At 40.5% G+C, this 139,768-nt stretch overlaps 13 protein-coding genes across 17 annotated transcripts; 6 read left to right on the top strand and 7 right to left on the bottom strand.

Annotated features, from left to right (window-relative positions):
• Nucleotides 1-15,514: 15,514 nt before the first annotated feature.
• Nucleotides 15,515-19,496, top strand: cnr1 (cannabinoid receptor 1). 2 transcript variants are annotated; one of them, XM_080513700.1, is made up of 2 exons: nt 15,515-15,734; nt 16,431-19,496. In XM_080513700.1, the coding sequence occupies exon 2, from the start codon at nt 16,476-16,478 to the stop codon at nt 17,883-17,885; it is 1,410 nt and encodes a 469-aa protein (XP_080369826.1). In that variant the 5' UTR covers nt 15,515-15,734; nt 16,431-16,475; the 3' UTR covers nt 17,886-19,496. The 2 variants fall into 2 exon arrangements, with proteins under 2 accessions (XP_080369826.1, XP_080369825.1); XM_080513699.1 differs by having other exon boundaries at nt 15,515-15,739.
• A 2,294-nt stretch (nt 19,497-21,790) lies between these two features.
• On the top strand, nt 21,791-24,874 carry akirin2 (akirin 2). The gene is made up of 5 exons (XM_080513702.1): nt 21,791-22,265; nt 22,674-22,805; nt 23,780-23,926; nt 24,015-24,086; nt 24,300-24,874. The coding sequence occupies exons 1-5, from the start codon at nt 22,094-22,096 to the stop codon at nt 24,308-24,310; spliced, it is 534 nt and encodes a 177-aa protein (XP_080369828.1). The 5' UTR covers nt 21,791-22,093; the 3' UTR covers nt 24,311-24,874.
• A 1,429-nt stretch (nt 24,875-26,303) lies between these two features.
• rars2 (arginyl-tRNA synthetase 2, mitochondrial) lies at nt 26,304-34,567 on the top strand. Its single transcript, XM_080514419.1, has 20 exons — nt 26,304-26,430; nt 26,573-26,646; nt 26,725-26,827; nt 28,281-28,364; nt 28,443-28,543; nt 28,629-28,684; nt 29,132-29,215; nt 29,299-29,375; nt 29,468-29,626; nt 29,734-29,840; nt 30,313-30,408; nt 30,481-30,541; nt 31,019-31,095; nt 31,718-31,842; nt 32,028-32,095; nt 32,194-32,303; nt 33,256-33,351; nt 33,449-33,523; nt 33,630-33,693; nt 34,461-34,567. Exons 1-20 carry the CDS (start codon nt 26,395-26,397, stop codon nt 34,545-34,547), a joined length of 1,740 nt encoding a protein of 579 aa, XP_080370545.1. The 5' UTR covers nt 26,304-26,394; the 3' UTR covers nt 34,548-34,567.
• A 76-nt stretch (nt 34,568-34,643) lies between these two features.
• slc35a1 (solute carrier family 35 member A1) lies at nt 34,644-40,235 on the bottom strand. Its single transcript, XM_080514418.1, has 8 exons — nt 40,086-40,235; nt 39,747-39,927; nt 38,680-38,839; nt 37,447-37,599; nt 37,236-37,302; nt 36,796-36,972; nt 36,581-36,715; nt 34,644-35,431 (listed from the first exon to the last, which is right to left on the bottom strand). Exons 1-8 carry the CDS (start codon nt 40,093-40,095, stop codon nt 35,298-35,300), a joined length of 1,017 nt encoding a protein of 338 aa, XP_080370544.1. The 5' UTR covers nt 40,096-40,235; the 3' UTR covers nt 34,644-35,297.
• Nucleotides 40,236-41,065: 830 nt separating this feature from the next.
• LOC308143548 (protein yippee-like 5) lies at nt 41,066-43,196 on the bottom strand. Of its 2 annotated transcripts, none has more exons than XM_080514398.1 (3): nt 43,026-43,196; nt 42,099-42,261; nt 41,066-41,633 (listed from the first exon to the last, which is right to left on the bottom strand). In XM_080514398.1, the coding sequence occupies exons 2-3, from the start codon at nt 42,237-42,239 to the stop codon at nt 41,412-41,414; spliced, it is 363 nt and encodes a 120-aa protein (XP_080370524.1). In that variant the 5' UTR covers nt 42,240-42,261; nt 43,026-43,196; the 3' UTR covers nt 41,066-41,411. The 2 variants fall into 2 exon arrangements, with proteins under 2 accessions (XP_080370524.1, XP_080370523.1); XM_080514397.1 differs by having other exon boundaries at nt 43,033-43,196.
• Nucleotides 43,197-44,281: 1,085 nt separating this feature from the next.
• rhag (Rh associated glycoprotein) lies at nt 44,282-52,222 on the bottom strand. Its single transcript, XM_080513694.1, has 10 exons — nt 51,942-52,222; nt 48,189-48,372; nt 47,887-48,037; nt 47,657-47,804; nt 47,331-47,497; nt 47,102-47,239; nt 46,255-46,376; nt 46,060-46,133; nt 45,869-45,942; nt 44,282-45,599 (listed from the first exon to the last, which is right to left on the bottom strand). Exons 1-10 carry the CDS (start codon nt 52,135-52,137, stop codon nt 45,525-45,527), a joined length of 1,329 nt encoding a protein of 442 aa, XP_080369820.1. The 5' UTR covers nt 52,138-52,222; the 3' UTR covers nt 44,282-45,524.
• A 19,901-nt stretch (nt 52,223-72,123) lies between these two features.
• LOC308143289 (cysteine-rich venom protein-like) lies at nt 72,124-76,355 on the bottom strand (the record flags this gene model as incomplete). Its single annotated transcript, XM_080514028.1, has 7 exons — nt 72,124-72,251; nt 73,186-73,268; nt 73,715-73,809; nt 74,024-74,166; nt 75,653-75,743; nt 75,960-76,060; nt 76,265-76,355. The coding sequence occupies 7 exons, from the start codon at nt 76,353-76,355 to the stop codon at nt 72,124-72,126; spliced, it is 732 nt and encodes a 243-aa protein (XP_080370154.1).
• Nucleotides 76,356-79,476: 3,121 nt separating this feature from the next.
• On the top strand, nt 79,477-89,885 carry LOC308143409 (macoilin-1; the record flags this gene model as incomplete). Its single annotated transcript, XM_080514200.1, has 11 exons — nt 79,477-79,568; nt 81,104-81,245; nt 81,426-81,552; nt 81,678-81,801; nt 81,984-82,162; nt 83,619-84,090; nt 84,170-84,328; nt 85,154-85,324; nt 86,776-86,902; nt 87,701-87,875; nt 89,695-89,885. Exons 1-11 carry the CDS (start codon nt 79,492-79,494, stop codon nt 89,883-89,885), a joined length of 1,944 nt encoding a protein of 647 aa, XP_080370326.1. The 5' UTR covers nt 79,477-79,491.
• A 3,559-nt stretch (nt 89,886-93,444) lies between these two features.
• Nucleotides 93,445-102,464, bottom strand: nrbp1 (nuclear receptor binding protein 1). The gene is made up of 18 exons (XM_080514357.1): nt 101,909-102,464; nt 101,430-101,689; nt 100,342-100,464; nt 98,819-98,920; nt 98,631-98,720; nt 98,506-98,546; nt 98,277-98,371; nt 98,043-98,126; nt 97,899-97,957; nt 97,422-97,520; nt 97,198-97,330; nt 96,678-96,768; nt 96,437-96,487; nt 96,149-96,284; nt 95,802-95,855; nt 95,655-95,718; nt 95,060-95,115; nt 93,445-94,966 (listed from the first exon to the last, which is right to left on the bottom strand). Exons 2-18 carry the CDS (start codon nt 101,658-101,660, stop codon nt 94,871-94,873), a joined length of 1,605 nt encoding a protein of 534 aa, XP_080370483.1. The 5' UTR covers nt 101,661-101,689; nt 101,909-102,464; the 3' UTR covers nt 93,445-94,870.
• Nucleotides 102,465-103,628: 1,164 nt separating this feature from the next.
• capn3b (calpain 3b) lies at nt 103,629-116,333 on the top strand. Its single transcript, XM_080513755.1, has 23 exons — nt 103,629-104,154; nt 106,886-106,955; nt 107,286-107,404; nt 108,477-108,610; nt 109,063-109,231; nt 109,775-109,858; nt 109,956-110,047; nt 110,207-110,284; nt 110,976-111,136; nt 111,623-111,792; nt 111,883-111,894; nt 112,012-112,220; nt 112,370-112,406; nt 112,533-112,553; nt 112,751-112,837; nt 113,578-113,655; nt 113,734-113,791; nt 113,909-113,973; nt 114,255-114,323; nt 114,720-114,798; nt 115,273-115,389; nt 115,552-115,610; nt 116,199-116,333. The coding sequence occupies exons 1-23, from the start codon at nt 103,843-103,845 to the stop codon at nt 116,223-116,225; spliced, it is 2,307 nt and encodes a 768-aa protein (XP_080369881.1). The 5' UTR covers nt 103,629-103,842; the 3' UTR covers nt 116,226-116,333.
• A 987-nt stretch (nt 116,334-117,320) lies between these two features.
• On the bottom strand, nt 117,321-127,764 carry znf106b (zinc finger protein 106b). 3 transcript variants are annotated; one of them, XM_080513752.1, is made up of 21 exons: nt 127,420-127,764; nt 127,160-127,293; nt 127,009-127,070; nt 125,895-126,098; nt 124,350-125,453; nt 123,923-124,262; nt 123,716-123,773; nt 123,099-123,274; nt 122,602-122,662; nt 121,837-122,521; nt 121,680-121,729; nt 121,468-121,601; nt 120,832-120,966; nt 120,448-120,564; nt 120,022-120,213; nt 119,725-119,787; nt 118,832-118,951; nt 118,543-118,614; nt 118,352-118,423; nt 118,124-118,270; nt 117,321-117,451 (listed from the first exon to the last, which is right to left on the bottom strand). In XM_080513752.1, the coding sequence occupies exons 2-21, from the start codon at nt 127,289-127,291 to the stop codon at nt 117,395-117,397; spliced, it is 3,981 nt and encodes a 1,326-aa protein (XP_080369878.1). In that variant the 5' UTR covers nt 127,292-127,293; nt 127,420-127,764; the 3' UTR covers nt 117,321-117,394. The 3 variants fall into 3 exon arrangements, with proteins under 3 accessions (XP_080369878.1, XP_080369880.1, XP_080369879.1); XM_080513754.1 differs by having other exon boundaries at nt 121,837-122,518; XM_080513753.1 differs by having other exon boundaries at nt 127,595-127,764.
• A 155-nt stretch (nt 127,765-127,919) lies between these two features.
• On the top strand, nt 127,920-129,682 carry churc1 (churchill domain containing 1). Its single transcript, XM_080513677.1, has 4 exons — nt 127,920-128,081; nt 128,266-128,401; nt 128,625-128,695; nt 128,783-129,682. The coding sequence occupies exons 1-4, from the start codon at nt 128,043-128,045 to the stop codon at nt 128,867-128,869; spliced, it is 333 nt and encodes a 110-aa protein (XP_080369803.1). The 5' UTR covers nt 127,920-128,042; the 3' UTR covers nt 128,870-129,682.
• Nucleotides 129,683-129,953: 271 nt separating this feature from the next.
• ttbk2b (tau tubulin kinase 2b) lies at nt 129,954-138,821 on the bottom strand. Its single transcript, XM_080513548.1, has 15 exons — nt 138,653-138,821; nt 138,013-138,135; nt 137,772-137,919; nt 136,760-136,833; nt 136,537-136,677; nt 136,307-136,411; nt 136,085-136,150; nt 135,711-135,803; nt 135,503-135,628; nt 135,220-135,377; nt 134,766-134,955; nt 133,386-133,600; nt 132,816-133,281; nt 131,415-132,112; nt 129,954-131,000 (listed from the first exon to the last, which is right to left on the bottom strand). The coding sequence occupies exons 2-15, from the start codon at nt 138,079-138,081 to the stop codon at nt 130,751-130,753; spliced, it is 2,799 nt and encodes a 932-aa protein (XP_080369674.1). The 5' UTR covers nt 138,082-138,135; nt 138,653-138,821; the 3' UTR covers nt 129,954-130,750.
• Between the last annotated feature and the right edge of the window lie 947 nt (nt 138,822-139,768).

Below are 139,768 nucleotides of genomic sequence, written 5' to 3'. Positions count from 1 at the left end.
TTCTCTTGTTTTGTCTGTGTTCAACCTTGGCTGTGTCATGTGACTCGTCATTTCAGTCCTCACCAGTTGTCATGCCAACAGTATATCTAAAGCAGCTGAGTTGCTCAGTGGAGGGATGATGAGACGCATCACAGAAGGCCAGGTATGGCGCACGCAGCAGGTCGGAGTGTGTGCTCCGGTTTGGCTGGAAACACGCTCACGGTACATTCATGTGTTGTTTTCTTCTCTGTTGTGTAACAATTCAAAAGCCTCCGCTCTCCACTGGTTTTAGTCCAATGCTGCTGTTTAAATCTGCAATGAGCACAAAATTATTATTATTTTGGAAGAATTTATCGTTTAATGGCAAGGTTTGTTAGAAATGCTAATCAGTCATAACCAAAAGAGGTCAAACCTTCTATAGTTCCATCTTATGAAAGTAGTATAATAGTGATACATCTTTGAAATTCCGTGGTGAGGTTAGACCAGTAGTTTGATGATTTGCAACTTCATTTTTTTGAGAAATGATCATGATCCAAAAGGAAAAAAAAGGTTTAATTAGCTAAGAAAAAACACACTTTTTCTTCCTCTACTGGATTTTGTTATGAGTGCCATTTATAAATTAAATTCCTACAATACATTTTGGATGTACCCTGAATTTAACAGTTGTGTGACATTGTGGAACATGTGAGCTGCTCGGGGGTTTGTTTTATTTCCATGGCTTGCTTTGTCCCTGTGTGAAGGCTTTGAACATTTTGCTTACGGAGTGAAATAAACCTAATTGAAAGTAATCATTTGTCCCATCATCATCGTTGGAGGCTGTGGAACAGAAGGTCCCACACTGATGATGATGGAGAATTCATTATATGAATGTTTATTTCCCCTTTCCCTTTTGGCATGACGATGCAGTGGTTAGCACTCCCGCCTCACTGTGAGAAAATACCCGGTTCAGTCTGGTCTTTCTTTATGGAGTTTGCATATTCTCACTGTGCATAGATTGTCTCTGGGTTGTCCAGTTGAGTAGTGTAAGTCAAAATAGTCCAAGTCAAAGTAATTTATGCTTCGTTATATTCCAGATTTGACTACTGCAATTCCCTTCAATCTTCAATTTCATCTCAAATTCTGGCACCAGGCTTTTAACGTGCACAAGAAGAACTGACCATAACACAGCCATCATTTCTGCACTGCACTGGCTTCCTGTGAGCTTCAGGAATGATTTTTAACATTTTATGTCTCATTTTTAAATCCCTCCACCACCAGGCTCGGCCTTATTTATGACAACCTTTGTCACTTTATGAGTCTGTCTGCTGCCCGAGATCCTTGGATTCTTTTCTTTCAGCATGCTGTTGCTGTTCATACTCCTCTGAAGTAGAACTCACTACCTTCAAATCTTCTTTCAATTATTTTCTTAAAACCTATTTTAACAAACAGGTTTTACTAAATGGTGTGTTGTTGTTTTGGTTTTCTTTAAATATGTATAATCTTGATATTTAAGCCCCTTCCTATGCTTTCTCATTCTATGTTTTATTGTCTTAAACACATTTGTTACTTGCTGTTGTTTTTACTACAAAGCACTTTGTAGTGGCTTTGAAAAGTACAGTAAAAAAAATAAGCTATTATGAGCCTGCTTTCCCTAGTATTCGTTCTTGGGCCCTGTGGACCCTGGACTGGATAAAGTGGGATGAATGATTGAAGAAACTCAGACTATCGCCCCGTATCAGAGCTTTTATCTGCTGGACGTTTTTATCCCGCTTTTAAATCCTTTAGTTTTTCTCCCCTTTGACAAAATCTATGTATTATCTATAAAATACAGATAGTAAGAGTAAAAAAGATGCCATGTAAAATGATTTGTGCTTAATGCATGTAGTATTTCAGTGAAATCAACCGCATTTCAAAAATGCTTGAATGTCCATCCATCAAGCTGATCCCAGCTGACTACAGGTGAAGGAAGAATCACATACGTCATGTTTAGAGTTCCTGGACAGTGAGAAGAATCTGGAGTACACAGACGAAACCCACACAAACACTGGGAGAACACGCAAACTGTCTGCTGTCACAGTGCACGTTTCTGCGTTGTCTGGTTCCCATTTTATTCAAGTTCATGCTGTCTCTCATTTCAGGCTCCTTGACTTCTCCTCCTCGTGTGTGATTGCTGCTCCCTGTCCTGGTGTCTTTCACATGTGTGTGATTGTCTTCACCGGGTGACTGCACTTTATGTTGGGCTTCAGTTCTGTGTCTGGTTGCCAGTTCGTCTGCTTTGTTTGATCAGTTGTTCCAGCTTTTTCCACCGTTTCAAGTCTCGTGGTGTTTTTGATCCTTTTTTTTCCTGCAACCAGGGTTTTAGTCCAGCCGTCCTCTGACTTTCAAGATTTGTCACCCTTGCCTGCATGACCTTGGCACAGCTTCAGCATTTTCCTCCTTCCCTTTCCACCATCTCACAACCTGTTGTGTCCGGCTTTTGAGTCCATGCTTCACCTGTGACACATGCAAACACAGACAGGTTCCAAACCAGAGTCTTCTCACTTTCTATCTTTCCTGAAATTTTTTTCAGCAGAATTATAAATTAAGAAAAGAAGAACATTTCCTCTGCAGAATAAGTTGTATATATAGTTTGTCATTAAAAGTGCGTGTGATCTAGGCTTGAGCTCAAAGGTAATTCTGTGAAAACCATTTATACACATATTATGAATACAATTCTTTCTTCTCTCATACTGAGTTTCTAAGTTGCCAGATACAGTATCTAAGACGGGGTCCTTTATAGTTAGAGGTCTCCAGATATTACATGTGTATACCAATTTGTTTTGTTCTCACAAAATTAACTTTCAAATTTAATTCACATGCAGCCACTGTTGTCACGGGTAGCAAGATTTAATGAGTCGTTGCCTGAGGCATTCATGGTCCAAATGGAATATGTGGTCCTCCGGTGTGTCCCAGCTTAGCCAGAGGTCTCATCCCAGTCAGCCTAACGCACAGATTCTCCTAACAGGAGACACCCAGGGGGCATCCCGGCCAGCTGCTCAGATCAGATCAGCATAGCAGTCTGACAGAAAGCCAGCACCACGTCTTCATAACCCTCACAGGAATAAGAGCCCAATATGGCTGCTGCCGTGTCTCAGCTGGACAGGATGGACCTCTTTGTTCTGTGAGGATCGCAAACTCCGAGTCAGAGGTGATCATCATCACTCAGAATGTCAAGATGCTATGAAAGTTGACTTTGTGTGTAGCAAGCATGCGAGGACAGAAAGACTAAACATCAGTAAAACATACACGTAATGTCAACTACAGCTGTGAAGGCTTCACACAGTTGCATCAAAGTCACACAGTCAGAGTTGCATGGTGATGATGGCGGATTGTAAAAACAGTCATGTGTCAACGCTTTTAAGCCTTAAAAACATGGAAACCTTTTTTTGGGGAATTACAGGAATACATACAGACATAGAGATTTTGAATAAAGTCATTCAAAATCAGAAACCGGAGATAAGCCCTCATGGCTTGGAAAGAGTTTAGTTAATAGTTAATACCTTTAAAAAAAAAAAGCACATTTAACAGGACTAAGTTTTTGGTGAATGGTGCAAAAACACATGGTAAACAATCCATCCATCCATCTTTTTTCCTGCTTTGCTTGTGGCAGTATAGTCAGCAAAGAAGCCCAGGCATCTTGGTGTAGAGCTGCAAAAAGCAGATGTATGTATGGTTTCTGGATTACTGCTTGTGTTGGCTAGTTTATGAAAATAAAGCTATGACAGATATCTAATTTAAAGAAGTGGCTCAAATACTGGCCAGGGCCTTTCTCTGTGGAGTTTGCATGTTCCCCCCGTGTGTTTGTTGGTTTCCTCCGGATACTCTGGTTTTCTTCCACAGTCTAAAAACATGCAGTTTATTGGGGACCATAAATTGCTCCTCGATGTGAATGTGTGCGTGTGTGCGTGTGTGTGAGTGAGTGAGTGAGTGAGTGAGTGAGTGAGTGAGTGAGTGAGTGAGTGAGTGAGTGAGTGAGTGAGTGAGTGAGTGAGTGAGTGAGTGAGTGAGTGAGTGAGTGAGTGAGTGAGTGAGTGAGTGAGTGAGTGAGTGAGTGTGGTTGTCTGTGTGTGTGTTTTCCCTGTGATGGTCTGGCGATCTGTCCTGGGTGTTTCCTGTCCTCTTCATAGTTAGCTTGGATTGGCACCAACTCCCTGTGACCCTGAACAGGATTAAGCAATACATAAAATGGATGGATGGATGAAATAACCAATGTGTCATTTTCACACTAATGAGTGGCACGTAGAGCAGATATTTCCTTCTGATTAATCGCTAAAGTCAACAGTAGCACTTCTGTAATTGAGCTCCATGAGAGTTGTTGTGACCTCCGACTGATCCCTTGCAGCTTTTTCCTGGTTTCCAGTCTTAGTTTAACAACGGCAGTACATTCCTTTTAAATAAATTAGTTCACTCAAAGCTGCAAGCTCAGATAAATTAAAAGCTGCTCTAATATATGCAGTCCTCTGAGCAATCCTGACAGTTCGTTTAGTTTTCATGAGATACCTGCTCACCTCTTGCAGTGGGATTATAGCACATACCTGTATGTAAATGACATAAGTCATTTTTACTTCTTATTTTCACCTCTGAGTGTAGAGTGTTTCACCTACATCAGCTCATCAGTTTTCTTCTGATTCATGAAACGTGTGGGAATGCTTGAAAAGGCCTATCATCAGTCCACATGCAGCAGCAGAGCACTGCAGTGCTCATCCATGTGAAACGCCTCGACTTCGTTGCATTTTTATAGAAGTTAAAAATGAGAGGGGAGATAAACAAATGCTGAATTACCTTTTTTTCCCGCCGCTTGCAGTGCAATATGTTTCCCATTTCAATATGCAACTCCTCCGCTTTAACTCAACTTTCATGACAAATTAAACGATGTACTGTGGATTACATAATAACATCTTACAGCTTTTAAGCTGTCTTTCTTGGTTTTTAATTTAACCCTGAATTTGGAAACTTCCGCAAAACTTTTCTTCATAAATCTGAATCTCAATGTGCATCCGATTCCTGAGTTATGAATACATCCTGCATAATTGCTCGAATCACACTTAAGCAAACACATGAATAAAAGTCAGGGGATCAAAAAAGATCAAGGAATGTGAACTCATGAATCATGTGAGCGTATTTCTTCACTTGAAACCAGAGAACCTAAATGTAGACACAACATTATCAGTCACAACAGGAAACGTGAACGTAACTTGATGAGACGTAACATGGAAAGACAGACATGAGTGAAAAGATCCAGGTCATTAACCTGATGGAGTTTGAGCCGGAATATCAAAATACAGGAGTGTGATATGATCATGGTATGAAATATGAAAGGTAGGCAGACGAGACAGCAGCACAACACATTTAAAGTTTGAGTGTTTAACCATCTAACACAACCTGACAGGCCATAATAAAACATTTAAAAGAAAGTTTTAAACTTTTAATTCTTCATATTACATTTTGATTAATGAAAAGTTTATTGATTTCATAAAACTAATTCATTTGACTTAGAATTTCCTTCATGACGATATCTTATGTTGTTTGCTTGTTTTATTGTTTTTTCCATAACTACTGTAATTGGTATATTCAATTTTGTTTTCTTATTAGTTTTATTTATTTCAGTTATATTTTCTGTGTTATCATTGTAGTGTTTTAAATTGTGTCATCCAACGTCATCCTATTTCTCTTGTTTTTCCCCATTATAGCATCTGTCTCTGAGCTTATTTGTCAGTTGTTTTTTTTGTTTGTTTGTCCATTCCTTCATTGTAGTGTGTTTAATTTCCATCATTGTTTTGACTTGTTAATGTAGCATTATTTTTGTGAATCACGTTGCATCGTTCCAATCGAGTTAAAGTCAAGACAATGAAGCGTGTGGGAATCAGACATTAAGGTAAGACTCTTGGAAACATTACAACAAAAACATGAGGGCAGTGACCATATATGCATGAGCAGATCTGTGAAACAACTGTTTCTTGAGGATCAAATTGTGCTTCAAAGTCTTTAACTGAGCCATTAAATGTTCTATTAGCCATTTTATTTTCAGCTCTGAAATCTTTTGAAGCAAGGTCATTGGGAACACAAATAGGAATGAAATCAATAAAGCCATAAACAAACCTTGTAGCTGACAGTATTTCTGGATGAAGTCTCCTGAAATTTCAGAGACTCTCGCTGGGGAAGAGCTAACAATAGAAATGTCCATCTAACAGTAATTTGAACCTGTTCACCAGCCACAATAGATAGAGATGAGACCCGTTAGTCTTAACTACAATTTTTTTTTAACTAATCAATTGCTGGTCCACTGTTGAGCATGAATATGCAGGAGTTCAGTGTGGGTGTCGTGGGATTGTTGTCGGACTGGAGTAAAGTGTAATTTGTCACGATGGTGCAGCTGCAGCTTTGTGACATCAACACGCAGACTTTAATAGTGCTTTGTGTTTATTTACGGAGACACCAAACAACAGCTCATTCGTCTCTATAGCGTCCTCGCTGCTCCACACGCTGCATGAGAGCAAACCACATGAGGAGAAATTAGCTCAAAGTTAAACTGCTTACTGCCGAAAAGACGAAAGTATCTGCTCACGATAGTTGTGGCCTATTTTCAGAGGAGGTTGACTCATGCATAAGCCATGTGATAGCCTTAATCATGGCTTTAGCCTATTTAGTAAAAGCATGAGCAACCAAACTCTCAGGTTTCTGAAGAATAGGGATGATTTGGAGATTCAGATCAGGGGAATACCGCCGGGAAACCAGGCTCGGATGAGTGAAGGAGTACGAGACGGAGATTGCCTATTCAACTCCGGTTGACTTCCAATATTGACAAAGTTGTCACTTATGTATTTGTGATATATCTGGCTCATATGGTCAGAGCTAACCCCTGAAAGGGCTTTAAATATGGGCGTCAATGTGTTAAGATTAACATTAGGATGGAGCAAAAGGCATCAGCTGCCCTGACTGAACTTTCTTCCTGCTGCTTATTAGATGTCACATGTGAACCCAGTAAACCAGTTGACCCCAATGCATTTAGCGCATTCGCAAAGGAAAACAAATCAAATAACAATGAAAGATGTGAAAATATTCAGAGATTTTTTATTCGGATATACATTTAAATTATTTTATTTACATTTATACCATCTTCTGTTCTGAACGATTTGATGAGATTCTTTTATATTAAAATATATTATCTATTTGAATCTATGCAATTTTCTGCTCACTATGAATCTTTAATAATTATCTTATCCATTCAAATCTAAAAGATGTGTTTGTTTATAACTTTCCATGAAATTCCATTCTACTTTTAGGTTTACAATTAAATATAATATTTTCCATTACATAAGGTTCTGCTTTACATTTTAATCTATGTGATATTCTACTCTATCCAATGTTTTTATTAAACAAGGTCTTATTCCGCATCTAAGTCTATGGGATATGTTTATTCTGTAAGATGATCTCGTCCATAATAATTTGCATTTTAAAGCGAGGACTGGGGATCACTGGGGATCACTGGGGGCTGTTGTTTACAGGATCATTGTGGCCGCTGGGTTACTGGGCCACTGGGTCACTGGGTTACTTTAGCACAGGGCTTTTTGAAGTAATAACTGGTGTTGTGCAAATTATTATAGCAGATTATTAAGTGATTTCAGTTACAGGTTACTTCTCTAAAAATCAATGCTATCACTTCACCTTTGTATGATGCTAATATATCGTGCTATACATTGAAAGATGTATAGCTTTGACACTTGAGCTGAGCTGTCAGCGCCGTGTGGATCAGTTTGAAGACTCCTTTACTCATTAACTTCTAATGAAGCCACATCGTCCATGAAGAAGTCGAACAGTGAGACGCACTTGTTATTTCAACACATCACTTAATATTAAAGTTCAACAAGCTCGTGCAAGAAGGAAGCACTTGTTGGGAGTCATGCATGACTTGACTTAACTCCTGTTTTTGAAAGACACTAATTTATAAATAAATAACAACATGAAGAGGCAGCAACAGAACAGCTAAGATGAACCACTAATGTGCGGGATGCAGCAGTCAGCTCTTGATAGGGTTATTTACTTGTTAGTTTACTTGTTTACTTGTTTGTTTGTTTGTTTTTTATAGTCACGAATATATCACAACTACCAAGAATACAAGCCAATCTTGATGTTAGTTGTTAATGAGCATTTTGGCTGAGTTGGTTCATGATTACTGAGGAACTCCTCCAGCAGTAAACATGAGTTTACTTACATCAACACAGTCGGGCAATCGCTTTGGCTTATTGTAGTGTCATTTCTCACACTGAGAAATTAGTCATACCAAACTGACGGTTGTGCAACTGAAAAGTTGATACTTTTGCTCCAATTTGCATCAGGCTGTATGGTTGGGATCAGCTTGATTACCTCGCAAAAGAAGCATTGCTTGTGGCTGAAACTGAAAAATATAACAGCTCCAGGCTGAGAACCGTTTAGACTCAGTCTAAGTCCAATGACTGCCTGAGGAGCTGAAGGTGGTGGATGTGCCGGAGGGGCTGTGAACCCTTTCAACCCGAGGGGTGAGGTCGAGATGAAAATAAGAGTCTTCTGATGGATAACCAGCAAGGAGGAGGGGCAAGAGGAGAACAAAAGAATGGACAAAGGTTTGAGAGAAGGTGAAGACAAAGAAGGGAGTGGGGAATCCTGACTGGTGTGCTGGAGGGGAGAAAAAATGGAAATAAACTTGTCAGGGAAGAAAATTGCATAAAGAAGAGAAAATAATCATATGAGGTGGAAGGAGAAAAAAAACAGAAAGGAACCAGAGGACCAGAAGAAATAACTTGGAATGAAGACATGAGTGAAGGAAAAGAACAGAATATGAGCTCTGAAAAGTAAAATGGAACAAGGAGCGTAAAGAACATTGAAAGTGCATCTGGTAGCAATTCTATCAGAAAATGTTAGATTTGTACAGAGGCTGCAGGGTGTTCAGTTCACACTAGATGTTGTCCCCCCCCCATCTTCTCTCTATTCCCCACTTCTGCCTCACCTTTTCACCTTTGCTCTTTTAGTGCTACACTTGTTATTTATTTTATTCTTTACTTCATTCACATCATTGTACATCCTATCCCTTCTCCATGTCTCATCTTCTCACCTCTCTCTCTCTCCCTGCCCCAATCCTCACCTCTCCATCCTCCCATTACTCCTCTATTGCCCTCACTTTTTTCTTCACACTTCTGTCCTGACCAACTCCTCCTTTCATCGCAGCATAGCAGTCTCACATATACTCCTCAGTGTGGCTTTTTGGATCTATTAGCACTTCTGTGATCCTCTCAAATACCTCTGAACCCCCAGTATCACAGACTCGGTTTTAACTCTGCAGGCATCTGCGTCTCTGAACAAACATGGTAAAAATACAGAAATTGCTCCTGTTTTATCTCTTTGTGTTTTATTATTGTGTGACAATTCAATGCTGTGAAATCCAACATAGGTGGTCTAATGAAGTTCTATCATTTCTAGGCTGTGTTTGACATCTGATTAAAATCAGTTTACTATAAAAGCTCAGCACAACCCAACGGTAATGTTGGCTCGCTCATGAAATTAATTGATCACAAATGAATCACCATGAAGCTCACAAATACACAAAATAAACAATGTCAACCATATTGCCACATTTAAAACAAGCTGAACTTATAACTTTATTTACAATTTATTTAACTTTCTTTTCCTTGTCTGTCTTTGTGTGGTATATTTAGCATGTTACTATACTCGTAACATGATCTGCATATCACTGGAAGCTACAGTAACAAGTGACTTGAAAAACAAATAATATTTGACTTAATTTTTAAGTAGCATCTCATTTAGTTATACTGTGTGCATTTTTTAATTTTTCAAAAAAACTGAAATGTTAACAAATGTCTAAATCAACTTATCTACATTCCTGGTTCATATATAGAGAAAAAAAACCCACAGGAAGAAGAAGAAAACCTATGCTTTTGTTATTGTTTTGCTATTCAAGTGTGTGGTAGTTATTTGTAGTCAAGTCTTCATCTGTAACTATAAATCAACTGGTAATAATCCCTAAATAATCAAATATTCCTTGTCCTCCCCTTGTCTATCAAGAAAGTGACTGTACCTGATAGCTTCCTCTTGTCCTCACATTCCTTCCAAACTAGCAACAGTTGAGGACACTCACAGAGAGCATGATTAAACAGTTGTGCCACACAGTGAGAATGGTGCTGCTTGTGTTTATTTCTAAAATTTGTGAAAACATTGACAGTGCATGAAACCTCTGCTTCACACCTATTATGGAAACCCCAGCTGTGTCTTTGGCAAAGCATCTCTTACTCCCACCCAGTGCACCTGAGAGATGCATTGCACTCAGAAATCTAGAAAAATAGGAGAAATTGTGACATTATATCCGAGTATATGCACTGTGCCTGTAAACCACAGGCCAAGTGACAGTGTTTCTAATTAAATTTACCCAACATGTATACAAAGGTCATTTTTATGGTAGTTATTTGTAATGAACATCTAATTTTTAGTTTTTTCCAACCTATTTGCATTTAATATATGTGAAATTTTGCAAAGCACTTTGTGCTGAATTCATGTAGATGTAGACGTGCTATGAATCGAGCTTATTATTGTAACATTCTTTTTATGGTTGTTACTGGCATGCAAAGTGACACAATCACTCCCTCATTCCAGCAAACAGTTCTATCATTTAACATCTAACCTCTGTGTCACAATAATAAATGTAAATTATGTTCCTTTGCCAATGGAGCACCAACACCTGGCAATTAGTTGGTGTAAATATGGAAATGTAAACAGAAACATTAGACGTAGTTTGTGTGTTGCCATCTGTTGTCATATGATGGTGCATAAATATTCAGTCAAACACATGACAATAAAGGTGACATTTGAGTGCACAAACAGCTGTTTGTGCATCTTGATGCACCATGATGGAGGTGAGACATTCAGAATTTGTTGTTGCATGCAGAGGTCAGTTATATAATATATTTTACATACTGGTCTGCTTGTATTTCAGTAAATGTAGTCAAACTGGACTCTGGCATTTAGCTCTTACAAGCGATCAGTTAGTCAAATTAGACCTGCTCCAAAACACTCCCTTCCTCTGATTGCAGTTTATTTCTCCCCTTTAGCTCCTTTTCTTCTGCTCTGTGGACTCCAAGTGAGTCACTGGAGGACAAAATGTTATGTACCACAAACTGAAACGCAGATGGCCGTGAGCTTTGCTTCAGCCGTCACTCATTGCTCACTCACAGGTTAGCATGCCAACCAAGTCAGAGAAAACTGTCACAGTACACCAGTCAGTTTGGCACACCACCACGCTGCCTAAAGTTAAACTGCTCCATGTGGTGGGAATTACAAAGTCTCAGTTACGAGGACGAGAATAATAAGCAGATGAAATTCAAATGTTTCACATTCTCGCTGGAACATTTTGTGCAGTGTCTCCATTTAGATTAAAACGGATGTCTCAACACCACACTTTGCAGATGCTTTGTGGTGGATGTGTGTTATGTCTATAGGCGTTGCATGTCTAAGCATATATAAAAGGCAGCCAATTACTTTGCACCGGGATAACAGGGAGGTTTGCATCCAAGCTGCAGAAGCCTCATCCTTACAGAGGGATATTTTGCTGTTGCTGGTTTCAAATAAATATGAATACATGATGTTTCACTCTGCAGGAATAATGCGAAGATGTCAAAACAAACATCTATATGTTTCTCCAGGTTGCTTTAAACTTACGTAAAAATGTGCATTAAAACATTTAATGCCCATATACTTTCACTCTGAGCACTGCTACGGATGAGGATTATTTATGTGGCTTGTCAGTTTCTTTGGCCCAGAATGGGAGAACTTGAAATAAATAGATTTTCATAAGGGCTCAGCAGTAGTAGTACAGATACTTCATAAATAAATTGTGAACCATGTGGACCTGTAGATTCAGGGTTTTTACTGGAGTGAAAAATGTCTCAGAAATATACTCTTTCGCTTACCAAGAAGAAGCCATTGCACTGATACTTCCACCAGCCAATTCTTTACTTCGGTCAATACCTTAAGAAATAAGGTCACTGATGACAGATGTGTTTCTGGACTAGTTTCTTTTGTTGTTTTCTCTTTCATGTTACTGACATTTTAATCAATATGTCAAGTCTCTTTCTGAAGTTACTTTCACAGTACAAGAAAACATTAAATAAATCTGACTATCCTGTTCATATGTGATACATTTTCAATCTCTCTTTATATTTTTTTTAAATGACAGTCAGAACCGAACAAAGCGAATTCACATTATTACATGAAACAAATTAAAGGGCATAAAAGATATATAAATCTGCTACATGAATATATAAGTATTCAATGTAGTCCCTAATCAATAGAATGTATTCTTCACAAGAGTTTGGGGTACATAGCAGATATTTTCAAAATAACTTAAATCTAAAGGATTATGATGCATTTCAGCAAAGTGAAAAGCATCGCAGTCCTGTTCTTGAGAATGTGGTAAGAACACATTTCAACAATGAAGGAAACTTCACACATACCTTGCTTTAAGCCAGGCTATTGTTTGAATGTGTGATTTTCTTATCATTCATCTTTTTTTTTAATCTTAGCTGACATTGAGCAATGGCAGGATACACCCAGGTCACCAGTCCATCCCAGGGCCAACACAGAAAGACCCACACATTCATATTCACACCTTTAGAGTCAAAATGAAGCCTCAAATGTATGTCTTGGGACTGTGGGAGAAAGGCTGGACACAAAAAATACAAACCAGCTTCATGAAGGGAAAAGCATGAACTGATGGATTCAAATGACCAAATCCAATTTAATTGAGTCCATCGGTTTTAAATATTTCCTACCTGGCTAAAATAGAATATACAGACAGAGACAACATGCAAATGCTCCCCAGTAAGACCAGCCTGGTCAAACAACCTTTTCAGATCGCAAACCACTACACAACCGTGCAGCCTGGAAAAACATATTGAATAAATACTGCATTATTTATCACCACTGTTCCTTTGTGATTGAATATTTCTGTGGGATATGAAATCATTCTTCAAGGCCCTTTTGTTTGCATGAGCAATACAAACAAGTGTCCAGAAACTGATCTGAACTCAGAGGCTTTTTCATAAAAAAAAAAAAAATGCTCAATGGGTTAAATGTAGCAGCATTGATTAATGCCATTATTTGGTCTTAGGCTAGGTTATTCTTCTACATATATACGTTTAATTGCATTAAACCACCCTTTGGCCTGCTCCATGATATATCCCCTCAAGCATTAAAAAAACAAAGCAAAACAGACTTAAAAAAAAAAAAAAACAGAAGTTGGCACAAACAATGTGAATGTGAACGACAGCAGACAATCTAAAACAGAAGCGAAGGATGAACTGCAGCACGACAGACGGAGCCTCTTTAAACAGTGAAAGTCTCCTTGCTGGGTCTGAGAGGCAAACTGGAAGCTGGAGATCGTTACCTGGAGCTCGATACGAGAAGCCCAGAGCAGCAGAGGAAGTGAACTAATGTTGCTCTTCTCTTGCTGCTTTGATGTTTCCTAGAACAAGGCATTTATCTGCCAGGTACTCTGCCAGTCCTAATCAGTTATCACCAGCCAGGGAAGAGGGCTTTTATTCTGGTCTGATCTCAGGGTGTCAGTGTGTGGAGCCCAGATTTTAATCTTTATCTTGTCCGGCACATCATGCCAGTAAATATTGTGTTTATTTTCACAGTTTGCCTAAAGATTAATGAGAAAGAGCTTAGAGGATTGGAGCTTTACAATTCACTCAGCTGCTCACACTAACAAACTGTTACCAGTCAATTTAGTGAAACACAATAAATACACAGGAAAAAAAGGGAAGATTATAGCTGAATCCATGATCTGGTTCCATAATTCTGTCTTTTATAGCCATATACATTATCTATCTGCAGCTTGCAGGACAGGTAGCCCATTCAGACTCTGCAGGACTAATTTACTTTGTCTGAATTAGCTCATTGCATTTCAATCAGACTTTATTTACAAAGCACTTTCCATACAAGGGAATGCAACACATGGTAATAATACCATTATTAACACTAAGGGTGGAATAAAATGGCAAGTCATTTCAAAGCAATATAAAAATAACAATAAATGAGGAATAATAGAAGACTGTGTTGGAAAAAGGAGTTAATTAATAACAAAATGCATATACAAATTAAACAACTACATAATAGCAATAAAACAATATCACAGCAAAAACAATACAAATGTACATAAAGTTCTATGTAAGCAAAGTTGAAAATGATGGTCCTGAGCTTTACTAATGCATGAAGTTCTACAATGTGTTTTCAAAGTGTCTCTCCTGGTCATTGGAAACATACCCCCTTCTGCCTTTATCACAAATGACACTCTGATTACATCCCCTGGAACAAGTACTTCACATTGAGTCTGGTGACTCTTCAAAATACCATGAAGGCTCACATTCTTGCTTTATCTCCAACAATACAGCCACTCGTCCCTAGTCTCCTGGGCCTGCACCTCTGATTGTATCAGTCAGAAGGAGAGGATTTCATCAAAAGCTTTGAATAAATGGAATTGAAATCATCCATCCTCATCAGTGAGGGGAATCTGTTTTTTTTTTTTTTTTTTAAAGGCCAAGTCGGGGTCACACCTTTGTTGCTGTGATTACCAACAGGATCTGACTCCTTCATTTCTTGGTGTGTAATCGGATAGAATGTGCTGATAACAGTCTGATTTGTCCGGAGCAGAAGGGCACGCGCACAGCACCAAAAATACATAAAACATCGTGCATTAATAATCTCAGGCCCACCCTCCGCGGGGTTATCACTTTGGTGTACAAATTATTTCAGTCTTCAGTCATTATAGCTTAATTTCATTTCCATGTTAGTATCAATAGAAACTCGGTGTTCAGGTCTGCAAACAGGAGTTTTGGATCAGACGTCTGAGTGCGCGCGGCTGGGTTCTATTTGCAGGTCACGTAGCATCAGAAATAAGAAAGTGTGCTTTATGTTCTTTGAGTTTGGCAATTTTTGGTTAATTATGCACAAAAATACACAGGCGTGCGCCGACTATCAATTAGATCTGCAGCCTCTATCTGCTCTTGAATTCGTTGAAATGAGAGTAAACCAGAGTCAGTATTTAAAAGTGCAGCCATCTCTGATAAGAGAACGTCGACTGTTTCTTGCACAATGTCCGTGACCACTTTATGAATTAGGAAGATGAAAGTGGTCTCCGTCTTTTGTCACACGCTTTGGCGATGCTGGTTCTTTGTCCAGGCGCATTGTGAACAAAAAGAAAAAGGGAGCTATGGGGGATCCAAATCAAATCCCTTTTCATAAGCCTCCACCATCGCCTCCCTTGTTCTTATGCGCCGCACTTGACGGCTTCACGGGTTGGGCAGATGAAGCCGTATGGAGACACGTGACAGGGCTTGTAGAAGCGACGCTTCATAAGTGTGAAGACACAGAGAAAAAGACTGGAGAGACGCTGGAGGCGGCGGCAGCAGCAGCAGCAGCAACAAGCTGTATCACAGAGCAGGAGCGCACCCGGAGAGGGCGAGGAGACACTTGTGCAGACTGATCCGGGGGAAAAAAGAAAGAACAAAAAACTTATTTAGACAGAGAATTTTGGAAAACAAACTTGTGATAAAGCTGATGAATTGTTCCATGCGCTTTCGTGCTGGTTTTCATCTCTTTTTATATAAGATCTGAATTGGTTGGATAATGTGCTTCTGACTTGGATTAACGCGCGACGATAAAGGACGATTCTGCGCACTTTGGAAAATTATGTAAGGTAAAGAAAAATGAACTACATGCTCTTTGTTTAAAAGCTTTTATATATGTTTAGATGTGTACTTTAAATGGTCCATGTTGTTTGTATCAGTTTGTTTTATTCTATTCTATTTTACTTGTATTTATTCAGCAGAATAATCCTGAATTGAGTTTTTTTCATTGATGTCCAGACTTTCTCAACAAACTAAATGTTCAATTTAACGGTTCAAATTCTCCACATAGCAAAAATAATGACACGTATTTCATTATTTTACATTCTTTTGGTCATACATAAAATTTGACTGAGAACATTTGAGTATATTCAGACAAATTGCCTCAAGTACAAATTAAGGCGTTTTCTTTTGTTTTGCATTTAAAAGGTAATGCTAAAAAAAAGAATTAGTTGATGTATTGTATATGGTGTAATTGCAAATAATTATTGTGAGCTGGCTCCTGAAGCCCAGGTGTGGTTTATGCACAATTATGAACTCAGACAAATTTGTGGAAAAACACATCTGATCTGTGCAAACCACCAAGGAGCAAGTATCTGCAGTGACATATTTAAATTACGTGTTGATATATTATAATAATGGAAAGTGTTCATGATTAAATTATATAAATGATTGTGAAATTAAAAATAATTATATACTGCTTGCAATTATTATAATTTTTTTCTCAAAATATGTCTAAAAATGTTTATTGTCAATTTGTAGGTTGTCCGGGCATCTTAGACTGCAGTATTACCCCGAGACGCAGCCATGAAGTCTGTGCTGGATGGTGTGGCGGACACCACCTTCCGGACTATCACATCTGGCTTACAGTATCTGGGCTCCAACGATGCAAACTATGACGACCCCATGAATAATGTAGACTTCAAGGGCAGCTTCTCTATGCAGAAGCCCCTGTCTGCCTTCCGCAGCAACTCTTTCCCGGATAAAGTACCTGCAGATGAGGAGCTCATCCTCAAGGGCATTCCCTTCTTCCCCACCAATGCCACAGACTTGTTTGGAAACAGGAGCACAATCAGAGATGAGACTAACACTATACAATGTGGGGAGAACTTTATGGACATGGAGTGTTTCATGATCCTGACTCCCAGCCAGCAGCTGGCAGTGGCTGTGATGTCGCTGACTCTGGGCACCTTCACAGTGCTGGAGAACCTGGTGGTGCTCTGTGTCATCCTGCAGTCGCGCACCCTCCGCTGCCGGCCGTCCTATCACTTCATTGGCAGTCTGGCTGTAGCAGACCTGCTGGGCAGTGTCATCTTTGTCTACAGCTTTTTGGACTTCCATGTTTTCCACAGGAAGGACAGCCCCAATGTTTTTCTCTTCAAGTTGGGTGGAGTCACAGCGTCGTTCACAGCATCAGTTGGGAGCCTTTTTCTAACTGCTATTGACCGCTACATCTCCATTCATCGGCCGCTAGCCTACAGGCGCATAGTAACTCGGACAAAGGCTGTCATAGCCTTTTGTATGATGTGGACAATCTCCATTGTCATCGCAGTGCTACCTCTGTTGGGCTGGAACTGTAAACGTCTCAATTCTATTTGCTCAGACATATTCCCGCTCATTGACGAGAACTATCTGTTGTTTTGGATCGGGGTAACCAGTGTGCTGGTCCTTTTCATTATCTACGCCTACATATATATCCTGTGGAAAGCACACCACCATGCTGTGCGCATGCTGAGCCGCGCCTCCCAGAAGAGCCTCGTCGTGTATTCAGCAGATGGGACTAAAGTGCAGACCACACGCCCTGAGCAGGCCCGTATGGACATCCGTCTGGCTAAGACCCTGGTGCTTATCCTGGTGGTACTAGTCATCTGCTGGGGCCCAGTGCTCGCCATCATGGTGTACGACCTCTTCTGGAGGATGGACGATGACATCAAGACAGTATTTGCGTTCTGCAGCATGCTCTGCCTGCTGAACTCCACCGTCAACCCCATCATCTACGCCTTGAGGAGCAAAGACTTGCGGCATGCCTTCCTCAGCTCCTGCCATGCCTGCAGGGGCAGTGCCCAGCAGTTGGACAATAGCCTGGAGTCAGACTGCCAGAATAGAAATGCCAACATCTCTGCCAATCGGGCTGCAGAGAGCTGCGTGAAGACCACTGTGAAAATAGCCAAAGTTACAATGTCTGTGTCAACCGAAACTTCTGCAGAAGCTGTCTAATTAGTTGTCGGAGGAAGTAAAAGAAATAGAACAGTGTAAATGTCATCCTCCCCAAACAATCCCATTTCTCATTTAAAAAAAAGCAGAAGTTAGGTATTCAAAACAAAGTGTTGACTTACACGCTCACATCAATGCTTTAGTGGTCACATACCTTTTGTTTATATGAGCACATGGTGTGCCGAAGTGCCAAATGGTAATGCAAGATCATAGGAAGGACTCACAACCGGAGAGGATTGTCAAAGACTAATAAGTCTGCTGTTTACCATAGACTTCATGGTATTCAATTAGTGAAGGCATATTATATTTTTGTACTGTGAATTCAGGTTTTGAAAACAATATTTCTTCAGTTACGGGATAAGGGGCTACTGACATTTTTAAATAGAGTTGTTTTACTGTGTCATTTAGACCTTAACATGTGTCTTGCACCATTAATATAATAAATCCTTGCGCCTTGACTTTCTACAGGCTTCATGTACATGTTGCATACGAACATTTCTATAAGCGGATAGAACATTAAGTTAAAGTGACTCTTGATTGTTCTGGGGGTTTTTTTTGTTTTGTTTTTTTTAATGGGCCATTAAACATGCCACTTTTGTACTTCTTCTGACAACACTCAGTGAGTGGCAACATGTGTAAAGAGATTTTTGAGAAATGAGAGGTGGTTCATACTCAAAGAATAAAGAAAAACATTATCACCACGACAAAAGAAACTCTAGTTAATTAGAGGTCAACAATAAAGAGATTCACAGCTTGAGTTTGTGAAATTTGAAATGGCATTTTCTGTGGCAGTGATTGTCCCTGATGTTCATTTCTTTACTCGCTAGCTGTTACACCTTCGGTAATGTGTCTTTGTTCAAATGTATACCTAACAACTGTACAGTGTTTTCTTGCAAAATAAAATTGTTCGGAATGACTCGCTCAGCTATACAGCCAAGACAACAATGAACAAAAACAACAACAACAAGGACGACAACAACAACAACAACAAGTTTTTTGAATTTGGATGCAGTGTGCTGGTCACTACTGTACGAAACTGAAGGGAGTTTCTGACGATAGCTGCTTTCATCAAATGTATGATTTTATTGGCCTTGTATGTGTGTGATACCTTGTGATATGGTGATATATTTCCAACCCCAGGCCTTTTGATCATTGCTGTGATTTGTTTTAGTGCTACTGTTGCAGCAGGGCATCATTGGGTTAAAATTTTAAAAAAAAAACAACCAATGCACAGGGCGAGTGAAGTAGTTTTTGCGTAACTTTGGAAAAAAAATGTGCTGTTAATTTTACTTATCAAAACAAAGAAGCAAAGGTATTTTCATTAACTGGTTCCTTGGATGGGAGTTTGTGTGTATGCATTATGTTTCACATTGACAACTGACGTTGCAAAAGAAGTTGAGAAGATGCAATGTTTCTAATAGATGATGTAGTACTTAGAAACCTCACAGCACAATTGTTCTGTAGAAATTTATCTTGATGTAAAGTTATCCGGACAGCTGTTTATCAGTATGCTTTGCTGCCTCTTGTATTATTGAGTATTGAAGATCAAAATGTCAACTGTCAAGTGGCTTCTGTACATTGGTGGCATAATGAGGAACCTATGACTTAAAAATCACAAGCAGTCAAGTGTTTTTAGTATTGCTGTTTTCAAACTTTTGAATAAAGTTGCAGCTGGTGATAATTTGTCCTGAAGTCGATTGATTGATTAACAGACTCCCTGATATATAAACATCATGACACATCTTTGATTCATCCACTGAAGAAGAAGATCTCTGAGTCCAGGCGAGGCCCTGAGCTGACGGCAGGACAGAATCACCAGTGGTGCCTGAGCGCCCCCTTGTGGACAAGCAGGCACCGTCAACAACTGCAGGGAAGGAGCGTGAACATAAAAAAAAAAAAAAAAAAAAATCCCGATTTAATAACACTGTGGTTATGTCTCACAGCCATGAAAGTGACAAATTACAAATAAACGTCTGCCAAAGCATCTTCTGACGTCAACATCTGCTGTGGTCCTTTTTATCTCTTGGCTTCCTCGCTTACAGAAGAGGAAAATGGCAACATCTGTTCACACAGATGTCAACAGGATTTTGTTAATTTAGCAGCAAGATGCTTCAATCTCGCCAAGGCCACAAGCCTGGTGTACTTTATGTATGCAGGGCTGCAGCCACAGTTGAATGCAAACACTAAAATTAAAAATCTGGGCTCTGACACGTTGAATCTGCTTGTGTAGTTTGATTTAAATGATCAGACAGTGTTAAATTAAAGATGTCACTTGTAAGCTACTTATGTTGTTGAAGAAACTCAACTAACAAATGAAAGACATCACAGTGAGTTTGAGAAAATTGTCCGATCCATCAATCTTTGATGTGACTCCATTCATTTCAGGGTTACAAGAGCTGATTCCTGTTAGGGGAAGGCAGGCTTCACCCTGTTTGCCAGTTTATAACTGGGCAAGCAGAGAGTCACACACACTCCCATGTTACAAAGCACATGTGTTTTGGGATTATGGGAGGAAACCATGAGTTCCTGAAGAAAACCTATACATGAGAAGTAGATGCAAAGTCCAACCAGATTGAAACTGGGGATAATTCTACGATGAGGCAAAATAGCTCCTGGCACCCAGAGGCGAACATAATTGTTTAATTTTGCCAACATTCAACACAGAAAATGCCAGAAAAAGAAATCCGCAATGTAAATTAATCACTGTTTAACTTCAGAATGTATCTTCTCCATGACAGCTTTTCAAAAATTGAGATTACACATTAATTTCAAATGATAAAAAGATAGCTAATAAAAAATAAACAAGAGCAATAATGTCATTCAAGATGTGTCGTGCTTGTATGCCTCCTTAATCTTGTTTGCACCATTCAGTCCAGTCGTGTAAATCCAGCATAAAGTCCATCCTCAGTCCAACAAAAAAAATGGGGTTGAACAATAAATATTAAGAAAACAAATCTAAAGAGCATGACTCAAGACAAACATGGTACAGAGATTCACTACAGCAATATCTTGCACAAACGTGTAATGAATTAAGTTGTATGTACTGCACCTTTGTATCCTTTTAAAGTTACTGATAAACGCCATTATGTCACCAGTTACTTTGCTGCTTTTTCTCAGGAAACACGTTTTGCAACTCCAGTATATCCTCTTTTACAGTTCACAATAAAAAATGTTTGCAAGGGTAACCGAGGAAGAGATTGCTGTGATGGGAAATGTCTCGAAACCTCAGATAGAGGAAAGAAACATGTGCCCGTTTATAAGTACACATTGTATGTTCCCCTTGTTTTAATGAATCCCACATTGCCTTTACTTCCTGTCTTCATAAACACCGTTTCCCAGGAAAGTCGAGATAGGTTGTTAAGTTGTTGAGTCTTCCCTTTTATCTTTAACGTGGGAACAAAAATGTGCTCCATACGATCAAATTGAGGATTTATTTACCACTGTGGACGCATTTTACCACATTTAGATTCATACATTAAACTTACTTGAAACACATTTTTAAATTAAATTGAATTGCTTTAAAAATGTTTTAGTCCATCCAACCAGGGTTATAACTATAGAGACAAGAGGGTTGCATACCCACAAGAAAAGGCACCTCTATGCGGTGTCTCTCCCATTCGCTTTGTACAGGAAATTTTTGAATTGTTAAAATCGAAAAAGTAATAATAGTAATAATAATAATAATATCGGATCGCTAAAATATTAAATATTGATTGAAAGTGAAACTTTACTGACGTTTGTAAGCAAACAATAACACATTTGAAAAAAAACTCCACATTTTCTGGATTTTTGGGAAATGTAGTATTTATCTTTGCTTAACACGATGGACATTTCGATCATTTAAAACTACAAATCCCATCATGCAGGTGGTTTCTCGCACATGCGCAATCTGAACAGTTAGAGGGGAATTAAAAAAAGGGTAGTAGGGTAGCATGAAAGCCGGCGTCAGTGGCGTTAAATCTTTAATCATCTGCTTTTAATCCAAGCTAACACAGCTTCATCTCATCGAAATAGCTTGACAATATATTCGCTAACGTGGAAGTCAGAAGATTTGTTTACAGAAGGCAAAGATAAACGGATAAAGTGCGTGTTTGTTCGCAGCCCGGTATCGAAAGAGCTAACGGCAGTTAGCATTATTAGCGCGACATACCGGGGCCCAGTCTTAGGTTTTACTGTGACTTTTTAAAATTTTCTAGACACTTTGAAGCGGGATGGCTTGCGGAGCTACTCTGAAAAGGACTCTGGATTTTGATCCGTTAATGAGCCAGGCTTCGCCGAAAAGGCGGAGGTGCGCCCCGGTCATGTCTCCGGTGTCTTCCCCGCAGAAGTATCTGCGTATGGAGCCGTCGCCTTTCGGGGAAGTGTCATCCAGGCTCACCGCGGGTACGAAAATACAGCCACTTTCCTTCGTAATCCTTGTAATCTCACTTCTTACAAGCCTCAGAGGACCCATAACAATCGCCTTTTTGTCCTGCGTGTTGCCTTGTAATTGTTATGCATGTTGCTAGCTACAATTGGCTAACTTCAAAACTTTGCATCTATCAAGGTTAGTTTGTTTCCAGTGTTTCTGACAAGAGTATTTTAAAGATGAGCTGGTGACTTTCGAGTACTACCTAAAAACCTGAATCGCCATTTGTTATCCTATGTATAATTTGGTGTCTTCCAGGTTACAGTGTGAAATAGAAGAAAGCTCAATATTTTAAATTTGCCCATCAAAAGATTGTATATTCATGGTGCTTGTAGGATTTGCGAGTATGTCGTTCTTATCCAAGATGTGAATGTGTCTTTCAGAGCAAATCCTCCACAACATCAAGCAGGAGTACAAGCGTCTGAAGCGAAGACACCTGGACAGCGCTGTCCAGCAGGCTGATGGCTGCTGTCCTCTGGACCTGCACAACATCCCCTGTGCATCGGCCCTCCCTGGTATGACGGGAAGCTCCTATTCAAATCTGACTTTGGTCGTTGGTAAACATCACAACCATCCCCAAAAGAGCACTGCTTGGCAACCTTGCGTTTTTAAACTTGAGTCCTGCCCCTGCTGGAGTTGTTTGATTAATTAATCCCTGACAGTCCTGTTGTTTATATGTTGTTCTTCTCCTTTTTCCTGTGACGATTGTTTGATGTGGCCTTGTCATTTCTAAAAGCCAGCATGGGGATTTCCGCAATCTTAGCCAACAAGTTAACCCTTTTACTGGTATCCTTTTGCTGCTGACGTTTTATTGTATGCTTGCCTCCCTGAACCATGACTCCCAGGCTTTGTGCCCATATACTAATCATTACTGATTCTCCTCAGTACAGCTCGTCAAATACAGATAAGATTAATCAGGGTTTTACCTTTCAGAAGCAGTACATTGAAGAATGCTATTGATAAGGTTGGAGCTATCTTGAGGAAGTGGTGCCAGAAGCTCTCAGATTTTGTGACCTATAACAAAGCTGGGCACAAAAAAGTTAAAGAATAGTGAATTAGAAGCAATACAGTCTTTATTCTTCCACTGGCTTTTATCGTGAAGTTCCACTGAATTAGTCATACAGCCTGACACTCCAAAGAAACATGTTTGCTCGAGGGAATCCTCCACAGAAATGTTGTACAAAGAAAAATGATTCCCTTTGAGGTTAGATCATGAAATATAGAGCAGTCGAGCGAGCGCCTCAGAAACGGCACTGCTTGTCTGCATTCATTCAAGTGTAAAGTCAAAGGTGAGGGGTCTGGTTACAATAGTGATGCCAAACACTGCATGGAAGCCACTTTGTTTCCTGTGTGTGAACACGTTCTGTATCCACAGCGCCGATGTGCAGCAGTGTCGGTGTCTGCTTGTTGTAAGGCTGGACTAACTGTAACTGATTCGTCCGAGTTCCGATATCCAGTAATAATGACGCATCGTGAACTCTCCCGACAGGTACGTCTTCAGGCGCCTCTCCCGTCAGAAGAGAACAGCCCTTATTCTCCCTCAGACAGGTCGGGATGATCTGTGAGAGACTACTGAAGGAGCGAGAGGACAAAGTCCGCGAGGAGTACGACGAGATCCTGACCACAAAGCTTGCAGGTGTGTCCTAATATTAGTTTATCCATATCAATGATGCACATTTGAGTTACCAAACCTGTGTGCTAATAAATGCGTTGACTTGTTACAGAGCAATATGACGCGTTCGTCAAGTTCACGCACGACCAGCTGATGCGAAGGTTCGGAGAGCAACCTGCCAGCTGTGAGTATATTCTTGTTGCGTTTTCATTGTTGCAGCTCTTGTTTGTGCAGTCGACACGTCATCCTTCTCCAAAGGGAACACCGTTTGCAAGCAGAATGTTCTCGTGTAAACACGACCCTCCAGCAATAAAGTGCCTCCCAGTGAGAGCATTCCACTTGGCTTCATTATCTCTGAATGTGTTGATCCATGTGTTGAATTTGTTTCCCTCCACAGATGTTTCCTGAGTGTCGGCGTCTGGTTTCTGCGAGCTCCTGCGGGGCCTCGGTGGGTCCAGTTGGACTTTTCTCCTCGCTGTGCCATATTGCCTCTCTGTGGACTCACTGCCTCAGGCGTGGACATCAGGAGGGCTTCCTCCTGCCACCATGCCCCCAGACTCTCTGCGACTCCCAGTGGTGTCTTCACTGCCGTGTTGATATGTTTGGCTCTGTTCTGATGCCTTTATGAAAGGCAGGCTGTCGCCACACTTTGGTTTCTGGTTCTACTTGATTTTTTTTTTTTTTGTCATTCTGAGTTATTTCACACAGAGAGGGTTTTAACTGCAGCTTTTTATCAAAGCATTTAAAAAAAAAAAGGGATGAAGAGCAGAATGGAGGCAGCTTTGTGATTGGACTACAGTAACAGCAGAAGTCTTGGCTTTTTTTTCTTTCTTTTTTTTAGGCATTGTTAAAACATTGTATACACTGTATTTTATTTTTAGTTTTGTTCATTGTTCCAGAATTTTATGATTATATCTGCTGTCAGTATCAAAACGAGCTTTGATTTGAGAAAAACAGAAGAAATAAAGTTTTTTTTCCCATAAATCTTTGGTTTAATAGTTGAAGTGTGCCATTTTGAGATCTCGCCAACTTTTGAAGGACTGTGAAGTAAAGCCAAGGTGAGTATGATTATGCAAATTCAAGTGAACTACAGGTGCAATTAACATCACAAGGAGGCCGGAAAGCCAAATAACTTAATGATGAAAAATGCACTATATTAATACAAGGTGATAAAAGTACTCCATGAGGAGCCAATTGAAGGGCTTAGGTATATCACCTGCCGCTCTCTACATTCCATTGTTACTTTAACCCATAAGAACCCACACCTATTTCCCCTTTTAGGAAAATTATGTGTGTTACAGAACAGACCAAATGGACCATATATGACACATTTCTAAACTTTTTTTTTCAATAGCACCCCCTTGTGATAAACATCTGAAAAGTGACACATTTGTCACATTGGGCGTTTACTGTGATTTTTTTCTTAAATTGAAAATGAATGACAAAACTTTTGTTGCTCAGTAACGAACATTTATTTGCATTCAAACAGAAACAGTACCTTTCCAAAAGGTTAAACAACAATTTTGGTCTTCTCCAACCAGTTTTTTTGGTGCATTAGAAAGGTGGGGCTTGCCCTTCACATACTGTCTTATTGGACTGTGTGACCCTCTGAAAGAGACCATTTGCTCATCAACTGAGTTGTACTCCTCTGGAGTCACATTCAGGCATTGCTGGCGGAACATAACGAGCCATGGACGGATCTTCCAACACTTGTCTCCTGCTTGCCTTTTTGACAAATCAGTGTTGTCAGTGAAATGCAGGTGTGCTAGCAGGGACTGAAAACGATTGCGTGACATGTGGTCAGCCACCATGGAACATCTTGTGTCGTTTTCCCAGTATGTATTCGATTTCATTCAGGTTGAAATAATTAAATACAAAATTGGACATGGGTGTGTGGAAATATTTTGTATAACAATAATTGTCAAAACTGATGTGGATTGACAAAACAATTGAAAAATTAGAAACCCAAGTTGAAACATTTAAAAGTAGAAACAATCAGACAAACAAGCTAACATCAATGAACTGGAACAGATTCATCCTTACAATAGTCATTTATTGCCACTGTGCAGCCATACTATGTAAATTTGGGGAACTGCAGATAAATCCCCCGTATTCCCCATTTGATATAAAACGAATAAATACTCTAAATACCACTAGTCCATTGGAAATTATGTGAAATAATAGATAGCATGACATTAAAGGAGCCTTAACCATAGTCTTAGAGGGAGAAAGTACTCTAATTTAAAAACAAACAAAAAAACAAGTTGATTCTAATATACTGTTTATAGTCGTTCGCTGTTTTCGGGAGCAGCGGAGAAACAAATCGAACGCTCCTTTTCTGAGCAATGACGTTTTGGAAACCGGAGCTTGTGATTGGACGATCCGGGAGAAGGCGGGACCTGAATGAGGAAGTGCCGTTGCAGCGTCAATGTGTACTAATGGATATATTTCACTGTTTGTCCATTCAAAGTTAAAGTTGATGTTTGAGAAACATGGCTTGTTTTTTTAGGAGAAAAATAGCAGAGAAGGTAATGTGCGGTGGGAGTCCATAAAAGAATACGATGCTGTGCTGAATGCTAACAGACTGTGACCCTGGAGTCAGTGGAAACAACATGCATGTCAGTGTGAGCAGCTGCAATCCTCACCATGTTGTGTGTTTTTGTTTTGTAGCTGGGCAGGACTCTACAGCAGTCTGAGGATGTCTTTATACCAGCTCTGACGGCAATCCCAGTTCTGAAGAAACAGTTAAGTGCCGCTTCTCAAGGTGTTTCCAGCTCATTTTGTCCTCCAATTCCAAAGCTCACTGACCCTGCCCTCCCCAGGCAGTCTGCTGACTTCAAGCTGGCACTTGGCCCTTTACGAAGCTGTGGGATTTTACCTTCCACTGAAGACATCCAGCTGCAGACAGAACACCTGGCGGCTCAGGTGAGAAGTACAAACACACACCGTCTCTAAAAGGGACTTTTACACAAGCCAGTGACACAAGGGGATGAGGCTTCGCTGGAGATGAAGCCATCAGGGAGTTGGACTAAAGGCAGATTTTAAAGAAGATTATTTGGGTGTCGTGAAGGATGGACAAAAAGCCGTTCTATGTAATAGTTGTCCTCTTTAACCTCAGGCAGGGTGAGATGGATGTGGGTGATCTGCTGTGGCCACGAGTGAAGGGAGCAGCCAAACTGGTTGTGTGTAAAGGGTGTTCTTTTGTGTCGTTTGAATGGAGCCAGCCCAGGGGAAGGGGTGTCGTCTTTATCCTTGTATTTCAACAAGAAGTGAAAACAAAACGAAAGCTCCTTTCCTGTGACAACAAAACTGGGATTCAGTGCAATCAGCAAATGAAACATACTTGACAAGTAAAAACTAATTGCTCTGTCAGTTTTGGCTTACAGACAAAGCACCTTGTATAACAAAGGCCACAGGAATGTATACAATAGATGTTTAGGCTGATGGATATGCACAGATTGTGGGGCAGCTACTGAAGTACTGAGAAATATTAGCATTTATATGGAATACATCAGATGGAAAGTGTCAAAATGACTCAAAAAACATATTCCACTATTTAAAGCTTCAGATGGGACACACTTCATGCTAGATGTCTTTCAAAGGTTATATAATTGTGTTTCCTCTCACTCAGGAGCTACAAATCCTACATACACAGCACCGACCTCACACCTCATCACAAATTTTTTTTTTTTTAAACAGATTTTTTTTTGTCACTTGCTTTCGGAAGGAATTTAGATGCCGCCAATAATGGTCATTTGGCCAATAAAATGTTAACAGAGATTGAGCCTCTGAAAAGAGTCAGAGGTCAATCACTGACTCTTCTCATGAAGTTTAGCAGCACGAGGGAGCGACAAGGTCAGAATGTAGTTCAGAAACTAAGTTCTTTATATTACCTGCAGAGGCAAAAGCATGTCATGTACTAACACATTTTAAAAAGTAAGGCTGCAACAATGATTTGGGAAGTTCAATAAAAATCAATTATTAAAAGTCTTGACAAAAGATTTCATTATTGACTCAAGTCTTTGCAGCAGATGACAGTGATTGTAGTGGTTCAACCGTAATCTGATTTTTGGCCGAAATAAAGACTTTAAATTGCTTTCTAAATAATCACTTGTATCGTGTCATTGCTGTTTGAACAACTTGAACATTTGAAACAGACGAGTTCGTGTCTCCTGAAGTCTTTAATGACAGCTAACTCTGTTGTGAATTGTTTTTTTTGGACGAAGCAGGCCACTTCAGGTTGAACTTCACCCTTCAAATCCTGATCATTGAACAGTTTTTCACGAGTGTTTTGTCTTTCTGGTCATGTTTCTACTGCTGTTGTATATTTGTGGCTCAGTAACATTACAAACTTTATAATTGGCTTCACGTCGTTCAGCTGAAGCAGGATGGTGTGGTGGAGGCCGTCTCTGCTGCATCTGGAATGATCAACTTCAAAGTGAACCGTACGCTTCTCGCTGAGGTACGTCACAAAGGTGGAAAACAATCCCCAACCCTTTTACTGTGATCTCAGTGCTTCTGCTCTCCGTCTCTCTTCTAGAAAATATTGGAGCCATTTAGGAATGGAGAAGACGACAGATTTGGGTTGGATAGTGAACTTTTAGATTGTTTTCCAAGAGGAACGACATTAGTGGAGTATAGGCAGGTCTTTTCACAAGTCATTTCTTCTCTGAGGTCACTTTTAACTCCTATTACTGATGATGGTCGATGTGTTTTTGTGTTGCAGCTCGCCAAATATCGCCAAAAAATTCCACGCTGGACATTTACGCTCCACAATTATTGGTAAGTTTAGGTAGAAATTTGGTTAAATAGTAACTGACACCACAGTGCAAATGCTGAAATGCATTATCCACTTGTGGTGGATGCACTATTACAACAAGCTGAATATAATTATATAGAAATGTGTTGCAGCTATTCTTATTGTTAATTACATAATGCTTAGCGTTATACCCACATTCTGTACAAAAAGTAAATAAGTTATTGTATATATTCTTTGAGTAAAATTTATATGAACATCATTGTATTTACATGTCTTTAACCTAAGAATTGTGTTAATATACCCAATCATAAATCAATACATCATTATGAATGCACTGATATTAATGTAAATAAGGAAGATCCATTAAATGCGATGTGATAAAGGGTCAATTGTTGACTCTTGGTTATTTGCACCTTGAATTTAAATTATTAGTCAAATCAAATTAACAAAATTGTAACTTATTTTTCCAGGTAACTTTATTGCTAATCTGAAGGAATCAATGGGAAACAAAGTCATCCGGATGAACTACCTGGGAGACTGGGGAATGCAGTTTGGTGAGGAGGCTGTACAGAATACATGAATTGTGTCCTTTTACTGACTTTGGTTGATGAAATGAGTAACAGTCCCTGGATTTCAGGCTTGCTGGGAGCTGGGTTTGGTCAGTTCGGATGTGTTGAAAAGTTGAAACAAAACCCTCTGCAACATTTGTTCGAGGTGAGTGTGAATACGTTTGGAAACGTGGCCGCTCACGGCCTCTCTGCATCAGCGGGCTGTTTGTATTCGGTGTCTCTTTTTCACTCCTGCAGGTTTATGTCCGCGTGAACAAGGAGGCGGAGCACAACGAGGCCACGAACCAAGCCGCCAGAGACTTCTTCAGACAGCTGGAGCAGCACGAGACCGAGGCGGTGTCTCTATGGCGACGGTTCAGAGAGATCACAGTGAACGAGTATCGGCGTGTTTACGAGGTGAAATCCCCTCGCGCAACACGACTAATCTCCCGTTGATGCTCAGACTTTGTCCAGCAGAAAAAAAAATGACCAGTGAGGCTCACTTGAAATGTTTTTTTTTCCAGCGTTTAGGCGTTCACTTTGACGTTTACTGCGGGGAGTCCTTTCACCAGCATGGAGCCCACGAGGTGGTGCAGCAGCTGCAGAGTCGAGGCCTGCTGAAGACCTCCGAGTACGTGGCGCGTCTCAGATTAATAACCGCTGTGTGTTAGTATGTCTGGAGATTTAAAAACAACATGTAAACAATTCTCCAAAGCTCATTTCCCGCTGGAGTGATCATGTTGTAATGAAATGAGCATGAAACTTGACTGATGATCACTTCGAACCCATATTGATTAATCCACAGGTCATAAACCTAGAATTTATTCTTTTAAACTCCAGCTTTGCTAAACAGGATTGAAAAGGTTTTATTTTGTAGAAAAGTGACCAACAAAGTCAAGCAATTCTAAACCATAGCACGGACAGCAATTTAACATAAAACTCTTTAAAACAAAACAAGCTGCGGATTCCTCCAATAGTAGTTTTAAAAAAGCATTGGCCAAGTGCTATGTTGTTTGCATCTCTGTACAGTACAGTTACACCCAGTAACTATCTGAGCTCACGTGTACTTGACTTATTAAGTTGTTGTTTTCTTGTATTTGCAGGAAAGGGACTGGCGTTGTGGATCTTTCGCCTCAGGGAGACATGAGCAGCGTCAGTACGCTGCTCCGCAGTGACGGCACCACGTTGTACATCACCAGGTCGGCATGACCAACGTTTTACTGTGGGAAGAGCGTAGCAATTAGTAACACCTTTTATTTTGTTTGTTGCAGAGACATCGCTGCAGCCATTGATCGAAAAGAAAAGTACCACTTTGATGAGATGATTTATGTGGTGAGAACACGCGAACTTGAATGTGGTCACACTGGTGTTTTTTTTTTTTTTTTTTAACTGTGTCACAAAAAAAAGAGCAGAACATCTAATTGAATTGTGGAGCTTCGTTTATCTTTTGCTGGATGACTTCATGGACTCATTCAAAAGTCAAAAATGTTTACCCTGAGTGATAAGAAAGTAAAAACCAGAATCAGACAAACATCTGGTGCAGGTTTATTGAATAGAATCATACTTTATGAATCCCCTTCGGGAAACTTCTTCACCAAATTGAACCACCGGTGCCCCACAGTCTGTAACCGGCGTCGTTCACCGAATCCCAAAGGAAGCACCTCTGTTTCTTATTTTAGTTACAGATGTCCTGTTTGTGACCGTGAAACCAGTTATCCAAGCTTTACAGCTGTGAAAAGGTGAAGGGGCCACTTTGTTAAATTCCTTCTGTGCCTTCATGTTCACCAAGTCTGCTTTGCTTTTTTCCAGACAGACAAAAGTCAAGAAAATCACTTCCACCAGTTGTTCCAGATTTTGCTCACGATGGGACATTCTTGGGTGAAAAGGTACCTGAAAAACCTGAAACGGCAACATTTGAGAGCCTCTTAGGCCACACAGCTACGGATAGTTAGACGTTTTCTGTCAGAAAAGGAGCCTAACAATTAAAGGGTACCAGGACCAGTGTGTAGGCGCTGTAGATAGAATAGGAAATAATATTTTTGTGTACATTACAGGCTAATTGTGTTTGAGCGGCATAAAAAGTAAGCGGATTGTGGTTGGTTAATTCTTTGTTTTTTGTATCAATGTTACTGTTAGATTGCTGGTTTATATATTGCATTATTAAAGCTGCCTCATTTGGACGGAGCATGAATTTGTGGGATGAACAGAGCCGAGTTTGTGTGTTGCACTCAATAAGAATTTGTCAAATCCACTCTAGATTGGATGAGTGAAGTCTGAAACGCCTCCTCATGGATACTTTTCTTCGACCAACACTGGTCACCCACATACTCTGCAGCTCGTCTCACAAATGCACTTCAATGGGGAATATTCTTTAGAAACAATATAACGAAGTTCAGAGGAGGCCTAAAGCCTAAATTTATCCTTAGTGGTAAGGACATTTTGGTTCCACCTTCCACTCTCATAATGTTTGTTATGGGTGTAATGTTCAGTGTTCCTTCCCGGCTGTAGGTGTCGACATGTGCCCTTCGGTCTGGTCAGAGGCATGAAGACCCGGACGGGTGAGGTGGTGTTTCTGGAGGACGTTCTGGATGAGGCTCGGGCCCGGATGCTGCACAACATGAGCCAGACCAACAGTAAGGCCCGCCACACTCTGAGACAATATTTAACAAAAGCAAGCGGTGGCGCAGAGTTTCCTGTGGTAAAAGGATTAAAAGCTTGTCATTCCACTGAAAAAGAAGCAAATGTGGCTCACAATAGGAGGGATAAAAACACTTTCATGTGGCAATCATGTGAACTTTGTGTTTGTTTCGTTTCACAGCGACAAAAGAAATGGAGAATCCAGCAGACACAGCGGAGAAAGTAGGAATGAGTGCACTCGTAGTTCAGGTGAGCGATCGCAGTATGCAACAGGTTCAAGTCACACTACGTTTCTTTGTAAATTGTCTAAAGTTTGTTTTTTGGTTTTTTTAAACAATGGCGATAAGGACTTCAAAGGCCCACTGCTATCTGACTACAAGTTTGACTGGGACCAGATGCTGCAGGCTCAGGGCGACACTGGCGTCTTCCTGCAGTACACACACGCTCGACTCTGCAGGTAGCGTGGAGATATCTCAGGAATCTTCAGATGGTTTAACTGTCCCCGTCTTTGAAGCTAAAAGGTGTATTGAGTCACATATGAGTAAAAGTCATTATTGACTCGAGAAGCCTCAGTTTGTCTCATTTAGTTAGAAAGATGGTTTGCAGCTACTAGAGTTTGGGACATAAAGTCACCACTTTTAACAATAAAACATTTTTAACAACAGATGCACTGAGATTCAAACCAGTGAACTTCCAGATACAAATGTACTGTCCAAACCTCGAAACTGCCAGATGTTTTTAGATACACAAACAAGAGAAATCAAAAAAGGTTGGAATATTTCAGTTTATTTCTAATACATCCAGTCAATCTGAGCAATTCACTTTTGAAATAGTTTTAAAAAGTTTTGATTTTTGGAAATGTACCTTGGTAAATAATAGTAAGGATTAAATTTACAGGAAGTTTAAGAATTCCTGTTTTCTTCCCGATACATTAAGATATAGGATGACCAAAACTACTCAAAATCTTCAGACTTTTAGATAAAATAAGTTATTATAGCTTACTTCTCTACTTAAGCGGAAGTACAGATACTTGTGTAAAGACCTGGTGAGACTGGTAGAAGTAAAGCAGATTTTAGAGTTTTACCCATAATCATGAAGGTAGAGTGTCCTTGGTGGATATGCGTATTTATACAACCAAACGATTCTAAACTGTTTTTAACCATGGAGTCAGATATACGACATTAAAAGTAGATGGAAGTGAAACTTTTCTGGTTTCCTTTGAGGATCTGAATTTCTTAGTTTGTCGTGTGCATTCAACACTCGCTGAAGCAAAATCAAGTTTTACAGAATATCAATGATTTTAAAGTAACACAGGAAGCTCACATTTGCTGATACAAAAAGTAAAAATATCCTTCGGTGCATCAATATTTTCTTTTTGTGTGTGTGTGTGTGTGATGTTCTTGCACTAGCTTAATACGAAGGAACGAAGGTGTGGATGGAGCCACATTCAATCCGTCCCTCCTGCCTGAGCAGACCAGTGTTTTCATCCTCCGGCACCTTCTCCGGTCAGCAAACAACTCCAATACTGCCCGAGAGGATGGAGTGAATATACATTGTTTGTCAGTGTTTGTTCAAGTTCTACCTGAGCTCCTCTGTTTGCAGTTACGACGAGATCCTGCATCATTCGGCTCAGGACCTGCAGCCCAGACACCTGGTTAACTTTACACTGAAGCTATGGTAAGGAACAGGATGTTGGCTTTGAAGGGCTGGTCCGCCGCCACTCAGTGTTTGTATTCCTTAAAGTGACATTGTCGCCTTCTTGTAATCGCTGTTTGTCTCCCAGCCACCTGGTCGCCTCGGCACACAGAGAGCTGCCGGTGAAAGGAAGCCCGCAGAATGTGGCTCAGGTAGAAACAAACACACCTCCTGTAAAATCAACACACTACATGAATCCTGACCTCCATCCAAATATGGGAAATAAACTATGAACGCATCATCAGTCAGCCTATGTGGAGACTTAAACATTTTCTTACGTCTCGATGATTGACTTGTGGAAAATGCAAATTAAACGAGAAAGCAGAGAAACATCGACGCCCAGACAAGGAGTCAAGTATTATTTTTACTCTGGTTTCTGTGAAAGGCTGAAAAAATAAATAGCATCCGGTTCAATACTGAAGTTATACGTTTGAGCTTATTTCTTATTCTAAGTTTATATTAAGACAATATACTGTATGTATATGGTGGAGCGGGAAACACCCGGGATAATGGTTACTGATTATAACTACAATAAATAGCTGGGAACGTTGTACAGCTGCGAGTTAGAGGCTTTTATTATGGTCTTTTGATATCATCTTTATTACATTCAGTGCATACATTGGTCATGAAAAGAAAAAATGTATCAATATTGTCTAGCTTTCTGCAACTTCCTGTATCGTCATTGGATGTACTGTATACAGTTTTTGCATTTCAAAATAAACACGGTGTAGATTACAATCTGTTTCCCTGGAGAACCACTTTTGGTATGAAGGCACCTCAAAGCAAACATATTGTGATTTGTTGAGGCTGCAGAAGTTAATGATTGGCTGGAGATGAATGCGCACAAATAACAGCTGGCTCAAACAACAAAGGTTTGACTTTTTTTTTTTAAAAAGGTCTTGTTTTTTCTTGCTTACAGGCGAGGTTACGACTGTTCGCCGCGGCGCGATCGGTCCTGGCTAACGCCATGAGGATCCTTGGCATCTCGCCGGTGGATAAAATGTGACATTCGGCTTCAAAGTCTGCAAGTTTGGAGAATTTGAACTGTATATACATTTTTGAAAATGAAGACTGCGAGCAGTTTACTACGACATGAAACGGCTCCTTGTCACGTCTTTGCGTCCAGTTTTATTAAAGGCTTTCAAATATTTTTCAAAACAAGGCAACACACAAAGTGGTACAAAAACAACAAAAAAGACAAGACACGAGTGAGAGATGATGTAAACCAAACCACCATTGCAGTCTGTCGTCATTCAGCACATTAAGATATGAACCTAAAACACTCACATTGCACAATTTAAAATAGAATAATTATCAATTGGCGATAATATCTCTCCGATAAGCGAGTTGTGATATTTCTCCATGTTCGGCGATACGAAGGCTTCAGAGTAAAACTGCCATCAATAGTCGCGGCCGGAGGTGAGAGTCCAAAAACTTCATTGATTGTATCAGAATATTCACAAACTTAAAAAGCAGCTTGTTGTGACATTTAAAAATAGTGAAAAACGTGAACATGTCATCAAATTCACAGTACTGTCACACGTCCCATGTGGGTGGAGGGAGGTAGGAGCAGACCTGCATTAACTGGAAACGGGCTTCAGCTGTGTGGCGAACTGGACACGCAGTCGAACGGTCTGCAGCAGTGACCTCTGTCGCTCATCTCCTCCCAACCCAAGTGCCTAAACTTTGGACTCCACAACAAAAAACAGGATCCCGCCCCCCCGCCCCGCCCCCGGACTCCGCTGCAACCAGCTGCTCACACTGTGATCAGCTTCTCTCTGTCCACCTTGTCCGCGTCCTGTCGCGCCACTTTGGACGTGTCCAGCTTTGGGAGTCCGTACAGGTAGATGGAAATGCACACGAGGATCGCGCCAGAGGCAAAGGTGATCGCTGCACAAAGTGGAAGGCGAGAGAAAGATTATGCGTTAAAGTTGTATAACAAGAAGGCAAAAAATAAATATAGATTCTGCCTCCGGTGAGTGGCAGATTTAAAGTACATTTAATGACTGAATCGACATTTCAAAGAGTTCCATCTACACCTAACAAAATATACAACAGTTGATTTAGTTAGCAAGCAAGTTGGCCAACGAGAGAGATTCTAAAGTTTTCGTTTGTTGACCTCATTTGACGCTGAAAGCGCACGAACGATTTTACATGCACAATACAATCAACACTACTCATGTAAGGAAGTCGATACTCTTTGTTGACTGTCACCCAGCGATTCATGGGAGTGGCACACAGGACGAGCCGGGCCCAAACCGACAGCCCAGTTATTCTTGTTTTTGTAAGAGTGGCGATTACAATGTGACAAACAGGTGGCTGATAAGATGGATGTATGTGACACAGGACAGGAGTTTTTTTTTTGTCAAAATGTTCTGAATAGTTGAGGCTGTACAGGAGATTTGCTCACACACAGGTCCCAGTGTGTCAGGACTGGCAGCAATTATGCTCCAATAAGTCCCATTTTATTTCTACATATACACTTCCTACATAATTTTGCATTACTCTTTGTTTACACACTGTATATAGTTAAAGAAAAATTGCACTGCTCTATTTAGACATACTATTTTAATGTTAAAGCAGAAAGAGAATTTTATTGAGCAGGGAAACATGTTTTCACTTGACAAACGTCAACTAAGAAGGCGAGATTAGTCTCGGATCTTCACATGATTCTCTTGTCACACGTTCACATGGCTTTCACTAAAGAGCTGCCCTCAGGGAACGCAACGTATAACAATCAAAGAAGATCTGGTTAGGACAGACATACTTTTGCACTGTTTGCTTATCTTCCCGTTATGTGTCTGAAGGCACTGAACCTGAAAGGGATTAAGTCTGAGACCTTTCACTGTGTGTCGTACTTTATGCAGTTTGTCTGCGTTGGAGAAAATCATATAAACAGAAGATCAGCTGGACACAAAGAAAACGTGGGAACATGCGAACTCCACACAAAAAGACACTGAAGCCCAGACGAACAGGGAACATTCCGACTGCAGTTCCCAAGACGGGGGGGGGAAAAAAACAACAAAAAAACAAACTTACTTATCTTCAGTCCAAACAACATGACGGACGCGACCGTGGAGAGAACGATGGCAGCAGCAGCAGAGAAGCCCTTCATGATGTTGTCTGTGTACTTGACCACTATTGACGTGTACAGACCACCAACACTGGCCAGGACTGGACACACAGAGAGAAACATCAGCCACACACACACACTAAGTGAGCATTAAAGAATCTTCAGGTGGAGTCGTACTCACACACGACGAAGCACACCCAGGAAGTATATCCGAAGAAGAAGCCTTTCTCCAGGATCTCGTCTCCGTCGGTCACATAAACACCGATGGCGGTGACCAAGATGCCCGACAGGTACATCTGGATGTTTCTCACCCACAGAGACGTGTCGGAGCTTTTCAACACTTTCTCAAAGTAGACGCCTCAACCGCAAAGTTGGAAACATCGGTTAGATGCCAAGAAGTTTCCACAGATTTATTTAGTACATATAGAAAGTTACTAGAAATGTATTATCCACAACGCAAAAATACATTGTGAAAACAATTAAATGCTGCAGCAAAGCACCAAACCCAAGTAAAATGTGGTTAAACTAAAAAATCGTGTGTCGAGTTAAAAGTAGCAGAGGAATTGATAGTTACAGCACAACTTTTACAACTTCTCTTCGTGGGTCGAGTTCCAACTGTACCTGCAAATCCAGAGCAAAGGACTGCTATAGCGACGGCAATAAAACCAATAAAGGGATTCTGCTCAACCTGTGGAAAACAATATAACTCAATATGAGCCACAGGGCGAATTGTACGAAAGGTCACGCAGTCATAAAACACCCGAATTCTAAATAGTGACACGGAGAAAAGTTTAGCGCGTAGCATTGAGGCATTAACTCTCTCTGCCCCCACCTGGACCTTGGTGACCTCGGCAGGCTTCCACTGGACGAGTATAACGCCGCCGCAGAGCATGAAGACGGAGAACCACTGCAGCCGACCGAGCGAGCGGTTCAGCATGAAGACTGTGCACAGGGCCGTGCACGGGATCTTCAACTGATAGGTCACCTAAACAGAAATTAAAACCATGCACAACAAAATTATACAACAGGAACAAATCATACCGGTGTGGCAGTTGTAATCATACTTCTATGTGCATGTATCTTATGTCATTCCTTTATTGTGTGTGTGCTGAGACATAGTGGATTTTGTTGCTCCTCTGGATTTGTCTGCAAGTCTCGCCTGGAGGTCATGAATGTGACTGTGCCTCCACACATTATCCAGCACCAATTAGTAACATACAGCAGTGTTTTTCTCAGTGATGACAATGAATTTAAACTGCAGGAAATTATAGGACCTGCAAGTGTAGCGTGAAAGCAAATAAAAGCCAATTTAAGGATGATAAGAGAGTATCTTGATAAGCTTTGCAACAATCCATCTGGGACAGAGGCCCAACCTTTAAATGTGACACATTGACATTCTAAGTAAGCACACACACATTCAAAATGCAACAGAATCTTTGCGATTGTTCTCAGATCATTTTTACATCTGTCAACTATGATAATGATCAACAAAAACATGTACATATTTTAAAGCTGCAAGTATTACATTTCAACTTAACAGCAACCTAAATAATACATTCACAGTCTGAAAATTTGCATCAAAGAAAGAATTAAAGCAACTGATATTGGTAAAGTTTCAATGCGACATAAATACACAAACATAGAGCAATAATACTTTGTTTTTCCACAGCAAACTGTCTATTCATTCAGTTTCTTTCACCCTCTTTATCCAGAGGAAGGGTGGGAAAGGGAGAGGAACAATGAACAGGTGTAGTGAATCATAAACCCAAATACAATTAACTATACATTATAAATAATGAACTTGCAATGCATTTTTAAGATCATTAAAAATGAACACAAATGAATAAGAGTGAAAGCGGGTTACCCTGAAAAGACAAACATTATTTGTTTTCAGTTTCTCAAGGGAGGACAAGGGAAAGAGTGTGTTCAAGTGAATCAAAACATTTGGCGGCTGCTTAAAGTGCTCGTTACAGAGTCATTAAATTCACAACACACCCTCGACTGTGGGCGATGCATGAATCTATATGTTGACCTGACCAGCGGTTCAAACACATTCAGGTCCTACCTGATAAACTGCTGCGTCCAGGTTGCTCAAAGCAACAAAGGCCATGTTATTCTGGATGGCGTACACCACCGACGGCACGCTCAGCTTCAGCAGCTCTTTAGGGCTGAAGATGATTTGATCCAGGATTGTGTTTCTGAGTCGGCCGAAGCTTCCCGTTTCCCTGAGAAAGAAGACACAAACAAAGAAACATTGACATCAACCGAACCAGTGGAAGTTGCTGGTATATCGTTTGTTCTACAACGTGTTTCCAATACAGTGAACCAGAAAGTCACTCTGAAAGAGTCAGACTCTTGTCTTGTTATCCCTTACAAAAGACTCCCAAATGCTCAGTTATTCAGCAAAACCCCGTCGTCCTGCCAGAGGTTATTTACCGAGCACCACCGATTCAGGTTTGTCAACAATCCAGTCGGTAAAAAGTGACTGGATATCAGTCAAGTTCCTATTGTTTAAACCAATATTCGCCATGAGATGAGCATGACATTTTCTTATTGTGTTTAATGAACAGTTGCGGGTAAAAGCTAAACCTAAATCAAGTCAGACCAGTCAAGCCTGCTTCAAACACAATTCTCCCACAGAGGACGATGACCACAAACACCAGAATCAAATTCATGAAGACCAGCGGTTGTGATCACAGCTTGAGCGTTTGTTTGGATTACAATTTTTCCACAGCTGGTTTGGCAGTCAAGAAGAGCATCGATGTAAAAGTACAATAATTAGTATTGCAAGCCAAAGAGAGAGTATTCATCACTTTCCTGATGGGGGCATTTTGATGTGACCGCTATAAACTTTCTGATGGCGCAGGCATGACTTTAACAGAAAGTGGACAATCTCTGCACCTCCATGAAATGTAAATTTTCCGGCAACCAATAAGACAAGGGACAGACATACATAGAGTTTTTGCAATGACTGTTTCCTTGAAACAGCTTGTACTTACTTGTAAAAAAAATAAAGATAGGACTCTCACCTCCCAGTGGCTGCACGGTCTTTATGTTTAGTCTCTTCAGTCAACACATATGAGCAAATGTCTGGCTAAACTTTGGAGGACTTTATACATTTCAGGGACTTACTTTGTGAGCATCCCCAGACTGATGATCAACTTGGTGACCTCGGTGAGGAAAACAGCGGTGGTGGAGAAATACATTTCCCGTGTGGCGGTGGTCCGAGTGTACCGCAGAGCCACCGTGTATGTAGCCGCGACCATGGTCATCACTCCCAGGCAGTACACCTTGAAGATCACGCTGACGTTTTCTGAAGAAATAGAGAAATACATTGTTTTCGTCTTTTCAAGCACACAAGACTCACGTCTTCCCAAAATTCATCCCGGTTTGGGTTCCTCTTCATTCCTGCTTTAACTTGAGCTAACGTTAGCTTTCCCGGCTGGCCTGGCTTGAGGAATTGAAGCTCACCGCCGGCCATGGTTGCTCTGCTTTGTGTCCGTCTGAGAGGCAGCGATGTCGGTCGTCCAGCTCGCCTTACATGCCATGAAAATAAGAACTATCTTCTACTAAAGGCGGAATGCTACCCGACCTGCGGCGCATGGACTACACTGCCTGTTAGCTTCCTGTCAGGAAGCATACTACTCCCAAGATGCATCGCCGTGGCTACGTCACCGAGGGGTGCGCTTCTTTTTAGCACCCCGGAATACCGCAGTGAACTGCCACTTGCCAGTACAAAAATACTTTTGAACGCTATTCAAGTGGGAATGTGGGAAGTTTCTGAGAACTTCCAGAAACTGATGTGACATCACTTAGAATAGAATAGAATATAATAGAATAGAAATGGCGTGTAAATCCCACAGAGAAATAGATCATTATATTATCTCAACTGACACGGTATCAATAGCGACTAATCATGGACGATTTTTACTTTTGCTTTGTATATTGTGGTTACGTTTACTTCCTATATTTGCATTTTTAATTGGATAGGTAACTGTTCAATAATAAGTGAAATTCAACCATTTTTTGTGTGAAACAAACAAATGTAGAGATTTGATCATTGAATCAGAGTGCTGGAGCAGGCCTATTGCAACAACGGTGTGATGAAACATGGATTATGATGATTACAAACCATATTGTGAAGAAAGAGGTGTGGTCTCTTTATTGCTGTAAAACATGACTGGATCCTCTTGAAAACATGTGAACTCTTAATAAGGTTAAACTAATTCCTGAAACAAAAGAAATTATCTTATACCATCTTTGTACTTCAAAAGTCTGTTTTCTTGTAGTTGTTTTACTTTGAGAAATACCTTTGTAAATCTAAACTATCGTTCTTTTGAGAAATAAAAATATGCTGGGAAATCAAATAATGAAAATCTTTTTTAGCAGATTCAAAACAGGTTTATTGTCATAACAATAGTAGTCGGCATCAACAATCTCAACTGGAACAGTCTTCTGTTGAGATTCACTATTTGAATCTTGTCTTGTCTGTCAAAGCCTCTTGCATCAACAAATCATCTTCACTTCAGCTGCCAACAGCACATGCAACACCACAGCCTGTTGGACACATTTACAACTACAGCAGATTTCAAATGAGCTGAACCATAACTGTATTTCAGGAGAAATTCCCAGTTATACGTTGGATATGACGTGAAAATATCCACTTCTTGCTTGAACTTTTCCCCAAAATCTGGCAGGTAGATTTTTATTTTGCTGATATATGGGATTTTGTCCATGCAGGCCCATGCACTGGTGCTGGACGAGGAGTTTTGGTGTGCTCAGACTTGAGCACTGAACTCAGGAGGTGTCTGAGGGAACATGCCCGAAGCCTTCGCTCTCTCTCACCAGGGCCCGCTCCAGGATGACTCGACCCTCCTTGTAGCGCTGACTTTCTTCAGTGGCGAACTCGTACATCCAGCCCAGCTTACTGTTGCAGTTCTTGCAGCTGACATCCCTCACCATGTGTCTTCCTGTCAGCATGACTCGGTCCTGCACCTCGCTGTGCTGCAGATTCACCACCTGAAGGTTAGAACATCACATGTTTATCGCCACTGCAGGTAATGGCTTTTAATAGAGCTGCAAAACTGTCATAGATGCAAAATGAGTTCAAGTTGATTAATCCCGAACAAACAATATCTTGAAAAGAGTTTTTGTTGGGATCTGATCAATCTTACAATAAATCATCATTACTGTTAGTTTTGTGTGCAATTTAGCTTTATTGTGCTACTTATTGTGCTACAAATTAATTTGTCAATATGTAATTCCATCAATTCATCTCTTACACAGGGTTATGGGAGGATGACGTCAAACACAGCTGGGATTAGAAGAAGGCAGGGTACAACAGCACACGTCGTCAAAATGCTAAATGTCTTCATAATGTTAGTTTTGTTAGTGTGAAGATGGCACAAACACTTGGCTATTTGCATTTAGAAATGCTGCAGACACAGGGCAAGTGGGAAACTGTCTCATGTGACTTGTGGGCACCTTGTTGAACAGGAAAGCTCGGCCAGTGGCTCCAGTGAAGCGTGTGGAGATGAGCTCAGCCCGGTTGGTCAGTATGGTGTCACAGTTGGCACAAGAGAAGAGACGAGTCCCTCCAATGTGATCCAGAAAAATTTTGCCCATTTTATCCAACAGCAAGAAAAGCCTAGTGGAAAGAAAGCAGCAATGTTCATGAAGTTTCTCACAATTGTAATAGAGTATAGTCGTGAGTCATTGCTACTGAACAAATCTTTTTACTATCAAATAATGTGAAAGTAAATAGAACAAAATAAATATATCATAATGATTAGAGACATTTTGCTATGACAGTTCAATTAAGTTTATTGTTTCTTTAGCAAAATTAGTAATTATGTGATGTTTGCAATCTAACTATCATCCCTGAATATCTTTTGTAGTATAAAGCCACCGCTTATTAAAAGCTTTTTATTTGAAAAATCTAGAATTCCTTATAGTTCCAGTATTATTGCTTGTATGGCATGATGGGCCTGTAGAAAAAAAAACCCAGTACTTAAATATGTGCTTTATTAAAATAATACATATAATGTTTTTGTATTATTATAAAAGAGATACATTCTTGACACTTAAAAGTACAACTGTTGCTGTTTTCTTCTTTTTGTCATTGTTGATCATCAATGTTTAGTTATAAACAAGCTGCAACTAATTATAATGTAATCACTTGAAATGAAAGCAACGAAATCAATTGATGTCCAAATTTACGAGTCACCTGAAGGCATCACCAGGCCTGGCTGGTATGTCAACACGAAGCCCACACGCTTCTATCTCATAATAAACACGGAAATAGATTTAATTCAACAACAAAACCGAGCCAAAACATCTAATGTGCTCTGACTGAGACGTGATCGGAGGATGTATAAAAGCCACATCGAATCACACAAACAATAGACAAACCTCGCACCGTTAGCGGAGAAGACGTCAAAGAAACCGGAGTTTCGGACGTGGAAACACGCGAATTTCCTCTGGTTCTCGACTTCCACAATCTTTCCAAGTTCCGTCTGCTGTTCGTATCTCCACACAGACGAGGTGAGCCGCGGTAAAGCCAGTATTCGTCTCTGAAAAACACGGTAAACTAACTCGCCCCGAAGTGTATTACGGTCTTTGTCTCTACAGCAAGCAATACGGTATGAACGTAAGACGTGACGTCAGCGCGTAAACTGATCACATCGCCTCAGTGTGATTCATGAAATGTTTTCCCTCATGATTTAATCATTGATTACAATTTAAAGTAAAACAACAACAAAAAAAACAATTCAGTGAAAAATTAGACCAGATACCCATGGATTTTACTCTGAACAGACTTTGGTTTTTGTTGGAATCACCAAATGGCTTAATTTATACTGGTTTTGATGTATGTTTTCCACTTCTTTGTTAAATTGGCTTGTGTAGTTTTTTATAATAATAATAACAATTATAATAATAACTTTATTTCACAAAGTGCTTTGACAGTCAAACACACAAACATAAAACACCATCAGTCAAGACACGAGGAAACAAGCAATCAATATAGTAATAGACTAAAACTATTAGGTGCTGTAACATTATTTCCTGACGTTCATACTATTTTTATCATTTTCCCACCCAACACCCTCTTTATTTACATGTGAAAATATATTGACGTAGTGCATCAATGTTTTTTTTGTTTTATTTACAATTATAAATCTGAGTAATACAAACTCATTATGCAAAGGATGGAATTTCAGTTTTTGGAAAATTGTGTTGTGCAGATTTTCTTTCCAACCAAATATCATATTTCAAACAATAATGTTAACCCTTTTGTTTTAGAGATGTATAGGATTGTGGCTGATGGATGTTTGCTGACAGGTAAATATGGATCAAATGATTGTCCACTATCAAAGTTACATATTATTGGGAACATATAGTCAATAGAAGTCTCATAAATCTACAGAGCTCAACCAGCCTTAATTCAATAGGTCAAAGATCAGATTATCTAATGATGTATCTTTATATTTGAGTTATAATGAACACTGTCTATTTACAGTCCATTCTTTTTCAAATAGAGTAAGCTGTTAAATGTGTTTTTATCACTTCCAAAAATATTACTGAACTAATTGAACTTAAACAATGATGTTTCAGTTGCTGTTGATTTTGTTATAATGTCGCCTCAAAAATGAACACATGACAACGTGCATTGTACAAAAACAAATTTATTGTAACAGTATTAGTATATTATACAAAATAAAGCATACATCAACTGTATAAAAATACAAAATCTTGATGTGTTTCAGTCTCCTGGTCATCCTAAAATGTTTGATAAACCAGAATAGCATTGAGAAACTCAACATGTCGTCAGTTCCATCTGTGTTTGGATGATAAACACTTGAAAAACACGTGTTCGCCATCACATTACGTTCATGCAGTTTAAAAGCATTAATGACACAACGTAAGCGCTGATCCTGTGATATATAATTTTTTTGTTTCAACCGCCTTTGTTGAAAATAAAATCTGTCAGAAATAGTGCTTACCAACAAGGAGATCAAAAGACGACTGATACAATGACAAAACAGTTCATTGTCACATTTGAACCTCTTGTCAGTATGTAAATTGCGGTACCAGTGGCTTTTTCACTGTTAAAACAGACCATGTTAATCCATTTAAGAAATAAACTGTATTTACATTGAAGAATGCATTTGCTGCAAGTAGAAAACAGATTATAACACAAACCCTTAAAAGACAGCCAGTCGAAAGCTAAACTCTATAGCTGCCTGTCGGAAATATTCGGAAATGAGAGAAGAAAAGTGGAGCATCATACGACTATCCCTGCCCACGTCAGAGCTGAGCTGCTGCTCGCTCAGACTCCTCGCATGAGGTCTGGGCTCCAGTGAGGTAACGCCAAGCAGCGGCTCAAAACCCACTTCACATCCTCTCTGTGACTTAAGCTTAGGCACAATTGCATATACCAGGTGTATGAAAATATAAAATAATCTATGAGGAATCATGGGGAAAATGGTAATTATGCTAATATCTTAAAACATGCTTTTATGCTCTTTTTAATATAACATGGCATAAAGAAAAGCTTATACATATAGTTGTGTATCAACAGTCAAATACGCGTGTATTTTTCATGGTGACCCATAATGTAGTAATCAAAGCTTTAAATGTAAGAAAATCCCTGAACTGTATTGTTTTTTTTTTGTTTTGTTTTTCTCGTATTCATTGCATCTATCGCTCATGTTTTTGTCTCTAAATGTTTCTGTCGCATGGGATTACAAATTCAAATTTAAATTCTAAAAAAAAAATGTGTTTTACACTATTTGTAAAACTTGTGGCTTTGTCTTTTTTCCAACCTTCATTAACATAACTGACAAATAGATTTCCTAAATTTGGCTACAGTGCAGCTACAATCCCCGTGAGACGACTGTAGGCAGACATTTAAGCTTCTGCTTTGTTCTTGGAGTGATCTGCATGAGCCAGGCTCTCTTCATTTTCTTCCTCCTCCTCGGGAACCTGGAAACACAAAACACAACATATTTGTAACATAGTGAAATAATCCAAAATCACACAGTTGCAATTTGCAGACCTTACTAACAGAGTTCAGAGACAGACTAGGTTTTTGTTTAGTTTTTTTAATGAATGAAACTCTGCCTGACGCTGAGATTCACATCAATTTATTAGGACCTCAAAATTCCTCATTCATCAATGATTATTCTGCTGCAAGCGAGAAGCTCAAGAGTCACAATGTACAGATAATATTCATAAGAAAGTTGATTTCTTACCTCCCAGTAAATAGAGTCATCAAAGCAGTTCTGGTCTGGAGGTTGTCCCCAGAAGGGCAGCCTCATTATTAAACCTATACAGAGAGGATGATTCGCTTGATCACTCACATTTGCCGTCTTGTGAAATAATAATATCAAGCATGGGAATTTACCAGTAATGTGACACATTTATAGTGTTTGTCTCCATTTACCTGTAACAGCACCCCCGACCAAGGCAAACCCGAGGGACGAAGCCAAAGCAGCAGCTTGCATGGCAGCACTACCACTGAAATAGAAGAGAGAAAAGGGTTTTTATTCAGTTGACAAGTTAGTTAAAGCTGCAACAGTGTTTGGTGTGTGCTTGTATCATCATATGCTAAATGTATGGTGCATGAGATGGTCATTACCTGTCACTCTTGCCCAGAGCCACAGCTACAATACCAGCCAGACCGCCCAGGATGCCAGGCATGCCATGCAGATTGTGGACACCGCAGGTATCCTGGATACCCAGGTTGGATGCCAGGATTGGCTGCAGAAGAAGGAGGAAAAAAAATCCTATAGTGTCCAACTGATTTCATTTATTTCGAATGTCAATTTACAGCTTGAAGTTCTGCCCTGATATCACCAAATATAGAGAATTACAACACGTGTTTGCCTGATTAAAACCTCTTTGGTGTTGTATTGATTCTTTGGCAAATAAGAATAATTATTACCCGAACTAATTAAATAAAAATAAAAAAACAGCAGATTGTGGAAACATGTCCTTACAGCTTCCCAGAATGACGAAATAAAAAAAAAAAGTTTGTATTTGACTGGAAGCAGAGTGAAGAATGATGTTTAAACAGCTTTCATACAGAATAAAGTAAACTAAAATATGAATGAATATGTGCAAATCTTACCTTTTGAGAAACTAAAATAGAATCTCGAATATTTATATTTAAATGCATAATGAGGAAATGTTTTTCATCTGAAATACATAATCATTCACCTGGTATTTCTGTTGGAAATTCAAAGAACATATGTCTTTATTTACTACCTGATTTAGTATTTCTATCACTATGAGTGGAAGATTTGTAGTAGTTCAGAACTCAGTATGGACTGGTGATAGAAATTTTAAAACATTTTCTTTTGAGATTTATTGCCTGTCTCAACAAAATAGATCAGTTTTAAAGCAATCTCTATTTTCACTCAAGCCTGTTAACTACAATGATGTATGTTGATGTTTTATTTGTACGTCTTCATATTTCCACTCACGGTGAGGAACTTGAAGCCAAGGGTAGAGATGATGCCAGCCACCAGTCCAATCAGCATGGCCCCAAATGGTCCAATGCTCATATCAGCACATGTTCCCACTGCAACGCCTCCAGCCAAGGTGGCATTCTGAATGTGCACCTATAGAGAAAACAAACATTGACACAGTTGACTCAAACTGTGTGTTCCAACTCATTAAACTGTCTTAACTGGAAAAGAAAAGGTGCCTGACCATGTCCAGCTTCCCTTTGTGCTCCACCAGGCTGGAGATGGCGTAGGCAGAGAGCACACAGGCAGACAAGGAGAGGTAGGTGTTGATCACAGCGTGGAACTGATTGAAGCCCGGCTCAGCTATGGCCGAGTTAAAGCTGGGCCAGAACATCCATAAGAACACTGTTCCTGTAGTAATAAAGAAGCTTGCGTCAAAACGTTCTGTAAGTGAGTCAGTCCTATTTATGGCCACTAGATGGCAAACGTGTGCAGGAGACCAGTGAAGGTCAATTACTGCCACAAACATGACTTATCAGGACTTTATTTTAGGAGTTAACAGCCTCTTACCAATCATAGCAAACAGATCAGAGTGGTAAACAGATCCATCGTTTTCATGTCCGTTTCTTAAACCTGGTCGGTAAAGAACTCGAGCTACAGCCAGGCCGAAATAGGCCCCGAATGCATGGATGATCATCGACGCGCCAACATCATTAGCCTGTGAAAGAAAACATGAATATAGACCCCTGAATATAGTACTGAATTTAGCTTGTGTGTCACACACAGACACACGAACTTACATGGAGAATTTCAGCCACCAGGTGTTCATTGATGGAGAAGATGGAAATCTCTAGTATGGTCATGATGAGGAGCTGCACAGGGCTGGTTTTACCCAAAACGGCACCAAAGGAGATTAAGACTGTAGCTGTGCTGAAGTCTGCGTTGATGATTCTGTAGGAGAAGGAGAGATGTGTGTCAAAAGGGAAGGAGAATAACCAAATAAATTTTGCCAACTCCTAAAGTAAAAAAAAAAATCATTTGGCAGCGGGTGTTTGAATGCATTTTTGTCCATTTGAAACCAACATGAGCAGGACGGTCATACTTGAAGATGTTGATTTTGATCTTGCCGTCGTCCAAGCCCCAGATGCCCTGCATGAGGATTCCCCACTGCAGGCCGAAGGCGGCCAGGAGGAGGTTGAGGCCCACACTGCTGAAGCCATATCTCTTGAGGAACGTCATCAGGAACCCAAAGCCGATGAAGATCATGACGTGGACATCCTGAAACACTGAAGAGCCATGGAAGGACGTCAGCTCATACGGTGACAAAGTCATATGTTTTTGCTGTGACGATCACAATTTAAACTCAGTTAACTTTGCACGTCAAATTGAATCAGAAAATACACTTAATGATATGCAGTCAACCTATTACAACTTTGTCCTCTCAGTGATTTATTGAACTGCTATTGAACTTCACAAGAGTCGTTTCCTCATCAACAAGCGCTGTTATTGTCTGACCAGAACTGCAGGAAGAGCAATTTAATCAGGCTGCAAATTGCATTCATGGAAAATTCCCCTACTTTTCCTGTCAGGTTTATGACCATCTAATGTGTTTCTATGAAGTACATACGATCTAAGCAAGCTCGGACTTACAATTCCTGGACCTTTATCTCTGAGAACCATTAGCAAAAGGCATTCGGTTGAATAAAATCCTGTATTATTGTGGTTATTTTGCAATGTTATCAAGTGTAACAACACAGAGAAAAACACAAGACATTAACAGGGATACACTCTGAGGTGATCTGGGTTCAGGCCAGTTACTTTGAGGACGATTTGTTCTGAACGGCTTTCCAAGAGTTACCAGGAAGTGGAAGTCTTGTTTACCAAAACTTGAACCTTGACGTGATTATGTGGAAAATGCATCAGGGTGGAGGTACGTGCAGGCTGGAAAACAATGTGATGTTTCCACCGTGTTATAAAAAACATTATTACTAGTACTACTATTGCTTGATTCAGCCAAGTCATTGTTCATCTTGAAAAAGACCATAGAACATTTAGTTTGTTTAGTTGTTATTTGTTTAATAACCACTTTACATAATTTAAGAGGCTCTATCAGTAACAATAGGTCATACAGTGGTTTAGAGATTCGTGCTCTCATGTCACGTGATTGTTTCTCTGTGTTTTCCCTGTAATTAACTGGTGACCTGTCCCGGATGGAACTTGACTCAGAAACAATTTTAGTTCATATAAAGTTATTTAGCTCATTGTTATCCTTAGCTAAGGATTATGTTGGCCTTACTTTTCAATATGTCCATCACATCTATCTTCATTGGAAGTGGTTCATCTTTAAAAGGGTCCACTCTGAGGACTTCCACAAATGTTTACCAGCAGCTCATATGGACAGTCCAGACTAAAGATAAACTAGAAAATTTACTTTAGTTTTCAATTTTCATGGCTACCATATACATTTTCTCACAAACTTGGAATAAGTGGGTGAGTGAAGTAGTATTTAATGTATAAAATTAATATAAACAAGGATACAATTATATACAAACAGTAATATAAGAAATTTACATACAATCGAACTTGCACAACTGACCAAAACAATGTTTCCAATACATTTATTTTATGGCGGTTTTAGCACCCTGTATTTACATAAAATCTTTATGACTGAACACCACAGTCCTCAAATAGTGTTTCATTAGGACTGAAATGTCCCCTTAATAAAACGTACTGCAGGTATGTTCAGCATCAGCATGTTTATGTGACATGTTAACATGTATTTGCTTATTTATTTAAGTTTATTTGAAAAAAATGTGGAAAACACCAAATGGACTCATGCAAATTATTGGAACCTTCACCCTAACCCTATTATTGGATTATTCCTCTATGTTTTACACATAACAGTCTCAACTCTCCAATTGTTTATGTGAGTGACTTACGAAGAGCAAAAACATTATTCATTATTTGTTTCTGTATATGTTTATATTTCCATCAGTTTTCAATAATATATAACACTCTTCGTGTATTACATATTGCATGCTTGTATTTAAAATGCAGCAGCTACTGAATGAAAATATCAGGAAGAATAAACCCATCCACACCTATTCATCTGCGATATTTGCATATAGAGGATGTCAGCATATTTTCACACATCTTCTGGTACTTTAGTGAAGAAGGAAAATAAAACTAAAAAACCCAGTGAGGACCACTGAAGTGGAAGAAAACATCTGCTAACAGTATATTCTTGCATGAGCCAAGAAACAATTTTTTTTTTAATCTCATTAAGATCCGACAAAAATACATCCTGGTGTTTGTGATGTCATCTCATCATCTCTGTAATATAAATCACAAGGTTTTTTTCTTTTTTTTTTAAACACAAGTAGCAGATATTTGCACCAGCTTTCAGCTTTCTGCCTGGGCTCTCATTTTTGGAGTTGTTTAGTAGAGGACCCAGTTGGCCCTCTACTTGCTCTTTGACCCCTCTCTGTTTCTCATCTGGGTGACTCAGATTTGCTTTCCATGTAGTCTGAGCTTTTTTATTGTGAACAGGAGCTCAAGGATGAGGATGAGATAGAATTGGAAAGCAGCGTTGCTGGCACCACGCCCAGATGTTAGGTAACATTTAATCCTCAGAAGAAATGGAGGAGAGAGAGAGAGAGCGAGAGAGAGAGAGAGAGAGAGAGAGCGAGAGAGAGAGCGAGAGAGAGAGAGAGAGAGAGCGAGAGAGAGAGAGAGAGAATCCCCTCAAGAGCAATTCTATTATTATAGAACTGATACAACCAGTGCAGAATGATTAATTATTAGTTTCTATTGATTATTTTCTTTTAAATACTGGTGTATTTCCTTTATAGCAACTCATCTTGTGTCACAGTCATGACGTCTGGTTTGTTTCATAATATCACACAGCCAGAAAATGTTTTTGTCACAAATATTTCTTTTTTAACTGATTTGTTCCACAATAATAAAAACATTATATATTTTACTGGCTCCACTACACATTATTTTGCTTATCAATTCTGCTTTAGATCCATAATTGCAGATGTCTGGTATGCATGGAACAGAGGTTCTCACGTTGCATCTGAAATTGAAGACATGCTCAAGCTCACTCCCGCCACACCCAAAGCACTCGTGGAGTCAACCAGCAGTTCATTGCAGCAGATTTCTTCATGAAGATAACTGGTCAGCAGGCAAAGAAGTCACTTTCACTCACAAAAGAGTTTCAACAAAATGACCTTTACGTTCACAATTTATGGCTTTACATGCTGACTGTTTTTTCCTGCGATGGCTACCACCTGTGTTTGTGCATTGTTAGCTCTGCTGGACACATACATTTGAATCACATGTGACCTCCTCTGTGTGAGAGCTGACACTTTTCCCTGCAGGATCCCTTTGACATCTCAGCTGTTTGAAGAGACTTTGAGACAGACAAGAATGCAACCCCATGACTCCTCTTATTGCACTCAGCAGACCTTCCTTGCAAACAGCCCCCCAAAAAATCTTCAATGTCAGTAATTGGAAAATTAGATCCTCAAAATAGAATTTGTGGTATCTCAATAAAAAAAGAAACATATCTATTTATTTGTGTATGCATTTAATGGGCTCACAGCACTACAGAGTCTAAGAATAAAGAACCAATGCTCAGAAACCTTATACGACTGTATGTTTGTAACTTTATTTAATTGAAATAAACTTAATTTGAATCCGGCTCTCCAGGTGTTTTCTCTATTTTTACAAATATATTTCCCCAAACAACAATCAATACCAGCTGTTCATATTTTTCAACCAAATTTATCGATTAGAAACGGAGGCATCAAAAGCAGGGCCTCCTCAAGCACGCAGGTCTTGGTGGACTTACTTGGGTAGAGATCCATGCGGACCAGTTCAGGGCGAGTCTCATTGGAGGGTTCTTCATGTCCATGTCCGTGCCCGTTCCCGTGACGTGTCCCATCATCATACACCACGAACACCGCGAACAGGATGATGGTGATAATCTCAAAAGCCAAGGCCACGATGGGAAACTTCAACCTCATGTTGGTGGCGTACGCTGGCATGCTGAGACGAACTCTGGTTATCTCTCGCACAGTCACTCACACGCTCACCAACGCTGCCTGTCTGCCCCTATCTGTCTATGGGAGGCTGGACGGTGTGAAGGGAGGGAAGAAGGCAGCATCTGGTTTTAAACTGATGCAGGTTTCGTGGTGACCAATGGCAGGGCTGAAGACTGGGGCCTCGCCAGTCAACACCCCCCTCGTGCACCATGCATACATGGGATGGGTTTCCTCTGTGGATAGCGGAGGGGACAAAGCAAAACACAAATATAATGACACCCGGCCAGTGGGCGGACATGAGAAAAAGACTTAATGACTGCTCCTTCCCGCTCATTTTTCACTGTCAAGTTATGTTTGTTGACTTGACATGACTTAACTTCAGACTGATCTTTTGCCACCACAAAAATAGAAATAAAGACTTTTAGCAAGCTATGTTGTTATTGTCTTTTTACAGTCCAGTTTCTCTTTCATTCACTCTACTGATCATTGTTCCCCTATTTTAAATTCTCCCATGACAATAAAGCATTTTACTAGTTTTTTTGACTCACGCACCTCCAGCTTCCTAAACATAAAAATAAAAACATTGCTTGATCACAACAAGCAAAGTCTTGACTTCAGAGGTAGATTGTACAAAGGCGAAGGAAACCAACCACGAAACACTTGTCGTTATCAGCTGTTAACAAACATTTTGAAAGTGCTGCAGAGTGTAGAAAACATGCGCAGGAAACATATGTAGTGTGAAAAGAAACCACTAAATTGTGTGAAAGCAATAATGTGTTGTGATAAAAACAGATAAATTCTGCCATGTCAGTTATAAAATAAGGATTTGTTGTTCATTACTGCCATAGATTCAAAAACCAACCAAGAATGTAACACTGACTTAATACAGTAGTGTAAAAAGTGCATTACATACAAATGATTGGTTTTCAGGTTTGAGTAGAAAGTCACATGAAAAACTCAAAAACTCAAATATCTCTGCTTTCCCACGGAGTCCTTCCATAGCGGCCTCTTTGGAGCTCGGCGAGTTGTGTAATGTTGCCTCACCAAATGCTGCACATTGTCATTCCACATATGACCTCTTTAGACACCGTGTGTAGCCGTGCTCATGTTTCTTCACAGTTTAGGTCCTTCACTACCGAGTCTCCTCTTCCTTTCCCACTGGAAACAGTCCAAGTGTACGTCAGCTCTGAGCAACCCGTGCCTTCTGATCCAGTAAGTGGCTCCCACTGTGAGGGCAGCGACGATCTGAGGCCTCTCGCCAAATTACCTCTAGCCAGAGGTCCTGCGTTGAGGCCAGGAGCTTTGTGAATGAGCGGAGTAGGTAATCATTGCCAGCAACACATTTGTGTTTGTCTTGGAGCTGGGAGCACTGAGGGTTTTCCCAGACCCTTTGGGAAATTACTTCCAAATGTTGAGAGATATCAAGAACTGTGTAGTAGTGCTCCAACTAATCTACTTTGGTCAACTCATTATTCAATCAGTGAGCCCTGCAGGATTTTCTTCCATCCTGTAGAGGTTGTTTCAGTGGAAGAAGTCAAAAGCCCACTTTTTTTTTTTTACATGTGTGCAAACTGGTAAATTTGAAAAGCATGGGAGGATTTAACATTTAAGTATAACAGTCATTCATTCATGACGATGACAGATGTGCCCTCACATCAGCTTCTTCTGCTCTGAACCTGTCTTCTTTTATTAGATTTAAGCCCATTTCTTACCACGTCTTTAACTTAATTTAACAATAATTTCTGTCCTCGAAGTAACTCTGTCCTAAATTGCTGAACCTCCAGTTTGCGCTCAACTAATCACCCAGTATGTCTGTATTATTTACCAGCAGTGAACTGTCAGTATTTTGACAGGAGAGAGCATGAGAACTGTTTATATTCATCAATGCTGTTAAGTAACAGTAAATGCAAACACTTCACGGCAGATGTCCCGGAAGTACAAGTGCTCCAAGAGTTGTTGACTTTCTCAATACTTCTCATTGCTTACACATGATGACGCATGAAACTAAAGTGTTGGGTATATGGTGTGCAGGAGCTTGCCATGTGAGCGGTCTGATTAAAAGTTTGTTTCTTCTAAGTTTGTTTTGCTCTATTTGTGGATGAATTGTGTTTCACTGTTCATTGCGGACAAACATTACAGTTGCTGTTCTTTGAGAGAGATTCAACAAAGAGATTGTATCAGAAAGGCTTTGAACATGTGTTGCATCTTAAACCAGAATTCAAAAGTTTGGCATTTCATCAAACACTGTTGCTGTGTTGTAGCTCCAAATAGAGTCACTCCTCACAAAAAAGAAGGGGCGAAAAAGCATTTCATTATCAGGCAAAATCTGTTTTTCTGCAGCCTCCCTGTGAAATTTACATTCCAGGAAATCCATTAAACCATTTATCTCTCTTCACTCACAACCCCACGGTAAAACACAGATTTGTGGAAAATAAACAAGCCATCAGGCCTAAATGTGCTTCTTTTGTCTCTTATCCCCACGTGCCATTATGCAACGTACATGACGACAGAGACCAGTCTGAAGCTCCGGCACTGCTTTGAACTGGAGCCGCTGTGCCGTCGATATCCAACTCGCGTCGTCCATCTGCCATGCACGCAAGTGTCACTGTGATGGTAAGACGACTCGGTGAGAGTCAGAGATCAAAGAGTGAAGGAGTCGGATGTTAGATAGATTACGACGTTAGGTTGGCTCTAGTTTTCTATGTCTTTGAGATTCCTGCACAAGCCTCAGTGTGTCGCATGCAGGGGTCAAACTGAGGTTTGTAGGGTCGTCGCCTCATGTTTACTGTTGAGTACTACTATTACATTGATACTAATGAGACAGAATATTGAAATCACTGACAGGTGAAGTGAATAATCCCAACAAAGTGCACTAAGTGGTAAAGAAGATGTATCGATAGGTACATTGCATGTCCTGGCTGAGAAACCTCTTGCAAGTTAAACTACTACTCCTGACATCCCACTGCTCTATTAAGAAACATTTTTCATCACATTACTTCATAATTATCTCCGACTGGTGAACGACTGTGCAGCTGATATTTTAGAGTCGGCATTCCTCCGGTACGTCTATGCAGCTCTTTCTTGTGCAAAGGTCAATTCCACAAACATCTATATTGTAAAGCCTGACCCTCTTATCTGTGGTAATTAAGACCAGGATGTCTTCACATGGAATCTTCTCTTTACACTCGTCATACAGACCTCAGCACTTACACAATGGTATGCACACACGCCCCTTTTTGGATGCCCATGGGAGGAACAAATTCCACAGTCTGCAGGATTCCTCCATATAGAGATATGTATATGAGTGGCTGATTGGTAACAGAAGCCGGTTAGTGTGACAGACAGAACCCAGGTCTCTTCTCCTTCTGAGAAAAAGCTGTAAAATAATCGTGACCACGCTGTAAAATAGTCATTTGTGGAGTGGGGGAGTTTTGTAACATCACACACAGGAATCCAAACGAATGTACATGAACTCCAGGGAGATTTGCATGCGCAGTGTCTTCAGTAATCCAACCTGATTTACGGGCCGCGATAAATAAATAGAGGCGATTTTTCTCAAGCGAATGCCGACCTGCACTCGCAGTGAGGCGGTGGGGAAACTTTGAAGTCATATAAAGCAAGCATATCCATTGGGAGACAATTGATGTAGTACTGTTCTCTTCCCAGTCTGTTACAGGTTAAAAGAAGCAGCGCTGCAGGTCTGTTCATCCTGGAGAGCTGAGAATACCAAAACCTGGAAGGTAAAAATATTCCGGTTGAACATAAACTATTGTATTCTGTGAAGTGGCTGCAAGCAAATCTGACTCAGAAAGCCTTGCTAAATGTTGGTTACAAATCAGAACAATATCCTGAGTGGGGCTAAATCAGCATCCACTGGCATGAAACACAATTCTTTTTAATGTTCAATTAGAGTAAATGAGTTAACATGATTCACAACACTGACATGCATGCTGCAGTTTAGATTCGCAGCTCATTTCTTTATTCAACAACGACACATAGTTCAGCTCTATAAAGATGTGTCGTCACTCATGATGAGGTCATGAAGCTCAACAAAATACTGAAAGAAGCTCATGTTTGTGATCATCATACTTAAACACCATATGTTCAAAGTACATTAAAGGATTGTGAGAATTGTTGTGACTGAAAATCTAAATATGGTCTGTGAAAAACAGATTCAATAAACTTGCAGGATTTATTTTCACTAATATACATCATCACTACTTGATGAAACTTAGAATTCGAGATGGTTCAAATCACCCGTGTTGAAATTGGAATACTGCTTTTCATTTAATCTAATCAGACACTTTGTTGTCTGTTGTAGTAACAGCCCCCCACATTGTTCAAATATAATTGTAGTATTTCAAAATACAATAGAGCATAAAACTCAATTCTCTATATAATAGTGTATATTTTCATAAACAAAAATACACTGACCATTCAGTTGTAAATCAATGTGGCATCTGCATAAATTTTTCTTTACATTTACTGTGTTCTCTCAAAGATGCTTGAAGATTAAGCTTTCCTGCAAATAACTGTTGTAATATTCACTCATGTTTCTACAGCATCTGAGAATCACTTTGCATCATATGGTAACACTTCTAGAGTCAGTATGAACAGACGTTCTTCCCAGAAAGATTATACTACATATAAAGATTCCTCTGCAGGTTTTGTTTTTTCTTTGGGCTTTTGGGCTTCAACTTTAATCATGTGAGTCATGAATCAAACTGCTTTGGTTACTGGTGTGTTTGGGACAGCTATCTTCCTCTTCAGCATGAGGAAACACACACACTTTTAAAAGTACTTTGATGGATTTGTACTGAGCCATGATGAAAACCACCTGCATTGTATAATCCTGCACCAACAGGCTGCATTTTTTGTCGTCACTTGCTTGAATTCAGCATAAGAGTCTCTTCCCAATCTGCAGCCACGAGCTCCCAAAACAACAATCTTGCTGTTATCAGTTCACAAAATGTTGCAGCATTTCTCTGTGGGCCAGTCAATGTGTTGTTGGCAAATTTTCAGGTATTCAGCACACGCCATTTTTTGTAACAATAGGACTTTGCAGCGGCTTCTTGCCAAAACCTTGGCATTACAGAAGTGTGTTGTTAGTGTCCACAGGTAACTTTACACCTTCCTTTATGACTCTGGAGTTGATCATTGGCTGAGTCTTTGTCGTTTTGGCTCTTTTTTCAATCCATTTGGTAGTTTTCCATTTTCTTCCACATCTTTCTGCTTTTACTTAGCAATGTAGAGCATTTGGGATCACTTTGTGCTATAGTGTTTCTGTATTTCTGTCTCTCCATTTAACTTTTCTAACCAAAGTATGTTTGTTGTTTGTTGTTGTCTTCAACAACCCATTCCACTTTCTGTCAAATAAGAACCACCAGCGTGAATTCTGATTTATTTACAAAGTTGGACTCCTATTATATCAAACACAAGTGTAACAGCAGCTTGATTTACTTGTCAGCTACCATATTATAAAAAATTATTGTGATGCAGGGTTTGCTGGTTGGTTTTTCCCAAAATGTCCTTTTTCATTGTATTTACTTTGGACCTCTGGTATAATGGTGAGATATTTAAGCAGCGTTTGACAGCGATGTGGGAAAACTTGTCCTGTAATTGTTACTACCGTATGTCCTTCTGAAATAGACATGCAGTCAGAAGTCAGGGGCAGCACTATATTAAGTCTTTTAAGGGACATGACATGAACATGCTGATGTTAACAGGGCTCACATAGCTGACATTGTAGTTATGTCAGTTGAGAAACCATTTCTGTCCCCACAGCTGTGTGTCACAGTCGTTGGAGCAACTTACTGATAATACAGCAGATGTTTGTTTTTTTCTGCGTTCAAGCCGACTGAAAGAAATTTATATGTGCTGAAGAATTTCAGAGTTATTTTAACGAACAGGTGGTGAAAATCTCATGCAAACAAATCTTGAGAGTGATTATTCCTCACAAATGTTTCGTGTTCTGTGCAGGTAACCTCATTATCCTCTTGCTGCTTTTCATGTGTCATTACCTCTATGTGCAGCCTTTCAATCCTGGTGTGACGTGACCAGAAAAGATCAGGGGTCACATGGTCAGGTGGGTCCACTTCAGACTCAGCTCAGTGGGTGACTGTTGTTGAAGCTACACATCAGAAGCCTGGAGGCATCAGGACCTGGTGTCTTCAATTTGAAATGACTATCATTTTACAAATAAATAATCTACTTGAAGTAGTCACTATTTATTGAAAGACTCAACTCATAGTTTTGACATTTCCTTTATGCTGCAAGAAATTTGTGGTGGTTTTACACCTCATGAGAGAATTTTCACCAATAATCAATAATGCAATCATTCATCCATTTGAGAACGCAATTTGAAAATCAAGAATCCCACAGTGACAATGCATAAAAGCACAGTTAGACTCTGAATCCATTGCTGAGAAAACAGTCACACACTCACACGGGAAATTTATAGTCACCAGTCAGCCTCTAATGAATACCTTGGGACTGTGGGAGGAAATCAGAGTTCCTGGAGAAATCAGGAGAAAACAAGAGCAAGCAAATTTAGAAGGAAGCCTGAACATAAACGTGGGCTTTTCTGACTGTGAGGTGGAACGCTCACGCTTATCAGACATGCTATTTATTGTTATCGTCTATTTGCTATGGCAAAGCTCTATATAGGCCCCAGGTCACATTTAAAAAACTTTTTACCAACATTGCGAGAAGCAGCTGTTCCCCAGTTCCTCAGGGTTGTGAGTAATAATCAGGTGACAACAATGTTTGGTTATTTGTCTATCTCGAACTGTACTGACACAGCAAATCAAAACAACAAGCAACTTCAGGGTCCAGCAACTGTTTTTGAAGTTAAAAACTCGCCCCTCACAACGAGGACAGGAAGCAACACTTGAACTCAAATGATAAATTAAAATACTGTCCTTATATTCACATGAACTTAACACTGAAATGGAATATATTGTATTACAAATTCCCCCAAAAACCTGCCCCAAGGGTCTCTCAGGGCCCCCCCTCAGAATTTCTATCCAGCAAAACTCACTTCTGTAATGCAGTAAAATGTTTTTCTCTGAATTATTACCAACTTCTCATTATACTTTTGAGTTTGACTTTCAATCATGTGGAGTATAAACGGTGAAGATGATAACCTCCAAACGCTCCTCCTTTCTATCCCCGGGCAGAGCTCTCACCACACCTCCCCCAGAAAGCACCCCACCCCTCGTTTCCTGTGGCGGAGGGCTGAGGGGAACAGTTGCACACCCTGATAAGCACGATCGGAGGGAAGCCTATGCAAGCGGACTAATCAGCATGTGGGATGCTCGTAATCAGGAACAATCACAAGCTGCCATCATGTTTATGTTGTGCTGGTCCTTTATGTTATTTAAGTACAAGGCAATTATCCTTACATAGCATCCCGTAGTGGAAACACCTCTGATGATATGTGAGCACACTTGCTTTCAAGAGCAAATTCAGGTGGAATGTATGAAAACAAACATACTAAAAAAAAAAACCCACTAAAACCCTAAAATACATGATGGGGGGAACATCTTGATAAGGAAGAAATACCTTATAGTCAATCAGTTGTGGCATCTTCACAAAGAAAACATTCCCTTTTTAGCCTAGAACCTGTCAACCATCAGTAGAAGCTGATGGGTGGGTGGAGCTGTTTGAAGATGGCTGAGTGCACTTGAATGTTTAACAGGTGCGCAGAAGATTTAGTGTCGTGGGTGCCTCTCGTGGATGTGCAGCAGGCATCAGTCAGAGCAGCGCAGACAGGCAAGGCTGCAAATAGTAATGTACACTGCACGAATAAAACCACACGTGCAAAACATGATCCAGAGAAAGTGCAGTTATGTGTTTTTTGGTGAGAGCAGGAGAAAAAAAAATGAGCGGTGACTGAGCCTCTTGAGTCATCACATGCATATGAAACAGCTGTGGCATGCTGCAGGGACTTTAACAGTTTAAATCTTGGAAGATCTAAAGTTAAGAGAAGAGAAACTATCAGTGGAACATGCAGTTGGTTTTCAGCTGTGGCTAGAATTAATTCAGTTAAAATGTACGAGTACTGAGCAATTCAAATGTTTTTAAATAAATATACCTACTATATGGCAGGGGTCAAGCTCTTACGGGGCATAGGCATAACTCTTCTTGTATTAGTTGCAGGCTTCTAATTTGAAATCCAGTTGGTCTTTATATAGTCAGCAACTGTTTTTACACTTTTCAATTTAAGCTTATTTTATCATTTGGATATGTTGATTATATGCTAGCGAAATTCAGATTTGAAAATGGCAAGTAATAATTTTACCCTCAATTCATCTTTTTATTGCGGTAGCTGTGGTTTGCTTGACAAAGCAGTCGTCTCTCAATCGGAAAGTTGCAAGTTTGATTCCTCATCTCCCCCTGTCTACATGTTAAAGTGCTCTTAAGCAAGACAATAAACCCCAAACTGCTCCCAATGGATGGATTGAGGCCCTTGCATGATAACTGCTTCCTTTGGTGTGTGAGTGTACCAATGGGCGAATGTGATTAACAGTGTAAAATGCTTTGGGGACGACTCGTGACAGAAAAGCGCAACATAAGTGAAAACCATTTCCCATTTTTATCATTTCAAATAAAGGAAACGGCTCATCCTTGACCGGCACCCCACACTTTGAGTTTTACTCCTCCATGGTTATTTGACTTTTATGGCTTTCAGTGAAAGGATGACAACATGATGACTGTGATGTCCTTTGCAAGCTTTGCTTCATGTTTACAGCCGCAGTCTATCAGAAGCAGAGTGTGTAACAGTCCAGCTGCAAAGAGGCGGCAGAGGGTGTTGTTCGGTTGCTTCGCAGCGTCGTGGGACTTCTTTTGTTTGCTTGTGAACAGAGATAAAGGTTCACTTTACTTTTTAGTTTCCTCAATTACAAAGATAACACAGGCAAGTTGGTATCCCAGGCCACTGCCAGCATGAAAAGTATGATAAAGCTCTATTGGATCTTAATTCTTTCTAATGTAATTTCTCCCATAAAAGTGACAAGAGGTGTACTTAAGCCGTGGCAATGTGTGTGATAGGTCAAGAGCTTGACGTGAACTCATAACGTCACTGATAAGCTACATTTTTCTTTTGTCTTGTAAATGTCAGTGTAATGTCAGCACAGAAACTGTGGACATAATTTAGGCCATGTTAAAGGACAGATAAATTCACCCCTCTTGGTTTTTTTTCTCCCTCACAGTTTTTCTCCTTACATCTAAATTTCCTGGCTGTAAAGGAATTGCCTGGATAATATTGTTAGAAGAAAGCAGCCCTTGATAGCCTGTGCTGCAGCTTCCTCTGTAGCACATCCTGATGTCACAGCGCCTTTTAAACACTGGGGCCTCCCTGCAGTGAAGTTGTAATTGCTTTATCTAGCACGGGCTTCTTTAAATGGCGCCTAATTGAGGATCTTTGCCGCACCCTTTCCTCATGCGGCTCCACAGAGCAATCAACCTGCCACGTTATCTTTGGATCTTAATAAAAACTAAAATGATTGGGCCACAACCCAGGACTTCCCACAGAAATAGTGAAAAAAAATGGAAGAAAAGAGGCAGTGGAATGGAGGGAGGTAGGAGAGCAGCAGAGTGGAAGGAGAGAAAACATCCTGACTTAAACGACTAAGGGAGTGGGTTTTCAGTTGACAGGATGCAGTGAGATTGGCCTTTTCAGGCATGATGGAGAAATAGTAAAAAGGAGGAAAAAAGAGAAACTGACTTGTCACGCAAGCAGCGAGTTAGACCACACAGCTGGGAGGAGCCTTGTATATATGATGTAACTAATGAGTCCTAAAAAAAAATGCACTGCTGAAATATTTACAATCTGCAGAAGTGGTTCTCAGCCAGAATAAACAAAGAAAAATCAGAAAGAACTCAGCTGTGTAATAAAATCCATTTAGTTAATATCAATTTTCTGATCATATCAAAGACTTTCTGCCAGACACATGTCACATGTATGTACAGTGAACATGTTTCTTGTATGGTTTTTCAGCTGTTTGAATGTTAGCACAGATGTTAGTTATTACAGCAAGCATGTTAATTACATAAAGGGTCTTGCACATGTACAGTATAGAGTCCACTCAGCGTACACAGGGGACCATGTCTTTGATCTTTCCTCTTAAAGCTTTTCTATGACCGTTCAATACCACAGACCAAATCTGCGATTGTACATTCAGGAAGTCATAGATCATTTCAAAGGTATCGTGCCAAAAGCTTGTTGAGTTTGGTGATTTCTTTTATTCATATATCTATTTCATTTTACTACAAATATGTGTGCATGTGTGCTTGCATGCATTATTGATTTTACTTTGAAGGTCATACAGAAGTTGTTGTGGTGATGAACATGATAGGTGTGATTAATCAGTTTGAGGCACCGGAACGAAGCTCCACATTTAGATTCAAAGGGACAGGGTTAGGGTTTTTAAGTGTTTGTATTTATAGTGTTTGAAATAATGTATTTTAAAGTAATGTGTCACAGTAACACACCCTAGCCTTTGGGAGTGATGCACTGATAAATTATTACTTTCATGGAATTAGTAATGCTGGTAAAACCACAGAAGTTTGGGTGAGCTCAAGACTTTTTTTGTGAATAAAAAGCGTCACGAAGCTGCTTTTTCTCTCCGTCCAGCTCATTGTGTCAACCTTTAGCTTTAGGCTGCTTTTGACTTAACTCTTTAATAATCAAGTTTCCAAAGCTGGTAGGTCAAGTCAAGTCAGCTTGATCAAAATGTACAGTACATACAGAGAATTGAAATTGCACTTACTCTTCAGACCGATGATATAATAACAGAATGGTCAAATACATTTTCCTCGTAAAAAAACCAAAACATAAGCTTTTAAAAAAGAAACAAGTCAAGGGACACACAATTAAAAGTTTTGAGTTATGTTAAAATGTACATATTATATTAAAATGTACGTATCTCTTCCAACCTGCTATGTTAAAATGATGATAGTGACATAGTAATGGATTAAATAAATTGTGAAATATGAGTAGTTTAGTTGAATTTTACATTTTTCGTGGCCTTTAAAATAATTTTATATATAACATATTCTATTGATTCTTACAAGTCTCTAAAAGTTTTTTTTTGGCTTAAAGTTTTTAAATAACCTCTAATAACGACCTTGAGATAATCTTTTAAATTTACAATTAAATACTGTCAATTTCTCTTGGAGATCATTAAAGTATCTATCTATCTATCTATCTATCTATCTATATGTTAAAAAAAAATGTCCTGTGAATATCTCATTAATCCTGAACTAACTCAACTTGAAAAATGTCTGTCACTGACTTTAACAGTTGTCTGTTTAGACATTAAACACGACTTAATCACAACTGATTAATAAGTTACATCACCAGGTCATATTTTAATCACAGGTTTTATTTCCCATCTCACTCTGTTCATGTGTCAAAGTGTTCTTGAGAATAACACTGAACCAGAAAGTGCTCCTAATGTGGCGTAAAGACTGCGTTTCAGTCACCATTGGTGTGTGAGTTTGTATATGAATGCCATTAGCAATGTGCTGCATTTACCAATTCTTAAGTGCAATTTCCTGTTGTCTGCATGTTGGAACATTAATGAACAAACATCATTATGAAGACGAAGAAACACACCTGACAGGCCAGAGAAACTTAATTTAAGTTTTAAAAAAAGTCATCCAAGCTTTGAACATTTCACAGCACCATGCAATCCATCATCCAAAAATGAAAAGGTATGGGTAAACTGCAAATCCACCACAAAACATGGCCAACCACCTGAACTCACAGGCTGGGTGAGGAGGAGAGCATTAACCAGATAAAGAACCGAGAGGCCCAGGGTAACTCTGGAGGAGCTGCAGAGATCCACAGCACAGGTGGGACCATTTGTCAACAGGACGATTACCAGTTGTGCATCCCACAAATCAGGCTTTTATGGAAGACTGGGGAGAAGAAAGCCATTGCTGAAGCAAAGCCAGAGGAAGCACTGCTTGGAGTTTCCCACAAGCCACGGTGAGGAACACAGAAAACATGTGGAGGAAGGTGCTCTGGTCAAACAAGACCAAGCTTGAACTTTTTGCATTAAATGCAAAATAATATGCGTGGCGCAACAAAAGTAGCGCAACACATCATTCTGAACATGTCATGCTCACTGTGAAACATGGTGGTGGCAGCATCATGCTGTGTGGATGCTTTTCTTCAGGTTGGGAGAAGGAGGGTGGTCAGAGGTTCACCTTTGACATGCGGTCAGAGCTGCAATGAAGAGGTTTGAATTAAAGCATATTTTGGTGTTAGAATAGAAAAGTCAAAGTCCAGACCTTAATCCAATGAAAATCTGGCCCATGACTGGAAAATTGCTGTTCACAGACATTCTCCATCCAATGTGACTGAGCTGACTTAGGCTAATTTACAAAGAAGAATAAGCAACAATTTCAGTTTGTAGATGAGCAAACCAAGTAGAGATATACTGCAAAAGACTTGCAGCTGTGATTGCAGCTAAATGTGGCTTTAGTAAAGTATTGGGTGAGTACTTTGGCACACTGCTGTATATTCCATTCAAGACAAACTGTAACCACTTTGAATTTAAAAAAAAAAAGAAATGCGTGTGTCTCTGAAAGAAAGAGTTATATGGCAACAAATTTGTGGAACAAATTATGTAGCCAGATAGATTAAAACTATAAATTATATGATGTAATGAAAAGACCTTGTTTAATAATCGAGTGCCCTTTGTTGGTTAGGGTGGTGCATGAGTCAGAGGTGAGGAAGGGATTTTCCTGTTGTGTAACATGATTACTGATCGTGCATGTCCCCATATCTGTTATTTATATTCCCTTTGAAAGTTCAGCCGTTCACTGTGCAAATGTATATCAACTGCTCGCTCACACAAATGCTATACACCCCCATAATAACATAATATACGACAGATGACAAATTTCCAGGAGAAAGTTATGAAAAGTCTTACCTGACAACACAAAGTAAATCCAAAAAGCTGATTTACATTATAAGGTTTTAGATCAATTTATGCTGGTTGCAGGTTTTTTTTTAATGTAGTATACAATAAAAAGACCAACTAAATATAGTTATATATAATACATATATAATTACTAGCATGCTACACTCGAAACATTTATGACAGTTTTTGCACTGTGGGCGTAAACCTGCATTCTCTGTTTGATTAAAAAAAAAAAAAAAAAGAATTTGAACATTTTCTACACAACAACGGCAATAACTTCTGCTTTTTTTAATGCCACAAAGACAGCAACATATTGATTTGCAAATAACGGAATAAAATGGTAAAAAGGGCTGTGTATACATACTGAATTAATGAATATGATGACTACAACTTCCAACACATATTTTTCAGAAGTGAACTGCACAAAGTTGAAAAAAAACAAAAAAACATTTCATTTCCACATAATGTAGTACTATTTATGTAATTGACTGCAGTTACCTGTTAATTCTACTGCTACAGCAGAGTAACCCAGAATTAATGTAATAACTTACTGGTAAAATGTCATTATGTTATCGGCTAAGCTATTTTAACACAACCTGGACTTCAACCAAGGATATTCCGCGATGAATTAGCTGAACAACTATATGACTGTTTAGTTTCATAAAGCTCTTGATATATTGGAACTGTTCTTTCCACAGAGATCGAGGATTGGACAGAACTATGAGTGAGTTCATCTTTACATATTAAAGGCTTTTAAAATCATCCCCACGAAGTCTGTTGACAAAATGGACACACAAACATACTAGATTTGCAAATACCTGTTTTCTCCGGTCTCAAACTTTTTTTCCAGGAGGGCCTGACCTTTCAAACTATTTTCTCTCGTGTCGCATATGTGCTGTGGGAGGGATGTATCTGGAGCTTGCTGAAATAATGAACCGTGAGTGATTGACCCCTGTATGACCAAGCCATTCCTGAGTGAAGCGTATGGATTTGGTCTCTGCATCTGCCTGACACCAGCTAATGGCAAACAGATTGACCAGGATGAGAGGGAGGAATGTTCTCCCCGTCTTCTGTGCAAACGTCAGGCCCAGCAAAGGTCTGTGTCAGATTACCGTGGCAGCAGCGATAAGGAGATGTAAAGGCCCATGGGGCTCATTTATTATTAAGGCCTTGAGTGGGAAAAAGTACCCAGAAGAGAAGTGCAGTGGGAACAGTGCTCTGGAGAAAACAACATGCCACTGTCATGCAACAATTGTCAGGGCAGAAGGCCTACACCATGTGATAATACACCAGGACACATAAATGGTTCATGCATTCTTCCCACATATCAATTTTCAGGGATTTCATGCAAGATTATATATCAAGAGACATGCTTTATAAAAGTTGACATGGAAATTTACACTAAACACACAAGAATCAGACATCTGATGAAAGTGTTGAATGACATGCTGCATGCTTTGAGCAAGGCTCGGCATTTATTTTGACACGGTATAATGTGGTGCAACAGTGTGGTATATTGCACAAAGTGTGAAACATAAAAATTGTTTCTCATCTACCATGTGATCTATTATTATTATATAATCCATTATTTGAATCAATGCACACAAAGCAAAACAAGTTGAGCTACATATGCATCAGTATGTAGCTCAGTATACCTGTTATGGACATATACTGTATTTGTATAAACACTCACAAACACACAGGGTGGATTATTTGAGATATTTATCCCACACACACTGTTGCAGCTGTGCTCAGCTGAAAAGTTTACACGTATTTATGTGCAGCAGCAATAAGTCTGATGAAATACTCAAGTCCACAATGAATAACGTTTTCGAAGAAAGATGCAGCTGTGGCCCAGTTGGTGGATCAGGATGGATCCCGACCCACACGCATCTCAATACTCGACTGCAAGTTGCTCTCAATGGGATCATGGCAAATGTGACCAATCATGTGAAGCAAATTCAACAAAGATCTGTATATTGCTATTTTTGTCAAAATATATATAACAATTATGCAATTATTGTTTTGTTTTGTTTTTACTGTAATTCATAGCCCCTTTGCATTACTTTTTGTTGTTATCTACTATATTCCAAATGCAAAATTCTATATGGCTAAAAAATAAAGCTCCAAATTGTTTGACTGGTGAAATCTGGACACTGATGGTTTGTACAATTTACTGTTCAGACAACTAGAGGTTTTAAATGTGATCAGTCCAGCAACCAGAACCTCTTTCTGTTTGGAAACGTTGAATACCAAAGAGAGCGTTTTAACGTCATTATTACCGCTGTGAAGTGTCAAGGTTTGTAAATGTTTAGAAGACTCCTGCCAGGTTTGGTATTTGCTGTTTATCTCTGTGAAATCCTTCTCATTACTACATTTTTAGTTTCATTCTATGTTTTCAATCACTTGTGATTGTGCACCTGAATAAAAACGTTGGATTCTAATTATATACTTAAATGAAGCAGTCAGTAGTAAATAAGGAATTTAGTGAAGGTTTAAATTAACCTGCAAAAAAGAGGTGCGCAGACAAAGAGCAGAAATCAATTTATAGTTAATACATTTCTAAAACAATTTTTTAACATATTTATAACTTTAAGAAGAACTCACATGACTCTAAAATGTTCATGATTTCTTTAAAAGAAATTAGTTTTTAAAATAACCAATAATCAGTTCATCATGTCGTCGTCTATAGATTGTATGTTCCAAAAAAATCTATTATTTCTATATTGTTGCTGGTTTATGTAGCGAAAATACACAATAATCTTTTTTTTAACACTATTTATAGAACAAACCAAATTTAAAAGCTAAAAGGGAAGAGAAATAGCCCAAGATTCAATATTTATTGTACAACATAGTCAGTGAATGATATGTAAAAAATATCTAAAACTGTTCAATTAACTGAACTATAAAAACATGATGAGTTTGGAAATTGATGTAAACAAATAAATGAACGTTCATTAACATAAATTCATAAATATTGTGAAACAAAATCAAATTTCATGAAACTTTACAGCTATGATTTTCTCCAAATTGGCTGTTAGACATGATTGTCCTTTTTCACAGTTGTGGTTGTGCATGAATGAATGTTTTGCCACATGTTGTGTTTGGGATACTCCCCTTTAACCATTTCCTCCACTGTTATTTTGGGACCCCCTCTCCAAATGTTTGTTTTATGTACATTTGCTGGAGGACTATTGAGTGAGAGTAGCCATCAAACTGGCAGCGGCTCGGAGAAAGAACAACACCCCCTCCCCATCCCCCAGTCAGCTAATGGCTGATGTGAACCAGGCTTGTTTGATTTATCCGGGTGTGCTGGGAGAGCTCAGAGGTTTGGCCACTGGTTGAACTCGTAGCCATCACGCTCACTCATAAAACAATGACCACAATCACACTCAGCAGGCTCTTAAGGAAGCGTTGGGCATTCAAAGGCCCCATACTGGGTACCCAGTCTTTAGGCCGTGGGCTTCTCAAGGACAATGTATGGAAGTTATGTGGCTACTCTACCACGCACAGATTAGAAATAAAGTGTTTGCCGTGCCTGCAGTCGACCTTTCTTGAAGCGCTCGATGAAAGTGATCCGTCACTGTTTTGGCATGTGACAGAGGAGATCTTTTGTAAGGAGGCCTCGGTTCAGATGTTCACTTGTTTGTGTGTTGAAAGCTTAAGAGGCGAGGTGAGGAGCCTGTTAGCGAGCTTTGTTGTCCTCCAATGAAAGGAAGGAAGCTGCAAAAGCAGTTTTCATTAGAAGCCTCTTCGTCGGTTCCTGTAACAGGCGCTCACTTCCCACAGGTGATGTTTCAGAGCTGCATGGAGCCGCTACACCAGGACCTACAGCTCTAATTTAAGAGCAGCTGGTTGCAAAATAACACATATTCCTACACTTATAGCAGCACAGATACTAACTAATATACAAATGCAAACAACGCTTCTTGGACTTATACAGTAGCAGACTACATCGGGCCTTTGTGTGGAGAGAGGGAGAGAATCGTGTGGAAGCATAATCACGTTTGTGTGTCCGTAATGAGATATGTGTTCTTGTGCCTGCAAGAACATTAATGAAGTGAGGTTTTATTTCCTTATGAAGGATCATATTTCAATCCCAGCAAGTTAAAGAAGACATGCACAACATCCCACCAAATGCAAACTAAAATGTAGGAGTTGAGAGAAGGGCTGTAAGGAGTAAAATATACAGCTATTTGTTGAAAAAAATTCAAACACTTTTAAGAAAATAAAACCTTAAAGCGCATGCAGCGAAGTATCAGCTCGAGAAACAGATGTAACTTGAATAGTTTCAGGCATCCAGAGCTGGAGGATGTTCTTAGTAAAGTGTTGAGATGAACGTAAACTTACATCCATCAAAGAGGGGCTGCCTCCATCAGTGTCAACACAAACCTTGTTAAACTAACTGCAGTTCCCTCGTCTCCCTCACCTCCTGGTTTGACCAGATCAGGTCGCTGGAAGCTTCATAAACAACGCATCAGTTTCAGTCAAAATGTATCAACAGAAAATAACTTGAGGAGTTGATGAATCTGCAAAACTCTGACACCACATCCCCTTTTCTCGAAGTTTGTGAGCGAAAGTAATTTTTACAACAACAACGTGATCTCGTTCATAGATTCTGCTTTTGAAAAGGGAGGCACTGATTTTGGCAGGCTGTGGGTTGAAGGGGTATTAAGCTGGGTTGGAATAAACTGGGTAGGATTCCTAATGTGTCTGCTCCTCTCATACTTGTCAGGGGCAGAATATTGAGGTATACTTCTTAATATAAAGACATAATAGGCTAAGTAAGCTCTTTAATGTTAATGAAACAACACTGTCAAATTGGTGGTTTGTACATTACACTTTGAAAAACAACGCAGTCAATAAAATACCAGCTTTATGACACACCACATAATTTTAATGCTAGACTTTTACTTTTATTAGTGAGTTTCATTCTTTGGGGTGTTTTATTTAAGATAAGTGTTTATTTGCGTTTATAATGAAGTACACAATGATTATTTGATGGTTTGGCCATTTGCTGAAGTAAAATATTCCCAAAGGCAGTTTAGTACATGTGTTACTTTCCAGTTCTTCTCCCTGTCATGAAGCATTTAATGTTGGTTTTTCAACTTCGTTCAACAATGTGAATTAAATACAGTCCACTGCACTGAGCCCTGAGATCTTTGGTCATTTTTAAATGGACTGAGGTCTTTCTTATTTTGTCGGCATCCTGTTCCTAGTCTTAGGGGACTGTGATGGAGCGAGATAACGCCTCAGACTAAATGACTTGTCTTTAGTCTGGACAGACCAATGTATCTGATCTCTGTGTCTTCCCGCCTATAAAACCGCTTTTTTAGAATGCTGCATCCAATTTATAATGCTGCATTGGGTTTTTTTTTTAAATCTTGTTGTCTCCTGTTTCTTTATGTATAATATGTGTAATTTATTTCTTTTGTCTTGAGGATTTTCTTCACCCTAATAGATGTAAAGCATTCTACTGTAGCTGCAGTAAGTTGCATATGTAATTGAAGCACAGGACATTCACTGCGGCATACATTTTCATGCTTCCCCAAATTGTTCATTTCTATGAAACTTATAACACTCTTAGCATGCGCAAAGTGTTTATTTGTTCCATATTGCACAATCTACGGTTCAGGAAGACCAACTGACGCCAAAGTCATAAACATTTTCTGGCCCTGGGACCAACTGTTGAGGCTCGCTGCTGCAGACGATAAGCTGCACAGGATGGCAAGACTGGTCTTATCAAGGCTGACCAAACCAGACGAGTTCTGCTATCACTGGACACACTGGTCGAGGAAGAACTCATCTCCTTATCTTCCCCCTCTGCTGGGGGAGTAGCACTGCTACCAGCTCCACTGTACATTCACTTCAGGTGATGCCCTCTGGACTCCGCTAATTGACTGCAGTAAAACAAGAGGCCCTCGGATTTGTTTGACTCCTATGTGCAGTGAAAAGTGTCTTTTTTGGCATGCAGACAAGGTGACAGAAATTCTCTCCAAAGTGTTTATTTTAAAAGAAACAAGTGTGTTATCACATGGAAGGGTAGCTGATTTGAACACAATAGCTGTGCGTGTCACATTGTGGCAATAGGAAATCTAATGTTGAAGTTAGAACGGATTATTTCATGAGCCAAAATGAAAACAGCCTCTGCTTTGAGTGCAGATTGGAAACTCATGACAGGCTTGTAAAGCAAAGCAACAACCAAATGTTTTTTTTTTTTTTTTTGTTTTTTTAAAGATCGAGACTTTATGAACCACACGTGCCTGCAGATCCATCTGTGCGTCTTAAACATGGACCGCATGAGAAGAACTCACACCAACACGACCTCATTTGAACCTGGAACCCACTGTGGAGGAGGACGTGTGTGGTTGACCCCTGAGAAGAGGCCCGCGAAGCCTCATGTCGGGAGGAAGAGGTGGCTGTTCTTTTCTTTGTTTTAATGAGAAGTGAGAGCGTGAAGAAAAGCAGTGTCCTCGTGGTCACTGAAGGCTGTTTCAGTCTTCTCCGGAGGCCTTTTTGTTGTTGATATTTCTGATGTTTCTTCTGTGTTTTGTCCATTGCTTTTTCCCTAATATTTAATACAAACAGAAAACATTTGGTGTAAACTGTGAATATTCCCAGGCCATCATGATTTAGGACAACTAAATTATTATTAGAATATTAGAAGCCCATATGTCAGCAGGTGTGGTCTTACATTGTAGATGTTTCTTGGCTCAGCTTTTGGAAACCATTTTTAATTTTCCTCCCGACGTTTGCCAAATCCACCCCGTCACGTTTGTTCTCCTTCCTCTCTCCGAGTTTACATCTCACATGCAGTCAAAGGGCACCTGCCCCTGTAGCTAGTGTGTGTCCAAATAGTTGGTCTGCCAAAGCAAATTTCCTCTTTAATTCCTGTTAATTAGCGATTTACTAAAAAGAAAAAGCCTAAAAATATTATCTAAGAATTCTTCAATTCTTCAATTGTAGGCTCATTGGACTAAGTTGAGAACACAAACATAGATCTTAATTATGCTTTATTAAGACGAACACACAAGCCAGAGCACATGGGTATCATTTAGACAATCTTATTTATGCATTTGCAGGTGGCCGGACACCAGGAGTCCACTTGCGCATTGTTGCAGCCATGCTGCTTCTTCAGCTCGGGGCAGTTACTGTACTGATCGATGTATGGGCAGGGATTAGCTGAGAGAGAAACAAAAGGAAAAGATAGTGTGACACAGACTGAATCCCATCTCTAAAGCTCTACAGCAGTTCTATTGTACAACTGATGCAATACAAGCTCATAACTTCAGTGATTCTCACTAGATTACTAATTTCATATTAATAATCAGGTACACTTTCATAAAAACCCCAAAATTAACCCTGAAGCTCACAACTGTTTATGATGCAACTGCTTTTAAATAAACATCTAAAACATATATTTAAAAAAATGCACAATAATGGGGACAAAAAACCCAAAGAGAGCTCTCCACTCAAAAAGGTATTTGTGTACTGATTGATTACTTTTTGAACTATAATTGAAGTGGGCCAGAGTATAAATATTTCATATCATGAGTCAGAGAAAAGAATCAAGGACTATAGCTAAAGTTTATCATTACCAAGATGCTGCACTGCACAGTTGATATAAAGAAAATGTGTTTAATATAATTGGGTTTGCATTTTATTTCAATTGGATTTCTGGAAAAGTTTTGCAGTCAGCTGATCATAAATTTCCATTCAATCCTAATCTTTTCTTAACTCAAAATTCTTTAATCAACCAAATTTGCAATATTTTTTTCATGACAATACTAGTGGTGTTTATTGCAGAACATCTTCTATGTTTGTATATTTAACGCTTTTTCTTGATTAACATGATCTAAATGCTTATCAACTTTATTGCGTTTTTCATGATTTTGTGTTTATTAGTAATTAAATGTTAATTAAATTAAATTAAATGACCCAATATCTTTTCAACGGAGCTAAACCAAACTGATTATCTCATTACTCTTCCTCTCAGGTATACCAATGCAGCCATTAATTTGTATTCTATTCAGGTCAACTCAAGTCTTTCACTATCATTGACAGACTACAGACAATATACAGATTACTGGATTACAGTCCCGACACTTTTACTCACTGCACAGCTTGTTGTCGCAGTCATTGGGACAGTCAGCGCAGGGGGTTCCTGACTTGTAGGGATGACTGTACTGGAGGTTTCCACTGCAATGTAGGCCAGACCATCAAATATTAAACATAACAGCAAACACTCATACTGGATATGATCCTAAACATGTCACAAATATCCTCAGAGAAGGTAAAGTGAATTTAAATTACTATTTAATAGACACTCAGCATTATAATTGTGCTTTTCTGCTCATTAAACATAATACAATTGGATGCACTTTGTTTTTCCATCTTGAAATAATTGCAGGACAGTCACAAGGTACCTCAAATGAAAATGTTGGCATTATCATTATCATCTTTAAACAGAATAACATGTCGAGTATTCGTCATGGTTTGAGATGTAGACAATTCAGGGATGTGGAAAATACGCCCCAAAAAACAAAACACGTTGCTACATAAGGCATACAAATTTGTGTTAATTCATTAAGTGTCCACAAAATTTCCAAATTAATGGAGGAGGCATTTGGATGCATTGTACTCACGGAGGGCAGTAGTGGCAAACATAGAAGTACTTGAAGAAAGAGTTGGGACAGAAGGCCATGGCACAGCCAATCTGGTGAGATCTGTGCCAAACAACCTATGCAGAGAAACACAAAATGTCTCAGACATGGACTTGTTATCAAATAAAAATAACATTCATGGATCTGGAAGCCATAAAACTGGTGTCTCCTTGTGGTTGGAGTACTTGGTCACAATTTGTCCCCCTGGTAGTGAAAGACAAATTTTCATGCCACTCAATATGATGACAGTTAACCAATCCTGATGTTAACCATCTGTGATTGTGACTGCACCTGTGTAAAGTGGCCGACCACTTCTCCGTTGATAGATCCCACGCCGTATTGCCAATTCTTCACCTCATTGTACCAGGCCTGGATGGCATTGCTCCAGGAGTTCTTGAAGCTGGCCATGTAAAGATTCTCTCCACAGACACCACCTGAGGTTGAAGGGAAGCAGAAGAAGAGACTAGCAAGTTTTACCCCCAAAATATGAATGAATGTTTTACCATGATAACAGATTTTGGGGTTTTTAAGTGACGTGCTCTGTCCTTGTGAAATGAAGCTAAACCACGTCTGCTGATTTCCTCAAGCCAAAAAACCTGTTTAATGTTAAAAATGACACAAACACAATTTCTGAAGTTATGTAGTATAATTATGAATATACTTTAAAAAAAAAAGTGTTGTATTAAGTTTCATAAGAATCTTAGATTTTTTTCCATACAGATTTTGTAGCTGTTTTGAGCCGTTCTTGCCATGTGGCCTCTTCAATCCTTTTCACGTTTTCTTGTGGTTCAAGCTTTTTCATCCATTTCAGTTTGACCTTTTCTAACAGTTTTAAACAATGTACCTGTTTTTCTGTTTTCAGTTTCAGATGTTTCAAGCAATTTCCACCATTAAGATTATTTTCTTTTTCAGCTTTTTCATATATATCAGCAATTTTAGCTGTTTTTGCCATTTCAGCTATTTCAGGAGATAAAACTGCTTCTGGAATTGAGCCTGGTGTACAAATTAAATTAAAATCTAATAATAATGTTTATTTGAAGAAGAATTTCGCAAAAGGTTCAGGGAGCTACTACAGAGGGACTCAAGAGCCACATGTGGCTGCAGAGAGCAGGGTGGCAGTCCTCTGATCAAGACTGGCAGCTACCTTCTCAGAGGGTCAATTCTTCAATGGAAGTTTCAAGACTATGTGCCTCTTTAAGTTGTTCTACCATAGTGTACATGTACTAGAGAAACTACACTGCAAAAGGAAAAAAACAAAACAAAAAACAATCGGTTCATGTTCATTTTGCATGAGAAATCTATTCTAATGTCAGCATAATGTTATATTAGCACAGTGTGCCAATTAGAAATAGCAATTACATTTATTTGGAAACTGCATCACTCAGTGAGGTAATATTGTCCTCTATGTGATTATTTCAATTTCAAAACAATGAATGTATTACACAGTATTTTCACACAAAGCCAAATTCAGGTCAATAATTACCATATGTCTTAATTTAATGAATAACACATTTTATTATTTCAACTTTTTTATTTCAAGTTAAAGTCTTTACAATTTAAGATTGAAAATCTTTCATTCAGGTTCATTAAGAAAAAATAGTATTTTTGAATGCAATGTCTCTTTAGTCACAGGATTAACTTGCATGTAATACGCCAACTGTTCTATCCTAGTATATCGTTTTTTTGGGGGGGGTTTCTATATGAAGATATGAGCTGTAGTAAGAGTGCCCTCCAAGCAAAATGTGCTTTCCTTTTATTAAAACAACGTTGCACAAGTATTGGAATGTATGGGTTATTTCTTATGCAGTTTTTTGGAGGTGAATTAACCTCACCTAGAAATGTGGATTCTGGAATATAATATTCAAATGCTTCAAACTTGTCAAGGAAAAAAAAAAACCCAACATATGAGCGGGAACTTACTGCTGCTCTGTCTGCTGCTTTCTGGGCTGTGTCTCATGGAGCAGGTGTTGGCCCAGCTCTGAGCGTTGGCTGCAGCCTTACTGTCCCAGTTCTGTGGGGTTCCGAGGACAAAGCGCCCATTAAATTGGCACATGTAGATGATTACAGTATGTACACTGAATAACATTAAAGTACTGGATGCTCCTCATAACCCAACAAGGCTAATTAACATCCATGGTCAAAATATAACATTTTTGTGCATTGAAGCACACTGTGCTCCTGAAATGACATATTACAAATTCTTGGTTGTCAAAACAACAAGTTTTACCATTTTCAACATGTTGCTGGCAGTGGGGTTGACGGACCTCCTCAGGCTATTGTGTTTGTTCACAATTTCGTCCTGCTCAGTGGTGGAGGTCGGGACGGTGGCTATATGAAGACAATTTAAAAACAACCAACAAATAGTGTGAGTGAGTGAATAACAACCTGCGTGAAGATGGATATATGAATAACAGATTCAAACACTCACCATCCATCCGGTTTCGATTTCATTGAAAAGTGAAAATGACAGATTATTGTAAAAAAAAAAAAAAAATTTCTTGCAATAATTAGAAGAGCTATTGTATTCTATACTTGCCTCCAATGACTCCCGAGCGGCCAAAGTGCCAGGCACGGCAAAGGCAGCCGCCAGGCCCAAAGCGAACAGTAAAGAGAAAGTGTCCATGGTCGTGAACAAGTCAAAAATAACTGTCTGTCTTTATTGGCTGCAAGTCAGGTTTATATACACAGAATCACACAGACATGTGACAACTAAACACACAAATTCAAGGAAATCTTTCAGTGAACAGGAAACGTAGCTGTGAAACACTTTTGCAACTGTGAAATTTCCCTGGTGTTTAGCTTTGTACTGTAAAACTATTAGGTAATTTAAGAACAGAATGTTTGCAATACCAAAACAAACGTGGCTTTGAAATCAAATGTTGACACTGATTATTCATTGGTACAGTTTAGTATTATTCTAAATAAGTACCTGCCTTAGGAGATAGCAATTTCTTCACTTCCCCAATCCTTTGATATCTCAAGGAAAACATTTTGTAACCTCTCTGCTGAGATTATGCAACATGCAAACTGCATTTTGTTGGGGGCAAAATCTCACAAGTAGTAGGCTTTATTATCATGTAAACTGACTAAATGTGTGCAGTTGAACCCCAAACAACCCAACCGTTGTTAAGCATTAGTCTTTTCGGTATGCAAAATTGCCAGTGACAACATTTTCTGATTCCTCCTTGTGAAATTAGTGGACTGCTTTTTTCCCTGTAGTTATTTTTATAAAGTAAAAAAAAACACACACAAAAAAAACAGGATCCATAGAAACATGTGAAAAATTGAAAAAAATCACCCATTTAATGCATTTTAAAATAATTTCCAACCATCCTTAGCAGTTGCTACAGCAACAGAATTTTTTCAGGCTTGATTACATCAGCAGAAATGATAAGTGGTGGGAAAGTTGTTTTTTTCTCTCATTCACAATAAGACGAGATAAGATGTGAGAAAGGTTGTTTTTTTACCCAGTATGAAACAGCTGCCTGCTCACATGAACCATTGATGAGATGTGTGAAGCAATCAGCTGAATTCTGTTCCCTTCCAACAGGATTGATTATTTGAAACAAGTACTGGACTGGTTGAGGTCTTACCTGCCAGACAGAACCATGACCGCAAACATGTCCGGTTCAGAGTTCTCCTCTGCTTTCCTTTTATGTGGAGTTCCACAGGGCTCAATCTTCGGGCCCCTGCTTTTCTCTTTTTATTTACTTCCTCTATTCAAAGAAAGTATGGTCTCTCCATTCATTGTTATGCTGACGACAGCCACATTTATGTACCTCTGAAACTGAAGGACGCCTACTCTGTTACACCATCATTTGAATGTCTAAATGACGTTAAATCCTCCTGGATGGCCCTAATTGTCACTGGATCCAAGACCCACAGTCACCAACCTGAGCTTTAAGATGGACCGTGATTCTAAGCTGACTCATTAATTGTCAATGTATTGGGGTCCAGCATTTTTCATCTGAGGGAGCAAGCAAAACTGATGTCCATTCTTTATGGAGAGCAGTATGAGGCAGTAATCCATGCCTTCATCACATTTCTGCTGGATTACTGTATGTTACGACCCGGCTCTGCTAAGAGAAGGATGTAGCTGTAGGAAGCAACAATAACCAGGTATGTTTGGGTGAAGTGAGGGTTTCATTGGTTCTAAGGTGTAGAATAATCAATCAGAACCCCAAAGACACAATAATACAGAGGGCCAAACAAGTAATGCCCAAAAACTATACAATGTTTGAGCTAATATAACAAAAAGGCAGCTTCTTCACTAGAAGGCCGTGAACGGAAACAGGAAGCTTCTTCGCTAAAAGGCCGTTAACGGAAACCGGAAGCTTCTTCGCTAGAATGAACACAAATTTACTTAACAAAGGATCAGCAAACTGGAAACAAACAAAACAAAACAGTTGGTACTCTCAAACTGTTTTTAACGATGGACACTGTTGATCAAGGTTTATCTTACACACGGATATCGAAATGCGAGAGTGGAGCAGAGTTCAAAACAATTACACAGCAGTCCAAAACACACACCAAGGTTCAGAGGGCAGACTGAAGAGACACTTCCTGCTGTTTCGTGTTTTAAAATTGTTCTTCTTATGTACAGCACTTTGTTTCAACTATGGTTGTGTGACACCGCTTTATGGATAAAAAATGATGTGGTATATTTTGAACCATATGACAAAACAAATCCTGAACACATTTTGCTTTTTCAGCCAGTTCACAAGGGATTGTAAGATTTAACTTGTTTTTTTAACAGTTACCAGTTGACCAGTTATTTACCTTCATTCAATTGCAAATAATAATAATGGGAAGAAAACAAAGAAGAAGAAGAAGAAGAAGAATTAGATTTTTTAAATGACTTTATTTGCAGAGAATACACAGTATAGAAGTCAATAAATAACCATAAAGAAGAAATTGTATCAACTGAACTGAGACTGTTAGCTTATTTTCTAAATTCTATACGATACAAAAAGGTGCTGGGGGAGGCGGCCATGTTGCTTCTTTGTTTTTATGTGGTCTAGGAAATAACATTTTCAACTAGCTATATCCATTATGGGTTCAATCAGACAATGTGACTCATTCATGTGAAACCTTGAATTTCAAAAATGTTATTGTCATAACCAAATGGGGCACGTTTTTCTCCAAAAGTGTTGTAAAAATGTTTAATGCTATTTCTCTGGTCTCTCGAATTTTCGTTGAGAGATCATCATCCAACTGTCTGTTTAATCATCTCAGATGGGCTGTTTATACATTGCAAGCATTATTTATTTATATGAGAGAATTGGTCAAATTGACTGAGGGTTGAACTATGAGAGCTATATATAAATGTGATATTGTTGCGTGTGTTCTGGGGCAGTTGGCCGTATGCATCTGTAAATATGCAGGTTTTAATAATGGATAGGACAAGTTTGTACAGTATGTACAGTTCGTTGATCTGCTCCCCTCCTGCGATGAACACTTGTAGGTACAAGCCCCCGCGGCGCATGCGCAGAGCGCTCCGTCTGTTCAATGACGCTCACGCAGACATCATCATCATCTTCTTCATCATCATCTTCAGCAGCAGGTTGAAGTGAGGGTCCTCGTCCACCAGGAGGAGGAATCTGCTGTTTTATTTATCTCTGCTCGCTGCACCTCTCCTCCTTTCTCTCAGTCTTTTTTTTTTTTTCAAATATAATATTATTATTATCATTTATTGCCTCGCTGCCGCCGCTGCTGCTGCGGTGTCACACATCCAGCACGGAGGGAGGAGAAGCCATAAGATGAAGAAACGCTATGTGGACGCGAACAGGCTCCGGAAAATGAAAAAGCTGAAAATCACCGAGAAGCTGTCTGAGAGGTAGATGGAGCCCGGAGCCGTGTCGCCCCTGGCGGCCGTCGCCGCCGCCGCCGCCGCCGCTTTTGTTGTGGTCGCGCGTCTTTGTGTGGATTTCAGCCGTCGTCATGTCTGTCTGCTCACCTGTCTGCCTTTTTCCATCCCCAACATCACTCCACATCTCCGTTTGTCCTCGCATCATTTCCATGCGGCGCACCAGTGTGCAGGTTTAATAAAAAGCCTCACTGCGGCTGGAACAAGGAGGCGGGGAGCGCAGGCAGAGGATGTTGCGCCGAGTTACTTCAGCCTACATTGTTTACAGAGACACGCATTTATTCGCAGTTGTGCAAGTTGATGTTGGTCTCTCGTCTCCTAAAGCCGCTTTTTCCCCCTTCTCCAATACCTGCTGGATTATGTACATATATTCTGTTAAACCTTTTTCAAACTGTTTGCTTTTATTTGCGCGCAAATAAAGAGGCTCATTTTGCACAAAAGACTAATGTGGCGAGGAAAAACAGTCATAGATGAAAAAATAAACCACGTTGTGATCTTTTGCAAACAAAATATAATCATTATTTATAAACAGGTGTAAAGTGATAAGATTTCCTCAATTTGCAGATTGCCACGTCTATTAAATTATTGCTCTTTGTGTGCCCCCTCCCGTCCTTTCGTGAGTAACAATGTGCACGTTTGACTGATACTGGGAATATTTGACGGAAAAATAAGCTCTATTTGAATTAGAACCACTCCTATTTTAACTTTTATGACGCATTTAAGATGCTATTTTGAGTCCTCCGCCCATCTCCTCACCGTTAAATATGACATAATGCTTTTTTTGTGTGATGACTTCATTACAAATATGGCAATTTTCTTTTGAACTGCAATGCAAATCGTTAAAAAGAAAACTCTTACAGTACTATCAAAAGGCAAATATGAACTTGCATGCATAATTTAAGATCACTGTCTGCCCCATTCCATACCTCTAAATAAGATCTTTTTTTAAAAATATTTAATTCATTTGTATTTTGTTTATTTATAAATTGCATGTCGGGTTATAATAATTGAAATTGAAATGTCTTCAGTTTGCTTTTTTATCAGTAACATTTAAAAAGGAAGGCAGGTTTGAACTTGCAGACGGATGCTGCTGTGCTCCCTCTCTCCTCCAGATGAAATATTGCCATGGTTACCAAACAAAGAAGGGGTGATGTGATAGCAGCCTATGGATGAGCAGAACAAAGGAGGAAACCACAGCTCTTGTTTGGCTTGTGGTCGCCTCATAAAATGAACGAGGGAGACAGTCATTGTTCTTGTAGTGCCTCCACATGAAAGGACGGACTGCATTATTTTATGTTTTAAGACACAGCTGCATAATTATTGCTTTGGCTGATTGGGTGATTTCCTGCATTGCATTTTGGGGGTGTTTTAGCATTTGATGGTTTGACTTAGTGCATCTGAAATGCCTTTATTCACGAGGAGGAGAGCAGATTCTCTTGCACGTGGTGGAATACACCCACTTCCTTGTGTTTGTCATAACAAAGAGGGTGGGTTTTGTTTTACAGTGCTTACACCTTCCTGAAGTTTATGGTGATGTGGACGCTGGTGCTGCTGGCGGACTTCATCCTTGAATTCAGACTGGAGTACTTGTGGCCGTGCTGGCTCTTCTTCGGGAGCGTGTACACCACTTTCCACTGCCACGGGCTGGTGAGGACTCCTGCCATGTGATTTCATATCCTGTGCAGTAGTGGCCATCATTATTAATGATAATCTAGTCTGAGTTAATCTGAGGTGACAGATGACATTTACCACACAGAGAATATTGTTTCCCTGCTTTAAATTAAAATCAATGCCATTACTGAAATGTGTTATTTCTTTTGTTTTCAGGTTATTTGTGTTGTTTTTGTTTGTGCTGCCTTCACTCTGGACATTTTTTGTCTAATTTTTGTTCCTTTGCACTGGCTGTTCTTTGTGGCAAGCACCTATGTACTATTCAACTACATTTGGCATACAGGTGAGTAAATAGTTTATTCTTTTCAGGCCTTATTCATGATTAAAATACACCCCTGCTGGTAATAGATTTGCTGCCTTTCTAAGAATTAAATTTGAATAAGTTTGACATTCTGAATTTCTCTTCAGAAAAGGGCATCTGTATATCGACGGTGTCCCTGTGGATCCTGCTGGTGTACACCGAGGCTTCGCTACGACTCAAAGACCTTAAAACTTCTCACGCCAACCTGTCTCATCTTTTCGCTGCACACTGGTCTGTATAATTAATGCCAATGCACTTTTTTGCTGTTTCTGTACTTTGAAATAAGCTCATAACTAACGTCAAATTCTGGTGTTTTATATGACATACCAAGTTGTGTAAATACTGTATATCATTTGCAGGAAATAAGCTTTATACTCTTAACAGCCTTTTTCCGCCTCTGTATTTGCTCTCAGTATTGGATACCCTGTAGTTTATCTGGGGTTTGATGCCACCTGCTACTTCACCAACATCTTCAAGCTGCGCATACAGAAAGCCGTGCAGAGTGAGAACGACTTCCACATGCACCTCCTCCAGCACTCGCTCCCACCAGGCCTGCAGGTTTACCCCAAGACGGGCACAGATGGCAGCAGCAGTAAGTCTCTGCACCTACGCCATCCATTCCTTTGCATTTCCATGTTTGGTTTATAGATGTTATTCTGGTTATTTGCTGACTTGTTATGTAATTGGCTTTTAGTTCTTAGTGTTTGATTACTTCAGGCAAACTAATTGGTGAAGAACTGAGGTTGTTAGAGCAACATATGTGGGACATTACAATCAGTTGGCTTTGCTTCTTAACCTCCGGGGATCCATTTGTTGACTCTCGTAAACCAGATAAAGCTGTTCTTTTTGGTGTGTGATGTCGTGGTGAAGGTGTTTCTCTTAGGCATCATTTCAAACCACTGCAGAGTTGATGAGACATTTGTTAGCATTAATGCTACTCTGCATAATCCTAACAGGCGATACTGGGTTACCCCAGTGAGCTAGTATGTTGCTCATGATTCGTTCATTTGTCTCTGATGTACTGAAGTCTTAATTTCTTCAATTCCCCCAAAAAACCCAAATTGCAATATCTATATATATATGCTATATCTACTTGGTTCATTATATGGGTTTGGGTTATTCTTGATTTACTCTATTTGTGTATGTTGCAGCTGTACGTCAGAGGACTCATAAGATGTGGGTTAATGGACTCATGATTCCTGATTCAGTGTGAAAATTGAAATCAATAAACAAAGGGATTCAGAAACTTAGCATCCAGTCTGTCACAACAATGTGATTCAGAGTAAAGTTCCGGTTATAATTCCAAAACGTCCAATGAAGCTGCTGTTTTTCAATCTTTATATAAGTATAAACAAAATACTTACAAGATATAGACAAAACTGTAAAATAGCATTATGAGTCATTTAAAATTGTATGTGCTGTAAGGGTAACGTTAAATCAGTGTTTATGCCTACATGTCATTCTTTGCACACATATCTTGAAAACAATGTTTAGGTCTTGGAAGCTGCCCCTGAGTTTACAGCTGTGAATCCCAAAGTCAGAGGTTTCACTTAAATTCATGGTGCTCATAAGTGACAGATTTAAAAACGTGGAGTTGAAATCACAGCAGCAGAGGCCACAATACCACAATGTTTCGACTTTAATCCGTGACATGAGTCGAGCTGAAGAAGAACAGATTCCTACATTTTCTACTCCCCATGACTTTGGAGTTATTTCTTTCAAAGGCTTTCTGTAGAGCCACACAAGACATTACACTAATGTTTTCACAGGCTTGAAAGCACTTTGAGCAATGAGTAATCTGACCTTAATGTGTAAAATCAGTTGGAGTGCACACTTAACACCAGAGAGGGTCAGCAGCAGAAAAGAGTCAAGACAAATCAGTCTTGTTCACGTTCCGTTATGAATCTTTTTTTAAATATTATTATTAAGTTCTGAAAACATAAATGCAAAGAAAATAGTTTCACCACTATTTTCAAAAGAGTGAAAACTGTATGCTTTGTTTTTTGATCAACCACACCATCAATATTAAGGTTTTTGATTCCGTGCAGGCTCCAAATGGAAGACCAAACCTGAGTCCAGTCAGTATCAGTGTCAGAACGGCACGGTGGTGGCTCACGATGAGGCGCACACTGTGGACTGCCTCCAGATCCGCGGTGAGGACAGAGCGGCGGAGAAGGGGCCTCAGGAGGTGAAGCCTGCAGAATCCAGCCGGCGGCTGCCATCGTTGTCTAAACCCGCCGTGGCAGAGTCCAAAGATCCCCCTCAGAGTGGGGCAGGGGGACCAGAGGCACCTGCAGCCCCAGAAAGTCTACCTCAAGATGAACACGGAGGCAAAGCCGTGCGGTCAGCCAAGAGCTCGTCGCCGAAAGCCCGAAGGAGCAGCACAAACACTCCCTCACCCCCCGCGGGAAGGACTGAGAAGAAGCAGAGATCCAGCTCGAAAACAATCAGCCCCAACAGGGACGCAGCAGACAAAAGCGCCACAGCAGCTCAGAACTACCACACTGACCAGATAAGCAAGTAAGTTACAATCAACGCCTGGGTCAGATTTACGCACGCAAAGGTGCGCAAAGCTAACAAGTCCTGCCCGCTCCGACAGGCTCGAGCAGGAGTTGAGAAAGCTGAAGGGCGAGCTGCAGACGAGCCGGCAAAGCGAGCAGGAGCTCCGAAGCCACATCTGCAATCTGACCAACAGTGAGAGGAGCCTGAGACCAGAGGTTTCACTGCTTCGACAGTCCAACATGCTGCTGCAGAGCAAGTGAGTCGTCCGCCATAGCCACCGGGCAGAGCTCACCGCCTGCTGCTGCCGTGAGAGGTTTCACACATCACATCAATCTATAAATAACATGGAGGGAGGATTATACTGTAAATAAAAACGCATTGGGCATGCAAAGTGGTCAGACTCTTACTGAACACGTTTTTAAATATTGATAGTTTTTCATTATGCAACGGGCCCTTTTTTCCTTCTTTGTGAAGCACTTGAGCAGCTTTGTTAGAGAAAATCAAAAAAAAAAAAAGATAGAAGACAACATCAAGAATTCAGATTTAAGAAGCTGTAGCTAAAAAAGCTAAATCAAATGGCTGATTGTTCAATCGATTGATTAGTGAATAGCCCAGGTAAAATTCTGATTAATCACGTAAAAACGGATAGAGACGAGGCGATTTAATCTTTAAGCATCAGCTTATTTTTCAATCTGCACTGATGTTGATTTACAAAGATCGGTTGTTTCATTTCCTCGTGGAATCATATATGAGGAGCATTTTACTTACATTGACTTTTTTTTTTCAGCAAAAACCAATTAGCACACTGATCACTTTAAGTAATAGTTTTCTCAGTTACTTAGCTCCTTCAGACACTCTCTGCACATCAAAGCCACATCCAGAGGCCAGAGGCTTTAAATCGTGTTCAAGATGAACATGTTATGGAGTTCTGATCAGCATCACTAGCTTTGATAAGATATGCTCCACTTTCTGCAGGAAGGTGCTCTTTAACATTTTATGTCTGCGTCTGAAGCTGGCAGCTCTATTTGCGCCTCGCTGCCGCCGATCTTCTAAAATCGTTTCAATGATGTCGCCTCTTCAGGATTCTGTGCCTGACTAAGAACAAACATAGGGACAAGCAGACAAGCGCGATGCTGGAGAAGAAGACCAGAGCAGAGGCAGAGGCCAGACTGGCTGCAGAGAAGCAGTTGGCAGAGCTTCAGGCTCAGAAACTGGAGGAGGCGGCGTGCACAGCAAGAAGTCTGACAAACAGGTAAATCACACCTGCCCGACCTCCACATCACCTGTTAGTGAAGTGATTAAGTGCCAGAAACCCGCATTTGCATATCGCTGAGCATTATTAAATTCTGCTTGTGTATAGCTAATATTTTAAGAAACGCTATAACTTATCCTAGATTTCCTTTTGTTTTGACCGTTAGTGGAGGGGATCCACATCACTCTCAATTCTGTTTGCGTAGTATGAAGTAAAGGGACATCAGACATCAGTTAATCACAGCGAGCTTTGCTCCACCGCAAAGTAACAATGCTAAATGCCCGCCACCTTTTTGAAAGTGATGGGGAAAGATTAGGAGATACACCAATATAGGGACAACAGATGGAAATGGGCATTTTTGCTATAATCTGGCATATTTACACTGTTTTACAGATGTTCATTAATATGCACTGTCCCTATCAAATAAACTAATAAATAAATAAATATGACCTCATCTTTAAAACCACATGATGTTGTCATGCATTTTGGATTTTGCGCTTACAATTAAAAAAATAAAGATATAGCTTCTTCTAATGTGAGCTGTGCAAGTGCCAGTTGGTGGACTTTGTTACCTTTGGTATGAATAAATGACTGAATGAAAAACAAACATAACAACAAACAAAAAAATAACTGAAATATTCAAAAACTAGGTGGAAGTGAAACATATACACCAGCACTTTTTCTTTTTTACTGACGTAAATCCTTTGCAGAAATTCTTATTTAGAAATTAAATGATTAAACATAAGTGTAAATTTATGCTGTCTGAACTTTGACAACTACATTTTCAACGAGTAATCTGTACATCTTTACTTCCTATTTCAAATCAGCTTTAGTATTTACTTTTTTTTTGCACAATTGTGTTATTTGATATATATAGTTAAGAAAATAACTTGCACAATAACACAGACAAGGCAATTCCTTTGTTTGTCAGGTCTGTGTTTCATGCAGTGATAATGAAACAGATGATAATGATTTAAAAAAACAACAACTGGTGGTCACGCAGGTGAAAATAAAATAAATAACACTAATGACAATGTTTTTCTATTTTCCATCCAGCTTTAATTCCTCAGCTTGAAGAGCACAAACAGCACTTCTGACTTTCATAGAGTTTGTTTTGTTGAGGATGATCAAACAGTACTTTTCATCACTTTTTGACACAAGCATCTGTAGTTCGGAGTCAGTGATTCATGTGTGTGTTTTTACCATCTCTTTAGCTACACAGATATGAGAGTGATATTGATCTTATCCAATTCTTTGCAAGAAAGCAGGCAGGCTACACACTGTTCGTTTGCTGCTCGCTTTCCATTATCACTCACTGTTGTTTATCTTCTAACAATTGTTTAAGAACAAAGAGACAGTGCCATGTTTCTTTCTGTGTAAATTGGTCTGCATTCCCGATGAAATCTCCTCTTTATGCTTACAACTGTCGTTTTCTCCATTTCCCACACCAGGCAGGAACACTGTGAAACCCAAATGTTAAGGAAAAGAGTTAAAGATCTAGAAACAGAGTACAAACAACTACAGCTGGAGTGTCAAGTGAAAGAGAGTCGTGTGGTAGATCTAGAGAGTGATGTTGAGGTATCGTTTTAATCTATTTGGGAATGAATTTTGTGAGTTTAATGTCTGTGAGTCTTGAGTGGTGCAAGTTCTTGGTCGTCCTAAGTTTTGTCTTGATAGTTGTTGCCGTTTGTTTTTCACATTTTCTTTAAATTTTGTTTTTGTGTCTGTTCAAGTACCTTTTGTTGTAAAAACAAACAAACAAAACAACAACAACAAAGAAATGAATTGTTTTTATGACAGACTTTTACCATGTTTGTGATGTTTTCCTTTGGCCTGAAGTCCACATAGTGCACTCTGCCATCACATCAGTATGCCGTATTATTGTTTGGTTGTGTGTGTGTTGTTGTACTGTGTGGTATTTGGTTTCATTTTAGTGACACACTCTCCATGAAGCATGCTGCTAGTGATGCCAGGTCTTTCATCAAAACATTGCATTACTTTTTAAAGGTCTTTTGGGTCCTGAGCCCCTTTCACAAATTGTGAGAGATGATAAAAAATGTATGTTAACACAGAAAGACTCATCTTTCAGAATAATATCCCTCTTTTTATGTGAAGGTTTTATGTGTTCTGAGTGGCTAACCCATTCATCATCAATGTGTGTGTGCTCTCTCTCTCTCTCTCTGGTGCTTTGGTTCCCTAAGTGAATCCTCAAAAAAGTAAAACCCATGATAGTGAATAAAACTCAAGTACCAACTTTAAATCTTTCAAAAGACACTTGGGAAACCGAAGCACTGACCCCCTGAGGTGGTCACAGCAGGGGGTCGCAATTGATGTTTTTGTGCTTGGTCTAACTGCCGATATGTTTCTGGGATTCAGGCTTTGGGAAAGTACCGCTGCGTGGAGAAAGAGACAGACATGCTGCTGTCCACTCTGTCGGCCATGCAGGAGAAGGCTCAACATCTGGAGTACAATCTGAGCGCCGAGACTCGAATCAAACTGGACCTGTTCTCCGCACTGGGAGACGCCCGCAGGCAGCTGGAAATCGCCCAAGGTTTGTGCAATATTCTCAAAATCCTTTTGTTCAATCTTCTTGAACAACATTAGGAGTTTTGCTCTCGTGAAAGAAGAACTAAGTGTTCCGTTTGTTTCATGTCCCAGTAATTCAGAAGAAAAACACACACAAAAACTGGCAGCAGATTAAACGTTCAAATTTTTGAGTCAAAACCAAGGAACATAAGGAGGTTTTAGGAGAAACTCTGCATCCAACAGCACCACTGTGTGGCCAACAAGCAAACACTCGTCACTTGTGCAGAAATACAGACATTTGTGGGAATGGAATACAAAACTTGTTGTGTTTGGCTCAGAGGGGGACTCAGGCTCATCTTTATTCCAACCCCCCCTCAATCCTAAATGTCTAAAATAACAAAGTCCTTGTGATAACAGGAGATAGTAACTGGGAGGCAGCACACAGGCACAGATAGGACGACACTAGAGAACTACCCACATTGATGAGCCAACAACCAGAATACACAGAAGACGCCCAATATATACCCTCGGCTGTCACCAGGTGACGACATTCACACACTCAGGAACAGGTGAAAGATATCAAGGCAGGGAACAGCAATCAGACACAAGGAAGGTAAGTCAAAAATATTGATTCGAGTAAGACGCTTAATCTTCTACATTGCTTTGGAATTACTTTACTTTGCATTAGAATCACAATCTTAAATATGCAAAAAAAAAGAATTTCTATCATCATTGTAATCAATAATCTTGATTTTGGGACTCCCAGTCTACAACGACTAATGACTGGAATGATGTACTAACTGGAGAGTGTACTCTCATAATATAAATTGGCCTTTATTTGTGGTATTTGCATGCTCTCCCTGATGATGCATGGGTTTTCACCCACTGTCAAGTAATGTATATATTTGAACCTGATCGGTAACTCTCACATCATTTTTTTTAAACTTTTGTCCTTACAGTAGAAAATAAAAGTTCCCTGCAAATGAACACGTTAACTACAGACACTCAAAACTTTCCTGAAGTATATTATCAAAGTTATGTTATTTTCCTTTTTTATTATTATTCTTATTATTATTTTGGATTCACTCTTTTCATTGCTTTGCGGCAGATGTTTTTAGAGCAGCGATTTTACAAATTGAATCCAAAGTCGAGACTTAACGTGTATTTGGAGGACAAAGTGCTAAATTTATGTTTTCACATCCTGTTATCATTTTTATCCACCTGGTTGATGAAGCTTTCCTGCAGCGACAGACTTATATAACTCATTAACCATTACGCGGTTGCAGCCAAATGAAGATGACGCATCCAAGAAATGTTGGCTCCCATTAGCCAGCTTGTGCTGTGTCTGTGTTTTTAAGCAGGAAAAACATGTCAAAGTATTTTCAGTTTGAAAATAACAAACTCATGAGTGTATTTTCATGCCAGTATTTTTAGTTTGAGTTACTTCTGCTCTGCTTTTTAGCCCACAGCAGACGTATGAATTCAGGAACTTATCAAATAGTAACTCAGATATAGAAGAAGGTGTAGGATCAAAAAAAGCTTTCAGACATTGTGTGCATGTGTCGTATGAGTGGTTTAGAATACACACAGTAGCTGTAGGGATATGGGTGCGAAATATATGAGCTGTTCATAATTCTGTGTTTATGTATCTACTGCATATAAATATGTTTTTAAAACAAAAATGTTGTGATTTTATATCTGGAATACATTCTAAAAGAAATTGCCATGAGGCTTATAGAGAAAGCAGACAATAAAGGCACAAAGAGACCGGAGAAGAACATGCAAACTGCAGAACAGGAATCAATGTGGAACCTGGTTTGATCTGTCGTCTGTGTGGCCCACAGATAAAGTCATGAAGCAGGACCGGGAAATAAGTGAGATGAAGCAGAAGATCGCGGAGGTGATGGCCGTCAGCCCCGGCGTGTCCTACATGGCTCCTCGGCCTCAGGTGCCTCAGTATCTCACCAAGTTACTCAACTCCGAGCGCTACATGCTGAATCCAAGAGCGCTGATGTACCAGTGTTTGAAGAAATGAAAGGAAGGCGTCCAGCTCCGACACATCCTCTGGCCTCCTCGTCAGACCGCGGAGGTTCATTACAGAGCTAAACAACTTTGTGAAGTTGTCTTACTTCCAGCCATGAATGGAACCAGAGGGAGCCTCCACCAGTCGAAATGCCTTTTTGCTGCACCGACGGTGCTAACTCCATATTATTCTGTGTGTTTCCTGTTTCCTCCCACGTGAAGGGTCAAAGAGCTTCTCTCCCAGATGAGGTATCTCCAATATGCAGCGCTGCCGAAGACGCCATTCTTATGTAAATGCAAGCCTATCGTCATGAAACACAGGATCAGGAGTCAAAGCACAACATCATGGCTGAATCAAACCCTGCATATTTATTCAACTCAAAAAAACCTGCTGCTGGATGTGAACATTTCTACTCTGAAAATCAGTCAAATACAGGAAGCGTGAGTTCCCAAATCCTTCACTTTGGTAAAATGCTGAGTAAAAAAATGTTTGACCAGTAAACTTGACTAACTTCTAATAGAAATACAGATGCAATAATTGCAGCCGTATAACATTTGATGACACGTCAACCCCCTTCACATTGAGGTGTTAAAGTTTACGTTTCTTGAGAAAATTACATTATATGATCTCGTTTTTTTAAACACTTTCAGGATTATCTTAAGCATTGTTGTTTTGGTTTATTTTAAAGTTTTTTATACTTTATAGCCAAATCATTTCCAGTGTTCTTCACAGATTGCTGAAATGAATTTTTTCCAACAGACACGTTGCTCTATTGTGGCTTTTGAGCATCAACGCTTCTTTTGAACCCAAAATACAAATTCTCAAATAGTTCAGGTTGTTGAATTAGTGAATTTGATAAGCTGTTTTACTGACCTTGGGAAAAAAAGATACAGATATTTAAAATTCACTCTATTTGAATAAAACCTAAAATGTACTCTTACAACTATTGAATCCTATCTAGTTAATTTGTGCGACTAGTTTATAATCTCGCTCCGCTGCACAGTTACTTCTACCCTCAGCGCAAAGAGTAAGGAAAAATGCATATGTGGGATGAGCAGCAGAGCTGAGTATGAGGGTTGTCCCCATGAAAATAAATTGCCAAATGTTCTTCTCAAATGTCAAACTGTTTTTCTTTGACATTGGCAGTTCATTATGGTTTTGTTTTCATTTTTAACTTATGGTATCATTTGAAAGAAAGTTGAGAGCCTTTACAATCTTATAGGATTTATAAACAAAGAGATCGTCTACCAATTACACATTTTCCTTACTTTTTTGTGAAGAGTGACTCTAAATAAATCTATAAAGAAGGTAGAAATGTTCTGGAAACGATATAAAAAAAAGAAATTTACAAAAAAAAAAATGTAATAAATAATTGTAAGCGTTATATTGAAATTTGTGAAATGTCTCAGTTTGGACATAAAGAGATGAAAAATAATAACAAATATGTCCCAGCCCTTGTTGTGTCCATGGAGTTTTATGAAAATTTAGATATGACTTTATTTGAACAATTGCAACTATTTGGTCCAAACAATGTTTTACATACATTTTTCTCAAAGTGTAAATGTAATTATTTAAAATGAACATTAAGGCAAGTATGCAACATCATGTCTGTTGTGCCTGTAAATAGAGACTATTTGAATTGTGCTCAAATTTGAAACTAAAGGTGTGGGTGCATTTGATTAACATTTTTAATATCTAAAATACAGTGTTTTCTAAAAATGAAACCTTTCAGATTTGGAATATTTCTATTTAACAGGAATTGTCTTTGTATTGAGCCTCCTGGCTGCAGTCTGGGGGACTTTTAAGAACAAATAAGTGATGTTTTACTGTCTGAGTAAGCTGATAAAAGTTGAGGAGATGCAGTTGCTGGGAGTTCACTGCGAGCTGTCGCTCAGCTGACAGCTATGTCTCCTGTTTGGTAGCTTTTTATGAAGGAGCTGCACGGCGCCAAACATCCGGAAAAGAGTCCATGTGCGGGAGAGAACTTACTTTGTTCAACCGTCCGGAGTTTGACTCTGTCCACGTGTTTAACGGTGGAGTTGTGAATAACGGATGGCGTCGACCAAACATGACTCGCAGATTTAATTACTGTGCCTATATACATTACTTTCAACCTGGGAAGTAAAACACAAATTTAATGTGAAAGAGTAATGTGTTTGAATTGAAGTGCTATGTACTGTTTTTGTAGTTTTATTTTTGTTTGTTTTTGTTTGGTTCTATTTTTTTTTTTGTACTCACACTGTACAGAATTGAAAATACCCACGCAGATGAAAAACACTCATGAACTGGATGTCGCCATTTTGGTAGCTTTTTATTTAGAGCGTGTTTCTAGGGTGTTTTATATCAAGAATATTTTTTAGTCTCGCTGTACTTCTATGAAACTGCTGTAATTTTGTACGGCAATGTGTTTGTCAGCATGAAATGTGTTTTATTCAACTGTTATTTGAGCACACATTGTGACTTTATGTACATGAATATACTTGTACAAGGGCTACAGTTTCTTAACATTTTGAACCAATAATTGTTAATTCAAGCAGTGACGCTCTGAGGCTGGAGCTCACACTCCTGTCACACCAGGATGGAGTTTTGTATAAATAATTTAAACTGTTGAATTCTGTCCCTTATTTTCTGTGTCCATGTGTGTTAATTATTCACATTTACAATCTATTTTGTGATATTAAAGCATGGGTGGCAAACTCATTTTAGTTTAGGGAGCCATGGGTCGGAGCCATAGAACTATTGCATAATAGTATAGATAATGAGTTCTCCATAACCCCCTTCTCAAAGAGGAAAAGCAAAATCTTTAAAGTCACTTCTGGACCTCAGTGTTTTGTGTCGCAATCTGGTGCCAGTGGACAATTAAAGAACTGCTGCTATTTTATTCCAAAATTGCAGTTTATGTAATCCAGACTGGTTTGGGACTGCAGGCTATACAATTGACACCCTGTATTATAGAGAAAATCACAGCAAAATCAGTTTGAGCCATACAATCTTTCATATCATCTATTCTGTATCTTCTATCCCACTTTATCTGATCCCAGCCAAATATGGACAAAAGCAGAGTGCACCCAGGGCTCCCTATAGGTTTTCAGAATCAATCAAATTGGAGATGTTTTGCAGGTAAAGTAGGTAAAATTGACATAATGTGACTTTGCTGTGTTGAGTCACTGTAGCATCTATATTTTCTGAAAGATTTCATCATTTAATCTTTGTTCATGGACACTTTAGAAGGCTTCAACCTTTGTCATGATTACTATTTATTCACTGTCAGGACAAAAGACACTGGATACTCAAGGGACTGACCACAGCATCAGACAGGCTTGAGAGGGTTAACTTCATAATTTCCTGCTGGTGTGTCCAACTATGGTTCCGTCTGGTCCATAAAGAAGGTGATCCACCCCACAATAAAACTTCAAACAAATAACATCCTGTACCTTCAAGTCTTATCAGGAGGTAACTTGGGACTATAATGAATTTTGAACGAGTGTTGATATTTCTCATTGGCCTCATCACAAACCCCCCCCCCACCACCACGAACAAGAGAGCACAGCGGACACACAAAAGGTTGATAGTGTAGTTTTTGTCTTTTATTATTTCAGGAAGTGAAAAAAAAAGAGGATAAATGCATTGCAGAAACCAAGAAGTGTCCAGCATACAGTGTACAAGATGGTTACAAGCATGTCAGTCAGTCTTACAGTATCTACAGACCGTGTCAGAAGGTGGTCACAGCATAGACGAGACTAGACTCCATCACTGGCTAAACTTTCCAATGACGCCTTTCCTAAATCAAATCCCATTGATGTGCGCAAGCCAGAGGCCAAAAAGACATTTCCAACAGGGTACAGAAGTGTACAGATGTGCAAACTAGCAGAGATCCCCAAACAGTTAACAGGTAAAATAAACGGTCAGAGCCAAAGAATGAATATATAGTAGACAAGGGGTTTTGAACAGAAATAAATCAACCATGATGGAAATGTTGATGACCGAATCTGATTTAATTTAGCTTTAAATGTCTAATCAATGAGACATGAAACAACTTCATATATCTGCATTTTGGCTCAACAGAAAATTGAGTTGAAAATGCCACTGAGGCGACTTTTTGTTATTGTAAACCCAATTTGCAACTACGGCAGCTGTTTGTTTGATTCGTAGTCAGACAACACCACATAGGATGAAAAAAATAAGAGCAAAACGAGCAGGTCAAAACATACATTCAAGCAACCACCGATTGGCTTTAGTGCTGGAAGTGAAGTACATTACACACCAAGGAAAACATACACAAATAGATTTATTTTTCTTCCCATAGTTCATCTGTTGCTCATCAGATTGTGTCTCAGCTGCATATTTCCTGTACATTTAGATAATTGTGAAGTAAAATTGACATGGCGTCTCCTAAGTTATCAGCTCGATGCACGTCTGAATCTTTAGAGTCCGACACAAAGGTAAGTGGATGGCTTCACTCGCTGCTCAAGAGAAACTTTTAAGGACCAGACAACCAGACTTTACCTTACAACACCATGATGCACACACTTCAGTATGCCAGGACAAAGAGGTTCCCCTCAGACAGACAACTATTCAACAGTTTGAAGTAAAAATGTTTTTAAAATACAATTTTAACACTGACTCAAGGAAAATACTGCTGTCATCCATTTTAATTTGCTCATCTCTCGACAGATGAAAGAAATAAGCATAAAGAGTGACAACATTGGTGATTTCCATCAAGTTGTAACTAGGATTTCCTCTTTGAAAAGAGAAGCAGATGGCTGTATTAGGTGGGAATGGAGAAAAAAAAAAAAAGGAAATAGAAAGCGCCAGCCACTTAGTGGCAGCTTTTCCCACCAGTAGTTTACAAAGACAGGCTGCTGCAGGATCTGTAATCAGACCAAGGCTTCCTCCTCTGTCCTCGCAATCGTTTCCTGCAACTCGGTGATAGGAGCAAACGCCCGTCCTGTCGCAGAGGGCGAGGAGGGCTGAGAGAAGGCCTGGAGGCTCCTCCGCTACGAGGAGACCGTTACGGGATTGAGGGAGCCGTTTCGGCTGTAAAACTTTGAGAAGGCCTCTTCAAGGACCGACGCCAGTCGTGGCTGGTCGCCCTGAAATGGAAAATGAGACCGGGTTAAAGAAATAGAGCAAGACGAGAAGCAGCATGAGAGGTCGGTGCGGTCTGGACGATGAAGTCCACTCACCTCGCTGATGAATCCCAGCTGAACGAGCTCCACTGCCAACTCCTGCACATTCTCATCTGAACAAAGACAGAGCAAAAATGGTGACGAGGTGTTGGGATGCCGGTTCATCCGATATGAAACAAGTCTGTCCAAAACGCAGTGCAGTGAAAGGGTTTTGGGCTGGTGGCTCAAATTTGAATTCAACTTCAAATGAACATTGTTGGGGTTTTTTTTAATACAACTCCCATCAACGTAAAAAAGCAACAAGAATTGTGGAAATGATGTTGAGGCCTAAACAAAGGCCTGATACATAGCCACGTTTTTTTTTTCATAAAGCAGTGTCTGAAGAGTCATAAAGTGATTTTACATAGCAGACACCATACAAAGCCCCGACAGCAGGAAGCAAATCAGGGTGTGATCAGATCATAATCAGGGTTACACCACTAATTTCAATCAGGTATGCTCAATCTCATCGGAAACACGTTTACGTGATGAGGTTTTAATTGGATTTAATTGTTCAATTTGATTACCTACAGCTCATCTAATCCCAAATACAGTTATAGAAAGCCAAGTAATAGCAGGGTGCAATGTTGATGTAATGTGAATATATACTCACTTGGTAACAAATCACAGCTCAAATGCCTGTTGAGTTTATCCTCAAGTTTTAGCAGCAAGGTCAACTGAAAGAAAACAAAATACATTCATTTCAATTCAAACAAATAAAAGACGTGATTTCATCAAAAAAAAGGCAGAACAGACTTACGTGATGCTTTGTGCCTTCATCGACAGGCTCGATATTGCACTGCATCTGAAGGACCTGGGATCAAAAGAAAGCATGTTGTGATTTACAGATAACTAATAAAGTGCCTCAGGAAATATTGAGGCTGGAAATAAAATTCCACTTGCAATCTTGGGAAGCACAGAGAAAGCTGAATATATTTTAATATTTGGAATCAGTTCGAGTATTGGCATGATTGTTTTTTTGAAATACAAGATGGAAAGAGAAAAACCTGACTTTAAAGAAATAGGTGCTGTTGGTGATAATATGACATTTTGAAACAAAGCACAGTTTATTTAAATAGAATCAGACTGTGGTTCTTCAGCTCTGACCTTCCTGGTCTCCAGCTCTGCAGGTTCAGGAGTCGGGGTTTTCACTGAGGGAGGTACTATCGGTGACTTCACAGTCTCCTGTTGAGGCTGCTGTGGGCAGGGTATCCCAAATGCAGTCAGAGGGTAGATCCCGTTCCTGAAGGATCAAAAGTTGAAAGTTTTGGTTTTCTTGGAAAGCATACGAAGAATGTTTCGTTTTAGGAAAAGGCTGAAACGCTTCACTTTTAGTTCCATCAACCAGTTGTTGTTTTATTTTTTCTGAAACCTGCATGAAACCCTGGTACATACCTCACATCTTCTAGGAATTTGTCCAGCTCGAGGGCGGGAAACTGAGACAGTCTGACAAAGAAAGATAAAAAAAAACATCTTTTATCCACCAATCGGTTCACTTCACAAAGTTGCCGATGAGTTAATTTAAGCCATTTAGCATGAGTAGAAACACCAATCGCTCCATCATGAAGAGTTGAGGTCAGTCATAAGCTTAAAGACGAACATGTCAGAGGTTTGTTACAGTAACAATCACACTCACTTCATCTGAACTCCCTCCTTCGCCTCTACGATCACCAAGTTGGGGTCCATGTTCTTTGTCATTTCCTCTAAAGCATTTTCTGGGATCATGTCTGCAGACAAACAGAAGATTGTTTAGAAAGGTGCACTCAACCACGAAAAATATTACATACAACATGTAGTATCCAGCTTGTCCATCTAATATTCAGCAGTATAGAACATAAAGATGAGAGAATGTAAAATGTTTGGAAAGTTAGATTTCACACTGGTTTCCATATACAAAACATTACTATTTTTTTTTTTTAATGTTGACTGTGATCATTAAAAAGCCAAGAAACATTCAATGTTTTCAAAGGTTATACTTAATATAGTGCTTTTTTTTTTTTTAAGACCAGGCTAAAATAACCAAGAATAAACCAAAAAGGTTGGAATTGTTTCAGTTAATGTGCAACAAGTCTAAAATACACGGACGTCTCCTTTTAAATTGGTAGATTTCCGGCATTCGGTGCATCGTTCACGTGAAGATCCAGATTCTGACTCACGCTGGTGGCTGACGATGCAGTGGGCAGCCAGCAGCTTCAGTAAGGGCACCTCGAACAAGGCCTGATGAAACAACAGCTCTCTGGCTGTGGGTCGTTTACTGGGATCCATCTCCAGACACTTCTGGATAAATTCCTGCAAAAGTGACGAGGGAGAGAACAACGTGCGTTTATGCGACTGCTGAACAGCCGCCCAGGATTCATTTAGGTGTCTGTGCTTTGCTCACCCGTTGCAGTGGGTCCTCTAAGGACTGAATGGCACTGTTTATGGCTTCTTGAGACACGTAAGATGAATCTCCATTACTCTGGATTTCCAACACAGCCATCTATTTAAAGACACAAACAGGTGACCTTATAAAAACAAGTATATCTCTACAATCCTGCTGCTAATTATTTACACGAAGAAATTGTATATTTCCGCTTCCTTTTCTCGCAGCAGATAAGAAGACTTTCTTTTCAGTGACAGCTGAAAACACTGAATAAAACAGCAGCGCTGTCCAAAGCTGGGGATAAGTGACGCCTTTGTTCAGACTGAAGTGACATACAAACAGTCAGTGTGTTACAAAACGAGCCCAGAAAATAACTGGAGCTCCAGAAAACAATCTCCTCTCACTCTCCTCTAATAGACACTAACTTAGAAAAACCGACCGGTCAGGATCACGATGTGATCGTCACATGAGAGAAGAAACATGTCACCCGCTCACCTCTAAGGCGCACATTCCAAAGGAATAGATATCCACGGCTGTGGTAACATTGGCAACAGCTGAAAGCAGACAAGAGCTGATCAATATCACACAAACCCGACGGTCAGGGCGTCTCGGGGAAACGATGCGCCGGCAGGAATTCACCTCCGTATTCTGGAGCAAAAAAGTGAAGGCTCTTCTGCTCCTCCCGACAGGTTTTCACATGGTTATTGATCGTGTCTGGAGCAACTGAAAACAGCGGGGAGAATACCCAATAATGAAGCCAGTGTGGGAAGAATCTGGGAGAATCTGCGTGATACACATTTCAAAAGAACCCCAGCCCCCCCCCCCCCCCCCCCCCCCCCTCAAATCTTCCAGTTTTAAACGTTTGAGGCCCACCTGAGCCAATCTTGATGAGGCCGTTGTGCTGGATGAAGATGGTGTCACATGTTAGGTTTCCATGAATGATGGGAGGTTCACAGGAGTGCAGGTAGCTGGAGACGAGCCATAAACAGGTCGAAGGATCAGAACCTCCGTTTGAACCGTTCTCGAACATTCAGGTTCGGACTCACGGCAACAATTCGCACCACATTTGATTCGGCAACACTGAGAGCCGACAGAAACTGACCTGAGAGCAGAAAGGATCTGTGTGCACCAGCGTTTCCAGGCCTGCGGAACAGGTTCAGTTATGACATGTAGGTGCTGTTTACAAGAGTGACTAATTTGTGTGGGTAAAAGCTGAGCTGTGCAAACCTTTTCATTCATGGTCTTGTGGTTTTTCTTTGTCTTTTTCAAAAACTGTTTGAGGCTTCCTGAGGACATGTATTCAGTGATGAAAATCACCTGCGAACACAAGCAAAACCAGAGGATCAGTAACATCAAATATGCACAAAAGGCTTTTTGGTGGATCTGTTTAAAAGGTGTTTTGGATGTTTTCATACCCTCGCTCTGTTCTCTTTGACATCCGCCCAGTATTTGTGGAATTTCACGATGTTCAAATGCTCCAGCTGGATCAAATTGTCAAAGACGGCTTTAACTTTTTCCTATGGAGTAAAAAAAAAAAAGAGAGAACAATTTCATCACAGTTCTACACATCTGCACCATAAGTCATGATGTCAAATTAAACCTACAACTTTCGTGATTTTTGAAAACAAGCTGAAAAACAAGACCCAAGTTCAAAGTTAGACGCTTTGTTCACAACGACATCTGGCACCCGTAGTGCAGGGCTCGTCTCCCTGCTGGTACGCTCACGAAGTTAAGTGTGCACCCAGTGTTTTATTGGTTCAGTCAGACGTCCATTGAACACATCCAGCATGTTCCTATTATTTCTGGGGCCTGTATGTTGTTACGTAGAACACGCCATGACACAGAGATGAATATTAGTAAAATGAGGCCACTTTTTCCATATTTATTTAAAAAAAAAATAAACAGCTCTCTCATGTAATTGGACTAGTATTGTTGCTACTACTGTTTTTTCACAAGCTTTGAACCCTGCAGTTTAAACAATGACGTGGCTAATTTATGGATTTTTATGGCTTAATGAGCTTCATGCCTGAAACACAAGTGATGCGTTTAGGTGCATCACGAAACTCTGACCTTCCTTTTTAAAAAAATTTTGTTTGGTGGGTGCAGCTTATATTCAGGTGTGCTATATAGTCCGGGAATTAAGGTAAATACGTAAAAATGTTTTTCATCAGTTTATTTACAGGAAATGTTCCCTACCTGTTGGAAGACCTACTTCCACCTCAGACACAAATGTTTTTGCTCGACTGTATAAATGTCCAACTGCACTAAAAGCAACAATTCGGAGGCTGAGATGCATGTCGCTCATGCAGACCGCTAAAACACTGAAATGTGGAGCTCTTTGAGGTTTTAAACAGAGAAAAAAAAATCCACCTTTTAAGTTTTGTGGAATGAAGCTGAGTGAGATGAGCTTGTGTATTTGTGCTATAACCGGCTTTGGCTTTAATTGGTTTTGGATTAAAATAGAATCACAAAATTCAAGTGCTGTTTGGAACGAACCTGAAGCTACATCACACAGAATTGCAATCAACTAACTGCATTTGGAAATGTAATCAACAGATACTCTGATACTATATCAGAAATTGGGAAAATGCAACAGTGAAACTAATTCAAAACATCTTAAAAGGCCAAGAGATTTATGCAAGTCAAAACCTAAAATAGGACTTGTTCTGTTGTTTTGGTCAGGATACACATAACTGCAATTTCTTTCTCGAGCTACTCAAGTATGTACTTTGCTCTCATACTGGCATCAACAGGTCCAACCACTTGACTAAGACGCTTAGAGCCGGGGAGAAATGAAAAGCAGCACATTGAGGCCAAACACATACACAAACACACAAAACATGTGCTGTTGGGATTTATTTTTCGTTTGCCATAATGATCGTGATAAACACATGTTGTGGTTACAGTACTGAAGTTGCTGCTGCAGCTCTGCACTCACCTCTTGTAGTTTGAAATTTTTTCTTTCTGAGAACATGACTTCATTCCACACCACCTCGACTCCTTCCTCTGTGTCCATGGCCAAGTAGGCGTTATCAATCCCGGGGACGTTGCGCTGATTTACCTTTAAGCAGAAGGAAAGAAAGAAACATACAAACATCAGACAATATTGAAACTTTTCCTCACAAGCAGATCCACAAAGCAGCATTGAGATTCCCCAAATCACATCACAGAGGAACAGACCGATCACATGTACATGAGACAGAAGTCAGCACAGATAAAAGTTGAATTCCATTTTTGATGAAAATATCTGCGATTTCTAAGTTTCTTAATTGAAAACTCATAGCTTTATTCATGAATATCATTAAAAACAGAGACATGAGCCCCGAAATCAGTGACGCAGCTGTGAAAGTTATTGAGCTTATTGCTCATGAAACAACATGAGCGTCAGAGCCATGTGCACTGTCAGTGTAGACACATGCATACAGAAAGCCTTCATTACTGTGAGCCCTGAGGCCAACATGAGACTGAAGAGAAGCACTGTGGAGTGTGCGATTCCAGCTCCTCCAGCAGATTTGCAAAATTCTACACTACATTCCACTGGATTTTAGCACAAGAGCACATTGGAAAAAAATGGAAAATAATGAGAACATTTTTGTTTTAAAATAACAACTTTTTCCAGGTTTAGTGAAAATGAGCTATTTTTATGATGTCTTTTCACCAATACAACGTTGTGGTTGTTTTAGGGTGGCACAGTAGGTGTAGTTGTTAACAGAGGGTTGCCAGATGGAATCCTGGCAGTGCAGAGTTTACAGGTTCTCCCAGTGCATATGTGGGTGTCCTTTGTTTACTCGAGTCTGATAACACAGTCCAGAAACATGCATAAGCCTTGTTGATTCCAGTCCTCTGCGACCATGTGGTGGTATGAAAGATTGGTGGGTTGTTTATAAGCTTATTGGGGCTGATTGTTGCTCCTGAGCATTAAAATTAGCCTGAAAGCCTGGACATCTTTGGAGCTTTCTTGGAAGGGACTCGTGTGCATGGTGTGGAGAGTGGAGATGAACCTTACTGCACAGTCATCTCTCTCACCTCTTCTCTGCGTTTTTGCCAGCGTCCACACGGGCTCTCCTCCAAGATCTCCGACTCATCCTCACTCTCCTCTTCCTCATCCTCGGTGGCGGCGGTGGCAGGAGGCTGGGTCACCATGGACACGGGCGGAGACACGGAGGAAACTTGACCCGCGGGCGCAGCGCCGGCTGCGGACTCGGGCTTCGCCTCCTGCACGGAGTCCGTGGCCTGCTTGCTCTCTCCCTCAGACATCTTCTCGAGCTGTCAGGCCCAGCGGCCCGCTGCACGGCACACACAGAGAACCAGCCCCCACAATGTAAACACCACACTTCAGAGAAACGACGTATCAGCTACGGGCGATGGCCGCATCACTTTAGATCACACTTCTAAACAGCAGTGCGCGAGCTCCCGCTGCACAAGACGTTAGCTTCAGCAGGAAAGGCCACAACAAGTCAGGACTCATAGTTTTCATGTAAAATAGCAGACGTGGATGAACCTACGTGTTAAAGACGGGAGACGTGACGATGCCAGCTCCAGTTTAACAGACTCCCCGGTGTGGCAGGCGGATCCCAGCTGGCTCTTGAGGCCTCGCCCGGTGTGTTTCTCGGTGGAGGTGCAGCTAGCCCCGAGCCGCTGCTGCTGCTAGCTCCTTGGTCGCACTGCGATACACGGGAGTCAGACGAGAGGAGACATCCAGCAAAAACACGACCGGCGACGAGCGCGGCGGCGCTTACAGCCGTGGCTTGATTCAAAAGATAGCCGCGTCTCGATGTTTTGGCTCGCCGGTCGCCTCGCTGCTCGCTGGAGACGGTTGTAGCAGCCCACCGCCCCTCGGCTGCTCCTCAAGACTCCCAAGCCCCGCTAATGAACAAGCTACCGCTAACAGCCGCAGTCCTGCACGCGCTGACTGGTTAATAACATCGCAGCAGTTCACATAAACTCCACAAGAAGAGACAGCGACGCGTTAACGGTGTCTGTCACTGTACAGCTCCGTTCACGGCGACCGGATGACTTAAAGTTAAGGTTTAATATTTAGCCAGATATGATGGCGATAACTTCCAGATGCACACTGCACTACGAGCCGCAGTACGTCAGGACCGAGCGCGGGTTGCCAGATACGAGCTCCTCGATCCCCCTTCTGTATAATCAAATGTTAACGCGACTCTGCGTGGAGGTGGGATTCAACGAAAATACAAATTTTTAATGTTCCAGAGTGTTTGAGTATTTCCACTCCACTGGAATGTTTATCGACTTCCAATCGTCTAGTTTCCCCACAATTTGTTAACTTCTGGGATAGTCAATCCACCTTGCCAGTTCTGATTTGGATCCCCCTTTTGCATTCAGTAATGTCTTCATTCTTTGGCGCACAGATTTTATTTTTGCCGAAATGTTTCTCTGTGTGGACGTCATCATGGCACCACAAACTTGTTTAATTTTGTCAGCTGCACATGATGCAAGCATGATCAACTTTCCAAAATGTGCTTGACTGTGGATATATTTTATGAAATATTCTCTAAGAGCAGGCTTCACTCTGGACAGGTTGTAAGTCCATAAAAACCCACCACGGAACCCATCAGTTAACGTCACAAGCATTTAGAGAAGGAATCCAGAGTTAACCCTTTAGATATTTGAGGAGACAGGTCATCAGTGCATCGCAGGCCAAACACAGAGTCAGACAATCACCTTTATGGGAAATTTAGAGTCACCTATTAGCCTTAAATTAAAAAATTTTGAACTGTGGGAAGGAATACCAAGCACAACCAGGAAGTAATTGGAAAATCTTTACAGATAAAGCAGCAAACATGGATTCAGACTTTTGATATTTCTGCTGAATTGTCTGCTGTCTATCAGGTTCCTCTTGGAAAGAAGATTTGAATATCATCGTGATTTTTATCTGATTAAATAAAGGATTAATTAATAAAACATTGACCAAGAAGTTTGAGTACTTGGGGGGAAAAATACATCTACAGAGAGAACATGTAACCTCCACACAAAAAGGCCTTGAGCCTGGAATTGAACTGGGTTCATTCTCACTATGGGAAAAATAATGACATTTAAGCATATTATAATATTGTATACTGTCTAGGTTTCCAGTAACACTGTGACTGGAAAAATGCTTAGACACAGTGAGGGTCTCTCTTTGAGAAGTCTCCTCCCCCCCTTAAATAGACCTATATTTAGGTACTGAGAGCTCCAGGGACACAACACTGAGTGGTGGTGTGACAGCTTGGTTGGAGTCGCTGTTCCTGAGCTGTGACAGTGTTTTTCAGTAAATAGGGGAACTAAAAGTGATCATCAGAGGCAGGGAGGGCACAGGAAGTTTCTCTGCACTGTTTTGCAACTTCACATACTGTTTTCGCAAAGAAAGCAGGACTCAACAATTTCTTTTCCTTTTTCTTTTTTCTTTTCTCACTCTTCACTGTTCACTGACAAGATGGGGGACAAGAAACCTCAAGTGCCTCTCGTGGAAGACATAAAGGAGAAAGTACTTTATGAAACTGAAGCATCTTCTTGGCCAGATGCCAAAACTGACTATCCACCTGCTGGGACAAACTCCATCTACTCTGCAATTCTGAGCAGAAACGAGGCTGTTAAAGATGCCAGGCGCCTCAAGACTTTCCTGGAGCTGCGGGATAAATATGTGAAGAAGAAGGTTGTGTTTGAGGACCCTCTGTTTCCGGCAGACGACTCCTCACTCTTCTACAGTAGGAAGCCTTCAATTCAATTTGAGTGGAAGCGTCCTTCGGTGAGTGGCAGACCCTTGTCATCGTCCCTTTTTGGTCAGACAGCACTTAATACAAAGGAGGCTCCACCATGTTTATATAATCCCGCTGCATCTCATCCCTTCCTCTGCATCATGTGGGTTTTGGTGGTTAGGTGGTGCATAGCTCGGGGTTATCACCTTCTACAATCACAGACAGCTGACACTAACACAGCAGGACTCACACTGAAAGGCCTGAAACATTGTGGCAACTCAGCAGCAGCCACACAGTTTCATATGAACAGTATGTGACACACACTTTCCAAAGTTTCTGAGAGCTTTCCAGTGCTTTGCCTCTGACAGCACATGGGTATGATTTGTAGCTTTAATTGCAGCACTTAAGAGGACATTTTGCAGATGGCACTTAGCTATGTTTGGTATGAAGAAGAGACACATATCCTCGACTTGTAAAACCTGACAACACATTGACACAGATATAAGGCGATAAAGTTTTAAAAGGGTCTTAAGGCCCAGTCATCAAGATCTGACAAGTATTATTGCCTTATTGTTAATATTATTAAATACAAAATTAGGAAAAATGTGTTGTCATGGTGTGGTAAACAACAACCTGAGAGTATCGTGGTGAATATAGACACTGAAAACACAAATTAGACACCAGGATCCTTCTAAATGGTAAATGGTCTAGATTTATATAGCGCCTTCTAACCACACTGAGTGCAGTCCCAAAGCGCTTCACATATCAGTCATTCACCCATTCACGCTCACATTCACACACCAATGGGACAGAGCTGCCATGCAAGGCGGTAGTCGACCACTGGGAGCAATTTAGGGTTCAGTGTCTTGCCCAAGGACACTTCGACACATAGACCAGTGTAGACTGGGATCGAACCTCCGACCTCTCACTCCGAAAGACGACCACTCTACCACCTGAGCCACGGTCGCCCGTAAAACAACAACTTATGTAGAAGATATGAAGACACACATTCATGACTGCTCCCATCAAAAACACAAAAATGATGCACATATAAAGAAAACATAAACAAACGACAACCAGTGATTGCAGATACCAGACAAATATCGGGAAGCAAAACGTGTCACTATAGAGCAGATACAAGAGCAATCTGTTGTTCTGATAATATATAATTTTAGTACAATGACAATATGCCATGTTTCCTTATCTGTCTGGCTTAGTTAAGGTAGCTGAGGTGTAGAGTAGGACAAGTTTGTATATTATTGATTTAAGTACAAAAATAAATATTCAAAGGAAAGGAATTCTATTTACTTTCCCCTCGTCATACATTAAGTTGAATTCGAGTGGTGAGTTGTAAACTACCGGTAGATGAAAAAAGCCTTAAAACCCAAGTAGTAACTCACAACTAGTAGTTACAGAGTATTTAATTCTGGAACACTCATGGGCATGGCCATTACAGCTACATTGATTTCAATGATCTTGTTCATGTTTATTTGCGGTAACATTGTGTAATAGAAATCATAAGCTTTTATTGCTGCACATGATAAATGTAGTGTAAGGCATTCAACTGAGATTAGTGATACATGAATCCGTTGCAGGGGTCAGCCTCAGAGTGGGCTCTAAATTAGGAACATGAATCTGTGTTTTTACATATTTAGTTACGGACCGTCATGTAATGGGAGGAACAGCAGCTGGGACTCCCCTTTTCTCTACTACTCTTAACCAAATCCTCCACTGTGTTGCTAAGAAAGGTGGTTCTTACATTGGCAGCATGAGAACTTCTGAAGACAAAGTCACATTTACTTAGAGTCCCTGCAGCTGTACTTTATTTTGTGTTGTTGCTCTGAAACATTAATTGGTTTGATTATTAATCTTTTAATAAGCGGAGACTGTTCAATAATGTTCACGTTTCACAAAAAGCTCAGGCAGACTTTGCCAGTGAAAGAAGCAGCAAACTGCAAAGTTAAATCCTTGAATTAACAGGGATATCTCTCAAACCAGGTTAGCATGGAGGAACACATCCCCAGGTTTGAGATTCTATTGTGTAGATTGAATGTTTTCCAAAAAACATGCATTCCAAGGTGACTCAAAATTGAGTGAGGGTGACTGTCTCTTTGTGTTTGCCCTGTTATAGACTTATTAGACTTATTATACCCCACACTCATACTAATCAAGAAAAGTCAAATGCAATCCTTTTATTCGCCTTTTGACCTTATTATACATATAAAAACAACCGAGAGTCGCTTTCAAAAGCAGATTAAATGTTCTTCCCTCATGCAGCTGTTATTTCAAGAAGCAATATGCATATCCGTAACAAATCTCAAAATGTGTCTGGTGATCGTTCTGTGCGCATTCATTCGTTCTGATTCAGATGTGACTTCATGGTTACAGTCTGAGGTCTTTTCCACACTCCGAGAAGTACTATCACTTGACTAGAGGGCAAATAAGGGCTTGACCAGGTGAACTCTCAACAGCTGCTTTCTCATAAAGATGCATGAAATGCTGATGGTGATTTTACGATCCATGTGACCCGACCCCTCACCAAAGATGATTCTCAAACTGGCTTTCAGTTTCAGGGTCGAGGTTTTGTGCCACAAATCATGCCAAGTGATGATTTTTAGAGAGACGAGTTGAACTCAAGTAATATATTTGGAATATTTCAACTATGAAAACCAAATATTGTTTCCTTGTTCTGGGATGCATTTGAATCAGTTAATTCCTAAGTTACTTAATGCTGGGATCAAAAGTATCTTGCAACATGCTCAGAAATGTTGTTTCTTCTAGGAAATTTGTGAAAACCCCCAATTCATCATAGACGGAGCCAACCGGACTGACATATGCCAAGGAGAATTGGGTAATATTTTAAATGTAGCTGCATTGACATTGAAATACCTTTTGCAGCACATTAAGAGCTCATTTGATTTTCACTGGTGCTTTACTTAATGGGAGGCAAAATTGTGTGGATTCAAATAAAATGTAGAGGAAACAGGTGCATTTGCAGTATTTTCTTTTTTACATAGAGAAACAGATGATAACGTAAAATAATAACATTGTCTCAATACAAAGCATGATAGTGTAAAGATGAGTCAGTGACAGATTCATGCAGAAATATTGTTAAATCTGAGACTTTATGAAGCTGTACACTTGGTAGTACTTTAATACTTCACGAATCTGCTGCTGACAGGTGACTGCTGGCTGCTGGCTGCCATCGCCTGTCTGACCCTGAACGAGAAGCTGCTGTACAGGGTGATTCCCCCGGACCAGAGCTTCACAGAAAACTACGCAGGAATCTTTCACTTCCAGGTTTTACACGGGCATTTCTTCTATTGCGCAATGATTTAATTCACCAGTGCATTTAAAATGTACATTCACTGTAGCAGCAATAGAATTAATGAAAACAAAACTAGGACAAACTCGGCTCACACACTGCTGTGAGATCATGTTCCTCAAGAAGCATTTGTTGCAAGTCAGCCAGTGTTGTAATGTTGGTCACTGAGGCACGAACAGCACGTCCAAGCCGATCCCACTGGAGTTCAATGGGCTGAGGTCAGGACTGCTGTCATTCGGTTCCATTGCTTCTCCACGCCCAAGTCCTGGAGGTAGTCTCTGGTTTACTTCCCGCTCTGTAGGAGTAATGGTCTTCTCATCTTGGACTCAGATGGTGGTGAAATGGGTTTGCCATTGGTTGCTGAGTGTCAAACTGACCACCAAACTCATATACTCAGCTGTGCTGCTCATCCTCCACATGCATGTTTCTTATCAATCTGACACAAGGTCAATGTGAAAAAGCCAGACTTTCTAATAAGCATTGTTTCAACAAATTAGTAATCTACCAAACAGAAATCCTCCTTACTTTTTGCACTGTATTCTAATTTTCTAACTTTTATGTAACTCTCAACTAAAGCTGTAATAAATGCTGAACATTTATTTACCTAAAAGAGTAGGAATAAAAAGAAGCAATGAGAAAATGTGAAATTGAATTTAAATATTTTAAATACTGTTGAACTTAACAGCCCCTGATGGCCCATATCGATGTTTTGGCTTGCGTACCAGAGATATCATTTCACCCTTTATAATTGATTCAGTGAACCACCCCATGTATGTTTACTCTTTGTTCGCAATAAAAACTACCAATTAAAACAAAACAATACAAAGCAAAACGGCTGAACTTGACACGTTGCTTTAGTTGCTTTCAAAAAAGCTAAAACAACAGTTCAATAGTTTTCAACAGTTTACAACTCAATTGCGATTTGTTAGTGGAGTTTATTGAAAATGAGATGAGGAAGCAATCAGGTATCTGAATACTGAAATCTATTTCCCTTGCATGTTTTTAGATATGTTCCTGTTCTTTATTTGTCCTGTCTTTCTCATTCAGTTCTGGCGATATGGTGAATGGATTGATGTTATTGTGGATGACCGCATTCCAACATGCAACAACCAGCTGGTTTTTACCAAATCATTCAGAGCAAATGAGTTCTGGAGCGCTCTTCTGGAAAAAGCCTATGCAAAGTAAGTTTAGCCAATCACTGAAGACGTGTGAAGACGTATTGTCAAACATAATGCCACACCGTTTTTTATTAGAATTAGAAACACCCCTCCTCTGGCTTCACCACGGAATTATCCCTGAGTGAAGGTATAGGATTCTGAAAATTATAAATATATATATATATATATTTTTAAATGTTTTCATTAATCTCAAGTAAAGGGAAGGAAATATAAGAATGTTGGTCTTCTGGCTGTTCCCTTCCGATTATGGAGGTGTTTATATGATAATTTAAGGTGCACTGTTGCACGATTTTTGCTTTCACACGAACGAATGAGTCAAATATGATTTAGGACTCATTCCCGAACCAGATGTATATATTTATTTTTGTTAGCACGCTTACACTGAACAGCCCCACAACTCAAATGAAAAATCTAAACCTCGGAGGAGGGACGGACTCATGACTTCTCTCTCCCAGGTTGCATGGGTCCTATGAGGCTCTGAAAGGGGGAAACACACTGGAAGCGATGGAGGATTTCACCGGGGGAGTTACCGAGTTCTTTGAGCTTGCCGAGGCGCCCAAAGAGCTCTACACCATCATGAGGAAGGCTCTGGAGAGAGGCTCACTGATGGGCTGCTCCATAGACGTGAGTGGTGGTGCTTTTCATATCAGAGCCTTACAGCCACATAACCTGCTGAAACTAAAAAATCCATCATATCAAGAGCACGGTTCAGGTACAATGAAGTGGTGGAAGATGAATTTAATGACACTAATGATAATGATCACATTTTTCAAATATATTTTACAAGCTTTTTACAACCCACCTTCTCAGCTGTGCTGTTCATCCCACAAAAGGATGTTTCATGCAAATGTAGCACCATATAAAGTAAAAAAAAAAAGAAAAAAAAAGTGTTTGTATAAAGTTTAAAATATGAATCAGTAATATTGTTACAGCAAAGAAAGTGAAAATTATAAAATGATAAAAAAAAAAGATAGATATTTACTTACAAAATGACCAAAATATAAAATAAATATGGAATAAAACTAAATTAGATGATTCAAGTCAAATAGGGCCATGATAAATAAAAAAGAATTACACAGATTCTACTCTGTGATTGATTTTCACATCTAGAACATCTTGTAAACGAAAATGTTTTTAATTTGCTCTGGCGTCTTTTTCATCTGTCAGATCTTTTCAGCACATGAGCTGGAGTCTCGGACCGAGCTGGGTCTGGTCAGGGGTCACGCTTACTCCATCATCGGCCTGGAAGAGGTGCGGTCAAATATTCCGCTTCGGCACAGATTTCGCTCGTGAGACTACAAATGTAAAAGCAATTCTGATTTATTATTTTGCTGCTGTTGTTTCCTAGTGCGATGAGGTTTCGAAGAACAGTAAAATTCGTCTGATTCGTTTGCGTAATCCCTGGGGTTGGGTGCTCTGGAAAGGACCCTGGAGTGCAAAGTAAGATGTGAGATATGCAGAAAATCCCTATCAGTAAAACACACTATGTCATATACAATATACAGCTGATCACTCAATGAATTATGCATATGGCATGTGGAGGGGTTGTTGCTTTTTTTAAATTGCTGTTCTTTCATATTTTGCTTGATATTTCTGTAGTTCGAAGGAGTGGTCGAGCATTTCGATCGCAGACCAACAGAACCTGAAAAAACAAACTGTAGAGACGAGTGAGTTCTGGTGAGTCAAACTTTTCACCTAAGCAATCATTCAAGACTCATCCAATAACTGAATGAATTTAGTACAAAAAAATACAAAAAAATTTACTTTTTTTTTTTAACCATCGAGAGAGAGAGAGAGAGAGAGAGAGAGAGAGAGAGAGAGAGCGTCTCATAACGACCAGAAACAAAAACAACAGGAGAAGCTTTGCATGTTGTCCAAAACGCTTTTTTTATACCCTACTGATGATGTGTTGTTGCAATAGTAATCCTGCTAATCAGCTGACAGTTCAATTGCTTGTAGTTTAACCCACTTTGTACTATCAAGAATGGTAAGCCAATTTCTCATCAACATTACCTGAAGGTATCCGAGTTTTAAATGTAATTTTATAATGGCAGCCTTATAAGGCCTCAAGCTTTGATATCAATTAAAAAAAGTTTTAGTCCCCACCCTCCCTAAAGAAACTCTCTGGATCAACTTGGATAACAGATCAAATGTCAATCACATGGCAAATTGCAATGCTGCTGCCAAATCAACCCAACAGTTGGAAAAAGGTTGTTTTAATAAGTTCCTACTTATTCAGTTTGTTCAAAAGTAAGTTATTTGTTCATTTCATTACCTATAGTTGGTAGTGGGACACACCTCAATCATGCCAAAATTTCCCCTTTTTTTCCCTTCAAAAATAATTGAATTCTTATATTTTCCTCTTCAGGATGTCATTTGACGATTTCAAGAAACATTTCACAAAGCTGGAGATGTGCAACCTGACCCCCGACACACTGCAGGGTGATGAAAGACATAGCTGGACGGTGTCGGTCCACGAGGGGCGTTGGGTTAGAGGCAGCTCGGCTGGTGGATGCAGAAACTGCCCTGGTAGGACACCATGAGAGCATTCTAAAAGGAGCTGACACGCAAACATATTATTTATCAGAACACAAACTATTTGCCTAATTGTGCAGTGGTTTGAGATCTTGCCTCGTATTGGGAATGTAGCTCGTTTGAGCATAGGCCATGCTTGGGAGCCTTCCTGTGTGGGGTTTGCATGATCAATATTTGAATGCTATAGTTTCCTCCTACAGCCCAGTATTTGAGGCAATTATTCTTTGGAGTAAATTATCCTGAATTCTCCCACAGTCAGCAGGGACTCCAGCATGCTGCAATCCTCTTTTATAAACTGACAAAGTTAAAAGGACTTTTTAAAAAAACTCAATGAAACTTAGTGTGAAAGTTTACAGACACAATACAGACTACCCCAACTTATTACATATACATAAGTGACATCACTTCAATTCTTCATATTGCACCTTGAAGTCTAGTGCCCCCCATCCCCATTCTTTATTGGAACTCTGTATTTTGCAGACACATTTTGGACGAACCCTCAGTATCGGCTGCAGCTGTGTGAAGAGGATGACGACCCGGAGGATGGCCGAGTGGCCTGCACTGTTGTCGTCGCTCTGATGCAAAAAGGTCGACGGATGCAGCGTCATCAAGGGGCCAAATTTCTCACCATTGGGTTTTCCATCTACGAGGTCGGGATCACACATGAAATGCCCCCGCTGTCCTGATAGCAAGTGCACATCATGAGCTCACTTGACATTTAAATGATTCTGTCTCTGCAGGTGCCAAAGGAGGTACGCACATTTTGAAGAGGCAGAGCCTCCTCTATTTTGACTTCCACCTCCGGTAAGCAGTTTTTTGTAATAAATAGACTTTTAAACATGTCACCTTGTCTGGACTCCCATCCGTAGATGCGCGGTCAGGATCAACACCTGCAGAGAGATTTCTTCCTCTACACAGCCTCCAAGGCCAAATGCAAAACCTACATCAACCTGCGGGAGGTAACGGAGCGCTTCCGTCTGCCTCCGGGAGAATACGTCATCATCCCCACAACTTTTGAGGCCCATAAGGAGGGCGAGTTCATCCTGAGGGTCTTCTCCGAGAAGCAGAACACTTCTGAGTAAGGATGAGTGATGCTGTGTTTGTATGCTTGGTGGTGCTTGCTGATGTTATTCTGGAGGAGTGTTGACAACAAAATAGTTTTGAGAAAGTTTGATATTGCAATTGGAAATGATAGTTCTGTTGATGGGTTTCTGCTTATCTTCACAGGGAAACGGAAAACACCATTGGATCCCACGGAATACAGGTTTGGGAACAAGATAATAGAATAAGAGGCATTTAATATAACTAATCATTCAGTTCCACATTTCTTCCATGGTGCTTTTCACTAATCCCTCTTTCCCCTGCACTCATCTTATTGGACAATCAACAGGACAAGAAAAAGAAAGAAAAGGTAATTGTTGCGTAGCCTGACACTCCTCTTCATCATTGATCAGCTGTCAGCAGGCATTTTGAACCATTAATAAATATTGAGATTATCAGTATTACAGGTAGCAGAAAAACATTGGATTAACGGTTTCTCCTCTGTTCCGTTTGTCCTCTATTATCCGTCTCTCCCGTTACCAACCACTGCGATGACCCACATGCCAGCCTATCGTATTTGTGTCAGACAGAGCTCGAGCCAACAAAGAAATCGAGCACGATGGGATTCAGGGGGAAAAGAAGAAGAAACCAAAGGTAATACAGACGTGTGCATGCGTGCGTGTTGACCCGTGGACTTTGAGGCCCGTCATAACTTGTGACATTTCCAATCCCGAGGAGTCCAATATCATCACTGGGAATAAAACAATCGAGTCTAAAGCCCAGTGATCTCAAGTGTCTCAGCTGCACCTGTTTTCCCATGAGGCCTCAGCGACGGCCTGTTTTTCAATGTTCAGCTCTCCTCCGATGCCCTGACACATGTTCTAAAAGTGTGGGAGGACATGTGCAATCTCACACCAAGTGGTTATTGAATTTTCAGTTGTATAATGAATTTTTCTGAGTGGGTTCCACGTTAAAACAAATTCATGTTACCAGCAGAGCTCTTCTGCAATAGTAGCTTTACTTCGGTACAAATTCTGACTTGACTTGCCACTTCTTTAGATTGCTGCTTTTTCAATGGTTTACTTTGTGCTCAATTGTCACTTTCACAACATTTTTAACACTTGTGTAATGTAAAAAATCAGTCTGCTGTAATGATGTTAATAAATACAGACAATAAGGAGAATAAGTTCATTTAAGCAGCCAATGGTTGAAAGATATAAATGAGCTTAAACCATCGTATAACTTTAGAAGATGGCCCACTCCATGATGGTATTAAAGAAACCTCTTTATACAGGTGGTGATGGTTAATTATTTTTTTCCTTCATTTTAGACTGTTTGATTATTTGTGTCTTTGTCTCTTATTGAAAAAACACAAGGTCTTATTTGTCTTTTAGAGAAAACTGTTGGAGCCTGACGAAGAGACTGATGAAGAAAAGATGTTCAGGATTATTTACCAGCAGATCGCGGGCGAGGTGAGGTCGCAGAGAGACAGGGACTGGTGTTTCATGAATATGAATGTGGAGACAATTATTTCAAACATTTCTCTTCAGGACATGCAGGTTTGTGCCAACGAACTCAAGACAATCATGAAGAACGTACTCACCAAACGTGAGTGAACTGAAAAGATTGTGTTATTATATTATGATTATCAGTATCATTATTATTATTGCTGTTTTGTAATTATGTCCTCTAAGATGATCTTAAGTCTTTTTTTTTTTTTCACAGACAGTGAAATAAAGTCAGATGGTTTCAGTCTGGAGACGTGTCGGAGTATGATCGCCTTAATGGACGTATCCTTAAAGCCAGAAGAGCGTGAATGTGGGCGGGGCCGGGTCATTTCAAGTCGGAGTTACAAAACATTGCAACTCCGAGTTGAAATGACATCACCCTGAGTAGGAGAAATATAATGATACTGGCTCATAACTGCATTTCTAACAGCAAAGATAGAGGGCTGGCGCACTGAGCGGACTTCATGTAAAACATGCTGCTTGTTCACAGAAATTAGAATGGAAAAAAAATAAGCTGTACACATGCTTCTTTTTTTTGGTTCCTTGAGTGTCTCCTTTCTCAGACTGATGGGACAGGGAAGTTGAACCTGCAGGAGTTTAAACACTTGTGGAAAAAGATCAAAGAGTGGCAGGTAGGAAAGTTTCATCCACAGTGAACCAATGATTGTGTTTTAAATTTGTCAAATCTCACGATCCTTCCAAACCAACGCGACTGGCTCACAGGATACACGATTAAATAAGTGTTCTAAATATATAGCTACTTCTCATTTAGAAGATTTATCAATATACATAACCAATATTAGGCTTTTAGCAAAATCCAGTGAGAACCTTGTACTTTTGATGATAAATTGTGAAATGTATAATTCCGGTCGGTGTTTTAACATATAAACGATTAATAATTTTGTTTAATGCCACTGACTTTAAAAGAAAGTCACCAAACTAATACATTTAAAGGTCTTAAATCCTTTGAAGTATTTCATTGTGCATCTAGTACAAAACGTTTTCATTTATTGTTTCTTTGTTTGCAGATCATCTTCAAACGTTATGATGTAGATAAATCCTGCACCATCAGCAGCTTTGAGATGAGGAATGCCGTTAATGAAGCAGGTGGGCAGCATGGCTGAAATATTTTAAGACGCATGGCTTGGCCGACTAGCGACTCGTTTTTGGTAATGTGACCATATCACATTTACTCGTTATTTCAAACTGATATTAATAAATTATGAAGTGTTTTGTCGATGGGCTTTGGTAAATCCAAATGGAAACTGCATTATGTACATTTTCAAACATACACACAATTAATTCAGTGAATACCTTGCATTATTATATAGTAGAAATCCCATGAGAAGTGCTTCTCATTGCAAATGATTCAAGCTAGAAATAGACTAACAAGAGCAATTCTGGTTGAAGCGTTTGAACAGATGATTAATGCCATAAAACGGCATTTGTTTTAAACACTATTTTTCAACTGCTCTATGAAGGGTTAACTGATGTCAGAAATAGCCACTCAAATCCTGTTGCTTGATGTGGGAAAAATACAAAAACTGCAATATGAAATTCATGCCCTCTTCATTCTTGCAGGGTTTCACCTCAACAAACAGTTATACGACATCATAGCCATGCGCTATGCAGACGAGCACCTCAACATTGACTTTGACAGTTACATCTGCTGTTTTGTGAGGCTGGAGGGCATGTTCAGTGAGTACATACCACCTCAACACATCAAGAAAGAAGATAATAAATATAGGTTTCCTGTGCACTTTGTGAATCATTGAACATAATCTTTGTTATTTCAAAAATAGAAAAAGTCTGCATAGCGACACGACATGACTGAGGATTAATCTGACGCCTCTCTTTCAGGAGCTTTCAATGCCTTTGATAAAGACGGAGATGGAATAATCAAGTTAAATGTCCTGGAGGTAAAAACTGATTTTTATTTATTTTTTTCTTTCCCAATCGTTCAGTCATTCAATACAACAAACAAGAGAACACTTTTCCGGCCCCCCCAAAAAAACCACAGACTCATTTTACAGTGAGTTGGCAAAATTATTTATAGGGAAGGTCATTGCATATGGAAGTGCGGAAGTGGGATAATGCAGTTTCCCATCACATGCTAGAATTTTGCCAGTCATTCGTCATTGCTCCCGTTACAGTGTCACTTTTCAAAACATTTTCATAAAGTCTCACCGACTGTGGCTCAGTTGGTGCACACTAATGTGAAGTCTTATGAGGACTGTGAAGCATTGAAAAAGCACGATAGTCATGGAATACCATTCACATACAAGCACACTCAGAACCAACTGCTAAAAATAAGAAGCAAAGCTGCAACAATGTAAACTGCATTAAAGGTGTAATGTGAAAGATTTAGTTCCCTCCAGTGGTGAATTAGCAGATTGCAGGTCAACTAGTTCCTCTTCAACTAAACTTCCCTACAGTGACAATGAATCTTGTGTAATTATTGGTTTGTGGTTCAAATCTAACATTAAATCCTTTTGTTCTTTTCTCAGTGGCTGCAGCTGACCATGTATTCTTGAAGTCACCGTCTGGCCAGTGAGACTCACCAACTTGGTCCGAACGTGATGGCATGAAGTCACTTAAACACTGTATTTTTGCACAGCTGTTGTACAGAGACAAAGATCATGTTATCACCATCAGCGGTGTCTTTTCTCCAGTTTCATGCAGAGTTAGATTTGGATTTGTGTTATTACTTGGGCTACGTGAGCAGTTTTTAAAGCGTATGGTGTGCCTCCCTCCAGGGGTCAGGGGAAATTAAGAAAGGCTGGCGTGGAGTGTGTGCAACAGACTGGTAACTTATGCACGTGATGTTAGTTGGTGACCTTAAATTCTTACTGGTTGTGAATGCGAGTGTATATAGTTGTCATCTGTGTTCTTGCCCTGTGATGGACTGGCGACCTGTTCATAGTAAGCTGGGATCAGCTTCAACTCCTCCCTAAAGGAGATTACTAATCCCTATTACTTTTTTTTTTTTTTTTTTTACAGTGACAAAAAGAGAAAAAAATAAAACAAAACATCTGAATAATAAGTTATTCATGTAAGAACGAGTCAGGCAAACATCTGTGTTGTGTCACTTTTTGTTGAAATACATGTTTTTAAAATAATATGGAGGGGACTTTTTTTTTTTTTTTTAATTGCTCTAAACAGCCATTTAACAGAAAATACAATACTACACTTCATAATCATACAAAAATTAAGGCAACACTCATACAGCAACATAATTCTGGATTTGAAACATGTGAAGATGTAGGAGGAATGAGGGCAAACCTAAACATCACAATAGAGGCTTTAAATAGTGATGCCACAGTTTTTCACCGTTACATCTCTAAGAAGGATTACTTTCAAAACTCTTCAGGAAGCTATAATCTGATGAACTGAGACAGTCTAATTTAAGAAGTTATCACAGAAATATCCAAATGTGCAATGAAACAAAAGCGGAACAAAAACAATGTCCTTTTAATTAAACTGAAACGCCCTTTTAATTAAAAAAGAAAAAGGAGCTCTTTAAAGGATCGGCAGCAACTTGCCTTTCTTGTCGGACAGGCTGCACAGTTTACACAAGACGAGGGATGTAATCCCTGGATAAAAGATCTGATTTTGGTTGTTAATACAGATGAGAAACTAAAGGGAATCTAAACAGGTGAGCTCATGTCGTTTCTCAAAATGAACTTAATCCTCTCTTACTCCTTCAGGGCTGCATGCTGCTGTCGTCCTTGACGTGTTTCTGCATGTGTTCAGGCAGCTTCTGCCAGGGGAAAAAGAAAGTCAAGTCAAGTTTTTCCTCAAAGGAATGTTCAAAATGAATCACATTTATGACATTAAGATAATTTAATTTGACTGTGAAATTGTCAAAAAATAAGGGCGCAACTTCAATATTACTGGCTGTTTTGAATGTACTGAAAAGCTTGTGTTCCGCGTGAAAAACATGGGTGGATTGCGTCAGATTGTACAGTTGTACCGAGAAGTCTTGCTGAGCAACGTAATGACAAGTGTAAAAACAGAAAACACTATTTCTCTACGCTGTGGTAGTTTAAGTCATAGATGTGCAAAATGTGCGTAAAACTTTCATTCTCACTAACGGAGACGAAGTGCATCTCCCACATAGATATCTGAAAATGTTGGAAATTCAATGAAAAGGACAAACTATGTTTCCTTCATTTTAATAATTTGCAGAATTTTATATTTTTTTCAGTTAAAATAAACCCAGTAATGCAGTAAGTTGCAGTCTCCATTTGTTACCATGGAAACTAATCATTTATTAATTAATTAATTTTTTTTAACCATCCTGTTAAACAGCCCAGGAGTTCACAATTTGAGCAGTTTGCTCCAAATCCTGTCAGTTGTAACAGGATAAGAATTAAAGGGGTAATAATATGAAGGAGGTGTATGATGAAAGGATTGTCTTCATCCTGGTTACCTCTTTTATCAGCTCCTGTGTTGCAAAGTAAGAGGTGCAGCCCCTCCAGCGACATTTAATCATCTGCAGGTTTGGATTGCTGTGATCTCCCAACAGATGCTGTGCAAGATGCTCAGCCATGCCGAAGATCAAGGAGCAATTCTGCCACTGGACAAGGAGCAGGAATAATTCAATCAATTATATTCAAGAAGGAGATGCTGCAGATTGTGTTGAAGGCTCGGCTCTTACCCAGCAGCGGTAGTTGTTCAACAAGTTGAGCTTCACAGCCTGAACACTGCCGTCATAGCAGCCCGTGTAGATCTGTGTAGAACAAATGGGAGACGCCCAATGAGTCGGTATAAACGACTCCTCGCAAAGTCATCACTGGAAAGGAAAGTTTAAGTCCCAAGTTATTTTGGTTCAAACAGTTCAAAACTCACCACACTCTTATGTACAGCCATGCACATCACCATGTCGCTGTGGCCTCCGTAAACCTGCAGGCGGTCGTGAGACTGAAAACAAATGAATAGAGTTGATTTAAGAAGAAGCACTTGAAACGACACTCGAAGAGCAAGAGAATTACTATTTTAAGTAAAAATTTAAAATTGGATTCATCTACTCTGCACTGGTTGCTTTATATTAGGTTTTATCAGGCTTGAGGCCCGACACTGAACTTGTGGAGCTCATTTCTTCCTCAAACATGAATGAAATAAAGTGAGTTATACGTACCTGCAGCTCATAGACTCGGACCAGTTTATCCAAACAGGCCGTTACCATCACTTTCCCCAAGATGACGATGGATGTGACGGCATGACCGTGACCCTTGTAGATACGAAGCAGCTCACCAGTCTAGTTAAAAGAAACACACAGATCAGTAAAATCTTATGAAATACACAATTGCATCTTTTTTGTGTCCTTTGGGAAGTTTGTTATAGAAAGCTGAATTGGATGGTATTCTTGGTGTATATAAACCTTCCCCTCAATCCAATCACTTTGTTCAGTGTTCTTGTAAACAAGTCCACCTGATCTCTCCATCGTGGAGAATTACACAAGCATGGATTTTGATTAAACTATCTGTGATCAGCAATCAATAATGATTGTAATATCAATAATAACAGATAATGGAAATAATAATGATAATTGTTATTCTTGTTACTGTTTCATATAGATTTTTGGATGACCCCATAGTTATTATAGTTATTATGTGGTGTTTATATGTTCTTCTTTTGACAGATATGTTTTATTTGGTCTCAGTGAGCTTCACGGTTTCTCTTGTGTGATTGTGTGTGTGTGTGACTTTGCAAGTAATATTGTAAATAACATTTGTAATGAAAAAGAAGGAGACCCCAGGCAGAATAGCTCCTGCAATAAGTCAGGGCTCTCAATAAAATGAACAAAAACACATGATACTACAATAAATACACAACTTGTATCTGCTGCAATTTTTTAGTTATTGTTTTTATACCTACTTATTTGGAGCTTAAAGAGCACCCAGAACCCAAATGCACATACACTCTACATTAATTCCCATTTCAAAGCCACCAAAATAAGCTTCTGTCATAAAGTGCCATATTTTCATTGGTCGATTCGACTTGTTCATGCTGGCAATCTGAAACACTTACGTGAATATTGTGTGCATGCACAGACGTGTCACTGGAGCCGCTGAAGATCAGGTCATTCACCACCTGAAACCAACCACATCCTGTCAAAATCATTTTAATTCAGGGGCTACATGCAGTCTTATTTGATCTCAATTGAGCAAGACCCAAAGACTCCCACATACATACCTATAAATAACAGGCACAGATTATAACATTACTTTACATACAAACTGCATTTCATTCAGTGAGTCAGTGATAGCAGCCGTAATCGCCCATCATCTGGTTTCCAATATAAAAGAGAATCTATCATTTCCTCACCTTCATGCAGAGCACAGTCTTGGTGTGACCCTCCAGAGAACGCAGCAGGAGGCCGCTCTTGGCGTCGCGCACGCTGATGGTGCTGTCGTAGGACCCGACAAGCAGCAGCCGGCGGGCGCCCTCCTGAGTTGTACCCAGGCAGCTCACGCCTCGAGGGCCGTGGCACTCAAACACATCCAGCTCCTTCAGAGTCTAACAAGCCCGACATGGATGTGATGGGAGAGAAAAAAAGCAACAAAAAAAACAAGGGAAGATGATTATGTTCTTCTCCTGGTCTAGGCCCCCTGCACTAAAGGTCAAAGCTTAACCGAGGGACACTTGGGGGGGAGGAGGAAACTGCCTTTTCTCATACGTCAACGTGTGATCAATAAACCACTTCTGGTCCTGAGAGTACCACAGACTTTGTAAATAACCAAAATCACTCACCTTTAAGTCGTAGCTGAAGACTGAACCATTGGCGAGGCCAGCGTACAGAATATTCCAAGCTATGTGCAAACACAACACTCTGTCCGGCAGGGAGATCTGTTCCAGGCACTTTTTAGACTGACGGTACAACAAATAGAAGTCAGTAAAAAAAAGTTTGAGAAAAAAAAAAAAGAGAGAGAGAGAAAAAAGCTAAACAAAAAAGGCTGTGAAAGTGCTGGATTACACTGAAACCTGGCTAATGAGACAAATCAATAAATAGTGAGCAATAGGGATACAACAAGATGCTTTGAGAACAATAAAATGGCTTTCCAAAAATATATATATATATATATATATATATATATCAACTCCGTGCACATTGAGTCTTGAGTAGATGTTTTGTACCCTTATGCTGAAGGCGCGAACAGTTTGGTCGCTGGCTCCGGTGTACAGGCGTGTCGGCATGTTTGGGAGGGATGACACCAGCAGACAGTTGATTTTATTTGTGTGTCCATCAAACACAGCTTTGCACTCCCGGGTCTGCATGGAAGAGATACGTAGTTAATCTGATATGAAGAGTTGAGGACAAAGAGGTGGCGATAGATAAATAACAAACAACATTATCGTCACTCACAAGTCAAATGCAGATTAAATCATACTTAAAAGTCAATATCATTAAAAGATGTCCCTTTTCTATATATTATAAAAAATTTTAGATTTTTGGTAGCGAGCTGTGTATGTATGAAGAGACATTTTCAACTTCACTGCAATCAGCTTTGTTCATTATTAAGTGCATCATCAAAAATAATTCCATTTCTTGTCTAAATATGTAAATGACGTCATACTGAGGATGCCACACTCGCTTTTATGGGCTCTCAGAAAGATCTCACATCTCAGTGGCACGCTGCCACTTGATAGAATTTCTAATCCCCCCCCCCCACCCCCACATGGAACTGGGAAATGTTTCTCATCACAGCTATGATTGCACTGAGGGTACACGGGAAGAAAATACCAAGCATACAAATGCAGTCCGTGACGTACCACGAGACAGTAGGCCCGTGCAGTGTTGTCGCCTGAACACGTGTAGAGTAGGCCGTCATGGATTTGCAGGCTGTTGACGGGGCCGGTGTGGTTCAGGAATTGTCCCACTGATGGCTGCTCTCCCTCAGCAGACTCTGAAACAGACTGGAGTTTTACCAATGCACCAATCCAGCGACCTCTGTCTTTACAAATAATCCAGTAAAACTGCTCACCTCCAGGAGTATTTCCATCATTTGCGAGAACAGGTTTAAGTTCTATTTTCCTATAGGGTCAAGAGAAAAAGATGGCTCAAGTTCATCGCTTGCTGGTCTCATTGTGGATACAGAAACGAGGATTAAAACAGGACTGGATCTCCAGCTTCGACCTCACCTGTCAACATCGCATTTCTGAGCCGTCTGTGTGCCCTCAGAGCTCAACTCCACACTAACAGATTCCTTAGGCTCATCTGCTTCAGCGGGAACATTTGAATTTGCGTCAGCCAACTCCTCATGGTCCGATTCTTCAATGGCTATAATCTCCGTTTTGGAGTGGATCATCTCCACCGAGTTGTCGCTTTCGTTCCCGTTATCATCCATATTTCCTTCTTCAAGTTCCAACTCTGCGATCGCTTGTTCTGTACTGGGACTGTCCTCCATTTCCTCTTTGGAATCACATTGCAGCAGCAAATCCTCTGCTAAAAGGTCCTCTCCCTCCTCCCTGGTCTCCTGCCCTTCCTGTCCTTCAGAAGATTCAGTCTGAGGGGGTGCGTTTGCTGATGACGAGCATCCTGCAGTGTCCTGCTGAGCAGCGCCGGCGAGTGTTACAGAGGGGGGAGGATCTGCATCAGCATTGTGCCTGTGAGGTCCAGCTGTGGGAAGATTGCACATTTCTTTCTTTATGGATAAAGCCGTGGCCGCGGGTTGAAGCTGGGCAAATGGTGACGCTGGTGTTGTAGCAGATATGGGCTGGCCGGAGGAACTGAGGACAGCGTCAGACGAAGGGAGGGAGGGTGGGCGCACGGCACCTGGCGAGGTGGTGGCCGTCTCTGGGGCATGAGACAGACCAGAGAGCTCTTCTGGAAGAAATTAGAAGAAAATGTGTTCATATTTATCACCTCCTAAAAAAACGTCTACCATCGGTGTGAAGCTTCGGTACCTTGCATGTCCTGCAGGATCTCGATGCGCTTGGCCCGCAGACTGTTGACCTCAACAGCACACTGAAACAAGAGCAACACTTCTGAATCTACAACCTGACAAGTGGACATCCATAACCTTCAAAACTTTCTCCAGCTTTCCTGACGGGACCCAACTGCTCCTCAGGTCAAGGTCTTTTCACCTCAAACAGGAGACGACCATCTGAATCATCGAGTTACACGTGATAATGTTGAGTACTGCAGTAATATGATGTACGTTAAATACAAATGCTTCACTATATGATTAAAGTGTGTCTTGGGATTTCCTCTTTAAAATAACGGAAATAAAACGGGATCCCTCCAATTTCACATTTAACATTCTGTCATTTTGAATTCACAGAGCATGAATGCGCACCACGATAATGTATAACAGCTCACTCAGTTATCTGTGATCTGTTGATATGTTGAAATTCCAATAACAACTGATTTGTAGTGTATCGTGCAGCTGAAAGTGAATCACCTGCTGTTTCATGAGCATAATCCGTTGGAGCTCCGCATACGCAGTCTGCAGGGTGTTGCGGGCCTGGATCAGCGAACTGTCCAAATCCTGCAGTGTGTAGCTCAACTCTTCCTCCCGCAGGGATACCGACAGCAGCTGGTCCATTTGATCCTGGCCCGGAAGCGAGCTGGGACCGACTGGAGGGCATTCGGAAATTACATTATGGTCAATTTATTTCTCGCATTTCGCTGAACTGTTTCAGTAATAAAAGAGAGAGTTTTTGTACAAGCGCAATGTTTGTCCGGTTTTAACTGCAGGAGCTGACCGCTTTCAGTGATGCGTTCAGGTGCATCACGAAATTTTAATGACCTGCGGCGCTCAGACAGTAGCGATGTTACGAGCTATATATGATTAAAACATGACTGATCAGGAGCGAGCTGGAATATGCATGCGCAGCACACGTCAGTGCTCAAGTTTAAGCGTCACTGCTCAAGTTAACAAATTTGTTCGGCCAAAAGGAGCTCGCTGAAGGATAAAACGTCATTCTATTTGGCAGGACCACGCACTGCCGAACTTTCTTCTTGTTCTTATGGAGTATGAATTGACCTTGAGGTGTGTAATTCAAGTATAAAAATGACCTCTCTTTGTCTTTTTCTTCTTTTTTCTTTTAGATTTGTTCTCAGAAACTCCATCATCCTGCAAACAAACACAAATGTTAAGGTCCAACAATACAAAACAACTATATTTGTGAAGCACACATTAGCAAAAGAAGGCAGTTCGAAGTTATTTACATGATTAAACATGAACAGTTGAATAATGAACTACTTTTTTTCATTACTACTCACTGTCTCAAGGTTGCGTTTCCTCTTGTGATGACTGTCGTCTCCAAAATCTTCGTCCCCAAAGCTGGATTCCATTTTCACAAAGGCTCCGGCTTCTGTTTGACTGCTGCAACTGGGCTGTGACGAAGCAGGATCCTCGACATGTTCGACTGTCTGATAGTCGGAATCCTCCTCGGTGTGATCGTCGGTAACAGTGGTGTCTTGGAGTTGAGACAGCAAACTCAAGTGAGGACTACCTGGAAGTGACTCCCACTGGAAACCTTCAGACAGAGGGAGGTCTGAGCCCTCCGACTGTGTCAAGCTGTGTTGGTCAGCTGGATGCTTCATCATCTCAAGTCCAAACCTGCAAATGTACCAAGAAAAAGATCAACCTCACAGCTGCTGAATGCAGGATAAAACTAAAGAGCTTGTGTGATATTGATGTCCTCACCTGTGCAAGCCTTTCATCTGCTTCTTCCTCAGATCGTTACACATCTGAGTCCAGTTCAACTTATTCTTGGCACCTGACAGGCTGAGCAACTTGTTCAGAGTGGGTCTAAGTCTGGGCTCTGTGTTCGGGTAGCCTTTTCCTGGCTTGTGAGCAATTCGAACTTTACCAGAGTTGTACAGCATGGGCTCAGACTGACCCTGTTCTGGTGTCCCTTCGAAGGACATCTGCTGGAGCTGAGCAGACGGTGAAGATGTGGTTGGAGTCGAGGCGACGTGGTCCTCAGAGGACATGTACATAGGCTGCTTCATCGCGGGTCCCTCCCTCTGTGTGATGTCATCAATGCTCCGCTTACGGGCTTCTCGCTCTGCTCTGCACGGCTCCCTGATACCCAGCACTCTTCTGATGTGCTTCAGCATGGAACTGATGTCAGCATCATGAAGAGGTGCTCCGTTGGCAGATTTGTTTGATGAAGCCGGTCGAGCAGAAGCTTCTGAACTCTCCTGCGATGACTGTGGCGATGGGGTACTCCTACCAAAGATGATGGCTCCACTCTTAGGGAGTTGGTCATCGGTGAAATCTTTGTCTTGTGTGGGGTTGTACTGATAGCTGACGGAAGGTTCGGATATGGGCTCTGGCCTGTTTGTAGCGCCCCCTTGGGACGTCTGCACTCTGTCTGTTTGCTTACTCTCAACATTGGTATTGTTGCACTGCTTGTTGACAGCGAACTTCTCACTATATCTCAGTTGGGGAGGAGTAGGAGGAGGAGGAGGGAGAGTACACAGGCCCTGATAATAAGCCTGATGCCAGATTTCACTTGGCCAATCAGAAGGTGTCTCACTTTGAACTTGTGAAAATGATCCTTGTTTGTAGAAAGGTCTCTGCACACTAGACCCTCTGTTCTCCTTGTTTTGGGCAACAGCAGTATTGATTCCTGCTCGCTGCATTTCCTGCATCTGTCTCAACATTCCTGCTTGTGCTATTTTGGAGTTCCTTTGCGCCGGCACTGTGGGTGCAGTTGTGTACGCCGTTGCTTGTTGATCTCCTGCCTGCTGTTGTGCAGCCACCTGCTTCTCCTTCTTCTTCTTCTTCTTCGTGGCTTTTTTTCTACAATGAAAACACGCCGCCAGTCAAACCTCGATGTCTGACAAGGCCACATTAATCACCGAGCCCATTTAGATCCAGTCACAATATCCGATCATTGTTCCATGACAATTTGACTAATCAGATCACTCCATACAGCTATCCCATTATTCAAGTGGTCATACCTTATCCCATACAGTTCTGATTATGAGAAAATGGATTAAAATACACAAATGTGTCACTAATTATCTGAGGTTTTCATGCATCTGTGCATGCATTTAAAAGAATTATTTAAAAATAGAGTTGTAAGTCTTGCATCACTCCATATGTCTGCATTCCTGTCCACATGTAAACGCATACAATAATTCAGTAAAACACTGTTATAGGATTGTTATGGTCACGTGAAGAGGCTCAGTGAGGGAAAATAAGTTGACAAAATGACAGATGAATAAGAAAACGTCTTACTCGATGTTCTTGAGTTGCTTGTTTCTCTCCAGGACCTTGTTGATCGTCTCTATGCTCAGAGTTCTTTGCAAAGGGACAGCCTTTACCTTTTTAGACTTCAAGCTCTGCACATTGGCATTGTGCTGAGTAGTCAAGATGTGCTGTCCATACGCATTCAAATCCATGGCGGAAACCTTACATGCATGACATTCATGAAATGCACCACTGTTCAAGAAGGGAAACAAAAAGGATTGTTTTAAAAATAACAAACCACAATGTTAAAAGAAAAGAGTCATCGAAAAACTGAGAAGCTTTGACCCACTTAGTTTGAAAAACAAGAGTTGTTCATGAATTATAGATTATTTAGATGTTATCATTAAAAAACATAAAAGCACAAATGTTGTCAGCATCTGATTTGCAAGTGAAAACAGAATGTAAAGCCGAGATTAATGAGTACCATTTATGTCAATACCTGGGCTGCACGATAGATCACAAATTCATCATTGCAATGTTAAATAGGATTGCAATACACAAGTTGCACTGTGCATTCATGTTCTGCATTTCAACAGATCTGGCCAATCAGTGGGATACAGTTTGCATTCAGGTCTATTCAGACTCCTAGAATGTAGTCTGGACTATAACCCAGACTTTTAAGCAGCACATCGACCAGATCTGTTGAACAAAATATTTTGTAAATTTTGTAAAAAAAAAATTGCACGACAAGCCTGAAATCACATCTTCAAAAAGGATTGACAATCCTGGTCCTGCATGTTTTAGATTTTTCCCTGCTTCATCATATCCAAATCAAATGATGAATTAATTGATTCAGTCAGGAAATGACTGTAAAACTCTGGTTATTGTATAACTATGGCCATTGCTCTCACACCAATACCGATTTAAGGATGGTGTTTAAGGAAGTTCTTTTTGTTTTGATTTTTTAACTGAAGGAGGCTCATTGAGACACAATCATTTGCATGTTAGGGCTATGTATCTACTTGTGTTATTCATTGTATTCCTACTGTGTTTTTATCATGACACTCAGTTTATCATAAAGTGTGTTATGATTTCAGTGAATAAAATGTACTTACAACCATAAGCTGTTGAATGATCGTGATATATGTCAAATGTTACTTACTTGCCCACCGCAGTATCCAGCTCTTGGTGATGCAGCAAGCTGTGCATATGATCCTGAGCATCCTGCAGTGACAGGACAGCAACATTTGCAACAGAAATCCAACATATGTCAACTAGCTGCGATCATAGCAAAGACATTAAGAGCTACTCACATGCTTCCAGTACATCCTGCGACACAAAATACAGTAGACTTCTTTGGCCTTGTTGGGGTCTTTAGGTTTCTTCTGCACAGGAGCTCGAGCCCCCGTCTTTGGAATTGTCACGTTTTCCATCGCTGAAGACATAACTGATGACATGAAGAAAATAACAGGTGAAGCTGACACTTAAATATCATTCAACATCGGCACTAGGCGAGGGCTGAAAAAGAATTCATGTCCAAAAAGAATTCTAGAATCATCGACTTGAAACTTACTAAATCAGTACAACGTGGTATAAAAGGAAGAACCAGCGCGGCGAACTGCGCGCTCCAACAGCGTTTATGTTTGGCCGATCAGCTGCACACTGCCAGCATCATCAAACACCTGGTAATCTTAACGGGAAGTAAATACATTCTGCACTAATTAAACCACACCACATATTAGATATACCGTGTGCACGGATTGGAATAACTTCACAAATTTCTCATGGTAACAAGACTTCACCACCAGGACCACTCGGACACCGCCATATTTGCTCATACGTCATGACGTCGGGTCACGTCCGCCAATCGATTGCTTCTTCTTCTTCTTCTTTCAGTATAATGACAGTGGCACCAGCTTTCGAGACATAATTACCGCCATCTTTTGTGTCGGGGTGTACAACAGCCAATTGCTGACAAAGCAGAAAAAGTAGATCTCCAAACATGCAGGATGAGTCGGCTTCGTCGACATTGTAACGACACGCGATGTACTCGAATAATTACAGATCTTATACGCTTGCAGAGTTGCGGAAGAGGAATTTTGCTACTAAATATTTAGCTATTAGCTGTTCAGAACCTGTTACTCGTTTGACGTTTTCTTTTCTTTTTTTTAAACATTCAAGTAATTTTGAGTCAAAATGTGTAACGGCTGTGTCCAAAAAGAGCATCCAGACCGGGTGAGTGAAGACAACAGATACGTTTTATGGACGATGCTAATGCTATTAGCCACCTCAGGGTGGTGGCTCACATGAGACGGCTGGTTTACCAACAGTGTTGTTCAACCATAAAGCTGAGGAGTGGAACGATCAATGACACGTAAGGGCATGTCATATTACAATTGTCTCCTCATTTCATTACAAGGGTACCACTTGCCTGGAGGACGGCTCTTACCTGATGAATTACCGCGGCTGCGCCGCGTGCCACCAGAGGGACTTTGTCCTGATCAGAAACAAAATCCCTGAAGAAGACGACGGAGTGGAGATCATCACATATGACCGTCAGTGTCTCTGCCAGTTTATTACAGCTTTACACCAATTTCATTATACATCACAGCTAACATAACTCCCACTTTGCACACCCATCCATACTCTAAAATGCCCCACGAACAAATATCGGATGAATAAAAGTTAACATGGTTGTGTTTCTAAAGTTTCTCTAGAAGACATATTTGTCCTGTTGGATTGTATATTCGCTCACACTATATTTGTTTGTTTTTCCAGATGTTTGTAAACACTGTGACCATGTCATCGCCAGACACGAATACACATTTACAGTGACTGATTATTATCAGGTAGGTATTATTTAGTCTACTGAGGATAGCCTGTATTTGGTGACATTGTTGCTTTAGCCTAAATTGATATCTTTGTGTTTTCTCCAGGAGTACACCATGCTCTGCATGCTGTGTGGAAATGCAGATGATGTGACCTATGCATTACCAAACGATCCCAGACTGGCTGCATTTTAGACACTGAATGGGCATGGACACACTGCTGCTGGAACCACAATTACCCTGCGGTATCCTATCAATGGAATTAATAAAGTCGATCTATCTATCTATCTATCTATCTATCTATCCTCCCTACAAAAGCAACAGGAGCCAAATGTGAAAAATAACAATTATTGTGCACCGAAATACAAATCGACATCTCCTGTAACAGACAATTTATTAACAGCTCTCTCAATAGTGCTCTTCTTCGTCTGACGCTTCAAAGTCCTTGTGAGGGAATATTACAGTGTTCTACAGAACGCTGGCGTGGCATTGAAAATGATGTTCCTCCTCTCAGGATCATTGTCTCTCACTTTAGTCAAGCCTTCTAAAGTGCTTTGCCACTTTCTCCCCCAAATCTTTAAGAATCAGTTTCTGCTTTTCTAGTATTTTCTGTAGCTCCTGTTCAGTTTCATCCTCCTCGTTGCCAGCTGGGTCAAGTGTAAAGGCCTCGTCCTTACTTATCTCTACTTCTGCCATCGTGACGTGTTCAGACATTTGAAGGGCATCATGAGTTAATTCTCTTCATCCTCTTAACTGTTTGTGGCCTCGGACCCAAGGAGTTGAGTTTCTCCTTCGTCTTCCTTTTCTTCACACACCTTTTTGAAGCCCACCATTTCCTGGGAGGTGCAATACTCCCAAGGCAATGGAGAGAGTAGGCATTTCCAAGGACTGAGCCTGATAGCAGAGCATTTCTTTCATAACCTGCAGCTCCTTCTCCCCGTCAGCAAAACCATCACTTCTGTTGGAAACAAATGCATTCTTGACAGTGGATTGTAAATAAACTTTTTTTTTAAAAACCAACTAAGTGTCTGGTCTTCTTAATTCAAGATAAGATAAAGAAAAAGCAGTCCGCACTGACCTATATCAATAGAAAGTCATAGACGTGATCAACATTACTGGGACCAAAAATGTTATCCAGTATATTGTGACCTTAATGAAAAGTATCGTCTTTTTTTAAATCATAAACGCATGCACATCAAATAAATGTAAAATGCAAGTCATTGTTGATTCATATGATGTATTTTGATCGGAAGCAGTTCAATAAAAATACAGATGCTTTAGCTCATTGTACAAACAAATAAAATAAAATAAAAAAATTTGCAATGATACTCATGCACTTTTACAATACTGAAGTATGAGTGCACTTAACATGTACATTCTAAATTTGCTGATGCTTTTTGCGTGACAAATATTATCTAGCAACGTAAAAGCACACTACGACAACGTGATATGCAGAAATGGGTCATTGTTGCATCCTATCATTAATCTAGCAGTTTTACAGAGGCGAGGTCAACAATGGGCTGCGTGCCCCGGTTCTGTACAGGAACGCTGATGCTGGTATGCTGCTTGTCATGTTATTTACTACTTTAGTGTTCTTGACGTGTTTACATGGGTTTCTATTAGTGCATACCATCCTTCATCATGGTACATATCTACAGTTGCCGCAATTTTTACATCCCTCGAGTATTAAACAAGATCTTTTTGGTCTCATAGTAGGCCTACATGGAGTGTTTGGAGAAGAGTGAAATGGGAGGTAAAAGTTGGCAATCTCAAGGTTTTTCTCAACTGCAGGTATCAAGCCACAATGTCACGTCTTCGGAGACACACCTGACAAATGAATAAATAAATAAATAAATACAATTTATCATACATTTTCTTTACATACAGTACATTCCCTTGAGTAAATACCACATTTACACATGCTATCAGGGACTGAGTGACGCAGCCGCTCGCTACAGTTGCACGATCCGGTTTATTCGAATTGTGTGAGAATCACCCGAGTCACTTTGCCGGAGCCTCTCCCCTCGTAGTTCGGACCCCTGCCTCTTGAGGCCGTGGCGCCCCACTCAACCCGTCTTATGGGCGAGCGTGGCGGGGAGACGCAAAGCTGGACGGAGAGCGGCTGCGACCCTGCACAGCCGCGCCGTCCCGGAGCTCTTGGCGGGATGGTGAGGAGCTGAGAGAGCGCTGCAGGGCTGAGGAGGAGCTGCGAGGGCGAGGGGGAGGGCTGAAGAGCATCCCGCTGCGGTCCTGCATTAGCTGGGTCAGACTGGCCAAAAAGTCTGCGTCACTGGTGCTGCTGGCACGCACCCTTAAACGCCGCCGTCTGGGGGGGTAAAAAAAAACAACACAACAGACATTCTTTAGACATGTAACAACTTTTGATTCGTTCGCATTTTGGTTTCCAGCCTAGTGTTTTAAGCCCTCAAATGAAATGAAGAATGCTCTCCCCGACTATTTATATTGTATATGTTAAATGGATGAAACTCAAAAATTGAAACATAACTCCCTTTCACTGCTTTAAAAGACATTTTAGGATCTATTTTAAAATCTTCCAATTATTTAACTCGTTTTTCAAAGTTGCAAAGAGAAGCACGCTTCTGCGGCTGACACTGACCAGCCTGTTTTTTGGGGGTTTAATTCATTTTAGAACATTTGCAGTCTTCACTTTTTATCTTTCTAAAAAAAAAAATACTATGAACTTAATATAACACATTGCCACTGTGCAGCACACACACACCTGTTTTCCACACATGGACGGAGTGGTTTCCCTGGAGGCGGTCGAGGCAGGAACCTGCTGGTCAGCTGTTCCGGCACGAATGTGGCACTGACGGGACGCGGGATCTTACTTTTACCGCCCGACGAGGACGACAGGGACAGAGGGTCTTCTCCTGCACAGTCGGATCTGGAGCCTCGCTCGGAGGGCAGCCTGTCCCGCGGCAGAGCGCAGGGCAGGTTGTCGCAGGACAGGGAGGGAGAGGGCGAGTGGGTGGGCGAGCCGGGGACCGGACTACTCCAGCGGTGACGTCTCTCCATGTTCAGGTCCCTGCTGGGAGAGTCCAGGGGGTTGCTGGGGTCTCGAATGGGAATCCGACTCAGTCTGGGGGACAAGGGAGAGTCTCTCCGTCTGAGCAGCGCAGGAGGTGGGGAGGAGGAGACGGTGACCGTGCTCTCCACGGCGCCTCCTCCGGGCTCGGCCTGGGGCTGCTGATTGGGCTCCGAGGAACGGTCGGGCAGACCAGAATCGCTCTCCGGGTCGATGTCGGTGGTCAGATGAGCTGTAGGGGCTTTGGCCTGACTTGGCACTGGCGCTCCGTCCAACTTCTCCTCATCCTTGACGATTCCCTCTTCAACGTCCTCAGATTTTCCAGATGGAGCCTCGAGTGGGATGGCATCGCTCTTCTCCTGTACGGGACACTGCAGGGCACAGCTGGAGGACTGAGAAAAGTTGGAATGTAAAAAACAACAACGATCTTTTAGATGTTAAGTGAAAGGCATCATTAAAAGTGAAAGTGCCATTTTGAAATCGTTGTCAATGAGTGTGCCGTAATCACCAGCAGGCTAAAGTAAAATGACAGCAAATTACATTCGACCTCAAGTTGAGTGTTTAACCAAGTTCACCATCAGAGTCCTGAGAGTCAGGCCGAGAAGTTCCTGGAGTATAATGGGCATGCAACAGTTTAGAAAATGCTGCAGCCCGTCTTGCACCTCACTGCAGTTCTGGCCTCGATTCACTGGCTGCCGGTGTGTTTCTGAATTGATTTTAAAATGCTGTTGTTTGTTTTTTAAGACCTTTATGGGATTGTTCTATCTTATCTGTCTGACCTGCTGTAACTTCACGTCCCTTCAAGGTCTCTTGACATCTGCTGACCAGTAGCTTTCAGCCGGGCTGGTGGATATCCTGCTGGCCTTTACATGGCCTGTTGTGCAATCGCATCTTCAGACTCACTCCTACTCGTCGCTCATTTGTATCTTTCAAACTACACATCTTTAACTTCAGTCAACAGCTGTTGTTTCTACATGTGCTCACAAAATTATTTGATTTGTTGCAATGTACATACTGACAATGTTCGTATTGTGATTCATTTGAACTGGCAAGACAAGCTGAATCCCTGATGGACAAAACTCTTGTTTCTCCTACCTGCTCCATCTGAGGTCTGCCCATGATGACTGAGGGCATTTGTCCCAACATCCCCGGCAGCCTCCTGTGGCCCAGTAGCCACGTGCCGGGCATGGCCATTTGCGACAGGACGGGGCTGGAGGGTACTGCGGTGGACTGGCCATCCTGCGGCTCAGATGGCTGGTTCTCGGTTTCAGCTCTGACGTGGCCGCCGCCCTTGTTGTCGCGCGGGGCGTCCGCCGGAGGCTTGTTTCCTCCAGAGCCGCTGCCTTGCTCCAGCTCCAGCATCACCCACTCCTGAGAGTCACCCTCCTGAGGCACAGGACTGAAGTTGACGGCGACGTAGCCGCTGCTCGCCGCGCCCTCCTCTGGGTCAGGGGTGTCTGTGCCGGAGTGCTCCTCGTTGCAGAGAGGCGTTTTCTGCTCAGGTCCCTTTTCCGGAATGGATTTCTCTCCGACTTGAGAAAGGACCCGATGCTTGCCTAAGCTTGAATAAAAAAAAAAAAAATGAAAAAAAGATATGAAAAACCTTGAGATAGGTTTGTTGTATTTGAACGTTATTGTTGATTGTAATTCAAATGGAGCACTAACTATGTCTCGAGGAAGCGTTCAATGGTGGGCTTGGGTTCTGGCGCGAGCCTCTTTTCAAAGGCCAAGCTCTGGCTGTGCCTCATCCTCCGGAGCAGTGGCGCAGCTCGGTCCAGGAACATGGTCTCAGATCGCACGTGTCGAGGGGAGCTTTGCATGGAGCCCGTGTTGGGACTCCGGTTACCCTGATTCTGACTGTGTTCCTCCTCGCTCACCACCTGAGAAGAAAAAAATGATGACGCTCAGTCACAGAATACGGTCTCCAGTCACAGAGGTCATGCTGGGAGGAATGTTTTTGTTCCTTTCCTTTTACCAACGCAATGTTGTCGATACACACGGAGTGGTTTACATTTTTTGTTCTACATTCAGGACCACACAGGTGCAGAATCAGCATAAAATGAGGCGTTTCCTTGTCAGTGAAATGAATTAAGTAATGAAACATTTAGATTACTTGTACTGACTTCACTTAATTCTGTCAAACCTTTAAAATAGGCTGGAAATTGTAATCAGTACTAATGTGCACCAAGTTCAAATCCAGCTGAAGCAGGAGATGACCTAAATAATATTATGAATTTGTTTTAGAATTAATCAAATGAATTCCTCTTCACACTAATTCTTTTTAATTAAGAGTAATAACTCTACATTCTGCATGGAAGTATTACTTCCTTACGGGACTCTGTACAGAATAGCCACTCCCTTAAAATGTTGGTATATTCTCTAGGTTAGAAGAATACTATTCCATACTTTGTTTCCAGTAGCTTTTATAGCAGAGAAATGTGCTATTTGTTCAAAGTGATGATGACATAAGAAAGCAACTACCCTGCTTACGTCTCCATCTTTTCTTTAGATGCTCTTATAAATCATTCATGTAACTGATCTGCTCGTTAAATATTAAAGAGACAAATCATGAGTGCAAGTTCGATGATAATACAATAATATAATAATTTTCAATGGTGTTGTAACTTGTAAAAAATAACTAATAAAAATGAACAATACATTTTCGGCGGATATCTTGAATAAAATGCAGGCGATTTTCCCTGCAGTTTTAATAAACAACAGAAGCCTTTGAGTGAGAGCAGATGAGATCTTAATGGGTTTCTATTCAAAGACAGCATTAGATGTCACACCAGAGGTTAGAGAGCTCACTGTTTTATCTCCAGGCAAATTGGACGCAGAAACAACGCAGCTTTACATTTATGTTTATGTAAACACCCAGTGCTGATGAATTCACGGCTGGAGGACAAGCACATCCAGGGCACTGGAGCTAAACTATGCATGAAAAAGACGCAGAGACTTAGGAATATCACAGCTTTCCATTGCACCGCAGTGTGGTGCTTTGGGAGCATCATACCGACTATTGACAGTAAACTGCTCTCTTCTTACCTTCCTGATAGTCGGCTGGACGTGTTTGTGGTTTCGGTTGCGGTCCATCTCTTCCCAAACGTCACCACCAGGGGTAGTCGGCGTGGGTATTGGGGGGCAGTTGTCGGCGTCGCTGAGGCGCTCCCCTTGCAGGACATCCTCCGTGTTCTCCCTCTGGAGATCGCCCGGTAGCACTGAAGCGTTGGCCATGCTGTAAAAGAAAGTGCAAGGTCACCCTCAAGCCCTTTTTTCCACAACACGATTTAGAGCAGCAATTTCTCAGAGATCTCTGACTGTGCAGTTTTGCAGACTAAAAAAAGCCACGGCTGTATATTTTAACACATGACCAACAGAGTGTGAAGGAAGTTTAAGACAATCCTGTGTGAAAGAGCAAAAAACAGCACACAGGAATAATAAAGCAAAAGAAGAAATATCACTGATGAGCCTGTGTTTGTCGTCTCGCTTTAGTTTTTACCCTAAGTACGCTGGAGTGAGGCGAGTGAGTTGCTGTGCAGTGGTTGCTGCGGCAGTGATTGTCAGCACTTCCTCAGAGTCACATTTCTCCCAGTCATAAGGGTCATTCTCCAGCACATTGTGGCTCTTCATGGCGTTCTCAAACACTGACATCAGGAGCTGCCACAGACAAAACAAAAAAAAAGCACACGCATCAGCATTTGACAGCCAGCGAGAGAGAGAGAGAGAAACACACAGCGCATGCAAATCTATCCAAAGCTCTATATATGGGAGCGAGAGCTCACCTGATAGTCAGGCTTCGTGAAGTAGTCCAGGGTCATGATGTGATCCAGGAAAGCACTGAACTCCGAGGGAAGGTGTTTCAGCATGAGTCGGTGGTCATACGTCTCTTTTAGATTTCCAACTTGCTCCTGCAAAGACAAGGGCAGGTAAGTGAGGGACTGGCATTGTTATGCATTGCGCATTTAGAGTGAGGATGTCAGAGGCATATACTTTGTCTTTAATCTTCCTCCAGGGAAGCTGGCCGACGGTAAATTCAACCAGCATGTAGAAGAGGGACCACAAGTCATCGTGACGACCCATTTCCTTCAGATTCAGACAGAGAACATGAGAGGTGAAAAGGGAGAAAATGACAAGAGTCTGTTTCTGTTCACTTGAATAGTTTACCATTATAGTTATTCACATGTATGCATCAACACTGTCTGTAGATGAATGAGAGGCCTCCTTCACGTGGCGTAAACGAACTTATTTTATAAAAAAAACAACATCATAAAACCAGTGTTTATTTGGCTGCTCCCTTTTACATGGGATGCCACATCCTGAGTCACATCAGAGGGAGAGCAGAACTGTCTGCTGTCAAAGCGCACCTTATTCTTGTGAGCGTTGATTGAAGCATATCGCACAGTTCCTCTGAAACCTGCAACAGGACGAGGCTGGAGAAAAAAACCCCCAGAAATTTGGTCAAATGATGAACAAGTTTCAATACAAAAAAAAAGCAACATGTATTTGGAAGCAAAGACAGGGTGAGATCTAAAAATAAAAATAACATTTCAAACAATGTTTTTGCAAAGTTGCCATGTAGGACTTACTGGGCGGACTTCCTGGCTGGAGTTGGTGAACTGACGGGCCAAACCAAAGTCAAGCATGTAGCAGCATCTGCAGGTACTGGCTAATCTTCCCATTGCGAAATTTGACTGCAAGTTAAACACAAACAACTGAGTTTAGCTGTCCGTGATGCATTGTTTCCAAAAACGTATAAATAAATGGTTAAATCTCATGCAAATCAGCCTGTTACAATTGAAGGCCCAGGCCAACTTACTGGTTTTATATCACGGTGCAGGAAACCCACAGAATGGATGCTTTCAATGGCCTCTAAAATCTGCTTGCCGAGTCTCAAAGTTGTGGATACGGAAAAAGTACCGCGTGTCATAGTTCTGCGCAGGTCTGCCAGGTTCCTCCCCTTTAGACAGAACATCAGGGCGTCACGTCACAAACAAGAGTGGATTTAGAAATGAAGCACATGACTGATTTGGGGATCAAACCTGGAGCTCCATCACCACGTAGTTGAAGCGATCGTTCCTGCCGCAGCCCACAAAGCGACACACGTGATCTTTGCCTGTCAATGAAGCCATCCAGAGGCAGATTAGCCGATTGCTGCAGGATCTGCTGTTTATTGCAGCTCATATCTCTAGTCCACAGATGTTTACATTTCTGGGTATTAATTATTAGTGCTGTGATTAATAATATATAATTACTTTCACTTGCCTAGAGTGCACAGGAGAAAGGGCTGTAAATTGTGAGAAAAAGACTTGACAAGCAAAACTGGAGCCGGCTGAAAACAATGGACACACTTGAGTTTTATTCCGTTTCTATAAGGATCGGCTGCATCAGCTAGTCCTCTCATTTATACACCGGTATTTTGACGCTCTGTGTTCTTTCACATTTTGATGTTTTGAAGTTGTATCTTTTGTACTTTAACATGGTGAGTATATCCAACTTTCTTGGACATGTGCTTGAGGTGTTTACTGAAAGCAATGCATCCACCCTGGGGTGATTACATTAAAACCTAATTTTTAGTATTTCTCTAAGTGGGGCTTTTTGTCTTGGTTGTTAGAGTGTCCTGTTTTATAATCCCCAAAGACGGTGTTATGTGCATGTGTCCTTGTGCAAGGCCATGACATGTGAATTGGTCCCAATGGAAGTTGCATCTTTAGTGTGTACCTGAATGGATGCATGTAATTAATACTGTGGAAGCAAGGAAACGCAATACGTAAGTGAAGTCAAATTGCCATTCTGTAATTACAACAATAAAATAGAAATCTCTAAACTTGCTCTTTTCAAGCATTTCAAGCCTGTTTCCTAACAAAAGTTATCTTTCGGTCAACTGAAACTTTAAACTTGACTTGTGACCGCACATCAAAAGAGATATTCGTCATCAGTGTGGTCATTATCAAATTAAATGACAGAAAATCATCCAAATCTAGTGTTTTTCTCCAGTAATCATGTGACTCCCCAGATGATCAGTCAGTCACGAGGGGACATGCCAACACTCACCCTGTAGCTTTTTCAGCACCGCCACCTCCATCTTCAGGACCTGTTTGGGCTGCTGAGCAGACTCGACCTTCAAGGCAACAGTGGCCTGACTCAACTGATCCAGCACTTCGTAGATCTCCCCGAACCCACCGCCGCCTATTTTCCTCGCCTGAAAGCACAGGAGGGAGAAGTCATTTTCAACCCTTTTGTTATTTCTGTGAAGACATGAGATGCTCTGTGATTGAATGGAGTGACGTCTCACCACTTTCCATCTGTCCCTGACCACGTCTGCCACTGACAGGATGTCAGTGTGCTCTGCAGCCCCACTCATCCTGAGAGCTCTCAGCTGCAGCGTGCACCGGGCATCAGCGTCGCAGGACCCGCACTGAAAACAAGGCAGCAGGCACAGAATGTCACACAGCTCGTCTTCCTCATACTAAACAGTGAAGAGCAGCCGCTGCTCAGCCTGCAGTAAATGCAGAGAGACGCTAGTGATCAGGCTGATTGATTCTGACTGCGGGTTCTCTCTCTCTCATTCTCTCTCTCTCTCTCTCTCTCTCTCTCTCACACACACACACACACAGTAACATGTGGAGCATTTGATCAGATACACACTTTAGCTCCGTCCCTCCAAGGAACACATAAGGGGCTAACGGTGCAGCTAACTTCGGCCGAAAGAGCAACGGCGCGCGCACAGCGCAGTAATACGTCGGGGGTCGTAAATAGGTAATTACGAGTCGTTCGAGAAGATGAGCCGTTTAGTGAGCTTATCCCGCCTGTGAACAGGCTGTAATGCGGCGGCTCCGGTGGTCCTGTAAACACGCTAACTAACAAGCAGGGTTCCCGGTAGGCAGCAGCAGCAGCAGCAGCAGCAGCAGCAACCCTCCTCTCTGACCGCCTACCTCGCCTCGCTGCACCACCGCGACTCCAGCTAGCGGGTGAATTCCACAGAGTCCCCATGCCGCCGTCCGCTGCGAGCGAGCCGAGTCATTCCGAGTGGTTGGTTATTATTTCAGAAGCGAGACGATGGATGAGGACGACCATAGCTGACGTTAGCTCCAGCTAGCCCGCTGGCCCGCTAACGGATGAGCAGCGACTCTCCAGCAGCACGCTGACGTCACGGAGTTGCTCTCTCCTGATTGAACGGCCAAGTCCCGCATCCCAAAACACGATGGAGCAACCACAGTCGCAACTAGAAAATTCCAGGGGCAATTTTGTGAGCCTGCCTCTCGCTGCTGACATCCTTTGGATCCTTTAGAACTGTCAGAGCTTTGCACATCTGTCTGTTGACTGCAGCGTTATCATGGCAACAGACGCTCATCTCCTTTAATCCAGTTTTGTATAGGATTGTTTTGTTGTTATTTTTTATGGTAAGCCAAATCGTCATCAAAAGTCACTGGGATTTACTCCCAAACTTTCCACAAATTCTGATGCGCTTTTTGGATGTGGTGTGCACTAGTCACTCACAAAAACCGGCAGGAAAATTATAAAACTAGACTATAAAATTCTACAGGAAATTTTGTGTTCCTGCCTCTCACCCCTGTGTGTCCAATACAACTGATGCTGATGTCAATTGTAAACAGAAGTCTTAACAACCAACATGTCCTGAACGTTCCGAACTTGTTGATGTGCTTTTTTTGTTCATGCTCCAAAAGGTGTGGGACGAGCTATGCGTGAAAAGAATGGCTGAAAAATAATGATAAAATGAAATGCCGCCCAGGATCTTTGTGCTTTGCCACTAAGACAGGTGCAAGAACAAGAGAATTCCAGAGGAATTTTGTTTGCCTGTGTGCCTGCCTCTCGCAGTTTTGGGGGATCTATTCGGAAATGGTTTTGCCGAATCCCTAACAAAAGTCAGCAACATATGTCCCCAATCTTCTGCACATTTTGATATGCTTTTTATTACGAACTCATATAACTCATTAGTGTTATTTAAGTTAGTTCGATGAAAAACAGTAATTTCTCAGATTTTATTCAACATCCATATACTTCATTTATTTTGTTATGATTTTTCCTTC

This window comes from Blennius ocellaris (assembly GCF_963422515.1).
Source record: "Blennius ocellaris genome assembly, chromosome: 18".
NCBI classification, from domain to species: Eukaryota; Metazoa; Chordata; class Actinopteri; order Blenniiformes; family Blenniidae; genus Blennius; species Blennius ocellaris.
The sequence above is the reverse complement of the archived record's forward strand: the minus strand, read 5'-3'. Positions and strand labels throughout refer to the sequence as shown.

What these genes read in the sequence shown, in the direction of transcription:
- cnr1 (XM_080513700.1), top strand. Translation starts at nt 16,476, where the DNA reads ATGAAGTCTGTGCTGGATGGTGTGGCGGACACCACCTTCCGGACTATC.
- akirin2 (XM_080513702.1), top strand. Translation starts at nt 22,094, where the DNA reads ATGGCTTGCGGAGCTACTCTGAAAAGGACTCTGGATTTTGATCCGTTA. An exon ending in GTCATCCAGGCTCACCGCGG is followed by an intron (nt 22,266 to 22,673) that starts GTACGAAAATAC and finishes TGTGTCTTTCAG; the next exon opens with AGCAAATCCTCCACAACATC. An exon ending in CCTGACCACAAAGCTTGCAG is followed by an intron (nt 23,927 to 24,014) that starts GTGTGTCCTAAT and finishes GACTTGTTACAG; the next exon opens with AGCAATATGACGCGTTCGTC.
- rars2 (XM_080514419.1), top strand. Translation starts at nt 26,395, where the DNA reads ATGGCTTGTTTTTTTAGGAGAAAAATAGCAGAGAAG. An exon ending in TTTACGCTCCACAATTATTG is followed by an intron (nt 28,685 to 29,131) that starts GTAAGTTTAGGT and finishes TTATTTTTCCAG; the next exon opens with GTAACTTTATTGCTAATCTG. An exon ending in AGTATCGGCGTGTTTACGAG is followed by an intron (nt 29,627 to 29,733) that starts GTGAAATCCCCT and finishes TTTTTTTTCCAG; the next exon opens with CGTTTAGGCGTTCACTTTGA.
- slc35a1 (XM_080514418.1), bottom strand. An exon ending in CCTTTGCTCTGGATTTGCAG is followed by an intron (nt 36,973 to 37,235) that starts GTACAGTTGGAA and finishes TTTGCGGTTGAG; the next exon opens with GCGTCTACTTTGAGAAAGTG. An exon ending in CTGGGTGTGCTTCGTCGTGT is followed by an intron (nt 36,716 to 36,795) that starts GTGAGTACGACT and finishes CTGTGTGTCCAG; the next exon opens with TCCTGGCCAGTGTTGGTGGT.
- LOC308143548 (XM_080514398.1), bottom strand. Translation starts at nt 42,239, where the DNA reads ATGGGCAAAATTTTTCTGGATCACATTGGAGGGACTCGTCTCTTCTCT. An exon ending in GAGCTTTCCTGTTCAACAAG is followed by an intron (nt 41,634 to 42,098) that starts GTGCCCACAAGT and finishes TCTAACCTTCAG; the next exon opens with GTGGTGAATCTGCAGCACAG.
- rhag (XM_080513694.1), bottom strand. Translation starts at nt 52,137, where the DNA reads ATGCCAGCGTACGCCACCAACATGAGGTTGAAGTTTCCCATCGTGGCC. An exon ending in GGTCGGGGGTGCTGTTACAG is followed by an intron (nt 45,943 to 46,059) that starts GTAAATGGAGAC and finishes CTCTCTGTATAG; the next exon opens with GTTTAATAATGAGGCTGCCC. An exon ending in ATGACTCTATTTACTGGGAG is followed by an intron (nt 45,600 to 45,868) that starts GTAAGAAATCAA and finishes TTGTGTTTCCAG; the next exon opens with GTTCCCGAGGAGGAGGAAGA.
- nrbp1 (XM_080514357.1), bottom strand. Translation starts at nt 101,660, where the DNA reads ATGTCTGAGGGAGAGAGCAAGCAGGCCACGGACTCCGTGCAGGAGGCG. An exon ending in AAATTCCTAGAAGATGTGAG is followed by an intron (nt 96,285 to 96,436) that starts GTATGTACCAGG and finishes TTGATCCTTCAG; the next exon opens with GAACGGGATCTACCCTCTGA. An exon ending in GAGCTGTGATTTGTTACCAA is followed by an intron (nt 95,116 to 95,654) that starts GTGAGTATATAT and finishes GTCTTTGTTCAG; the next exon opens with ATGAGAATGTGCAGGAGTTG.
- capn3b (XM_080513755.1), top strand. Translation starts at nt 103,843, where the DNA reads ATGGGGGACAAGAAACCTCAAGTGCCTCTCGTGGAAGACATAAAGGAG. An exon ending in CCATCATCGGCCTGGAAGAG is followed by an intron (nt 109,859 to 109,955) that starts GTGCGGTCAAAT and finishes GTTGTTTCCTAG; the next exon opens with TGCGATGAGGTTTCGAAGAA. An exon ending in ACAAGAAAAAGAAAGAAAAG is followed by an intron (nt 112,554 to 112,750) that starts GTAATTGTTGCG and finishes CCCACATGCCAG; the next exon opens with CCTATCGTATTTGTGTCAGA.
- znf106b (XM_080513752.1), bottom strand. Translation starts at nt 127,291, where the DNA reads ATGTCTTCAGCGATGGAAAACGTGACAATTCCAAAGACGGGGGCTCGA. An exon ending in TTATGCTCATGAAACAGCAG is followed by an intron (nt 122,663 to 123,098) that starts GTGATTCACTTT and finishes CTCTTGTTTCAG; the next exon opens with TGTGCTGTTGAGGTCAACAG. An exon ending in TGCATGCACACAATATTCAC is followed by an intron (nt 118,952 to 119,724) that starts GTAAGTGTTTCA and finishes TCTTTTAACTAG; the next exon opens with ACTGGTGAGCTGCTTCGTAT.
- churc1 (XM_080513677.1), top strand. Translation starts at nt 128,043, where the DNA reads ATGTGTAACGGCTGTGTCCAAAAAGAGCATCCAGACCGG. An exon ending in AAAAAGAGCATCCAGACCGG is followed by an intron (nt 128,082 to 128,265) that starts GTGAGTGAAGAC and finishes TTTCATTACAAG; the next exon opens with GGTACCACTTGCCTGGAGGA. An exon ending in CAGTGACTGATTATTATCAG is followed by an intron (nt 128,696 to 128,782) that starts GTAGGTATTATT and finishes TGTTTTCTCCAG; the next exon opens with GAGTACACCATGCTCTGCAT.
- ttbk2b (XM_080513548.1), bottom strand. Translation starts at nt 138,081, where the DNA reads ATGAGTGGGGCTGCAGAGCACACTGACATCCTGTCAGTGGCAGACGTG. An exon ending in TCAGGGACAGATGGAAAGTG is followed by an intron (nt 137,920 to 138,012) that starts GTGAGACGTCAC and finishes CTGTGCTTTCAG; the next exon opens with GCGAGGAAAATAGGCGGCGG. An exon ending in CCAGCCAGGAAGTCCGCCCA is followed by an intron (nt 136,151 to 136,306) that starts GTAAGTCCTACA and finishes TTTTTTCTCCAG; the next exon opens with CCTCGTCCTGTTGCAGGTTT.